The 143,235-nt window shown below is 55.6% G+C and overlaps 1 long non-coding RNA gene across 1 annotated transcript; it reads left to right on the top strand.

The window, feature by feature from the left end:
- Positions 1-102,656: 102,656 nt before the first annotated feature.
- On the top strand, positions 102,657-106,096 carry LOC113619141 (uncharacterized). The gene is made up of 3 exons (XR_003432305.1): positions 102,657-105,319; positions 105,765-105,901; positions 106,059-106,096. It is a non-coding gene; the product is annotated as an uncharacterized LOC113619141 (long non-coding RNA).
- The last annotated feature ends 37,139 nt before the right edge of the window (positions 106,097-143,235 follow it).

Here is a 143,235-nt window from a genome sequence, read left to right as displayed (position 1 = left end):
CCAGCCCAGGTCCAGCTCTTTGGAAAAGAAACCCGAGAGGGGGCCAGCCTCCACTGAACACTCACAGTGCATCACAAACACCACATCGCTCACACAATCCTGAGGACAGGAACAGGGCCCATGGACAACATAGCCTCGAGAACCATCTGCACGGATGGGAGGAAGACAGGCCGCCCATCCACCCACATCCCACCTCTTCCCCATCAATCCTCCCACCGGCAGAGCCTGGAAAAGATGCTAAACACGTGTTTGTGAATCAATGAACGAAGGAAGGAAGGGAGGGAGAGAAGACAGAGGGACGGAGGAAGGACGTCTTCTCTCCCCAGAGTATCGACCATAAGCCGTCCCTACTCCTAACAAGGAGGAGGGTTTTGAGTCCGACAGGTCCACCTGTCTAGCCGTTGATTGTTTCTTTATTCCTTTGGTCTTTTATCTGTGTCCTCCATCCCCAGATGAGAATATAAGGCCAAAAAAAACCAGGAAAGGTTTGGTCTTTTGCCCTTCCCTGCATCTCCAGCGCTGAGACCATGCCTGGAATACAGTAGGCGCTCTCTAAGTATGTGGTGAATGAATGAATGAACGATACGGAGTCTTAGTAAACAAACTGTACATTGGTTTCCAGATATAAATTGAGACTGACAATTGCATTTCCTCCCTAGAGTTCTTAGGAGAAAGCCCCCGAAATCACTGTGCACAGGGCCTGGCTAACCAGGAGTACCCAGCCACTGTGACCCCCCCACCCTCCTGCCTCTGGCCTCCTTCCCCCAGGGTGCTCTCACAGCGGGTCCCACAGTGAATGTCACCGTCACCTGCCGGGGTGGTGAGCTCTGCTGAGCTCTGTGCCCAGGGCTCGGCTGGTTATACATGGTGTTTTTCTTTGTCCACGATTCAGCGAATGATGGTTAAGCACCTACTGTGCTGGCCCCATTCAAGGCCCAGAAACGAGGAGCAGGCGGTGGATGATGAAAAGATACTCAGAGTTCAGTACCACAAACCCTCAGCTCCCCAAAGGGATTGTCGGGTACGGAGGGCACCCCAAATGCCGAAATGAACTCTTCTTCAAAAAGTCTCGTTAAACTTGGCGGTGGCACTAGGTCACCGCAGCCTAGATTAAAAAAAAAAAAAAAAAAAATGCAAAGAAGAATGAACAGAAGGGACCAAGAGGATTGATTGCATCCTGAGATGGCGCAAATTCACACCTAATGCATTTCAAGGACCAGCAAGAGGCGCAGAGGAATCTTAAAGCAACAGAAAGCGATGAGCTGGCTTTCTTTTGAGAACAGGAAGAACGGGAGAAAGGAAAAGAGAAAAAGCGTGAAAGGCATCATCGTCACCAAAGATCAGATCCACCAACAACTCCCTAAAATTGAGTTCCCAACACAACTTAAAAGTTGCAAGAGGGGGGCTTCCCTGGTGGCGCAGTGGTTGAGAGTCCGCCTGCCGATGCAGGGGACACGGGTTCGTGCCCCGGTCCGGGAAGATCCCACACGCCGCGGAGCGGCTGGGCCCGTGAGCCATGGCCGCTGAGCCTGCGCGTCCGGAGCCTGTGCTCCTCAACGGGAGAGGCCACGGCAGTGAGAGGCCTGCGTACTGCAAAAAAAAAAAAAAAAAAAAGTTGCAAGAGGGAAGAGATATGGGAACATATGTATACGTATAACTGATTCACTCTGTTATAAAGCAGAAACTAACACACCATTGTAAAGCAATTATACTCCAATAAAGATGTTAAAAAAAATAAAAAAGTTGCCGTCTTTACTTAATGAAGGCGGGGAAGTCTTATCCGTTTGGATGTCGTGTGTCCCTGGGGAGGTGCCTCCCCTGCTCTGGCCATCTTCTCTGACCCACCGCACCAGCTCCTTCTTGAAAAGGTCCTCCAGGGCACTAATTTTGGAAAACTGAATTAGATTTGCTTTCCATTACTCTGTCTGAGCTCTGTTCTGCACACGGGAAGGAGGGCCACGAGCGCCTGCCATGTTAATATTTCATCATGAACACGGCACCCAGCCCATGGACACCCTCGGCCACAGAGATCTGCTGGTGAAATCACTGCCTGGCTAAGACCCTCACACAGCCGGGGACACAAACCTAAGCTATTAATACATGATTAGGGAAGCTCTGAAGTGCTAGTCAGATGATAGTCTTATATTTATCGACACCATAAAATGCTATTTGATATCCTTATTATATAGCGTATAAAAAGAGACACTCGTATACACACACACACGGATCGACTGTGCACTGTGTGCTAGACATCATTCTAGAAGCTGTGGGTACGACAGCAGACAAAATGGACAAATGAGCTTTCGTCCACTGGGGAAGACAGACAGTAAGCAAACAAACGGGACATGGTTATGTGTAACTGGCAAACACATGGAGAAAAACCGAACGGAGGAGAGGCCCAGAGCAGGTGGGGTGGGCCCTGGGTTGTGATTCTAAATAAGGAGATAGGGAGGCCTTCCTGAGGAGTGACGCCTGTACAGTGCCTGAAGGAGAAGACAGCACCGGGCAGACACTGGGCTGCAGGAAGGGCATTTGGGGCAAGTGCAAAGGCCCTGAGGCAGGAGTGTGCTCAGCAGGAGGCCCGTGGGCTGGAGCAGGTTGTCACAGGAGATGAGGCGGAGGGGGGCGGTGTGGATCTCAGAGGCCCGGTGATGAACTTGGCTTTCTGAGATGGGAGCCACTGCCCAGAGATTAGTCATTTATGCATCTTTTCTCCAGCCACGTGCAAGCTCTTTGAGGGAAGGGACCACAGCTGACTCCACCTGCAACCAGCATCCTTGCAAATGCCTGCCCCATACACCCCGGGGAAAGGAGATGGTGCCTGCAATCGGGCCCCAGGGACAAGACCAGGGACAGGAAATAGTGAACGAAATGCCACGTAATTGAGTTCTGAGCCGGGAAAGATGTTCTGCAGGTGGAGACAGTGCAGTGTAGAAGGCTGGCCCACCCACCCACTTTCTGTGCCGCCTGTGGTTCCCAGGTGGGCCACAGAGGCCCCCGCAGGGGTGACGGGAGAAGCCGGCGAGGGAAGGTGAGGACGGAGAGCACGGCACGTACGTGGTGCTGTGTCCGTCGGGTTTGCCCAAGAAGGAAGTGAATAATGCAGGAAGAAGGGTCCTAGGTGTTAACCACATCCTTCCAGATCAACTACAGCGCAATCCAGAAACACGTGCTGAGTGACAAACCATTTGGGAGGTCAGCTCAGCTAATGGAAAAAGAGTGGAAACTGCCTACTGTCACCTCGTTTTGATTATTTCAGGAAACACTCTCCCCTGCGGCCCCCCCGAGGATTCACAGCACGCAGAGCAGGCGGAGGGGGCAGCTGAGCGGATTCCGACCAGCCCCTGGGCTCGTGCGGCAGCAAGGGCAGCCTAGGCCTTGGGCCTGGGGGGCGGAGGGGTCGGCGAGCTCTGTCCACAGGGCTCCCCAGGCCAGGCCAGTGTGCATCTCTGCCACAGCTGGGACCACAAGCCGGGTGTCAGCCTGGCCCCCCGAGCCCCGGGCTCAGCCCTCTGGGACGTAGAGAACAGCCTCTGAGAACCCTGTGTGACACCGATCCGAGGCCCATTGGCTCGTTTGTTTGTTCATTCTCGGGGGGGTGTGGTCACCCCGAGTGTGTGTAGAGGAGGAAGCATTCAGCACCGGCTCCCTGACTCCCCCACCGTGAGAGTGGGGGGTTCTCTGTTCTGATCGCTGCTGTATCTCTGATGCCTGGCACATAGTAGGTGCTCAACAAATATTCGTGGAATGAACGAACGAGGTAGGTGAAAGGACACTGAAGGCCGAGCTCTGGGCTACGTCGTAGGACCCAGAGGTGAGCCAGACAGTGCCCACCCCCCGCCCCCAGGAAAGGGGCCTCCACTCCCACCCAGAGTGCCTCCAGCTCCATCCCTTGGAGAGGACCCTCTCCTCCCTCAGGCCCTCCCACTCCTGGGCCCCCTCCTCCAGGAAGATCTCCAGGCTCCCCCACCACAAGAATCCAGCTCAGCTCCTGATCAACGCACTAGTCAGCGGCTCTGAACGAAGGGACAATGCCTTTCCCATCTTCCAGCCAACGGGGACCAGCAGAGGGCAGGTCGTTCTCGCCGCACCCAAATCTGCCAGCCTTTAGTTGTCTATCAGCTTCCAACGAGAAAAGCCGGTTCCACCGGACCCTCCCTCCTGCCCTTCTAGCTCAGAGGGGTCTCTAGAATCTGCCTTGCCGCCCCTGCCCTGTACTCTTGCCTCAGCTCGGAGGGCTGCCGCAGTCAGGGCAGGGTGGGTGTCTGGCGTCTCTGGGGAAAGGATGAGTCAACGTCAAGGCCAGCTCTCTGGCTCACGTGCCTGGCTGGGTGGTGAGATGGGATCACGGAGGGCTCAGAGATGGGTGTGCCAAGCTGGAGCCCAGGCAACACAAACGGACCGCAGGCAGCCGGCCCGGCCCATCGGGCCCCAGGGGATCAGACGAAGTGCTCGAACCAGGGGTGCCCACGAGCAGAAGCCCTGGGCCACGGGGTTCCCGATTCCACGGTTTTCAGACAACTGGACAACCAGGGCTGTCTAAAGGCCCTCGGCGCCTTTCCCGTATACCTTCAAGGAGAACAACAAAAACCAACTGGGTAGAACGTTCTCCAGGCTCTAACACACTCTCACTTCACAGAAGTGTGGGTGCTTTCGCCTTGTTTTAAAAGCAAGGGAATAACATTATCCCCAGCTGTTCTTTGATGTTCCAGGCCAGATGGTCTCGGAGAGATTAACCCGGGGGCCGCGCAACCCATACCGAAAGGAACTTAGCCTTGCTCGGAGGGAGAGCCAGCTGAGGCGAACCTCTCTAAGGGGAAGGCGGTGAGTTGACTGGGGCGCGGGGCTCATCACGGCCCAGCCCGCCAGCCACTCAGACGCACCCGGCGCCTGCCTCCCGGGGGCTCCCAGCTGCCAGGGCAGCCCCTACCCCCCGCCAGGCCGCCCACTTTGTCTGCAAAGTCCCTATTCATCCCTGCAGACCAAAGCACAGTGAATCCCACCACCGCAGGGCTCAATCCTCCTGCCCCCGTTTCTGCTTACCTCCCCACCGGCTCACCACCGGTCCACTTTATGTGCTGAGCTGGGGTTTGGGGGCTGGGAGGGGCGGCAGGGCCAGGGTGGCCCTTTTGTGAGGCTTCCCGCTAATGCCCCGCTAATCCCGCAATTTGCACAACTCTGCAGTGCTGGGTCACTTTTAATTATCTTCCCACCAGGCCCCATCCGGGAGGAGGACAAATGCTTGTGGGAAGGGAGGCCGTTGGCTCTGAGAAACACACTGCCCACAGAGGCCCAGCTCCAACACATGGGGCTTCCAGGCCGCTGGTACTGATGCTGGCCTGGGCCGCTGATCCCTCTGGGAGCCGGAGAAGGCTCCGGCCACCCTCCCCAGAAAAGTGTGCATTGTTGCCCGCGATTTCCGGGTATCCTGGCCTCAACGCTCAACCCAGAAACCAGATGTCACCCCAGGAGAGACCCAGCCTGACCTCTGGCCTCCCATACCTCCCTTTCCAGCACCCCAGCCCTTCCTCGTTCACCCCTGCTGGGGCTCCTCTGTGCCCGGAACTCACCCCTGCCTCCCCCAAACACGGGGAGAGCCCCGGATTCGAGGACAAGTGGATGCCCCCAAACCCCCGCTCTCTCTTCCCTCCACAGCCCCATCCTGGACCCCGAGCGGCCTTGCACACACACGCGTGGACACCAGCATGGACCCCGGCTCCATTCTCCTGTGCACCCATCTGTAACCTCCCTCGGCCAGACCCCGGGCTGCAGGGGCACACACTGGCTGCACAGCCCACTCTGGGAGGACAGACCCAGAGAATAGGTTTCCCAGGCCCTGGAAGCTAGCTCGGGCCATCTGGGCACAGAATCCCAGGGTCCCAGGTACCCCGGCTGTGGCTGGAAGAGGGACCATCTCCAGGAGGCCCGTTCTCCCGGCTCCCACCGACTCTTTGGCCCTCAGAGAGGTCACGACTCGAGGAAAGGCAGAGCTGGGCCCCCCAAGTGGCATTATGGGTCCCCAGCAACTCCTTAGACAGGGCCTAAGTCTGGGGCTGGCCTGGCCCTTGGATTCACAGAAAATATGTCTCACGCTCCCTCCTCGGCGGGTCTCCTGTCGCTGGGTTGGAAACAGATTCCAAGCCTCCAGAAGCTCAGACAGGGACCTGGGAAAGGGGGCCCCGTGAACACCAGACCCAGAAGGGAACTTCAAGTCACTCAGCAGTGGCAGCAGCGGACCCAGGGCCCCAGAGCCTTAGGGGTCAGCAGGACCAGAGTCGGGACCCCCCTCCCAAGCCAGCACCCCCCACCCAGCAACATCCCCGGGGAGGACAAATACAAAAGCAGCATTCATGCAGGGGCGGGGCTGCAGCCTGATGACGCGGGAGGCGGGCGGATGGCCGGCTTCTCCTCCCAGCCTGACTCACTGGTGCCTCCCGCAGCTATTGAGCACCGCGTGGGACCCCGAGACGGGCAGCGGGAGTGCAGGGGTGACTCAGCCGGGGTGTTCGCCCTCCAGGAAGTAGAGAGCTGGCATGAGGAATCCCTGCCCCCTCCACCAGGCACAGAGCGGAGGCCCGGAGAGCGAGCCCACAGGCGTCCGGGGAGGTGGGGAGGACACCCCCAGGGAAGGAGAGAGGTCAGCTGAGTCTGGAAGCCAGAAGACAGCGGAGCAGGAGCGCGTCAGAGGGACACCTGCCCGTGTGAATCCAGGGCCTTGAAGACACTGATGTGTGGGGAGCCGGCAGCCACAAAGCTGGTTCTGGGCATCTGAGACGCGGCCAGGCACGTGGTGGCCGAGAAGTAGAGGCACCCGTGCCCCACCGTCCCCAACAGACAGGGGCTGCCGAGTGAGAAGAAGGCCGCTGCGGGCTCTGCCTCTAGACAGTTTGCTGTTTTCGGCTGCTGACCTGCAGGAGGGAGCGTGGCCTTGTCTAATGTTTGCAAGTATTAACACATTCACCGCCTCCCCACAGCCCTGAGTGGCTGTGATACGGATGCCCATTTGACAGGTGGGGACACCGAGGCTGAGAGAGATCCAATCACCTGCCCAAGGTCCACACTCCACCAGTGCGGAGTGTCCGCAGGGGCAAAAGACAGGGGGCCACTCGAGGTCCCAGGGGGGCCTTTGGAGGGCCTTTGGAAAAGAGGCCGCACACAAGGCTCACCACTGTCACCACTGGAGAGGAAACAGTGTCCGCCAGAGAGGAAGAGACTTCCGGCTCCTAGTGGCCATGAGAGGGCAGGGGTTCAGCGGGGGCTTCCTGGGCGCCGGCGAGACGGGGGGGGGGGGGGGGGGGGCACCAGATGGAGGAGCCCCGGCGACGGGGTCAGCCCGGGGCCGGCCAGCAGGTGGCACTGCAGCCACAGTGCTGGGCAAGCGCTGGGTTCCAATTCCCCCGTGGATGCCCCCTCCATCCCCACGGGGATCAGATCCGTGCTGACCTCAGGGGAGGCTGGGAGCTGCTTCCTGTCTGCAAGACAGACCTGCCCCGGCCATGGGAGTGTTGTCAGCTTTGCCTTCAAGTGTCCTAACAGAGCACCTGCCATGTGCTCGCTCCCTCGTGTCCACCACTCGGGCGGGCGTACCGCAGCCCAGCTGCGGAGGTGTCAGGAGGCCCGTCTGGCAGGTGAGGAAACTGAGGCTTGGGCGCACGAAGTGTTCGCTTGCACAGCGGGGGCACCACACCCACTCTGGGCACATCCCACCACCTCCCCCCCGCCACCACGACAAATCAGGGTGATGGAATGGTCCTGTCCACACGCGTGTACCGGGGCCGCCCTGCGGGTGCCCCCCCCACAGGACCAGAGCAGGCAGTCTCAAACCAGAGCGTGCAGGGCTTCGCCCACACCTCCCACCCGCAGACCCCTGCCCTGGGCTCCGGCCCCTGCAGACCACTCCCACGGCAGGGCGGCTCAGCCTCCGCTGGGCATCCAGCCCCCACTGCCAAGGCAACGTGGCACCCGGCCAGGGCTCTTCATCCGCAGACAAAGCCCCAGAGCAAACCACCCGGCCGGCCGCCCCAGCTCAGGTTGCCGCCCGCAATGGCCCTGGCCGGGACTCCGCTTGTTCATGGAAATCAGGCCTCCACCATGTTCCGGGGGTTTCTGTGGGGCTGGATTCACAATTGCCTCTTTGTGTGGGTGGCCATAATGGTGTCTCTGGAGGGGAAGAAGGAGGGAAGGAGAGGAGGGGGAGGGAGGAGAGATGGGGGAGAGGGGGGAGGAAAGGAGGGGGAGGACAGAGGGAGGATGGAGAGGAGGGAGGGGGAGGAGGAGGGAGATGGAGGAGGGGGAGGGGAGGGGAGGGGAGGGGAGGGGAGGGAGGGGAGGGGGGGGGGAGGAGGAGGGGGGGGGGGGGGGGGGAGAGAAGGAAGGGGGGGGGGGGGGGGAGGGAGAGCCAGCAGCTGGGTGAGGGCGTTCCCCTTTCCCATGGCATTTAGATACTGGCTGGGCCAGAGGGCAGAGCAGACTCTCCCCTCCACAGTTCCAGAGCCCTGCATCCACACCACCAACAAGGCTGGGGTGACAGTGCTCCCTGACAAAGGTGGTCCCTGGACGCTGTCAGAAGCCACGCTGGTGATCTGAAGGTCTCCGTGCCCCCTCCCAGAAGGCCTCAGACATACCTCCCAGGGTCTCCATTCTGGGGGGACGACGCCGTGGGAGACCTGGTTCTGGCCCTTGCGTGCTTTATGTGCAAGCAACGTGGTCCAGGACGGCTCGACGGTTAAAGACCAGAACAACTCCCATTCATCCAGAATCCAGAGGGCCAGGAAGCCCAAAGAACCACAGTGGTTTTAGAGGATAAATAACAAAGAAACAGGGTAGGGGTTTATTTGTTTCTCAAATGAACTTCTGGGAAATGAAGTCCAATCAGGCCAGAGAGCACACTGATAGCATGTTTGACGTCTGCAGTCACATTCAGAGACATCGCTGTCCAGAAACCGCCAACAGCTCTCCATGACCTACAGGATAAAATCCAAACCCTCACCTTAGCTGTTCCACACCTGCGAGGCTCTTCAAGTCTGGTTCTGACCCACCTCCCGCCTCATCTTCCCTCCCTCCTTCCCTTCACCTCCCAGCCCCGTCCAGGCTGCTCCAGAGAACGCACTGTTCTCAAGTTTATGACCCCTCACATCCCGTCACAGACCTTTGCTTCAGATTCTCTCTCTATAAGAAACCCACCACTCGGGGCTTCCCTGGTGGCGCAGTGGTTGAGAGTCCGCCTGCCGATGCAGGGGATGTGGGTTCATGCCCCGGACCGGGAGGATCCCGCGTGCCGCGGGGCAGCTGGGCCCGTGAGCCACGGCCGCTGGGCCTGAGCGTCCGGAGCCTGTGCTCTGCAACCGGAGAGGCCACAACAGTGAGAGGCCCGCATACCACAAAAAAAAAAAAGAAAAAGAAACCCACCCCGTATCTGTCCATCCACACCACTTCCAAGAAGCCCCCCCAGATCACCCCTTCTCCACTTCCCTGCACCACTTCTTGGATCGCTGAGTGAGCCGTGTGTGCGTGTATGTGATGTTCAGAACCTCTCGGTTAATGAGGATGCAAATGAACCGTAGCCAGCCTTCCTCGCCCGCTGCGTGCATCTGAAGGCGACAGCCGGGCCTGGCGGGAAGGCAGCACTGCGGCCTCGGAGCATGTGAAACCATGAACAAAAGCAAAGTGGACACCCGGCAGCAGTAATGAGGATATGCTGAGTGCCTTTGGAAGGAAGGAAAGATCCCAGCAGGCCAGGCCGTACAACGCGACCTGCAGAAGGAGGCCTCGGCATGGTTAAGACCTAAGAAGTTTACACCAGCAGCGCTAAGGAGAGCCGCTCGTGGGAAGTGAGCCCTGTTGTCCTTCTCAGCCAAAGAAAGTATCGCATCTCGACCTCGGGGGCCGTCCAGGGAGCAGCTCCTGGAAGGAGGGTGCCTGCGCCAGCATCAGAAACATCGGCCCATGTCCGGCAGCCCGGGTGAGACAGAGCCCTCCGGGGAGTGAGAGGTGGGCTTTACACACATCCCCCAGATGGTCACACCTGTGACGGGTGGCTCCACTTCTAGGAATCTCTCCTAAGGAAAGAGTCTTAAACTCCAAAAGTGGTATCTCCATCCATACTCGTGGGGAGCTAGAAATAAGCAACAGCGAAGGAGCAGTGGAAAAAATTGGGGAATATCCACTCGATGGACATTTAGGCCGCTGTCATAAACAGTATCTGCGAGGACCGTGGAGGGGCGTGGGGAATGTATATGCTACAAAGCGAAGTGAAAAATAAGTCAGGACACAAATGCCTGCGGTCAGGAAAGTCTCAACCCCCAGACTCCTGCAAGGAAGAAAGACTGGAAGGAAATTTACCAAAGATAACCGGCCAGGGGCTGTCTGCATGCGGTTGCCATGGCCACCCTCCTTCTTCCTGCTTTTCTGGATTTCCTAATGAGCACACACTGTTTTTCCTTTTTAATTACTAAGTGTCTTCTGGACAAACACATTCAGCACACTGCCAAGTTGCATGGCAACTTCATCTTCGTTTCCGGCGCCAGGACAACTTTTCCAGGAAGCACTGGAGATGGCCGGCCCACCAGGACCGCCACGTAGGCCCCTCCCAGTTCTGGCCAGCCCAGCAGGATGCAACTGGGTGGCAGACAGATGTAACGGAAGTCCGCAAACCCCTCCTTTCGTTAGCTCATTTCCTCGGTGGCCCACCTCCTCTCCCTTCACGAGCTACGTGGGATGATAACAGAGAAAAGAAACAAGGACAACCTCAGACACATACAGCCTTTTTCTCCTGCGCATCCTGAAGACACGGAGATTGTCCCTCCCAGGTGCAGCCGGGTCCCCGTGAGTCTGTCTGTAATCGTGGCCTCCACAGTGGCCCGCTTGGGAAACGCAGGCGAGAGTGGCCTCGGTACCTCTACTGTGAGGGGAGGAGGGGCTCAGCTCCCCTGTCTCTGCGGGAGATGGGGACACCCAGAGCACACTGGGTGTGCGGAAAGCCGAGTCCTGGCATCCCTTGGCCTGCAAGGTTGGTCCGGTTCTCCAGGCAAGTCCCCGCCCTGAGGGACGTCCTCCCCAGACCACACGCCACGTCCCCACACAGTCTCCTGCCCCTTTCCTCGGCCCTGCGGGACCAGTGTGGACGCGTCCCCAACCCGGCTGTGGAGGCATTTAGGTGAACTTGGACAAGCCGAGTGGCCTTCCTCTCTGGGCATCAGCTTCCTCATCCGTAAAGACAGAATGTATGCTGCGTTCTCTGGGCCCTGGTGAGAATCACACGCAAAGGCCCGACCGTGATGGGGACACAGCAACTGCAGCATCTCAGTGACCTTCCTCCATTTCTCCATCCTCGGAGATTCTGACACATCAGCTCTTAGCCCTCCCCAGACGCAGTTCACTGACCCTTTCCACTCACGCCGAGGAGTTTCCGCTGCTCTAGAAGAAATGCTGGCCTGGATACCCCAGGGCCCGGTCCTCAATCTCCACGAGACTTTTCTCTCCCAGGAAGGGCGCCACTATGCACCTGGGGTCCAGTCAGAAACCCAAAAGCCGTCCTGGAAGCCTCTTCCTTCAGGGGGCCCCCCACCCATCTCCAGTCCCGTGGATTCTCCACCCCGTCCTCCTCTCCCCATACCCCCAGCCTCCAGGCTGGCCCAAGCCCCGGGCCTGGCTGGACAGCAGTGGTTGCCTCCCACCCAGGGCTCCGGCCTCCTCCCGAGGCCTCACTTCACCGGTTGAGCACCTGCAGCTGGAGGGATCGTACGGAAAGCAAGCCTGATCCTATGTCCGTCCAGCTGTTCAACCCTCTCCCTACTTTTTACTGCGTTTGCTTAAAACTCCTCTCACTGGCTACGTGACCCCGTGCTCTGCAGCCCTTCTCCCGCCCCATCTGCGTCTATTCTATTCCAGCCACCTCTGCCTTGAACAGCCATGGTTGTTCCCACCTCAGGACCTTTGCACATGTCACGCCCTCTGCCTGGAACACTCCTCCATGTGCCGCTTCACTCAGCCATCTCTCTTCCGTCCCTGGGGAGTCTCTGCTAACACGGCCCCTCCTCAGAGAGGTCTCCTGACCCCCAGGTGAACCGCTCCCCCCAGCACCGTGCTCCTTTGCAGCAGTGCTCAAGGCTGGCGTAATTAAATCACTAACCATGAAATTAGTTCTTTAACGTCATCATCCCCTACCAAGCAGGCCCGGCCGGGATCACGTCTGCCTTGTTCCTCATCATCTGCTCAGCAGTGCCAGGCTCAGGGCAGGCCCTCAGCCTTCACTCACTGAACAAATGAATCCACTTCAGTTAACAAATCAACTCAGAGACCAGCCCCTGCCCCCACTGCCCCGCACGTGCACACGCACACACACGCGCACACGCACACACACACGCTCACATGTGACAGCACGGGAGGGACACCGGCTGGGAGTCCATAGACCTGGATTCCAGGCTCCATCCTCTCACTGAGTCACTGTGGTTCGCAGCAAGCCCTTGGCCTTTCCAGGCCTCAGTTTCCCCATCTGGCCAATGGGTTTGTGGGACCAGGGGATCCCTGAGGGCCTCTAAGCACTAAGCTTCCATCGACGATGCTAAAACCCCTGTGGAAGGCACAGGGGACCCAGCGGTGCGGAAGATGCACCCTGCCCTTGGGAGCGTAGAGCCCAGCAGTCCGCACAGGAAGTAGGCACAGGTGGGGACGGCCCGGGGGGCAGCCGTGGAGAAGCCTTAGTGAGGAGAGCCCGCTGGCTGTAAGGTGAGCATGGAAAGGTGAGCATTTCACAGGTGAGGAAACTGAGGTCTGAGCAGAGTCAGCAGCCACGTCTCCCCTCTCCAGGCCCCTCTGCCCCCTGGGCCCTGGCTCGTGGATCCCAGGGACAGAAGAGCAGGGAGGGTGGGACCAGAGGAAATGAAGGGAGGACCTGCCCACAAGGCAGAGAAGGGGGAAAAAGGATCTCCCAGAAGTGGGAAATGAACCCAGGAACAGGGCTTTGTCCTCAGGTGAAGGGAGGTGTGTAAGCCCCGGTAGGTCCCCCTCACAGCCCTGGGGTCACATGACAGGCAACACTCTGCACAACCAGGCGATGGTCTGTCCTCCTTCCCTCCTGTCTAAAGGGCTGAAGTCAAGGCCACGAGGTTCTGGGGCCACAGGAGGGAGGGGCCCAGGTCACCAGTCACTCCCCACCTGCACGAGAGCAAAGTCAACAGTCACCGTGTCAGCACACGGAGATGCTTGTTACAGCAGCCAGCACTGCTTGTCCTGACTAGTACGCAACAGACGGCAGTGACCCTAACCCCCGAGGGCCCTTCCTGTGGGCCTGCCATGCACCGTGGCCTGTGTTTTACAGCCGCTGCCGTACTTAACCCTCACAACCACACTAGACAGTAGGGGCTATTGTCTCCATCCTACAAATGGAGAAGCTGAGGCCTGGAGAGGTTCAGTGGCTCGGCCAAGGCCACGTGGTAAGCGTGGACGTGCTCCTCCGTTGTCCCTTTGACTCTGCCCTCCGCGGGGAGGGGGAGGAGGGACCACATTCAGCGTATGAAACAAGCACAGAGAAGAAGTCCAGGTTCACAAGGATGAAAGGTTCAAAGAAAGTTGGAAATGGCAGTGGCTGTCACACCCGCCCCACGCCAATGCCCCACTCTAACCCGACCACAGCCGGCGAGGGAGGGGCAGGCCTCAGCCCCTCCCCATCACCCCAATATCAAAAATCCTGTGACAGACATAGAGAAGAGATTGGTGGTTGCCAAGGAGGAGGGGGGTTGGGGAGGGATGGGGTGGGAGCCTGGGGTTAGCAGATGTAAGCTTTCACATAGAGAACGATAGACAACAAAGTCCTACTGTACAGCACACGGGTCTACATCCAATATCCTGTGATAAACCATAATGGAAAAGAATATATTTTTTAAAAAAGGAATATATATATATATGTATATATATATACACACACATATATATACATATAATTGAGTCACTTTGCTGTACAGCAATAATTAACACAGCACTGTAAATCAATGATATTTCAATAAAATAAAAAAAGGACATTAATGCAAAAATACACAAAACGTGTGTCATTAACGAGTGATGCATATCCCATAAATGTAAGATTACTTTAATGTTTGAAAAACAAACTTATGTAATTCACACACAGACAGAACAAAGGAAAATAAATAAAATTTTCTCAAGAGAGGCAGAAAAAAGAGTCCTGTGACAACCTAAAAAGTCTGGCCCGAGTTTGGAGCAGTAAAGTCTGACACACACCCTCCCGCCCCCCCCCCAAAATAGGAAAGGGCTGGGGGAAAGGGGGAACCGCCAAGATGGTAACAGGGGTTGCGTCAGCCTTAAAGGGACAGCTGCTCTGTGAGCTGCACCGTGCTGTTCTTCTACAGCGAGCAAATACAATTATTCTAACGACAGCAGGAAATCAGACAAAGAGGCCACTCGGCGGGGTCTGGGGACAGGGCTAAGTCTTCGAGCTCGTCCCCCGGAGCTGCGGTTCTGCGGTCCTGCTGACCCTGCTCTCAGTGACAGTGGGGATGAAAGCCTCGTGGGACTCCCCAGTAATTCCCGCCAAATCCCAGACATCTTGGGGCTCACAAAGTTGGGCCATAATGGAGTTGACCGGCCTCCCCTGGGGCCAGCTGTCAGGATCCTGCAGCACAGGGTCACGCAGCTGCCTACAGCCCACCCCCATGCAGTGCCCTCCCCCAGATCCCCAGGAGGGTCAGGAGCCGACTCTGGGGGCTGCTTTTCTGGCAGTCGGAAGGGGACTCTCGTCCTTCTCCTCCAGTAGCGATCAGGTGGCTGCAGGTCACGGTGGCGAGGAAGTTATGTGTTAAGGGTCCTTTACAGGCCGGAGCGTGGGCGGGGCCTCGCCGCATCTCCGGAGGGTCGGCTGTGCCGACTTCCATCTCTATGTGGGATGTGCAAATAGCCCGTGTTTGTTCTCTGACACCCGCCTTCTGCAGCTCACAGCTTTCATCCTTGAAGAGCTGCTGATAAGAGAGTCTGAAAAATGCTAATACCAGAGGAAACTCCCTGCAGAGTTATAATGAAAAGCTTTACATAAATTGTGATATTTTACGAATGTCCCAGGTCTGGGAGGGCTTTATTAACTGCAGCTCTATCTTTTTGGCGGTTGCCAGGGATCCACGTTGCCGACTTCAATGAATCCAATTCATCAAACACGTACTGAGTGCCCACTAGGTGTCAGGCACAGTTCCAGGCTTGAGGGGAGCCTTCCTTCCATCAACAAATATTTACCCGGCACCCATTCGGTGGTAGACACTGAACAACAACGGGGAGGAGAGCCAGACCTTGTCTGCAAGGCACTGAAGACAGATAAGTGACTGCTCAAAGGCAGCATGGCGGGCTCTGAGCCGTGCACCCCGGAAGACTTCCTGGAGGAAGAAACATGAGGCCGAGTCCCGAGGAGAAGTGGGCCAAAGGGAGGGGAAAGAGGGCATTCCAGGCGGACAGACAAAGGCCCAGAGGCATGAAGCCTCACAGTGTGTCCAGAGAGTCACAGAACCAGATTAGCTCAATCACTAATCCCGAAAGCACCCAAATCTCCAGGAATACTCCCCAAACTGCACCTGGGTCCTCTGGATGGGAGATACTGGTGTACCATCCACCCTAGATAGATGGTGATTTCCAACTGCTAACCCCTCAGGGTCTAATATTAGTGCCAAGCCCAGAGGGTGAAGGACTAATTGACCAATAAAGTCAACACAGAAGGCCACAACCCAGGACAGCACAGGGCACCCCGGAAGCCTAGAGGAGAGAAGGGAGGGCTTCCTGGAGGTGGTGGTGCCTGGGCTGCAGAGCAGCCACCTCAAGCAAGGAGGGCCTCATACCCACAACTCTGCTATGGACTGAACTGTGTCCCCCCAAATTCATATGCTGAAGACTTAACCCCCAACGTGACTGAGGTAATTAAGGTTAAATGAGGTCACTCGGGTGGGACCCTAAACCAGGAGGACTGTGTCCTTACAAGAGGAAGAGAGGGATCTCTCTCCACCACGTGAGCACACAGTGAGAAGGCGGCGTCCGCACATCAGGGCGCAGACTCTCACCAGCTACAGAATCGGCAGGCACTTTGATCTTGGACGTCCAGGCCCCAGAACTGTGAGAAATAACTGTCTGTGGCTGAACCCCAGTTATGGTCACAGCAGCCCGAGCAGACTGGGGCCGACCCCGTCAGCCCCCTCCCTGCCTCCGGGGGCCTCCAACACAAAAGCAGTCTGGAAAACGAGGGGGACCATGCGGCCAGGGTCCCCGGCGGGGCACCTGCTTGCGGTGGAAGAGGCGCCTCCGGGGCCGGGTGGAAGGTTCAGGTTCTCACGGTCCAGTCGGCCTTTTCCTTCAGGTGCTGGTCTGAGAACACGGGTGACGGTGCTGGCTCATTCATGGAGCTTCTCCGTGGATTAACTCGTTAATTAATACACCGCACTCTTGAATTTTTAAGCAGTGCCTCAGAGCCCCGGGGACGGCTGTCTGAAACCATCGGATGCAGCCGAGTGGCGTGAATTGGTTTTCATAAAGGCCCCCTGCCTCCCTGAGCTGGATTAGTGGGCCAACAAGCCGGGCTCCCCCTCCGCACATCCAGTGCAGCCACAACAAAGCCACCAGGAAAGGCTCCGGAGGGGGATCTGATGGGGCTTTCAACGGACAGTTTCACGTTTGCCTCCACACAAGACACCATTTTTAAAAGAGCAGAGGAAGCGGCCTTACCTTCAAAGCGAAAACCACCTTAAATAAATCTACTGTGTCCTTCGCTCTTTTATGCCCCAAGACGGGAAACCCACCTCCGCCTGCAACGCGGATCAATACTCTGAATTCCTAAGATGGTATTTTTTTCTCTCAGTCAAGTGTCAAATTAAAGACAGTCAATACTAGTATTGTAGTGTCTTTCTTTAAAAAAAAGAAAGAAAGAAAGAAAGAGAAGACAAATAATCTTATTGGATGAACTCTAAACCTGTATAATTAGACTTTTTCCCCAGAGGCTGGCGGGAAGCAGCTGGTGTCCGGGCCCGTGCGCTGCTTCCGTGGACGCAGTGGACGTGCAGCGGGGCTCCAGCACTGGCCTTCCCACAGCAGCAGAGAAACCTGGGGACCCCCACAGACACCCCCATTCCTGCCCTCAGGGAGTGTGCAGATCAAGTCAACACAGAGGGCTGGGGCCCAGGGCAGCACAGGCAGCTCGCCCCCCAGAGGAGAAGGGAAGCCTTCATGGAGGAGGAGGCCCCCAGGCTGGGCCGCAGCCACTGGCAGCAGGAAAGGCCCATACCAACGCCCCCGGGCTCCCGTCTCTGCCCACAATGACCAGTCCCTCCTCAAGCAGACCCACGTGCAGCGCCAAGTTCACCTTCCCGAAGCTTTGTCACAACATTTCGCCTCTCACAGCCTGTGTGGATCCTGCTGCCTGAGATGCCCATCTCTGCAGCCTGGGACCCAAGGCCCCTCCCAGTCTGCGTCAGTTAGCATCCTCTCTGCCCGGGCCTGCTCTGCTCTGGTCAACCAAGGCCCATGAACACTCAGAGACCTGAGTTCCAGTCCCGACTCTGTCCGGACCTTTGTGCCCATGAGCAAGGTTCCCTCCGGGCCTGCGTTCTCCACCTCTGCAACTGGGGGCTGGCCTGGGACCAGTGGCGGCCACGCCCCCTTCTGGCCCTGGAACCAGCCCAGCTCCAGGCCAGACCAGCCCGCCACCCTTTGTCCTGCCTGGCCCCCTCAGACCTGCAAGAGGAGAAAGGAAACCGGCCTGGGCAGACGGCGCAGCTCAAACTTCAGGCCTCTCCAGGACCCCTCTTTTCTCATGCACCCCCTTCCTCTCTGTTTCCCACAGCACCCGCCTTCCTGGCCAAGCCCAAGTGGGCGGCTGCCTCGCCTGCCCCCCGGGCACAGGCTGCTTCCACGGCTGTCCTGGCCTGTTGTCTCCTGCAGCATCTCCTGTCCCGGTGCCTCCCAGGAGGCAGGGCAATGTTGCCCCCGTCACACAGGAGAAAACTGAGGGCCCGAGCGGTACAGTGAGAACAAGCACAGGCCTGGGGACCCGCTGGTGACTCTAGGAAATTGTTTACAAGCTCACGGGCTAGTGGAGGGGTGGACAGTGACACCTACCCAGGAGGGGACCCAGGAGGATGGATGCGGGACAGTACGAGGGCAGCTGGCCCTCAGCAGGGCACGGGAAGGGCACCTGCTCATGGTGACAGTTAATGGGGGGCCAGTCCCAGCAGCAGGACCCCCAGGTCTGGATCCCGGGAGCCCCGCCTGAGCCACCCAGGCTCATCAGGGCCACACCACACATCTGAGAAACTCACCCCCTCAGCAGGAGAAACTTTAATTTGCTCTCAGTTTTGCTTTAAAAGTCAGAGGCCCATGTGCTCCCGGCCCCCTTGGGACTCCGGAGCCTGAGGCAGACGAAAGGAAAAAGGGGGTTGACTTGGGTGGGACTGCTCTGGAAGGCTCTGCTGGCGGTCTTGTCTCCCTAAGAAGGAAGGGCTGAGTCCCCAGGCAAACGGCCCCCACCCACCCCTCCTGGGCTTCCCCGCCCCCGCTTGGTCAACTGTCAGGAGCTGGAGGGCTGACTGCAAAGCACAGGGAAAGCCCGGGAAGGCGGGGCTCCAAGCCGTGGCTCCCGGCAGGCAGCCGTGTCTCTGGGGAGGGAAGCTGCAGAAAATTCAAATCGATGCCCCACGACGGCCAGGCTGCTGCAGCGTGGAGCTCCTGCAGGGTGTGTGAGACGGCAGGCAGGTGTGGTGGGCCGAATGGTGTCCCCTCAAAGATACGTCCACGTCCCAAGACCCAGACCCTGGCCATGTGACCCGATGTGGACAAAGGGTCTTTGCAGATGTTAAGATGTTAGTAGAAAACCAAATATCGTATAGTAACTCCTATATGTGGAATCTAGAAAAATGGTACAGATGATCTTAGTTGCAAAGCAGAAATAGAGACAGAGAACAAAAATATGGATACCAAGGGGGAAGTGCGGGCAGTGAGATGAATTGAGAGATTGGGATTGACATATATAAACTATCGATACTCTGTATAAAATAGATAATCAATGAGAACCTACTGTATCACACAGGGAACTCTACTCAGTGCCCTCCAGTGAGCTAAATGGGAAGGAAATCCAAAAAAGAGGGGAGATATGTATACGTATAACTGGTTCACTTTGCTGTACAGCAGAAACTAACACAACATTGTTAAGCAACTATAGACCAATAAAAAAAAATTTTTAATAAATAAAAAGATGTTAGTGAAGGATCTCGAGGTGCGAGCATCCTGGCTTATCAGGCGGGCCCTAAACCCAGTGACAAGTGTCATTAGGGCACTGTCCTGCCCCCTTCCTGTAGCTGTTCACAGGCCACCCAGGCAGAATTGTACAAGGCCACCGTTTCACTTTGCGATGGCTCACCAGCACCTCGGGTCTCCCCAGCTTAGAGCAAACAAGCCGCACCCTACTGGCCCCCATCAGGGCGGCCAGTGAAGGAACCTGCAAGCAGATCCCTGGAGGCCGAAGGATGAGGCCCACAGCGCAAAAAGGATCCCCTCACTCCCGTGGCCCAGGTCCCTCCACAGCTTCCCAGCCCCATCAGGAGAAGCCGTACCTGGCCTCCAAGGCTCCCCACATCCCTGCCCCGCCCGCTTCTCCCACCTCCCTCTCCCTGGACTCCTCGCCCTGGGTGCTCCAGCCAGACTGGGCTCCTCCCAGCCCCCGAGGGTGCCTGCCCTGCATTTGGTGGCAATCGCAGGAGAGACAGATGGGCATGAATCGCCCGCCTGAGCCCCTGTGCTTCAAAACCTACCTTTGACTTAACTTCAGCCCACAGGGGTGGGCACGGCCGAAAGGGAAGGAGGCCACTCTGCAAACCTCCAGGCGATGGCCCAAACGAAATGAGCCTGGAGGAGGGAGGCCTTCCCTAGGCGGATGCCGAGACAACCCATCTGGGAGTTGGGAGACTTGGATCATCATTCCAGCCCCTCCACTGCCACCCCAAGCCTGGGTGGCTCGACTTCAGAGTGCCCTCCACTCATTCATCCATTCACCGTGCCCTTCACTCACACATTCATTCATTCACCCATTCATGCCTCACGGCCTCCGTTCATCCATTCATCACACCCTTCATCCGTTCATTCATTCGTTCACCCATTCATTCCTCTCGCCCTCGGGTTCCTCCATTCATCTTGCCCTTCGTTCCTCCACTCTTTCATTCACCCGTTCATTCCTCACGCCCTCCGTTCATCCACTCATCACACCCTTCACTCGTTCATTCCTCCATTCACCCATTCATTCCTCACGCCCTCCGTTCAGCCATTCACCGTGCCTACTGTGGTCTGAATGTCTGTGCCTCCCCCAACCCAAATCCACGTGTTAAGATCTAATCCCCAATGTGATGGTGTTAAGAGGTGGGACCCGGGGAGGGGGGCGCCGTTAGTGAGGTCATGAGAACGGAGCCCTCACGAATGGGATTAATGCCCTTATAAGAGGAGGCCAGACACAGCTCGCCCCTTCCCGCCACGTGAGGATACAAGGAGAAGGCAGCTGTCTGCAACCCGGAAGAGGGTTCTCACCAGAACCGGGCCGTGCTGGCCCCACGCTGTGGGACTCGCAGCCTCCGTGACTGGGAACAAGTACGTTTCTGTTGTTAAGCCGCCACGCCTGTCGTACTTCCTTACGCAGCCCGAACAGATGAACACAGTGCCTCCCCTTCACTCCCTCAGCACAGACTCCACTCAGTCAACACAGACACAGGCACTAAGTGTCAGACATTTGTCCCACCTCCCCCCCAGCCAACGGCCACTCCAGATGAGAACTCCACTGCCCGCTCCACCTCTCACTCCACTTTCTCCCCCATCCTCTCCCGCTGGGCGTTCGTACTCTCACTCCCTACAGCCCACAGCTGCCCTACACCATCTCCCCCGTGTTCCTGTCCCTTATCTGTCCTCCCCACTAGGACACAAAGCCCAAAGAAGCAGGGACCTGGTCTGGTTCATCACGGTGTCCTAGAGCAGTGCCTGGTACACAGCGGATACTCCACTCACTGCGGCAGTGAGTGAATGAGTGAGTGAAGGAATCCATGCATCAATGAATGAATCCTCACCTTGACTTTCCAGCGCAGATGTTCACACCCTCCCTCCCCGGGGCCGGCAGGGACAGGCGAGCTTAGTGGGTGGTGTTTGCTGACGGAGGCCCTGCCTGCCGTGTACCCAGGGGCTGGGAACAGAGGCCTCAGGACAGACCACCTGGTTTTGATCCCAACTCCACCACCTGCTGCTGGGTGAGCCTGGCAGTGGGATTATTTCACCTCTCTCAGCCTCAGTTTCCTCATCTGTATACGGGGGACATCCAATCTGGGGGCCTAAGGCCCTGACGTGACTGCCACCGCACACAGACAAGCACGGCTGCCCTTAACCTCCAGCTCTTGCCAGGCTTGTCACACGACTAGTGGAGGAGCTGAGAATAGGCTCTGTGATCCGGGCTGCTTTGGTGTCCCCTATAACATACAGCCACATCCTCGTTAAGTCAAAATAGTATATGACAGCAAACAGTCCAGTAATACAAACTGAGTTCATTGACACCTTGTAATCCCAAGTCCTTTGCATTCAGATTAACAAGGCATATGGGCTCACGCCTTCAAACCTTGATATTTTTCCCCAAATGTCATCGCATGATCTACTTTGTAAGGGGTGGAGGGGGGACATTGTTTCATAAACATGTCCATAGCTCTGACGAAGCTCTAAGCCCTCCAGAAAGTGCTGGAATAATTGTATGTTGATATTTAAACATGCATTGGGAGGCAAAGGCCCCCCCCCGGCCAGACACAGATGTGGCAGCAACCTGCGGTGATAACATCACCCTGTCAGAAACATCAACCTTCATCTCTGGGCCACTGGCCAGGCCTGGGCATGGGGCCAGGAGGGTGGCCCAGGGCTGAGTAACATGGGAAGAACCGGGTAGTGAAACCAGACGCTGTGGTGAGAGGGAGTGCAGAGCGAAAGGAGAGCCCGATCAGGTTCCCTTCCTGTTGGAGCCCCTGAGCAGAGCAGCTGCCCCAGTTCTGAGAAGAGCAACTGCCCCAGTTCTGAGCAAAGGAGGCACTGTCAGACCTGGAATGTGTTTGTGAGGCCTGGAGCAAACGCAGCCACTGAGGCACAATGAGTACTTGACGATGAGGATCCTCTGCATTGATTTCTGGCCCGAAAAGGAATAAGAAGGAACCAGATGCCCCAGCCCCCACCAGCGGACAGCACTGAACCTCAGAGGCCCCTAACAATATAGCACATGAGGACTCACGCCACAAGGGAGGGGACAATAGGTGAGAGGAGGGAGGAACCGACACAATTATTCCCAACAGAACAGTCCACCAGGCTGCATCCCCACGGTCTGGGCACACTGCCCACCCAAATGGCTCAACGGAGGCTTGAAAGTTCTCCAGGTTTGCAAGAACCGGTTGGCATGAAATGAGCGTTCGCGACACAGGTCTGTGAGGAAGGGAGGATGGAAAGTTCTAGAATAAGAGCAAGATGATCAGATCCACGAACAACCCAGAGCTGGAGAGTCCAGAGAAAGCCCTTGTGCTCAGAGGCTGAGGGGAAGGGGGGCAAGGGCAGGACAGGGGGACCTGGGTTTCCAGCAGGCAGCCGCTGAATTCAGACCTTCAGGAGTCAAATGACACCCCAAACCCAAACGAGGGGGCTACAAAGGAATCAGGTTTGCAAACATGTCAGGCAGTACTCGGCTGACACGGCTGACAAGCAGAGACAGGAGAACCGGTCCACTCGAAAGATAATGATTTCTCGCCGAAACAGCATTCCCATCTCAAGAGCAGGGCGGCAGCTGTCACGAGAGTGACCCTCACACTCTGATTCCATCGGCAAGACTGACAAGTAAAAACAGTTCTGTGCAGCACGTAGAAGGCGGAAGGCCTCTGATCGTCCTCTGCTGCGCTTTACCACGTGCCTGCTTTCCCAGCGCTGTGTTTCTGCAATTCGGGGACGTTCTGGACGGGGGCACAGTTCTAAGAGTGACTTGATCTGTGGTGTGGCGGGCCCATCCTGTTTTCACGGAACTAATTAAGCTCTCGGCAGGAGATGGGACGAACGGCCTCGATTATTCAGTCGCAGGTTAATTCATTTATGTAGCTCTCTTCGGATGCCTGCTGCAGGCCTGCTAGTGACAATTCCTGGGTACCAGGCGCTGGGCGAGCGCCGTACTTGGGTTAAATCCCTCCTTCCTCACTACAACGGGACAGGGTCAGTACCGGTCATCTCTGCATTTTACAGAGGGGAGGCTGAGGCGCCAAGAGGGTAAATGACTGAATCCCAGCAGCTGCCCTCCTAACACATCCCAATCCACCTCCACCCACATCGCCACGTTGAATCAGACCCAAGTATCCCACTGAACGCTGGCCCTCCCAGAATTAGAAGCAAGGTTCCCTCCCATTTAGGACAAAAGAGAGACAATGAGTGAAAGATGGTGTTATCCTGCTTTAAGAAGGAAAAGAGAGGGGGTCCCCAAATACCCATTCTGCCACAGTTTAAGAATAAAGACACTCTTTCATATAAATTCTGGAAATGCCAACCACGGTTCCAAAACCCAGGCATTTTTCAAAGGTTGACTTTGGTCCAATCCGTCCATCTTCACCTCTTGAGAATGCATCTGTTTTTAAAGATATGTCGGCACCACCACCCCTCTTCCTAAAGGGGCACAGAAATAAGAAGGTGACCTCGTGCATATGGAGTCCCTATTGTTCTGTGGGTGCCTGATATGAAACTGCGGCGGGGGGTGGGGTGGGTGGCCAGGCGTGCTCGTTGCTCTCCGCCCAAGTTCTGACTTCTAGTCCTTAGGGAATATGAGTGACGCCACCCAAAGAGGAGGAGAAAGGCCTGAATTCCAGGTAACTTCCTAGTACCCAGAACGTCCCAAACATGTCAGAAGCTGCAGCAGACGGCCATTTGATCTGTGTGCAGCCTGTTTTCAGAAAGGTTTGAGGTTCGAAGGTTAAGGGCAGCTTGTAGTGTGGGTGTAAAGACAATGTCTCCTGGGCAGTGATCGCACACTGGAGCTGAAAGTTGCAGAAATGCAACACAGACGACTAATCGGGCAGGAGGCAAGCTGGAGGGGAGGGGGGGACCCAGAAATAAACACTTTTAAACCAAATTTTATTTTGAGTTTGTCCTACTAGCTATAAATACAAACGTAACCCACGACAGGTTGATGGGCATACAGAATGCTCTCTTCATCCGTGTCTCCAAATGCGGCAGATCTGTATCCCTGGATACAGGCTCCCGCAGCACCTATCCCCTGATCCTTCCAGTGTGTCTCCCTCTGGTGCAAAGCTGGACAGCTACCACCTACGTTTCCTACACCACATGGAGTGGAATGCCTTCACCGTCCCTTGACAACGCAGAGACTGCTGCCTTTCAACTTGTTGTCCTGGTTTCTGGCAGAGCCACCCTGGTAAACTGGGATTGGGGATTAAGCCACCAAACTGCATTTTGAGCCCTTATAGGTAATAACTGAATGAAACTGACCATTGCATTTTCTGCAAGGATATGGGCTCACCCCAACAGCCACTGGTATCACCATTCAGTTCAGAAAAGCTCTCCTGAGCAACGGGTTTACGTGCATCTGTTCTACTTTCCCTCTTTACTCTCGCTGCTAGGAAGCTCAGAGCCACATCTTTGGCCCCCCTTTAGCAATACGGCAAGTATTTTATGCGCTGAGCCTGTCCCTAGCTCCATTTTTTTTTTTTTTTTTTTTTTTTTTTTGTGGTACGCGGGCCTCTCACTGTCGTGGCCTCTCCCGTTGCGGAGCACAGGCTCCGGACGCGCAGGCTCAGCGGCCACGGCTCACGGGCCCACCCGCTCCGTGGCATGTGGGATCTTCCCGGACCGGGGCACGAACCCGTGTCCCCTGCACCGGCAGGCGGACTCTCAACCACTGTGCCACCAGGGAAGCCCCCCAGCTCCATCATTTTTTCTCATTTTTTTCCTTGCTTAGTTTGATTTTATGTTGCTTTTACATTTTTGTAAGCTACCTCAATTCCTCTTTTTGAAAAACAACCAAAAAAAGAGAAGGTACGTTAGTAAACAGAGACATTTAAAATACATTTCTAGGACCCCCCCTACAGCTAGGGTCACAGCTGGGATGTCAGTTCTCAGAAGCACTTCAGCAAAACTTAAATTAGTGGCTGAGTTGGGTGCGGGGGGAGGTGGTGTGTGGAGGCAGCTGCTTTGCAGGGGTGGATGGTGACCCGCGAGGGTGGCTCCACAGATGGGCTTACTGACCACTGGCTTCCTGACCGCGGGCCAGGAAGGGGTTTTTCTAGAAGCTTCATCTTGGAGATCCAAGCTTTGGCATGCTCTTCAAGCCTTTCCACGGATTTTGAGAGCAAGTAATCCCTGCGTTAGATATCCTTTCAGGAAGTCAGATAGAAGGGTCTCCTATCTCTGCAGCCGCATCCCGACTGATCCATTTGGTGCGAAAAGAGGGACCCTGTGGTAGCAGCAAAGGCAAAGCATGATGCCAGGCTGCTCCCTGTGCTCTAACGCCCCATCCCTGGTGGGCAGAGCTGCCCCAGGGATGTGGATACGGGTCCGCACAGCAGAGACACTCCATAACGCCTGTTGAAGGAGGGGAGGGAGGGATGTCCCTGGGTCTATAAACAGCTGTACTCTGGAACCTCTAACATCACAAGCCCAGCACCTTGCCCTGTTTCAAACGTTATCCGACAGGCTAGACCCATGGAAAGGAAGGGCTAAGAGGACCGTGGGCGGCTGGCATCTCTCAGAAACCGCCTTCCTCGTGGACAGCTCTCTTGAAGCATTGCCATAGTCCTGGCCTCTCTCTCTTTAAAAATAACTGCAAAGCCAGCACGATGCCCGAGAAGATGACAATTACGGAGACCCCGTCACGTTCAGGGAATTAATTCCCACCAGATATATGCCAGTTTGGGCAAAGCACTGAGACTCCAGGGTGCTCAGGGGAGGGAGGGCTGCAGCTCCCGCCCAGCCCGGGAGGCAGCAGGGGGCTGCGGGGAGACATGAGCCCAGGAGCGGCCGGACGCAAGCCCGGCTCTCCCACTCCTGCACACCTTTCAGCGGGTTGTTGAGCCTCCCCGCCCCGGTTGCTTCACCTGTCACATGCGCATAATGACAGGGTTTCCTCCCCAAGGGTGAGGGACAAGAGAACCACCCTGAGGTGTGCACAGAGGCATCCAGGGCGCAGGTGCGGCCCCCCATAGCCCCGCTCCACAAACACTTCAGAGGCCAGAAAGCCAGCGCTCGGCTCTCAGCCCTCTGGGGGCCAGAGCCCCAGGGCACAGACGAGCACAGCTGGGCCCTGGAGGAACCGCCACGCCGCTGCCCTGCGGGAGGGCCTGGCAGGTGGACAGGCTGCTCAGAGCGTCCCAGGACGGGCCATCAGGCTGCAGACCTGGCCCAGAGGATGACACGCCCTAGCCTCCCCACAAGCCATGGCAGGGGGACATCCCGCCAAGACTCCAGTCGGCATCACCCAGGAGGGGGCCTGACTGGATTCGGGGCTCAGTCAGCACCTCTGCCAGGATGCCAGGGGACCAGTGCTCACAGGAGGTGAGAACTCAGAGGCTGCAGGGGCGAGAGCAGGCCCTGAGCAGGACGGCACCGCTGCCACCTTCAATCTGAGTGATGCCTGTCAAGCCCCAGTCCCCTCACCAGTAAAGTGGGGCCGTGTCGCTCTCCCAGAGGCCACCGTGAGAATGAACATGACCTTGGACGTGAGGGGAGGCTCATGAACTGCTGTGTACGTCCAGGGAAGTTTCGGGAGCAGCCCCCAAGCACAAGGTGCTGCCTGTAGCACATCCTGCCCTTACGTTTACTTCCTGGTAACCTCAGGCAAAGCCATTTACACCCAGGCCTCAGTCTCCTCATCTGTGAAATGGGGAGGATGCCAGAACCCGGGCAGGTGAGTGCGCCGACAGGCCCAGCGGGGTCTTAATGAGACACGTTTTGCTCACGGTACATGTTCAGTCCAGCCTCCAGATCAGAGAGCAATCGTCTATATAAAAAAAGAAAACCCCAGAGCAAATGCTACTCCAGGAGAGGATTCATTTATGGTGCCAGGAAGGCTGTGAGGACCTTGGGCTAGAGGAGGGGCGCTGGAGGGTCCAACAGGCTGGGACCTGACTCTGGCACTGCCCAGCCCGGCCCCTTGGCCTGGCACCATGGGCTTCCGCTCCAGTTTATGCGGTGGGCAGTGTGGGCTCCCTGGTGGGTGGGGTAGGGGGCATGGGTGGACAGGGACTTTTTTGCTTCCAGAAGTTCAGCTGAGAGTTGAGGAGAGCGGAGTCCAGAGCCCAGGTAGCAACTCATTTCTCTATTCTAATCTAATGATCTTTCCCTCTGACCTTCAAGCAAATCACCAGTTTTGTGGGCAGATAATGAGACCCTGGTTTGCCCCAGGAATTCCGAAACACAAAGGGCATGTCAGATCCTCAAAGCTCTACATTCTCCCTGGGACTCCTGGTTACCTTTTCAGGGCTGTTTTTCTCGTCTTCCTCACGTCAAACCTGTCTGCATTCGGCAGGCAGCCCACGTATGAATCTGCTGCCATTTGGGGGCAACGCAGCAGCCGTCAGCTGGTGACGGAACGCCTTCGGCTCAGGTCACAGAAACCTTCGGCTTTAAAGTGCCCTCTCCTCGATGGTACATTTGTACGTCAGAAAATCTACCCCTGCCCTGGCCCCTCTTCACCTCTGCTTCCCTCCTCAATCCCCTGCCTCTGCAGTCAGGTTTAAGCTGGGCTTTTTTTTCTTTTTAACATCTTTATTGGAGTATAATTGCTTTACAATGGTATGTTAGTTTCTGCTATATAACAAAGTGAATCAGCTATATGTATACATATATTCCCATATCTCCTCCCTCTTGCGTCTCCCTCCCACCCTCCCTATCCCGCCCCTCTGGGTGGTCACAAAGCACCGAGCTGATCTCCTTGTGCTATGCGGCTGCTTCCCACTATAAGCTGAGCTTTTGGAAGCCAAAAGAGGCCTCCACCCACCCATGCACTAACCACTCACCCGCTATCCACCCTCCACTCAGCTGAGGGAGCCTGGGGAAGCCCTCGCCATGCCTGGGGGGCAGAGAAAGGTTCCTGAGGGAGATGCCGCTGAGCTGGGTCTGGAGGGGAGCTATGAACAGAGCCCAGATGTTTAAAGGCCCAGAGCAGGTACCAGGCACTTGGTCATTCCAGTGTGGAGAGTACACCCAGAGGTCATGGGATGCGGGGCTGGAAGGTCCCGAGCAGGGAAGTGGTTTTTAGAAGCTCCCTGGGTGCAGGGTAAGTTCTGTGGGCGAGAACCAGGCCTACCTGAGTCCCCCAGGTTCCTGGAGGGAGGGGAGGCCGGGAACCAGTGGGGGGCCTGAGGCAGAAGCCTTTCACCAGATGCCGGGCCAAGGGGCTGGCGGGTAGGAGACGGCTTTGATAAACAGGAGGTTATCAGAAGTGACTGGTCTGGGGAATGACCCAGGACCAACAGACATGAAGTCCCTTCGGGTGGGTGCGGGGACTCCTGCTGAGCTGGAGCTGGGAGCTCAGCCCCGCCCGTGTCTGCCGGCTGGGGCGGCACCGGATGCGGGTCCGGGGGCGCCTTGCACCCCACGGTCTCCTGCACGCGGTGTAGGGGGGGCTGCCTTTCGAGCCAGGGGGTAACAGCAGTCTTTCCAATGTCCTAGGACATCTCAGCGGCATTCTGGACGATTCTCCGCACCCCCAGCAAAGTGCGGCTTGCCTCTGGGAGTAACAGAGGCCACGGGTGTCCAGCGGCTGGAAGGCAACCTGGACAGTCAGTGCTGAGCTCACACGGGGCAGGGCGGGGGAGTGTTAACTTCCAGTAATTGACAGAAATCCCCTGGTTATGCGGTTGGAGCAGCGGTACCCCTCCCTCACCGGGGGTTTTGCACCCAGCACATCACACTCTCCAAGCCGAGGGTTTGGGCACTTGTGTGGACGCCCTTGGCCTTGCATTCTTGCACTGGGGTGCTCAGTGCAAGTACGAGGAATAGAGAATGAGGAAATAAATAAGACAGGACACAGCGGCCAGACCCTGGAGGGAAGTCCGATGCGTGCCACAGTAAACGTCACATCACTCCCCCCGAAGCTCACCTACCTCCATCACGGGAGAACTACCTCAAACCCTCCCTCAGAGCCTATGTACTCTTAGTTCACTCACAAAGATAGTAAATTTAGCAGCGCAGGTTTCCAGACCACAGGAGACCAGAGGCACAAAATGGCAAGGGGAAGGAATTCCAGAGGCCGCAGGAAGTGAGCGCTGAAAGCCTGGCCACTTCATCCTAAAGGAAAGGCGACCCGTGAACTTGATCCACAGAGAAACACAAGACGCCAACCTGCTGAGATTTGCTTCCCGGGCACCTGCTGGGTCCCAGGCTACGTGGCCCACCTAACGCTCACAACAGCCTAGAGATGCTCAACCCGGCTTCACAGACGAGGAAGCTGTGACTCACATGAGATAATAGCCAGGACGCACTTGGCAGGCGACAGAGCTGCCCCGTGACTCCCAGAAAAGCACATGAGGCCTACTGAAAATACTGTCATCAAAAGTCATTAAAAGAAAAGAAGCACCGGCCCTGAATGTTTGCGCTTGGAGAGCCGGGGTTCACAGGCACGCCCCGCTCACCTCAAGGCCCCGGGCACCCCGAGAAATGCACACCAGCACACCCGTTCTAGGGAAGAAGCAGCCACGCTCGGCGAGGGGCGAACGTGGTGCCGAGCGGTGTGGCCAGGACACGGACCCGAGGCTCTGAGCCCAGTGCAAGCATCTCGGTCGGGCCGGCCCGCACCTCACACTCCGAAGACCACTGGCTCGTGCCGCGTGGAGCGGACTCTGTACGCAAAATTTTAGGATGAACGAATGAATGAACGAACAAGCCCTCCCTCCCCGTGACAGAGAAGTGAAGTGGAACCATATTCAATTCAAAACGCCTCCAACCTTCAATACTTCACAGCCACTGGCCACGGGGAAAGGACGCCGAGTAACGAAGCTGTTTCCAGGCTGACTGGGCAGTGACCGGACGCCAAGAAGAGAGCAGAGGGCGGGGTGAAAGGTCACAGCAGGGAAGACTGCAGTTAATAAAGCCCAGGTCGCAGGGCAGCCAGGGAAGATCCAGTTTCGTTCGGAAACTTGGAGCGCTGGATATTAGAACACGGTGTCTGAGGCACGGTGGCTGGGTGTCTGCTCCTCCCGGAGGGGTCTGCTGGAGCCCAGGCCTGCGAGCAGTGGAGACCAGGGTGCTCCCACTGGTCCCTTGGGCTCCCGCCCCCCTACCAGGCACCCAGCTTTCTTGCGACCAAGCACCCAATCTTCCCAAACAGCCTGGGAAGGAGGACTGTGACAGAACTCTGTTCACACACGGGACACTGAGGTCCGGTTCAGAGAGGCTGGGACGGTGCCCAGAGTCACACAGCTTTCAAATGATGGAGCCAGATTTCACCCCCCAGCTGTCCTGTTCCAAAGCCCCTTGATAAAGGGCCCTGCTCCTCGGCTGGCACACGCAGTAAACCTGGAGATCCAGGGGCTGCCTGACTTTCGATCAGATGCCAGAGGGAACAGTTCAGCAAGGCAACGTGGCCACCCTACCCCCCGTTTGGTGGCTTCTGAGGTTCTAAGAGCTTTGTCCCCCGAAATGTGCACACAGCCCTGGGTCTTCCCCGCAGCACCCTGCAGCCCGGCACACACCGGGAGGTGAGTGAGGCATCCTCTGGGGCTAACACTCCCCCTTTCCGTGTGCTGCCCCCCACCACTCCCACAAAGCCCTCCCACCTCACAGTCACGGTCAGCATTGAATTGAATCTCCCCATTTCGCAGATGCGGAAGAGGGGTTTGCAGGAGGCCACGCGGGGATCCGACTGCTCCAGTCATAGTTACAACAGTATCAGCAACTGTGATACTCACAAGCGACGTCTTTTTTTTTTAACCTTTTACTTTATATTGGAATATAGCCGATTGACAATATTGTGACAGTCTCACGTGCACAGCATAGGGACTCAGCCACACATATACACATATCCATTCTCCCCCAGACTCCCCTCCCATCCAGGCTGCAGAGTTGAGCAGAGTTCCCCGTGCTCTACAGCAGGTCCTCGTCGGTTATCCATTTTAAATACAGCAGCGCGTACATGTTAATCCCAAACTCCCTGACTATCCCTTCCCCCCATCCTTCCCCACCCTCGATGACCACAAGTTCCTTCTCTAAGTCTGTGAGTCTGTTTCTGTTTTGCAAATAGGTTCATTTGTATCACTTCTTTTTAGATTCCGCACATAAGCGATATCATACGCTAATATCATACACGACTTGTCTTCCTCTTACTTCACTCAGTATGACCATCTCTAGGTCCATCCACGTTGCTGCAAACGGCATCATTTCAACGTCTCACACTTTCAAAGTTTGTGCCTCTACATGCCCCAGAGGGGAGATGCCGAGACTAAGGACCGAGCACTTGGCATCCCCCTCACGTCCCCCTCCGCCTCACCTCACACCTGAGACCCCCGACGCGTGTTCCGCCCCGTCTCCCCAAGTCCCGAGGGGACTGAGCCCCAGTGCCCGCAGCGGACGCCGTGTGGCCCTGCGTGCCGCTCACTCCCCGCTCCCCTAACTTCTGGGGGAAGTGAACCACAATGGGGAAGACACAGGACTGGCAGGTTGTTGTTGGCCAAGCCTCCATGTGGGTCCCTGGGGCAGGGGAAGACCGTGTGGAGGACAGGACATGCTTCCACAGTCCCAGCAGGCAGAGAGCACCCGTGTTCCTTCCCTCCACCCACCTCCCCAGCCTTTCCCAGACAGGTCACACCCCTGATCCTGGAGATACTGCCTGCTGGTCTTCGTTTTCGCTGTTGTGCCTTCGCATCTGCTTTGTGTCCTCCTAACTCCTCCTAAGGGTATTGGGAGATTACATCGCAAGTTGCTGGCCAGATGCCCTTTTTTTTTTTTTTTTTTTACATCTTTATTGGAGTATAATTACTCTACAATGGTGTGCTAGTTTCTGCTTCATAACAAAGTGAATCAGTTCTACATATATATGTTCCCATATCTCTTGAACAAGTCCTGTCCCCACCACGTTCTAACAGCCACTTAAGACAACAGCGAGTACACAGCTCAAACCGTATCCCTGGATGGAAGCCCGTCACCTCCCACTCCACGCGGCTCCCCTCACCCCGCACTTGGCCATGTCGGTCCAGGGCTCACTGGATGGGAAATACCAGCCCCCAGGGGGATGAGTAGAAATGATGACAGAGAAGCAGTGGCGAGGGGGCGGGGGGCGTCTCGCAGAGCCCGGGCCAGTGGGGGAAGTTGGAGTAGAAATGCTCTGGAAACTTTTGCTTCTCTGAACAACCTTCCGACCTCCTTGGGAGTTCAGCTTACGACCGGAGCACAGGATCTGACAGCGATTATCATCGCAGGCCCCCTGCTGCAGATAGGATTACTCCATCTCAAATGGCCCGTCCCTGGGAAATCCCAAGCCCACTTCATACGGGAGGAGTGCCCCACTCCTCCCCACCAGGTTTCACCCTGAGGAAGCCTGCACACATGTACCCAGTGTTTTAGGGCTCATCCTAGCTTGTCTGGTCTGGTTTACCAGAACATCAGTTTGACCGGATGCATTTACAAAAAGAAACTGGCGCGCTACCCCGCATATCTGTACATTCCATTACTACCGTTATCTCATAGATTCTAAGACCTGTGGGCTTTTTTTTTTTTCCACATTTAACTTCTTTGAAATTGCAATGTGGCTTATAATCAATGCCATTCCTTAGTGGTGAATAAAATAATGATGCAATTTAGAGAGCATCTAAGAGAGTTTTTAAATTGCGTGAAATACAGCAGCTGAAATGTTTAAATATAGCAAGGCTAAGATTGCACCTCTTTTTCTTGCTGACACCCCACCTTGCCGTATCCAGATCAACTCACGGCAGGACTTTCATACCCTCCGTGGTCACAAGAATGGAGTCCTTTAAAATGGACTTGCACTGGAGGGAGAAATGCTTAATTAAAGTGGCAAAGGTGACCCTGGCAAATCATAGAGACACCCCCCAACCCCATGCCGCGGTGGGGGACACACTTCCCCATGCCAATCTTGCTGCCTCCATGCTTAAATGCCCCAGAAACCGCCCGCTGCCCCTGGGTAAAGTCAAGACTTCTTACCAAACTCCCAGAGCCCATCCCCCTTCTGAGCTGGCTCTGCAAAACCTCAATCTCCCATCCAGGGCCCAGCCCCCGCTTCCCTGAACACACACACTCTTTCTTGCCTCAGTCCCTTTGCACATGCTGTCCTCTCAGCTCTTCCCCAGCTGGGAAACTCCTATTCATCCTTCAAGACCTCAGGCTACTCATCACGCAATCATCATTTATTCAGCACCTGCTACATGCCAAGCCCCGTCCCAGGCACCGAGGAAGCCACAGCAAACAAAGCAGGCAGAGTCCTGCCCTCCTGGAGTTTGCATTCTAGAGCGGGGAAGCCACAAGGAAAACAAGCGCTCTGGAGTGAAGCCATTGGGAAGAAGCATAAGGGCTGGGGTGTTGACATCTTAGATACAGCAGCTAGGGAGGGCTCCCTGAGAAGGTGACTTTGGAGTATACACCTGAAGGAGGTGGGGAGGGGAGGCATGTGGCCATCAGGGGAGGGCATTCCAGGCTGGGAGAACTGCAAGTGCAAAGGCCTGAGACGGGATCATGCCTGGAACATTCAAGCAGTAGCGAGGAGGCGAGTGTGTTTGGGCGGGAGAGAAGCAGGAGACGAGACTGAATAGGAATGGAGACTGGACCCAGTAGGGCCTTGTGGTCCACGGGATCATGTGACTCTTTCTCTGAGAGAACTGGAGAGACCAGGGAAAGCTCAGAGCATTGCCATCCTCAGAGCCCAGGGTGATATTTTCACAGGATCCCTGAGTGCAGAGCAAACCAAAGGGACCAGGGCAGGAGCACGGAGACCAGCTGGAAGGCTGTCGCAGTAACACCTACCTCCATCATAAAGTTTCCTGCAAAAGCCTCGGCAATTGGAGTTTGGCCTGTTGTCGTCATGGAAATGCCCGGTTCCCTTAGCAAGAACTGTGCTTCACCCTTCCAAGTGTCTGCCCAGTGCACGCGACCGTGTCAGGCGCAGGTGTGATTGAATGAATGAACTGATGAACAAATGAAGGGATGCGGAGAGGACATTATTATAACCAACGCTCTGCTGTCTCTCGGTGTCCAAGAGGAAGGCCAGCTCAGCTGGGGGTGGGGCGTGGCTAGTGCAGAGGGGCTGGGTTTCTAACCGTGAACTTCATTCCTTGGTGGGGTGTACGGTTCTAGCTCAGAAAATAGAGGGTTTTTTCCCTTGATGTCCTGAAGCTTCTTTCTACTTATTTTGCATTTGGTAAAATGCTTCACAAAAAGAACACTAAAGCTCTGTGTTGGTCCTCACCTCTTTGACAGTGGCTTTAAGGAGAACTGTTGGATCTAGGCAGCATCGTTTTTTTCATGGAAAGGCACATTTTCATTTTAGGTTACATTTTCTAAGCAACACTTTTCATAGCAGCTATTAGTCCCCAGACGTGACTTTAAAGACATCCACTTGGCAGAGATGTGGCGGTGGAATCTGTAAGTGACTGGGCTGGACCACCACGCTCCGGGTCAGAGGGACGGAGGGAGGGGTCGGGGTCCCATGCTGGAGGGGCCGGGACACGGGCCACGCTGTCATCACGGCACCGGGTGTCACGGACAGAGGGACAGGCACGGCGGCTGCCAGGCCCTCCTCCTGCTGGAGTTTAGATCAAACCCGCTCAGCGAGCCCTGTCAGGGTGAAGGCGCCAGGAGGGAGCTGCGATATTTCTGGAACACAACGTGCTTGCACGGCACGCCCGCCCACACGCACGCACTCTGCTCCCAGGCAGCCTGCTCTGCCTCCACCGTTCATCCGGGACCCAGCACCCACGGATGTCCCTGGATGGGATGACAGGCTTGAAGCCCACATCACGTTCATTTCACCCGGCTGCCGTACAAATGACCACAGACCGGGCGGCTTAGAACAACAAAAATTTCTTTTCCCCGCAGTCCTGGAGACCGGAAGTCTGAAAGCGACATCCCTGTGCAGAATCCAGGTGTGGGCAGGGCCGGGCCCCCTGGGGGAGAAGGAGCTCTAAGCCCCTCCTTGTCTTTGGACAGGCAATCCCGACGCTTCAGGCTGCATCCTTCCCATCTCCACCTCCGTCTCCACATGGCCTTCTCCCTCTGCATGTCCCTGTGTCTCAAGTCTCCCGCTCCTTTCCCAGGTAAAGACACCAGTCATCGGAGTTAAGGCCTGGATGATGTCCCCCCTTAATGTGATTAATTCCTCAAAGACCCTGTTTCCAAACAAGCTCACGTTCGCAGGTACCGGGGTTGGGACGTGAACACATCTCTGTGGGGGACACTGTTCAACTCACTACACCCACCATCAGGCCAAGGGGACATGAGCCCCGGTCAACACTGCAACCCTACCCCTGCCGAGCGTAGGTCCCTTGCACCGACCCCCAACTCCCTCTGCCACTGGCTGCTCACCTATCTCACCCACTCCAGACCTCTGCTGTTTCAGAGAACGATATGCCATCCTCCCAGGACACCACCAGCAAGCACCCTGGTGTCTCAGGTCCTCGCCCCAGCACTCAGACATCAGCTCCACCAGGCAGTGGTCCTGGGGACTGTCGCCGAGCCCAGCACAGGGCCTGGAAGAGGCGGTGCTCCATGTGGCCAATGCTGGATCAATGGCCGGTGCAGCTCCCGGACTCTGCTCCCCTCAGCCGCCACCTCCCCTCCGCCAACCACCGGGTCCCGACCCCTTTGCTTCCAGAAGTCTCCCTGCCAGGCCAGGCTTCCTCTCCCAGGATCCCTGCACTTGCCCCTCCCTGGAGTGCCAGCCTCAGTCCTGTCTCCTCTCTCCTTCCCTCACTAACCCTGCTCCATCCTAGAATGCCCTGCTTCCCCTGCCCCTCTCCCCACTGACATTCTAACTCAACAATCATTTGTCACCCCTCCCCCCATGCCCCAGACTGGGGTCTCCTCCAGACCCTTCCTCACACTGACCCCTCTCCCTGGAAAGCCCACGGGCTTGCTACCCTCTGCATATGCTTTAGGACACATTTCCAGCATCACCTCCTCCAGGAAGACTTCCCTGATTCTTTTCTGTCCCCCCAGGCTGGATCAGTACCTCCTCAGTGCTCCCGCCACCTTCCCAGCTTCCTTCACTCATAGCCGGGTCCCCACTTGTCCATCAGGGAGGCCCGGAGGAGAGCGCTGAGCCTCGTTCTCTGCAGAGCCCCGCCGATAAGCAACAAGGCCGTGCCTGCCTCGGGCCCTAAGCGATCGCTGTTATCGCTACTAACGATAGTACGCAACCCTGTCTGCTCTGGGCGCCAATGCCTCCCATTAGTTGGTGGCCATTGCTTGACAGGTGGGCCGTAAGGGGAGGGTGACTGACAGATTGGTATGTGGATGAACCCGGAGCTGTCTGTTTGAGCGAATTATCATCTCCTTCCAGAGAAAGCACCTTCACCAACTCTCCCAGGAGCTCCCACTAAGGGAAGGGGTTGTACAAAAGAAAGGAAGCTTTAAACAACTCGGCAGGATCCCCTGTGTGTTTGCTGAAGGACTCCCAGCCTGCATCAGCTGACCCCTCCCCCTTTTAGCTCCCCTCCCTCCACAGACACGTGGACACAAGACACGTGACGTGGACCTTGCCCCATCCAGGGGCCTGAGTCTCGGGGTCCTTCAAGGATATGGACCACCCCGCAGCAGAAGACCTGAGGGGTATGAGGCTCGCTCTGGGGGCCCTGCAGGGGTCCAGGCCCGCTACTCAGATCACGTTTCAGGCCGTGCAGACGACCAACCGGGTTCCCTCCCGGAAAGCCCCTTCTCCACACGGCTGGCGCCAGCTGGCTCCAACATGCCCAAGGCAGGTGTTTGCCAAGTTTCTTGAGCGTAAAGGTCACCTACCTGTGGAGCTGTCACAAAGGCAGACCTTCACCAGCAGCAGCTGTTCCTATTACTAATTGACAGATGGACTGACAGCCCCGCACCCACCGTGCCCAAGACAAGCCCATCTTTTCATCCTTTCAACCTTTCCCTCCTTTATCCAACAAACAGGGCCACGGGACCAGATGCAGGACCAGATGTGGGGAAGCATGTCCCCAGTCGGCTCCAAGGTGGGGAGACAGATCCCCCCTCTGGAACGGGACCCTCAGAGCTGGAACCAGAGGCGGGAGCTTCTCCAAGGACCCCAGGCTCTGCCCTTGGTTAAGCAGGTGTCTTGTGCAAAGAATTGAAATAAACATCTGTGAATTTACACACCACTCTTAGGTGAAAAGGGGAAAAAAAGTTAGCGGCCGTAGTAATACTAAAAAAACAATGAGATTTGAAAGGCTTGGGGGAAAGGAAATGCTTCCTCGTTTCTAACAATCCCTGTGTCTGTCCCTTGTGGGAGTAATTTTCCAGCTAAACTAGGGAGGAGGCGCTCGTTTAACCCACTCATTCAATCAGTACACATTTACTGAGAAACTGTCAATACTAAGTGCTCGGAGGGGGCTACAGCCCCACGGCAGCCCTGATACCAGCCGCGCCCACTGGCAGTCCCAGGGATGCCCCAGCTTGCCACGCCTCCTCCCACCGAAACTTCAGGACACCCCGCGAGCCAGCCACGGTGGGGGGGGGGGCACTGCGGCTCGGAGCAGGTCATGACCTTGCCTAACGCCCCCACCACAAGTGGTCGAGCTGGGACTTGAGTGCAGGCAGCCTGGCTCTGGCGTTTCAGGCTGAGCACGGCAACGCTGGACAACTGAGGCGGAAGGTGACCCGTGTCTTTACTGACATCCAAAGCAGCAGAGCCTGAACGGCCGCTCCTATAGGTCCCGGGCAAACAGGGAAGGCCTCCTGGAAGAGCTGGCCCTGAGGACACGGGAGGTGAGACCTGCTGAGGGACAGGCCTGCTCGTCTCCACACCCTGGTAACCAGGCCGGAGCCTGACACACCGGAGCCCAGGGAGGCTTTGTTGAATGAATGAATGAATGAATGAATCGCAGCAGACTGGTGTGGAGACAAAGAAAGAGGTCCTAATGCTGTTTTGGGTAGGAATCGCTGTTTCTGTGTCATCTTAGACACATCCCAGGAGACGACGTGACGTCGTCCTGAGCCAGCTCAGAGCACAGCGTGCATGGAAGGTCTGAGCAGAGGTTCCCTGGAGGAAGGAAAGAATGAGGGAGGGAGGGGGCGGGAGGAGGAGTCCGCAGCCTCCCATTCATTCACAGCCATTCCCCAAATCAAGGCCAGATCGCAGATATTTCAGCCACTGAGTGCACAGCCTTCCCCCAACTTCCACTGAGAAACCCTGAACCACCAAGCTGTGCACCCAGGCCAGGCCACCAGCTCCTCTGCAGCCCTGATGGTGACGAGCACAGGCTTTGGGCCAAGACCCCAACTCGCGGGTGGCAAGAAAGCCCCCGCGCGCGCGCGCGCACACACACACACACACACACACACACACACACACACACACACACACACACACACAGCTCTGCAGCAGCTCGGAGGGTGGGGTGCAGGACCCCAGTAAAGGGGGAAAATGCAGGGTGGGTCTGCTGAGCCCACTGCCCTGTGGAAGTGGGGCTGGGGGGAGGAAGGAGAGGAGTCTGGCTTTCCACAAATGACTGCAGCCTTGGCCCTGGTCCTGGGCTGAAGACAAAGATAGAACAGAGGGCTTCCCTGGTGGCGCAGTGGTTGAGAGTCCGCCTGCCGATGCAGGGGACGCGGTTTCGTGCCCCGGTCCGGGAAGATCCCACATGCCGCGGAGCGGCTGCCCGTGAGCCGTGGCCGCTGGGCCTGCGCGTCCGGAGGCTGTGCTCCACAGCGGGAGAGGCCACAACAGTGAGAGGCCCACATACTGCAAAAAAAAAAAAAAAAGATAGAACAGAGCCAGCCCCCTGCCCCTGGGGGAGAGAACGAGGCCCTGCGGTGGGCAAGTGTCCCCCAACCAACACACGTCCACATCCTAATACCCCAATCCTGCCACGTGACCCGATTTGGAGAAAGGGTCTTTGCGGATGTTAAGACGTTAGTGAAGGATCTCGAGGCGAGATCATCCTGGACTACCCGGGTGGGCCCCAAATCCAGCGACAAGTGTCCTTATGAGAGACAGGAGAGTAGCAGGCCACACGGGGACAGAGGCAGAGCATGCGGTGATGCGGCCACAAGCCGAGGAACACCTGGCGGCACAGAAGCTGGAAGACGCAGGAAAGAGCCTCCCCCGGAGCCTCCTGACGGAGCCCAGCCCTGCTGACGCACCGACCTTGGAGTTCTGGCCTCCAGAACGGCGAGAATAAGTTCCTGCTGTTCACATCACCCCGTGTGTGGTGCTTTCTTACAGCGTTTGAGAAAAGAACACGGTCAGGCTGGACCCTGACGTGGGAGCGCGAGACCAGAACCAAACAGAACCGGGCCACCCCCGAGGCTGGGCTCTACCTGCGGGCAGGGGCCTCCTGTCCCAGCCGGGCAGCCCGGCCTGACGGTCCTCACCCTGGGGCACCGAAGGGCAGGACGGCAGGAAGCAGAGCGCGGGCCTCTGGAGGAGGTTCCCTCGTCAGAGGGGCCCTGCTGCGCCTGCCCCCAGCCCCAGTGTCTGAGGGCCGGGGAGAGACCGGCCTATTTTCAGTCACAGGAGGAAACGAATGCCCTCAAACAAACGCGCCGCGCGGCGCTTCACCGAGAACCGCGCAGCCTCGCCATCTGTAACATGAGGCACGCCCACTTCCCAGGGAAGGAGGATGCTTCCCTCGCTCTGTGCACAGCCGGTCGGCACGAGCCACCGCAAAGGGCTGGAGGGGGAGACAGAGGGGTCCAGGGGACAGCAGCTTGTGCTCTGGGGACACCCGAGGCCAGGCCAGTGGGGGGGGGGCGGCACCCACACCTGCAGAGTCGCGCACCCCACGCCCGTGGCCAAGTGTGTGGGCAGCGGCCTGCCGCCTCCTTCTCACCCGCTCACTGAACAACGGCAGCTCGAGGGTCACCTCCAACGCGCCTCCCTGGGCAGGAGAGCTCCGGGTCCCCTTCCGCATCCCGCAGCCCCACCGCGATCCTCATCTCAGCGCGGGGCCCCAGGCTGCCTCTGTGTTTACCTGTCTGCTCCCCGACCTGTCCGGAGCCCCGAGGACGCTGCCTTAGGCCTGGCACACACAGGTCTTCAGGACACGTGCGGAGGATGAATGAATGAGAGCGTGAGTGGACGAATGAAGTTCTCGGCCGGCTCCCAACATCCCCGGCGTCCCCAACGTCCCTGACGTCCCCAGCGTCCCCGGCGTCCCCGGCGTCCCCAGCGTTTCCGGCGTCCCCGACACCCGCGACGTCCCTGGCGTCCCCGGCGTCCCCGACACTCCTGACGTCCCCAGCGTCCCCAACGTTCCTGACGTCCCCGGCATCCCCGGCGTCCCCGGCGACCCCGACGTCCCCAGCGTCCCCAACACGCCTGACGTCCCCGGCGTCCCAGACGTCCCCGGCGTCCCCAACACGCCTGACGTCCCCAGCGTCCCCAACGTCCCTGACGTCCCCGGTGTCCCCGACGCCCCCGACGTCCCCGGCATCCCCAACACGCCTGACGTCCCTGGCGTCCTCGACGCCCCCAGCGTCCCCAACGTCCCTGACGTCCCCAGCGTCCCGGACGTCCCCGGCGTCCCCAACGTCCCCGGCGTCCCCAACACGCCTGACGTCCCCAGCGTCCCCAATGTCCCTGGCGTTCCCGGCGTCCCCGACACCCCCGACGTCCCTGGCGTCTCCGGCATCCCCGACACGCCTGACGCCCCCGGCGTCCCTGGCGTCCCCGGCGTCCCCGGCGTCCCCAACACACCTGACGTCCCCAACGTCCCTGACGTCCCCGGCGTCCCTGACACCCCCAACGTCCCCGATGCCCCCGACATCCCCGGCGTCCCCAACACGCCTGACATCCCCAGCATCCCCAACGTCCCTGACGTCCCCAGCGTCCGTGACGTCCCCAACGCCCCAGACGCCCCCGACGTCCCCGACGCTCCCCAACGTCCCCAACGTCCCTGACGTCCCCGGCGTCCCCGGCATCCCCGGCGTCCCAGACGTCCCCGGCCAAACAGCAGGGAGGAGACACAGGCCGCGGCAGGTTGGCTGAGCGACCCGCATCAATGCCAAGTAGAGCCTGGCCGCAGGCCCCTCGCCCAGGCCGGTCTGGAGGAACCCCAGGAGGTGGGTGTCTACTGTGCACCCTGCCACTCCCTCAACCCCAGCACAGAGGAGGGGCAGCCCCAGGATGGTCGCCGGCCCCCCGGCCATGGCCGCCTCGAAGCAGCGTGAGTGGAGAAGATGGGTTTAGTGACAGCCTCCGCCCACAAGGCTGCTCGGCCGAACGCGGGAAGAGAATCCCCGAGCCGGGAGGGGACCACGCGAAATCCACGCCGGGTCACACACGTACAGCAGGTTAAACCAGGTCAAGACGTGCCCGGCTCCTTCCCGGGACAACGGGGAAGATGACAAAGCCCAGGGCGGGTGTCCTGCCCCACTTCTAACACAGTGGTCACAGAAGCAGAACTTCGGGGCCTCTCTTGCAGGATCCTGCCGACCTCTCAAAGCCAAGCTTTCCACAGGTGACGACACGGCAACCAGGGCAGAGACGGGGCTTCCCGAGGCCCGTCGGGGTGAAGCTAGACTGTGCCCTGTCTCCCGATTCCTGGCCCACGTTTCCCTCCTACACCATGTGGCCAGCCTCACTACTGATTCCAACGATGACTGGAACCTCTCTCATCGCTAATCCGCACAGCTGACACTGAGTATCTACCACGGTCTGGGTACTCTGCACACACACATCTGCCCCTCTCGGGGTCACTGGGCCCATTTCCCAGATAAGGAAACTAAGGCTCACTAGGGTGACATGATTCAATCCAGTTCAATCCTGGGTCTGGAACCTCTGGTTCTCTCTGCAGTGTTCTGGGAACAGCAGGTAAACGTGTCAACTGTTGGGATGGGTCCCTGGAACGCCACGGGACAAAGATTCCAGCCACAGACTGCCCAGAGCTCCTCCAACGCGGATGACAAAATCCCACACCGCCTGGCTGAGTGCCGCAGTTATTTCGCCAAGAACTTCTGGGTCTGAAGACAGGCCCAGACTCCCTTCACCTCCCCGACAGCCAGGCAAGGAGGGCAATGCCCCAATCCTGGCTGGAAGGCAGGACAAGACCCCAAATGCCCAGGCCGGAGTCACCTTTGTCCCCACGGGACGAAGCCTTCCTGGTGGCCAAGGCTTTCCCAGGACGGGAGCAGGCCAGGGCAAAAGGCCTTTCCAGTTCGCCCTCAGGTGCCCAGACACTGACCCGCAGACGTCCCTGCAGGTGGAGGTCATGGCTGCACTGCACAGGCTTCCTGGGAGATGCTGACAGCAGACCGTACCCACTGGGCTCCTGGGTCTCCTGGGAAGCTCCCGGGACCCTGCAGCCTGGAAGCCTGTAGCCTGCATCAGCTGGGCCTCAAGCTCCCCGCCTGTGAAATGGGGGTGCTCTGCAATCCTGTCTTGCCGTCTCAGGGGGAGTGAAGGGAGAACGTGGGGCACGGGCTCAGCACAGAGTCGCCATGTATGACTCTTCGTACGCCATCTAAGGGTGAAGACCCCGAAGCCCAGGGAAGGTCGGCCAGGCAGCCCCCCGACTGCCGTGGTCCACCGCTCGCCGCTCTCCTGGTCTGCAGCTCGGCCCCCCAACAGCCCAGCCACGCCTGCTTCAAGGAGACAGCCCCCACCGGCGCGGGACCCGGGCACCTGACTGCAGGCGGGATCCTCTCTCGCAGATCGAGAAGAAAATTAAGTGAAGTGGCTGCTGTTGAGGGGGACAGGGTGGGGAGCCCCGGGGGGCCCCCGTATTTCAGGCTGGGGGTGACGGCGATCACTCACTCACGTCCCAGGAAGCCAGCACGGGGAGGCTGGGTCACGGGACCGGCAGCAGAGGGGCTGGGGGAGTGGCGTGTGGCGGCAGAAGGGGCCCACGGCTGGGCAGGGAGAGGAGGCCAGGGGACAAGCACGCCTGCTCCACCATCTGAGTTCCTGGAGCATCTCCCCGAAAAGGAAGCTAAGGCTCAGGAAGGTTCCAGAACACATCCAAGGTCACTGGTCAGTGGAGAGGCTGGCAGCAGACGGTCCTTCCTCCACACCGCCTGGCCTCGAGGGGCGGCACTCGGGGCAGAGACAGTGCCCACCCGCATGAGGACACTCCAGAGCCTCCTTCTTGGCCAGGGGATCCGAGGGGGTCCTGCTGGCAGCCGCAGTCCCTGGGGGCACTGCCCCCACCGCAGATCCGCCCGGCCTCGGCCAGCCCCACACACCACGTGCAGCCGGACCCTCTCTGCTGCTCCCTCGGTTCACGTGCAGACACCCACGCAGCCAATCCACCCATTGGAGGGACGTGAAGCCACAGCCACGCAGGTTCCACGGCCACAGCTGCTAAGGGATATCCTGGAGGTCGGTACCACAATGTGCCCAGTGGTCCCCTCCTGAGAACCCTCAGGAGGGTGGCCACGTGCTCTCAGGGACCCTCCTGGGCCACCTCACCAAAGAGCCCCGGTCACCATCCAGCCTGTCTCCTTGCAGATACAGCTGACCCTTGAACGATGCGGGGGTTGGGTGCCGACCCTTTGCACAGTCAAAAGCCCGTGTGTACCTTACAGCCAGCCCTGCACAGCCACAGTTCTGCACCGGCAGATTCAACCAACTGCAGATCTGTTATTAGCACTTAGTATTTACTACTGAAAACAACCTGCGTGTAAGTGGACCCATGAAGTTCAAACCTGTGCTGCTCATGGTTCAACTGTATTTCCTTAGTAAAACCTATCCCTACCAGCAGTTACCTGGGAATCCTGTTTGTTGATTTGTTTCTTGTTTTGTGTCCCTCATACCAGACTGAAAGCTCTGAGAGGACAGGCACCTGTAACAGTCTTGTTATTTCTCTATCCCAGAGCTTAGACAGTGGCCTGTAGGGGGAGGCCCTCAGTGCACTGTGGATGGATGGATGCATGCATGGCCAGGTGGATGACAGATTCGTGGATGGATGGATAGGTGGGTGCGTGGATGGATGAATGGGTGGATGGGTTGGTGGTTGGGTGAATGAATGGATGGTAGCATGAGTGGATGGGTGGGTGGGTAGAAAAATGGGTAGATGGGACAGACAGATGGACGGACGGATGGGTGGATGGATGGAAGAATGAATGAATAGAAAGAACAAAAGTCAGGAAGAAAGGAAAGAAGGATAGAAGAAAGGAAGGGAGTATCAGCATCTCCTGCCACTCTTGGCAAAGAATAACAATGGAGTGCTGCACAGTTTCAAAAGGAAGAAACGGAAATCCGGAGAGCTTCTTGGAGGAGGTGGCCTCTGAGATAACCCCTGAATGCTGGGCACAGGTTGGCTGGATGGAGAAGGGGAAGGTGCAATCAGATCCTGCATTTCAGTTGAGGCCCTTTGGAGTCTTCATTATCACCTTCCCACTCCATTAACACCATTTTTATAAAGCTAATTTCCTAATGCACCTCCACCCCCAGGACTCCTATATCTTGCTCAAATCTATCTTGTATACACATAAAATGTATTTATCAATATTGTTTGGTTTTTTCCCCTGGAATGGAATGTAAATTGCATTTCATACATGATGCAAATTCTCCAGTCCACGCAAATCAAATGAAAAGGACCTTGGATGGCTGGTTCGCCCGTTTCTTTACAATGTCAGGACGCATAGAGGGCCACATTCAGGGAACCCTGGCCTGCGCATAGCCTCTGTGCCCTCTGTCACCACCAGGTAATGCTGCTGTAAAGGGTGTTTCTTCCTTTTATCTTTTCTCAACCCAGTGTCTCCGGCAGTTTGCTGAGGACTCCGATTCCCAATCCACTGTAATTGAATAATCAGTTGCTGCTTCCTTAATAACTAAATTTATTAAATGCAGAATATACACAGCTGATCATTCAAGGAACTGATTTGCAAGTCAGAGCTTTTGAGCGATTGTTTAAAGAGAAGATCCATGTGTTTCATAAATCTGGAATGTGGGGGAAAGAGGGAGTAACAGCAAGACAGGGAAATAAATTTCCATGGCGTGATTTGCGTTCGATAAATATAATGTCATGCCTTGGCCCTGGGGGTCTTGGCAGACAAACGGCACACTTACTAACAACGCAGCACGGACTGCCTGGGCCAAAAAGCAAGACGTGGTGCGTTGGGGCCCTCACGGAGCCCCACCTGAGCTGCCTGGAGCCAGACCCTCCCTTCGAGGGACCTCCGAATTTCAGCACCTGAAATCCCCTACATGGGAACTGCCAGCCCCCACGGCCTTCATGGGCTGGACCAAATACCTGCCTTAAAAATGTAATGTTAGAGGGACTTCCCTGGTGGTCCAGTAGTTAAGAGTCTGTGCTTCCACTGCAGGGGGCACAGGTTCGATCCCTGGTCGGGGAACTGAGATCCCACATGTCATGTGGCCAGAAAAAAAAAGAAAAGAAAAACCAAACCACCAACAACAACAAAAAAAACACATAAGGGGAGAGAGTGTAAGAGAACCCCCAGGCATCCCAGCTCCTGTCACAGTGCCCGGCACTCACAGAGGGAGACAGGCAGTGAAGGAACGTTAGGACTCTATTCTGTAAGTCAGCCTTTCGCAATCTGGTGTGTCCTACAGATGTTACAGGTGTCCTGGGGTGGGGGGAAAAACCAGGGTTTCATGATCAAGTAAGTTTGGGGACACTCTGTTAAAGTTAATACACTTCTCCACTACAGGACTTGTCAGAGCCTTGAAAGGCAGCTGGGCAAGCTGAGGCTATAGGACACTCTCCCGGCTCCTCCCAACACCTATTAGGAGAAACTAGACCCGCTGCTCCCTGGCACTCAGCTCAGGAAAAGCTACTGAAAGAAACTGAGAGCCACCGAAGACTCATCTCCCTGATCCAAAGGATGTTTCCCATCACGAACTCTCCTTTGCTTAGAGCGGCGGCAACACCAGGCAGGCAGGCACACCAACTGGACCCAAGCACGTGCGTGCTCTCCAAGGACGAAGGCACCCAGACTAGGCCAAGCCAGGAAGCCCCGTCTCCCACTGACCCAGCCAACCTGGGTCCTGGGGCAGGTCTGGGCATCACACGGCTGACACGAGCTAGGGGGTCACACGTGAAGCCAGCCTCTCTGGAGGGTGGGAAGGGCACGCGGTCACTAATTCTGGAAACCCTCGATAGGTGCAGAAATGAAGAGCCAGCCCAGGGCTCCCTTGCTGGGGAGGTCAGGCTCCGGCCCAACCAAGGGAGCCTACCCATGGCCAGCCTGGGCCGGCTGCTGCCGACACCCTAACTGGACCACCTATGGCCTCCTCCATGGGATGCCTGGTATAAGGAGTGCCAGACAAGCCCAGAGGCAGTGATCACACTCACAGAGCTGGGATCAGGACTAGGAGGGGCAAAGGGTGCAAAGACAGAGGCTGTGGGAGCTCAGAGGCTGGGCCTGACCCAGGCATGTAACCCAGGGAGGCTTCCTGGAGGCTGCATGGGGGGCAGAGGTGAGGAACTCGAAAGATCCTGGCCTGAGAGGAGCCCACGGTCCAGCTGTGGAGACATGAGGGCAGAATCGATGTCAGGCCTCGGGAATTCTGGGGCAAGTCCTGGTACCCTTCAGCTCTTTGCCAGATGAGAGGCAAACAAGGGGGCCCTGACACCGGGTATCCCCTATTTCCATCCCAGACCCCGAGACCGGAGCCCAGCCAGGCACTGGCTCACAGAATCATCTGGTTTAGTCTCCCACTCTGCTCCAACCTTGGTCCAGGCCCAGGTCTCACTGCCCCCTCACACCCCACCCCACCCCACCCCACACCTGCACATGGCCCAGCAAACCAAGCTGCCTGTCACTCTCCCATGCTCACTTTTGCTGTTGCCTCAGCCGGGAATGCAACTCCACACATCTTAAGCCTTCAAGGACCTGCTGAAATGCCACTTCCTCCAGGAAGCCTTCCTGGTTCTCGTCTCCTCACCACACTGTTCCTTCACTCTGAGCTGGAGCAACCTCCCTTTCCCCAAAACCCTCCTGACTCTCTCTCTCTCGTAGGGGGGCAGAGTGCTTTCCTGCCTGGTTTAGGGTTACTACGTTGGTGCATCGTCCCCAGGACAGCCCGTGAGCGTTTTGGGTAGTAATCATCTCAGCTCTCACCCACCCATTCATTCACTCCTTCCACAAACACCTGTTGAAGACCCTCTGGTGCTGGGGACACAGTGGTGAAGGCCAGGCGGGCAAATGGTGACACGCTTCTCCTCACGATGCAGCGACATGAAGGAGGAGGGGCAGCCTCCCGTGGGTGGTGGGCCCGGAGGTCCTGGGGCATCCAGGGGGCAGCCCTCATTGCTCATTTCCCTCACGCTCACAGGTAACGATAACTTCCTGCATACGGGGCTCTGTGTGTGCCGAGTCTCGGAGGAAACAGGCAGGAGGGGCTCCATCCTACCCCTCCCACCTGAGCCTTCTGGGGCCAGGAGAGGGGCAGTGGGCGTAGGAGGCAGCAGCAGCAATCACAGATGGGGGGGCCTTCTGCTTCTCCCCCCAAATACCCCTCAACACCTGCCAGCTCCAGCCTGGGCATCAGGGGAAACCCTTGTCCCGCCCAGAAGGCTGGGTGGCCCAATGGTGAACACTCAGGGCTTACAGTCAGCCCAATATGGGAGCAAATCTCTGCTCCAACTTCAGTGATGCAGGGAGCTGGCTGCTCCTCTCTGAGTCTTGGGTCCTCACCTGCAAAACAGGGAAGATGCTACAAATGCCATGGGATGTGAAGAGTGCATGAGATGATGACTAGGAGAGAACCAGGAATCACAAGACAGCTGGGCACACAATCATCTCCTTAGACGCTGCAGGAGTGAACCTCTCCCCCAAAGAATGGACAGGCCTGGGCAGGGCACGGGAAGCAAGAGGGGTTCTGGGAGGGGCAGCACCAAGGACTCAGGCCACTGCTGGGCCACACAGGACAGCCCCTGTCCCTGGGCAGCTCCACTGCCCTCACGGAGAAGCACACAACACAGCGTCCTTCCCTGAGCTCCTCCTGCAGGCTGCGAGCCCGGGAATATAACCCCTTCGAGCCCCCACGACCTACCTCCCCGGCGGGTGTGCACATGGGCCCTAAGGGTGTCCTGAGTTCGAATCCCCCAGGAAAGTAACTTCACTGCCTGGCCTTCAGAGTCCACGTCTAAAAGATGGGAGATAATGGTGCTTTTGCACTGGGAAGAGGTATTGTGAAGATTAAACAGATAACAGGTCTGTGTCAGCTGGGTCTGTGCAAGAAACCGCAGGCCCAATCAAAAGTTAATGGCAGGAGCTTCCCTGGTGGCGCAGTGGTTAAGAATCCGCCTGCCAATGCAGGGGACATGGGTTTGAGCCCTGGTCCGGGAAGATCCCACATGCTGCGGAGCAACTAAGCCTGTGCGCCACAACTACTGAGCCTGCGCTCTAGAGCCCGTGTGCCACAACTACTGAAGCCCGCATGCCTAGAGCCCGTGCTCCGCAACAAAAGAAGCCACCGCAATGAGAAGCCCACGCACCGCAATGAAGAGTAGCCCCCGCTCGCTGCAACTGGAGAAAACCCGAGCACAGCAACAAAGACCCAACACAGCCAAAAATAAATATATGTAGAAAAAAAAAAGGTTAATGGCAGAGGATCTGCAGCACGAGGATTCACAGGGATGTGGGTGGCGCTGGGGCAGAGCAGGGCTACTGAAGCGTCCTGAGCCCACAGCCCGAAGCCTCACCACCAACACGGAAGGGGGAAGATGCCCGAGCAGAAGATAAGGGGGCCCAGGTGAGCAAGGGCACAGAGCAGGACGGAGACGGGCAAGTGGCTCTGGGGGAGACCAGGGGAGCTTGAGCCCCACAGAGTGTAGAGTGCCTGGCACCTCACAGGAGCCCCAAACGTGTCAGTCAAGGAGGTTAAGAGACTTGCTCTCGGACACACTCCCTCCCAGTCAGTGAAGGAGCTGGACGCCAGCCCAGGCCCTGCTCCTTGGACAGCACCAAGCAAAGCAGCCTCTTCCGGATAAGGGTTCTTACTGGCAGGTGCCCCGAGCCCAGACATGCAAGCCTGACCTCCGGATCCATCCCGCAGGTTAGGTTACTGCCCTGTGTAAGGGAAGTGGGAGATCACTCCTCTGCATGAAAATATCCCTTCTGTCCTCTGGCCAGCTTGCCCACCTCCAGGGCCGGAGGGAGAGGGCCGATGATCTGCACATTCTCATAATGCCCTGCCCCCTCTCCCACCCTGTGGGCCCCAGATGTGAAAATATCAAAACCTGCTCTGTTCAAGAAGGACTGAGAAATTCCCACTGAATTTCTCAAATCACCAGCAAATGCCCCACAGCTGTAAATTAATGATGATGCCACGTGATGGGTGACAGACTGTCTCCATGGCGCCCCTGACGCCCACGTCTGCAGGGCACTGGAATGAGTGGTGCCCACACGCTGCCAGTGAGCGCCGAGTGACAGCGTGAAACGTAGACAATATTTGGGGAGGAGCAGCAGGCAAGGGTGAGGGAGATCTCCCGGGTAAGAGCGCAGCCCCTCTCACAGCGGGGCCCCTTCCTCCGTCCCCTGTCCCGCCGCAGGTGGAGAACCCTGTGAAGCAGCACCTGCCCACAGCGACTCACGGGAGGCCTCAGGGCTCCCGGAGGAAAGGCCACTGGCACACTGGGTACGACCGTGCCCTCTGGAACTGGACGGCCTGGGTTCCAAGCTCAGCTCAGCCACTTGCTAGCTGTGTGACTTGAGGCAAGCTGCTTAACCTCTCTGTGCCTTGGTTTCCCCACCTGTACAATGAGCCTGATAACTGTAGCACCTGTCCCACTGAGGAGGTGTGAGGATGAAGTGAGTCAGTTCACCGCAAGGCCTGGCACACAATAAACACGCAACAAACGTTAATCTGTATCATCTAAGCTGCTTAGAATTTGCAAGCATGGCAGAGTCTGCTAGGAAGACTCAGCTGCTGGTACGGAACTGTCAGCACTCAGGTGCTTCCCAGCCAAGACCAGAAGCCGGCCTGCACGGCGTCCTTCTAGAACAAGAGTCCTCAGCTTCGGCACTGCTGACATGTGGATCCAGATCCTTCTCTGTCACGGGCGTGCACTGTGGGACGTTCAGCAGCCCTGGCCTCCACCCACTAGATGCCAGAAGCACGCCGTGCCCGTCGTGACACCGGAAAACTGCCCTCCATTGGGAAGCCCTCCCTGCTCTAGATGGAGGCGGGACTCCAGTGTGTCTGCATCTAGCGGGAGGGGGGGGGAGGAGAAGAGGGGGAAGGGGGAGAGAGAACGCCTGCCAGGAGCCACATCTCCATTCACAGAAGCCAAGTTCAAATCCTACGACCATCCTCGGGGCTGGTTCTGCAGGGGGGCTATGAGGGGCTCTGATACAGAGGGGGCTTGGCTTTGCCCCTGGACCAAGCATGGGAAGGGATTGATCTGGGGTGTTTTGTTTTAAATAAACTTTTTTATATTAGAAGGTTTTGGAGTTATAGGAAAGTTGCGAAAACAGTGCAGAGAATTCCCGAGTCCCGCGCACCCAGTGTACCCCAGTGTTAACAGTCTACGTTTCCACGGTACCTTTGTCACAGCTAGTGAGGCAAGATGGATACGTTATAATTAACGAAAGCCCACACTGCATTCAGATTTCACCCGTTTTCCCCTCACGTCCCTTTTGTATCTGAGGATCCGTCCAGGACACCAAGCGACACTGGTCCTCACGCGTCCTCAGGCTCCCCTGGGCTGTGACCATTCCTCAGACTCTCCTTGCGTTTCACGGCCTTGGCAGTTTTGAGAAGTGCTGGTCGGTGTTTCGCAGCCTGTCCCTCAGCTGGGGTTCGTCGGATGCTTTTCTCGTGATTGGACGGGGTTCACAGTTTGGGAGGAAGAGCACAGAGGGGAGGCGCCCCCCTCCCATCACGTCAGGGGCACCGCCATCCACGTGGCCGACCACTGCGATTGACCTTGACCCCGCGGCCGAGGTCGTGCTGGCCAGGATTCTCCCCGTCCAGCTCCTCCCACACCTCCACTCTGTGCTCCTTGGGAGGGGGCCGCCGTGCACAGCCCACACCTGACACGCGGGGGGGGGGGCCCTCCTGGAGGGTGGAGGGTCCGCGTGAATGATTGGGGATTCTGCCTGGTTTGTCTCTTCCCTGGTCTGGGTGTTTCTGAGTTGAGTCTCTCTGGACGACCAGCCTGGCTGAGCACCGACCTCCCAAGCCCCAGACCAAGGACCCTGAGTCCTTTCTGACAAGGAAAGGGGTCACTGTGGCTGGCCCACACCCAGGCCGGAGGCCACTCAACGAAGAAGTCGGTCCGAGCTCTTCAGCGGGACATCACGGCCTCTGGTCACGTTCCCAGCACCGCCGATCCGCTCTGACCCCGCCTCGACACTGCCCCAGTCCCTCCAGCCAGACAGGGCTCCCTGTCCCTCCCCCGCAGAGACCCCCCGCTTCCCACCACTGTGCTGCCTCTCCTCTCTCCCGCCACCCCTTTCTGCAAGATCCCACCGGCTCTGGGATGAGCTCGGGACCCTGGTGAGGATGGGACGGCCTGGTGCCACTGCTCGGTGTAAACTGAACGTGTCATTTCCAGGGGACGGAAGAGGCAGGACGCGGCCATGGATTCAGGATGGAACCTCGGGGCCTTCGCACCCAGAGCCAGCCTGGGGTCCCTCCTCCCGCAAAGCCTGAGCGTAGCAAACCTCGGTGGGGGGCACTCCTGGGGACAAGGGACTTGGATGGGGGGATGGTAACAGGCTGTCCAGGAAGCTCACAGGTGGGGAAGGCCGGCGGGTTCACTATGTAAATGCTTAACTGCCTTCGTGACCCCCCAGGTCTTCCAGATGTCTCTTGGCTGGGAGAAACCCGGCCACGGGGGCCTGAGTCCAGCTGGGTGAGGCTGAATCCGAGCGGTGCAGGGGGGTCCAAGCTGGGGTCTCCACCCAGAGCGCTGGCGCGGAATTGGGACCAGCCACGCGGCTCCCCAAGGCTCCATCTGGCCGACAGAGACGATGTCGCTCGGCCCGGTGATCTGCTGGGGGTATTTTCCATCTGACTGTTTCGAATATTTCAAAACGAAATACAGCAACGATTTCAGATGCCACCCTTGAGGACCCAGGCTGGCTGGAGATCCCTGTCTGTAATAAGTTGTAGAATTGCTCATCTAACTTGGAGTTCGGTGCGGGGAGAACCAGGCGTCTCTGCAGTGGTCCCTGTTCACGTCTAAAGTTCCACCGACACAGGAACATGTTAAAAAGGGGGGTGAGGAACACCCTCCTGACCCAGCCCCCCAGAGTGGACATTTCACCCCAGACACATGCACTTCTAGGCCCAGTGCCCTGAGCTCTGCCCTGCCCCGTCCAGGCCCCACCCGTACTACGGCTGCGTCTCTCTCTATCCCAGCCACACCCGCGAGCTCCCCAGAGCTGCCTAGCACAGGGCCGCGGCTCAGGCACCCTCGCCTGCAAGGCCCTGGTCCCACCCACCCTCCTGCCTCCCCTGGCCAGCCCTCCCAACCCCTCCGGAGCAGTGGTTCTCAAACTCCAGGAGCGCCAGCAACCCCCAGACGGCATGAAAACACACTGCTGGGCCGCACCCTGGAGTTCCTGATTCAGCAGGTCAGGGGGCAGGGCCGAGAGTCTGCACAGCCCAGTCGCAGGCGATGCTGCTGCTACAGCCGGTCCAGGGAACCCCATCTGAGAACCACTGTCCTAGAAGGCTTCCCCCACACCCTCCCCGCCTCTGTCTCACAACAGAGGAGGCCCCGAGATGGGGCCCAGGGCCCACGCACCCCTCCACTCTGCCAGGCCACGGTGGTAACTCATCAGTTGCCCGGGGGACGCTGGGCGGCCTGGGCTGTGTCTCTCCTGGTCACTGCTAGTGTCTGCAGACCTGGGCACAGTGCCTGGCAGTGGAGGTCAGTACGTATCTTCTGAGTGGAGCAGAACTTCTCAGGGTATGTTCCACGAGGGGGAACGAGGAGTGATTAGAAAAGTGTCCCATCATCATGTAAGCCTGGGAGACAGCGGGTTAAGTGGAGGTAAACTGCTTCTTTACAGGACTTGTCAGGGCCTTTATGGTCACTGGACAATGCGCCTCTCGAAGAGGGCACAGGACCCAATCCCCGTGCTTGCCTGACCGTGGATCCCTTTTTACACAGAGCAGCTTATGGGGTTCCCGTCCCAAGTAACCTGTTGTTTGGGAGGGCTGATGGTACACGCTCACTCACACACACACACACACACAAGCACGATGCAATTTTACATACAAAACCAAACTAAACCGACGCCTGTGCATCAGCTTCACACTCACTACCACACGCTGGCGCCCGTTCCCGGGGCAGAAAGACACATGCTATATCCATGGCTGCAGAGACCTCATTTCTTTAACCAGCCCCGTGCGTGAAACCATGTGGGTCGTTACCAGTTTTTCACCATCCTAAACAATTACAAGAGGCGTCTTCTTATCTGTGTGCATCCGGTTACTTGCCCAAGTGTCTGGGCTGCTTTGCAGAACTTCATTACACTGTAAAATAAAGTTCTGTCCGAGTACGCGTGGTAGGTCTGGATACAAACAATAAAACACACATGCCCTGGAGTCGCGGGTTCATCAACGGGCCTCGTAGCATCCCCGGACCCCTGACGCGGTACCTGGAACTGCAGGAGGGAGCTGCCGCTTCCAGAGAATTCTTGAGGGAATGTGGAGCCCGCAGCAGGGAAGACCTGCCCCACAGTCTGCCCTGGAGCCCATGGACGCCCCCCTCACTTCCCAGTCATGCTCCCGCCCGGCCACCATCCGGCCAGCCTGCCCACACAGACAAGTGATAATAGGTGACGACATCTCAGCCTCGACGGCCCCTGTGTGCCCGAGACCGACGCTGGGTGTGCCCGTGCGGCTCAGAGGACACGGGCCTGCCCCAGGGGCAGTAGCCCCACCCTCTCGCCCCCACTGCTGGGCGTCTCGTGGGGCCCCCTCCCGGGGAAGCATCTTGGGCAGCGCCCCGTCCTCACCCACTTCGTCTCGGAAGGAGCCCCTGCACGCGGTGGGGCCTTTCCCTACCCTGTTCCTCTTCCTCCGCCCCCTTTTCTGTGATGAACCTGCCCAATTCCACCCCCTTGGCGACCTGCCACGGAAGCAGCTCTGACGGAATTTCACAGATGTGCTCGAGGCTGCAGGGGCTTGGGAAAGGAGCTCTTAGCAGAGCGTGGCCTCCGGACCCCAAGTCTCTGACTAACTGGCAACCGGCTAAATTGAACACACACCCCAATCCCTCCCCATTGCACAGATGGGGAGACTGAGGGCTGCAGATTTCCTCCCTGCCGACCTAACCCCATTCTGCCCTGGGAGGCAACATGCTCAGCGGAGACCCCAGCCTCCCCAGACTCCGTGGCTCTGGGGGTGGCCGTGTGACCCAGTTCTGACCCAAAGACAGAAGCGAGAGTCACTGGGTGGGGCTTCTCAGCTCTTCTAAAAGGCGAGGCTCTCTGAAGGCTTCCCTTTACTCCTCACCTCCCTACTGGCTCCTTCCTGCTTAGAATACAGACGTGATGTCTGCAGGTAAGACAGCTGCCTTGTATACCTAAGGATGAAGCCACACGCCGAGCCAGCAGAGCAGGAAGGAGAAGGAGCCTGGGACAGAAGCTGCCACCCCAGAACCAGCTGGCTCACCCCAGACATTTTCTAGTGTGGGACAAGTATACTCCTAGCCAGTTAAACCACCAGTGACCAACTGCCCCCCAGAGCAAGGGGCTGAACTAAATTCCAATCAGATGGACAAGAGGCAGCTGGAAACTGAGGCCAAAGGGACCAAGACAGCTTTGAAGCACACAGATGTCAGGGAGAGAGGCAACATTTGGGGAGCCCCTGCCACACCCCAAGCACCAGTCGAAGTTATTTCTTCACAATTACACAATCAAGGCACCAATAGATAGTATTCTATCGATTATGGAAAGGAGCAGGCTTAAGGAGGAGAGAGCTCTCCCACCTGGAGTCTCAGACGTTGTGAAAATGCCAGAGCAAAGCTCAACATCGTGGTCATCTTGGCCCAAAACTTTCTTCCCCACTGCGTTATAACCACCCCTTGTCCAAGAACAGCATCTTATGACTTAGTGAGGCCTCCTACACACCATGAGGTAAGACCCTCTAACAACTGGACAAGGCAAAATGTATCCCTGGTCCCCCAACCCATCCTCCATGTTGTTAATATATGTGTGTATATTTCTTAAAAAATAAAAAACAAAAAACTCCTGTTTGTTCAATTCCTTAGGAAAATTTTACAAATTCCTCAAGAATTGGTTCCTTCACTTAGCAGAGACAGAACAAGAGAAAAAGACAGAGCTCAGAAGACATTGTTTGAGCCCCTGGATCAAGCCATACCTGAAGCTAGAGCTCTACACAAATAAAAAGATATTACCCTAATGCACCCACTTTAGAGATGAAGAGACTGAGGTCCAAAGAGCTCTATCTTACCCTGAGTCAGTCAGCTTTCTGGCGGCAGAGAAGGGACTCCGCTCTAACTCCTGCTCCAGGGTCCTCGCCGTGTTCCACGCCGCCTGGGGCCACTGCCCTCCGCCGACTGGCCAGCGCCCTGGTGCTGCGGCGGCTCAGGCAACCAGTCTCTACTAAAAGGCCCAGTTCTTTTGGATTCAGTGAAAGCCTGAGCTCCTCTTATTAGGTGGCAAAGCAAAAGGGAACCCGCTGTTCTTGGCAGACATACGCCGACATCTAAACAGCCCCAACTGCCGATGCGACAGCCCCATGTGCCCAGATGTTTCTCACCTCTTTGTACCCAACATCTCGCCTTCTCAAGGACACAAAAGACCTCAGGCTGGCTACGTCCACCCTGTCTTTATTTCATACCCAAATATCCCCAACATCTGCCTCTCAGGCGGGGAGACCTGCAGAATATCAGGGGACGTCTGGAAGATAATTATTCCACGGGATCCAAAGATACATCTCATGGACATAAATCGGGAAGTCTCTATGGAAACACACAAAAATGCACGTTATTTTATTAATACTCACAACAAAATGTCTCTGGAATACGCTGCTCATTTTAAACCACACCAGAAGAGCCAGCATGTTTCTTATTAAAGAGGCTCTGTGGGGGTTTTTAAATTATAGACGGAGCAGCCTACAGAGAAAAGAAAGCGTGCACGTCCAGGAGGCCCAGGTGATGGGATAACTGCTAGGCTCGAGTAGACTGCCATCCCTTTCTTACATAAGACACGTTCTTGCCTGAGCCCGCCAAGGGCAGAGTCCTGCACGCGGGGCCAGCTCGGGGCCACTCAGGATAAACGTCCATTCCTAAATCAGCTCTGACCGGAGAAGAGGAGCCAACAGTCCCCAGAACCTTCTCTGTTATTGTTCACACACATCTGTGCTGCAGCGGGAAGGGAGCCTGGTTCGACTCCGACTCCCCCACGTACCCCTGTGAGGCCTTGAGCAGGTTACATCCCCCTCCACCTTTATTTCCTCATCCATAAAATGGGCATCTCATAGTACCTATCTCTTGGAAACTTTGAGGCTTAAATGAGGTGAAAAGCCTTTGATGGGTATCTGGTCCAGGGTAAACTCTCGCAGATGGTGGCTGCGGAGGAATAAAAAAGGCCACGAACGCTCTGGCATCGCTCCCATTGAGAGGCGAAATCCAAATCCCCCTCCCCTTGAACCCGGGCCGGCTCTGTACCTTCTCCAACCAAAGAACACAGCGCAAGTGACACTGTGCTAGCGTCTGGCTTCAGGTCTTAGGAGACTAACGGCTTCCGCTTTTTGCCTTTGGGGATACTGGCTCTTGGGACCGCCATGGTGTGAGAAGTCCAAACCCATGAAGAGGCTGCACGGAGAGAGAGCGACTCCAGGCTGCCCCAAGCTGCCCCGGCCGTTCCAGCCCAGGTCCCCAAAACAAGAGTGAGGAAGCCACTGTGGACGTCCAACCCAGTCGTGCCTTCAGACAGCTCCAGCCCCACCGTCATCTGACTGCAGCCAAGCGACACCCGTGCAGGTGAGTCCAGTCTACCCGCATAACTGTAATAAGAAGTGGCTGTCTTAAGACAAGGAGATCGGGGGCTGTTCGTTTCTAAAGCATTGTCTAGATACCCTGACTGATGAAACTTCACCATTCACATACCACTGCCAAAGTGACTTACAACAGCAGGTAAGGGGACCGAGACGCTTCAGAAGCAGATGGCTAAACTCTGCTGGCCTGGGGACTTCCCGGGTGGTCCAGTGCTTAAGAATCTGCCTTCCAATGCACGGGACGCGGGTTCGATCCCTGGTCGGGGAAGTAAGATCCCACGTGCCGCGGGGCAACTGAGCCCACGCGCCGCAACTACTGAGCCCGCGTGCCGCAACAAAAGATCCCGCGTGCCACAACGAAAGATCCCGCATGCCACAACCGAGACCCGACACAGCCCAAAATAAATGAATGCTTTGTAAATAAAGAAAGAAAGAAAGAAACTCTGCTGGCCCACCAAGTCATCATCCCTCCAGCCCCAGACACAAGCTCTCGGGGGTCCCGCCCCCTCAGTTCTCTCCACATCCTGGCCTAACCCAGAGGCCAGCCTTTCCCACTAAGACGACGAGTGGACTGCCCCATCTCTGCAACACTGGCCCTCTTAAGGTACGGACGTATTTTTGCGAAACTCTGATTAAAGCACAGGGCTTCAAATACTATAAATGCAACAGAAGAATTATATGCCAGGGAAGAGGAATAAAATTAAATAAAGGACAGAGACCTTCAAAACTCAAGTCAAGATGAGAACACTGAGAACGAGACATGCCAGGTGCCCAGCCAAGGTCACAGAGAGTGATACTGAGAATCGCCACCATTTCCAAAATGCCTTCACGCGCCAGGCGCTTCAGGACGCAGCCTCTAATTCTCATCAGAAATCGTCCAGAAGGGGCCATCATCCTCTTTTTTAGAGATAAGGAACCAGAGGCCCAGAGAGGTTAAGCAACTTGCCCAAAGTCACACAGCCAGGCCACACGCCTGGCGTTTGGGTGCAAAGTCTGATTCCGGCCCAGTGCCCCACGCTGTCCTGTACCCCACCAGAACGAGGGGTGTGACCTTGCAACCTCAGTTAACGTAGGTAGAGCGCCTTCCAACTGGTAAAACCTCCGCCGTGCACCATCTCTCCATCCAGCCCTACCTGTGGGTCACGGAACGGCCCCAGTTTACAGATGAGCATCCTGGGCTGGGGAAGGCTCCGCTGCCTGTGGCCACACACGGTGAGCAGCTGAGCCGGCGTTTGATCTCGGGCCGGGCGACTCTCTCCAGCGCAGCCTGGGGCCTCCCAGCTATGTAAGTGCTGGGCTCAGATCTCAGGTCCGGACAACCCTGCCCAGGGCTCCCCTTCCTCAGGGCACCTCTTCACGTAACACAGGGAGGGAGGAGTCTGGCTTCTTAGGTGACTGGAGCGCGCGGGGGTAGGGGTTTGGGGCAAGAAGGAACGGCACCTTCCAGGGATTTGGATTCGGGCTACAAGAAGGGTTTACAAAGCACTTCCCCGCCCCTACCATTGTATCTGACCCCTGATGGTCCTCAAGGTGGACTCCCAGTTGACATCACTGGTGATGAGGAGACTGAGAGCCAGCGGGGGAGGAACCTTGGCCATGACCGCTCGTGTGGACACGGCAAGGCCAGCCCTCCCTGGGCCTCAGTTTTTACATCCGTCAAGAGAGAGTCACCAGCCCTCCGGCTCTTCTAAGACTCTCTATGTTTACGCCCCAGATCCTCCAAAGAAAACATATAGGAAACATCCCCACGAAGACTAATAAATTTGCCTCTTCGTTTTGTTTTACGACACCATTTAGGGTTGGCCAAACAATCAAAACGCTCCAAGTGTCGAAGAAATGTTTTTCATTATATTTTAAAGGAATGTTTGGGTACCAATATTGCATTGTTTATTCATTCCAATAATTTCTCTTCCAAGTATTCCACTGAAAACCGGATAATGGATTTCATTACCCAGAAACATGAAAGCTTCCAATGAGCGCAAAAAAACCACTGCAGACAGCATCGTCCACCTAGAGTACGTAATTCTCACTCAGCCACATCAGCTCCACTGGAAACAGAGCCTTCCCAGCTCTGCACTCAAGCTGTGCTCTCTGCCGTGCACACCTGCTGGCCCCGGGGGGTGTGGGGTTTCGCTGGAGACCAGTGCCGTCGGGGAGAACAGCAGGGTCGTGGGGAGAGAGTGCTGGACGCTCATCACCGTCTCCGGGTGGACATTCACCTCCACGCCCGAGATGCAGGGACGGGGTAACACCGTCCTGTGGGCGTCTCTTGCAGGCGAGGCGGGGCTCTGCGGGGGAGCTCAGAACGGCAGCTACGGACTCCCCTCTGGCCCTCACCAACCCTGCCCGGTGCCGTCCATCCACAGGTACCATGGGACCCAGAAGTATTTGGTGCCAAAGAGGACAGGAAAGAGCCAGGTGGGCGGTGTAACCTCTGAACCCTGAAACCTGCAGACTAGACACAAGAATGCAGCTTCCAGTGAAGAAAAAAGGACAAGATGGGGTACAGGTTCCTGAGCGGATGTGGCCAAGTACCCCAAACACAGACTCAGGGGCACATGCTGGGGCACAGAGGACCCAGGCCGTGGAACCTCTCGGCGCTCTCTCCTGGTGTTTTCTACACGGCTGTGGCTTTCAGTATTAGCCCAGGACTGAAACTATACAGTGTGGAATTGCTGATGGGCAGCTGGTGGCCCCTTAAAAGGGACTTTCAGGAACTCCTGGGAGCCAGGCCAGGACGCATCCAACCCCTGTGCAGAAAACCAGGCTGGGGTCAGCATCACGGACCTCGGCCAACACTTGGGCACTAAGTGCAGCCCGTGGTCCCCGGAACTGGGAGTCAGGCCCCACGTCCCAGCCCCGGCCTCCCCAGCACCTTTGGAAAAGTCCCGTAACTTCCCCAGGGCTTGCTTTACTCATCTGTACAGTGGGACACGGGTGCCCCTTGGCCAGCCTCTCAGCACTGCTGGGTGGAGGCTGCCTCCGTGCCTGCCCTGCCACCCCTCCAGGAGACGGTGTCCACCTCCCGTGTCAGCCTGGAAGGAGGAACAGCTGCCCTTCTCGGAGCACGTACTGCGCGTCGGGCCGGCACATCTACTGTGTCCTGTCATCCGCCATGACCAGCAAAGGAGAGCTGCTGGTCACGGGGGGTGACAGGGCACAGCAGGTGTGCAGGTCCGACTCCCACCTTCCAGACAGAGTCCCAGGTGCACACGACTCGAATCCTGGTCCCTCTGACCCGGACCTGGGCTCTCTCGCAGCATCGTTGGAAGCCACTACTTTTCCATCTCTCTGATGTTTGGAGGCAAGACATCCCTGACAGACCTCAGATCGCTGCAGGGAGAGCAGAAGCAAAGCTGACTGTGACCAAATTGGGATTCAGTGTCCTGCTTTCAGCAGATTCTCCCCATCCCACTCCCAGCTCAAGGCCCTAATGGGGTCTCCCAGGGGCCAGAGGTCTCTCCAACAGTCAGAGGTCACAAACCAGGACCCCAGGCCAAAGCTGGCCGAAAGTCAGGGTTTTCTGACAAACGCACGGTCTTAAATTCTTTGAGGTTTGAATACCTTGAGACAGGGGGTTCTGTCCAGTTTGCCCTGCTCCCCACCACTCTCTGATGTATCCCCCAGCGCCCTTCACTCATTTACATGATCTGCCAGCATCTCACGGGCAACCCCTCAACTATGACCTCTGCCCAATACTGGCATTTTTAGAGGACTGTGGGGTGCTGTGGATGGGGAAGCTAGGGACAGAGTGGCTGCAGCAACCCCTGCCGCTGGCAGAAGGGACCCCAGGGCAGGAGCAGAGGGGCCCCGGCCTCGGGACGAGGGCCTTTTCCCTGATGTGCTGGTGGTGGTTTCACTTTGCAATCAGAGCTCAGAGGATACAGAGGTTCCTCTGTACTCCCTACATACCCTCAAAAGAGGGGGAACATGCCCTGATCACGTCCTGAGTTCAAGTCCCGGCTCCCTGATTGTTTGGAGCCTCTACATTTGCGTGTTTGGTCAACTGAGCCCCAGTTTCCACATGTGTTAAACAGGGACACCAGTAGTTCCTGTAGTGCTGGGTTACTGTGAAAATAAGTGAGTTCATGCCCATGCCGCTGTTAGCGCTGCACCCGGCCCAGAGGAACAGGTGAGCGTCCTCTGAGAGGCGGCCGCTTATGGTAACACTACGCCAGGATGCACGCCCCAGGACAGCAGGACCTTCACCTCCAGGAAGTCTTCCCTGACTGCCCCAGCCCTTCCTGACGTCCATGTAACATGGATGGTCCAGCTCGTGTGACCCTGCCTCGGGACTTCACCTCTCAGGGCCTCGGCTTCTTCCTTGGTAAATGGCAGACAGCTCTTCCCCCCACACATTGCCGTGAGGACCAAACGAGATCCCGTGTCCATGTCGAGTGGCCTGTGCTGAGCACACCACGAGGGGTCAGAGCACATTTCCAGGTTGATTTCCCAGGGTCTGCTTACAGTGAGGCCCAACTCGCACTCGCCTGCTCCAGGCTTTCCTCCCCTCTGAGAACACATGGGCCCTGAGAAGGGCCTTGGCAGGTCTGCCGGCAGGCACTTCACATGCAGGGCGGGGAGAGCTGCAGGGACGCCACGCCCAGGGTGGATGTTACCCGCTCCTAGAGGGACAACATCGTGTTCAACCGGCAGCAGCAGCAAACGCCGAGGCCACAGAAAGGCTCACACGTGAATCCCGAGAATCATCTTGGAGATAAATCCCCACGTGGGTTAGCGCTCGACTCTGACTGCACACAGAGGAGGGACGGGGAGCCGGGCTGAACCGACAGGGCAGCTGGGTGCGTCTGGGCGGCCGAAGCCGATGAAATAACCGAGGGAGGCATCCCAGCAGGTAACTTCCTCATCAGCCAAAGTGGCAGCCTCTCCCTGGTTCTGCCGTGGTCTCTGCCAGTGTGTCTGTATCCCCAAGAGAGGACACACAACATGGTCAGGAGAGCCAAGAGGGGGCGTCCCAAAATTAACCAAACGTGCAGGAAGACTTCCATTCCTCTGTCCACCCGCCCTCCCATTTCCTCTGCAGCCCCAGCGTATTAGCAAGCAGATTCGGACAATACAGAGAGATGTGTCCAAAACGGCGCGTGGAGGATAAAATAAAGCGGCCTGACCAGGACCACTCACAGAGCTCGTGGTCACCAGAGGACAACCAGCCCCAACTCCCGGGCCCTCGTTGTCCGGTCCCTTCCCCATGGTGCTGGCCAGGGTCCAAGAGGGACCTGGGGCAGCGAGGCCTGGACTGAGGGCAGAAGCCGGGACTTTACAAAACTTGGTGCCCTCGGCCCACCAGCCGGGCCCCCAAGAACGCCTCTTTACCTACCCCGCCGCGTGAGATGGGAATCTCTGGAAGGAGCTCTGAGGCTGACAAGGGCTCACGGGGTGGATGGGGCAGCAAGGTGGGCATTTACAGATGTGTGCGGGGTCACACTGCCTCACTGCTTCCAGCCACCCCGGGGAGTAAGCGCAGCAGGAATTATCACCCGCCCTCCCCTGCGTGCAGAAGGGCAGAGACCCAGCGGTTACGCAACCAGCCAAGGTCCCAGGCTGCTAAGGATAGGCTGCAGATTGCAAATAAAAATATAGGACCCACAGTTAAATTTGGATTTCAGATAAACTACAGAATATTCAAGTCGTTTCTTAGTATAAGTATGTCCCTTGCAAGATGTGAAGTTTGAATAAACATTTTTTAGTAGAAGCACATCCCAAATATGACATGGGACACACTTACACTAAAAACGTATGCGTTGTTTATTTGAAATTCAAATTTAACTGAGCATCCTGTATTTTATCTGGCAACCCCAACTGAGGGTCAAGCCAGGTCTGAAACCCGTGTCTCCTGCCACAGCTGCTGTCTTTAAGAACAGAGTCCGGTGTGCAGGGTCTACGATGGCTAATGTCGTGGCCACCACCGCCTCTCCAGGGAGAAGTCTATCAGTTACAGCCACAGGATTCTAACGAGAACCAGGGCTGAGAAGGTTAAATCCTCTTTAAATGACAGCACCCCATGATCCAGCCCAAAACAAGAACAGGACAGAACTCATCAGGCAGCAAAGCCTCAAGCAGGGCCCAGGGTGGCCCACCTCTGCTCCATTCCAACCTCGAGAACCAGGAATGGAGAAGGGGTCTCACAGAATCAGGGGCAGATAATCACTTCTAATTGCCATCTCTCCAGCCTCCATGCTCCCCAGCAAATCAGAGTCTATCTTTCATTCCAGCTGACACCCTGATGGCTCCACATTTTGTAGCAAACAAATTACGAATCCCCAGGAAGGGCTCCTCACGGTAATTTCTGGTAAAACATTTTTTGCAGAAGTAAACCCTGATTAGAACAAAGCTTGCCCGTGTGCACCTCTCCTCCATCCTCCAGGGCAGCTGAAATGTGAGTTGCCACTGTCAGGGCCCAGCGCTGGGTGACCAGGGTCCTCCCCAGGGAACGAAGGCTCCTCCCCAGCAGGGACGATGATGCTTGCAGACACCTGAACGCACCCAGAGCATACCTGTGACGCCATCCCCTGTGGCCCTGGGATCACTGCCCCAGCCTTGAGCTGTGAGGTCAGGCCACTGGTCCAGTCACACCTTGCAGGGGCTGAAGCTGAAATGAGAACCCACGCCCAGTGTGGAGACCAGACTCCTTCCCGTGACCGGAACAACCTTTCTGCTCACAGACGGGAGACCAGCACGGTAGCTCTCCGCTAATGGTTCCACAGCGGTGTCCATCTTCCCAGAGCAGTTCACCAGATGGATGGGTGAATGCAGCATCGCCCCCGTTAACCCTCTTGGACAAATACTGGGGTTTTTATCTTCAGAGACAAAGGAATCAAAGCGTTGTTTCTTTTCCCTTTTATTCCCTTTGGTAACATCTGAAAGGGCAAGGCGGGCTTCTCAGGCCTTCTCACCCAGAACCTCTGGCTTCTAGTTCACCGGAAGGAAGCAGCAGGCAAAGGGCTGGACCCACTGCCAAGGTCAGCTCTGGCCCAGAGACCAGTCAGTCCCCGCCCAGCTCCTGGAAGGCCGTCCTAAGTCCCTTCCCCCAGGAGATCAGCAGCCCAGGGCCCACTTACATCTGGGGCAGGGTACAGGGAACAGGAAGATTCCAAATGGGAAACTGAAGCCCCCGCGCCACCCCCTGGTAGCCATCAGGGCAGAGGCAGGAAGAGAAGCGCAGCTCCGTGAGGGTCGCTCATTAGGGCCTGGAGGGTTCCAATTAGACACACTGTATCAACGAGGCAGCTATTCTCAGCAGAGAGCGTCCCCTGCCCACAGGAGGCCGGGTCACCTCGCGGCCACGGCCCTGCCCCAGTCCCTCGTTCCTGGCCTGCGTCGCCTCTGCGGAGGCCCAGACACCGCTACTGTGTCCATGCGGGGCCCTGCCAATGAGGAGAAGGGCTCCCTGACACTGACCACGGGTCGAGCACAAGGAAATGCCCCGCAGGGAGTGGGGGGCAGAGGACCAGAGCAAGAAAAAGGAAATGAGGGACAGGACACGGAGAAAGACACTCCAGGAGGCAAAGGACAGGGCCACAGACGCAGAGAGGAGGACAAGTAGGTCCCTGGGAGGAATGGGGGCGGCTGTGTCCCGGCTCCCGGAGCAGCGGAAACCGGAGTGGCAGGTGCCCGCCCGCCGAGAGAAGCCCAGGATCCGGAGAGCACGGGTGGGTGGCCGAGGGGGGGTAGGAAACAGGCCACACCACCTGCTCGGCTCCAACCAGGCGGCTGGGGGAGAGGGGGCCACGCACTCCAGACAGTGCAGGAGGCAGAAGAATGACAGCACCGTGCGCGGGTCACGGGAGCAGCTGGATTCATGTGCTAACGCCACGCGGGGGGACAGCACAGCCCACACGCCTCACCACGTCACCAACACAAACACCTGAGGACACGTGCTCTGCCCCAACTCCGCCCTCCCCCTTCTACGCACGCACACACGCACGTGCACGCAAGCACGCACATTCACGTGTGTACGCACAAGCCGGCCCCCTCCCTCCCGAGAGCAACCAAGCTGTTCTGGGCGGACAGCGCCACTCAGTGGTCCACAAAAGAACTGCCTGCCCTGCTGCCTCTCGGACCCCAGCCGGCCTCCTAACAGCTGCGTGGGTATATACCTTATTTTTTTCTTTTTTCCTTTTTTTTTTTATTTTTTTATTTTTTGTGGTACGCGGGCCTCTCACTGCTGTGGCCTCTCCCGTTGCGGAGCACAGGCTCCGGACGCGCAGGCTCAGCGGCCATGGCTCACGGGCCCAGCCGCTCCGCGGCATGTGGGATCTTCCCGGACCGGGGCGCGAACCCGCGTCCCCTGCATCGGCAGGCGGACTCCCAACCACTGCGCCACCAGGGAAGCCCTATACCTTATTTCTTTAAAAGAAAGGTCGACTCAGTCTGGATTTGGTTTTATACACAGTAAAGAACATCGCCGGCAGCATCTATAGCCCTTGTAGTTCCCAGGGAGCCCCTTCGTATGCTCCGCAAATCCTCCCTCTACCCCACCACCTCTTCTAATTAAACCTGTTTTTCCTCAAGCTCCAGCATCCACAATGAATAAAACCGTTGTTTACTCTTTCGAGTACATCTGGGCCACGGAACAGTCGTGTTCTAATCACTTCATTTTGCCTCTGCAAACGCAGCCTCTTCATTCCCACCACGAGTTAAACAGAATCTTGTCTACATTGGCTTTGCATCAGAAAGAGCATTGTTTCTGAGAGAAAATGCATTTCACGTCTCAGACGCCATTCAGCAATACCCTTGGTCCACAGTCCATTAGTATCTTTAAAACCCCTGAATGCTTCGGCACCGTGTTCTTTCACTTGCGTTCTCTAATTCAGAAGCGAAAGAGACCCCAAAAAATCACGTCAGGTGGATCGTGGCGCAGATCTTAGGGAAATTCAGCTCAACAGAATGTCCACAATGGAGCAACCGAAGGAAAAGGAGGAACCGAAACTCCCCATCCTTGGGACCAGCACCCTACTGCTTCCAAAGGGCTTTCTCACGTGTGATGTGAGGCGAACCCTCGAAACTCCCCTCCCCCGCCCCGCGGTTGGGACGCCAGAGGCTCAGAGACACAAGACTGACCAAACACTGCAGGATACAGACTCACCTCTGCTCTCCTCACAACGGCACCCGTGGCACCAAGCACGATACCTGGTCTGCAGGAAGGACTCGATAAAATTGCTGAATAAACACGTGAATAAATGAAAACAGAAAACCGCTAACACCAGAGTCAGACCCCAGTCCTGGGACTCCCGGGTTCACTCCATTTGCTCCCTGGCTCCACTCTGTTGAGACAGATGGGTGGGGTCCCATCAGAGGAACAGCCGGCGCCACTGGTGACGCCTGTGAGCCAAGAGGGGTCTCTTCTGCAGGGAGTTCGTGGGCACGACTGGAGAGCCATCAGAAGAAGGAGGTCTTTTCCCTAACCCGATAAAAATTGTTTTAAGCGGGAATCCTTCTGCATGACAAGCTTTCACTGGGCATTTTGAAAAGGCCATCTATTTTTATTGCCATCAATTCTGTTAAAGTTGGATTTCCTAAAGAAGAAGAGGGGAATTGCCCACGTTATCTGCTGCTTGTCAGAAACCACATTTCTATTTCCATTCGCGCTGGACTCGAGGCCCCTGCACCTCCGCCTGTGACTAAAAATAGCCGCCTGCCACCGAGCGGCCAGCCACAGAGGCCCGTGTCGTCAGATGGCTGAAACGGAGCTCGGCGGGGGCGGGGGGGGGCGGCCCTGCTCACCCCCAGGGGAGCCGTCCAACTCCCCGAAAGCTCGGGATCTCCATCTAGAAAATGACACCTGCTTCTCACTCCTGTGAGCTGTGAGCCTGCACCAAAAAGTTAAAACCACAGTTAACAAGCTGTTCACAGTAACTGCAGGGTGACACGCTGAGGGGGCTGAGAACACAGGCTTCAGCACCCCCTCACCTCCTGGCCTCGTCTCCTACCACGCTCAGCCCCTCACTCACTCCCCTTCACCGACTGGCACTCCACTGGTCCTCACACAGACGGACACATTCCTGCCCCAGGGCCTTTGCACTTGCTCCCGGCCTGGGTGCTCAGGCTGCAGACACCCCTGCGGCTCATTCCCTCACTTTCCCACAGGGATGGCTCCTCGGGCCACCTTCCCTAAAGTGTCACCTGCACTTCCACACCCTCACACGGGTGAATGCATGTACCTGTGTGTGTGACTGTATGCAGGCACATGTTTTCTCGTTCCTGTGATTGCAGCAGGCCCCTTCTCCGCGAGGATGCCAGGAGAGAGGGAGTTTCAGCTACGTGGTTTCCTGCTTTGCCGCTTGCACCTAGGACAGTGCCTGCACGCGATCAGTGCTCAGTAAGACTTGTGGAGGTGTGCACACTCCCTCCGGGCTGGGCAGTACCTACAGCTGATGCTCCACAGGTGCTCATGTCTGTCTGCAAATCAAATTTTGGCGCTAGCCACGTGACCAAACGGGCTCGCCCACCCGGGGGAGCTGCCCTGGGAATCCAGACAGGTGCCTCACCCTTGCTGTGAACTCTAAGTGTCTCCGCCCCTGAGCGCTCATCAGCATGGCCCCAGTGGACCCCAAGGGACAAGGTCAGTCCCTGCAGCAACCAGGACCTGGTCTCTCCACAGTCCCTCAAGCAGCCAGGATGGATCCCAGTGGGGGCTCAGCCAGGGGCTCAACAGCGCGTCCCCAGGAAGCTGTGCTGCCCAAACACTTCCCTCTAGTCACCCCCAGGGAGCGGTTCTCAGCCGCAAGGCACAGGCTTCGAGGCCAAAGGAACCGTGACAGGACCTTCTGTGTGACCTTGGGGGAGTGGCCACACCTCTCTCACCCTGCTCTGCGGGTAAACCCCATCCTGCGGGTAAACTCCCGCCTCTGTCTCTACGAGCCTCCACCCGTCTCCTCTGCAAGGCTTCCCCAGCCTCCAGCCCAGAGCAGTCACTGCCCCTGACCCATGGCTGCCTCGCGGCCGGAGCCTGGGTGGTCCTCTGTCAGGCAGCTGGAGGGGCGGTAAGCTGTGCCCATGGTACCCAGAGCTTAGGGAGTCTGGACCGAGCACCACCTGTGTGCCGGGCACCGTGACAACCAGACACGGGACCCTGCCCTGAGGGGCCCAGGTGGCGCCTGGGGGACAGATCACAAAGGACAGCGGCGGAGGGCAGCCCCTGGACCTCAAGCCCATAGCCGGGGTGAAGCTGGGGTTTCCTCATGCTCTGGAGGCCCCCCAGGGAGGGTGGTTGTCTGACTCTTTGGCTGTACTGCCCACGGATGCCCCAGAGCCATCACCATGCAGGGTCACCAGGATGAGCCTTCCTGGAAATCCTCAGGCCAACAGCCCTCCGAGGGCACAGGACGTAATTCAAAGTCATGCTCTCTTCCTAAAAAGAAAGACCAAGAAATTGACAATGGCTGTCAACTCCTTGGGAGCTCAGCACAGCCCTGACCCCCTTCCCCCAGCTACTCGATATCAGTTCAAGCCATCAAAGGAATGGGTACATTCGAGGGTGATGGACAAACCTGCCACCTTGGTGACGGTCCAAATCCTGGGTCACCATCGAGAACCCCAGCACCTGGGGACACCGGGCCGCCAGGCTGGGGGCTCAGTGAGGGTGACCGATCCCGCATCTGCAGCTCTCTCTTCCCCAAGCCCAGGACCACAAGGCACCCGGGCCTGCCCGCCGCAGCACGCGGCCCATGCAGAGACTCACGTAGCCCTCTCTCACCACTTCCAACCTGTCCCTCAGGTCCAACTGCCCTATTCTAGGGATGAGGAAACCGAGGCCTAAGAAGGAGACAGGACAGTGTATTACTCAAGTCACTCTTTGAACGCTCATAACCACCATCTGATGTGTGCACGGTGATGACGTCCATTTTACAGATGGGGAAACTGAGGAACGAGGGGCAGGGACTCGCCTGAGGCCCCAGCAGGCAGAGCCAGGGACAGGAGTCAAATGCAGGAAGGATGGCTCTGACTGACCTGGAAGGTGCCTCACGGTACAAAACAGGGGGGCCTTGTCACACCATCTGGGGACTTCACTCCACCACGCAGTCACCACCGGCCGCGTATGGGGTCTTCCTCTGGGCCGCGTGCACCCAGCCCCATGGCCGCGGGAGTCTGCTGCGCTCTGAACCCCTCAAGGCGTGGTCCGCCGAGGCCGAGTCCTGGCTGCAGGTGTGCGGGGTCGGGCTCCAGGTGAGCTCTTAGGGCCTCTGTCCACCATGGAGCTGGAGCTCAGCAACGGCCAGAAGACACGGTCACGGTCACCCTGACTGTGCTCACGGGGCTCCCATCCCGTCACGGCTTCTGCAGGTCAAGGCCACAGTGAGCAGGGCAGCCCCTGGACCATCCCTCCAGCTCTCCGGGCTGGCCTGCCCTTCTCCCTGCTCCAACACATCCCAGGCCTTCACCTCCTCGCTGTTCCTACCGCCTGGGGCGCCTCACCTCTTGCAGCACAGGGGTGGGACCACACCTGCCTCTGGCCCATCTACCTCCACCACTGGCGGGCTACGGCATCAGACTCCTGGGTTCAAACCCCAGCCCTGCCACCCTCAGAGGTGTGACCAACCCTCTCAGTTCCTCAGCTTCCCCACTTATAAACAGGTGGTGATACAGTAATGCCGGCCTCATGGGGCTGTAATCGTAACAGATGAACTGACCTGAGCCACGGGAGTCCCAGAGCGGGGCCTGGAGGGGCAGCCGCGAGGTTTGGCTACCACAGTGCTGTACCCATCACTCTGCCCCGCCATGCCTCACCGTGGCCATGCGGCCGTGTCCCCGTGGGACCCCATGATCCCCAGGGGCAGAGCTTTGCCCAGCCTTGACCCTGACACCTGGTGCCTGACAGTCCATTAAGTGGAATTAAACTGAGCACCTGGGCTCCTCCACCACGTCTCCCACAGGTGGGAGGGGACTCACGGCCTCCCACGCCAGGAGGGGGGAAGGCAGGCGTCTACACAGCATGGCGCCTGCCCCGGAAACGGCTGCAGCTGGCCCAGCGGGAGCCCACACCTCCTGCAGAGGCCGGCGGGCTACCGAGGCCTCCACTGAAACGTCGCAATGTCGGAGCTGAGCAGGAGTCTGAAGGTCACAGACCATGGGCTCGGCAGGGAAGCAGACTAAGAGCTCGGGACCAGAACCCTGGAGGGCTTCAGAGCTGATGAAAAGAATGAACCCGCCGCCCTGGGCACCGTGGCTTCTGGCCTAACGCGGCCGCGCACCATGCCTCGCTTGCTAACTGGAGCTGTCCGGTGACCAAGCGCTGGGCCAGGACCCACGGCCTGGACGCCCTGGGCAGCTCACCCGGGAAGGGAAGGGGCACCGCACCATGATCAACCACGGCAGCCTCCCAGGACGGAGGCCACGGCATCATCGGGGTCCCACCTTCCTCCCCTCTGCCAGGGCGGCCTTCCCACCTGTCCCTCCCTCCTCCTTGCTGGCCCGGCTCCCGGGGTGACAGGGCTGACGGAGGCTCTGCCCCCGCAGCCATGCTACCAAGGGGGAACTGGGCTCCCGACCTGAGCGTGTCACATGGGGTGACGTCGAGTGCCCTCTGCCACCTCCCACCAGTAAGGCCCACCTCACTCTCAGGCCCCGCGAAATGCGGTTTCCTAGAGAAACTGAGAACCACGTGGGGTTTCTCGTCCCAGTCTCTGCAGCGGGGGAAAAGCCAGGGCCGCAGAGCGGAACGCAGAGCCAGCGGTGACCAGAGCTCCAGGCGCCCCGACGTGCACGGAAACCACGGAGGCCTCCCGCCCGCAAGGCGGTTTGAGCCGGTCTCGTCTAGATGTCAGGAGGCAGGAAAGCCACAGCCGCCGTCTGGCTTGCATCTCAGGATTGCTCAAGTAGCAGGGAGACCCGCTGGCCACTTTCCTGAGCGTGTGTGAGTGTGCACGGGCGGTGGAGGCGTGTGTGGGCGACGAGGACACACTCATCCCAGCCCGCGATGCCCGGCCCGCTTCCAGCTACGGCCCCATGAGTTGCAGAACTAACTTGCTAGCAAAGAGCTCGTCATTCAGTTTAGATGCTCGTGATCTTGGCGATAAGGAGGCCCAGAAGTGAGAAAACAAAGACAGGAAAAGCCGGCGCCCTGGTGCTTCCTGGGGGTCCTCAAAGACACAGAACAGCTGTGCCACCCATCCGCACCCCCCAGAACAGAGAAGGGCCTGGCCGTGAACTCTCGACCAGCGAGACTCCCTGCCACAGTGGAGCCACTGTGTCTTACCCTGAACGGTGACACTGAACAGGAGGTAGCCTGTGAAAGCGGGGACAGATGGCGGTCTGGACTAGTGGGTCTCGGGGGAGGGGCCGGTGCGTTCCTTGTCTTGCACGGCATGTAGCAGGCTGTTAGGGCCTGCAGAACCACGGCCCTGCGCCCTCCACCTGTTAGGAATAAATCCGGTCATAAATATCCCCTTGCGGGGTCCGTCGTAGGCATCAGGACTTAACCCTCCAGCACACAGGATGGCGCCAGCCACAGCTATGGGGCACATTCCACACAGCTCCGCCACCTCCGACCCGGGGCGCCCCCTGCTGGAGGGGCGTGTGGGGCACATTCCACACAGCTCCGTCACCTCTGACCCGGGGCACCCCCTGCTGGAGGAGCGTGTGGGAGCCGAGCAAGCCCGGGCTGGGGGTCAGCTGGACTCGGGTTCAGATCCAGCCTCTGCTCCTTAGGCTTTGTGACCTCAGGCCAGCGACGTGGCCTCCCCCAGCCTCGGCCGTAAAGGAGGTGAGTGATGCCCGCCTCCCTGGGTCCGGAGCAGAGACGGTCGTGCCTGCACAGCCGTGCTCCAGCACACACGCGCAGACATGACCCGAGGCCTCTGACCCTCCCGGCGCGATGGAAAGCCCTTACAGGAGATCAGAGGTTGGGCTTCCCTGGTGGCGCAGTGGTTGAGAGTCCGCCTGCCGATGCAGGGAACGTGGGTCCGTGCCCCGGTCCGGGAGGATCCCATATGCCGCGGAGCGGCTGCGCCCGTGAGCCACGGCCGCTGAGCCTGTGCGCCCGGAGCCTGTGCTCCGCCACGGGAGAGGCCACAACAGAGAGAGGCCCGCGTACCGCAAAAAATAAAAATAAAAAAATAAAGATCAGAGGCCCCTGGGCTGGGGATGGGAGGGGATTGCAGGGGCACTTCAGATCTGCCACAGCTGCGGCTTCTCACCCTGGTGGTTTGAAAACACAGCTCGCTCCAAAAGCTAACTTTGCTCCCATGGCCTATGTTCCCTCCCCTGAACCTGGACAAGCTTGTGGCAGGTTGGCGGTGGAGGTAACACTTTGTGACTTCCAAGGCTGCGTCCCAAAAGGCCACGGGGCCTCCGCTTCTCTGCAGGAGCCCCGCGTTGGGGCTCGGGACGGCCACGCACACACTCCACTGCTCTGAGGCCACCGTGCCAAGAGGAAGCTCAAACCGGTCCACGGGCAAAGCCCTGAGAACCCTGAGAGCTCGTGAAGAGAGGGGCGTCTACACCGACCCCAGGGAACCCTCCAGCCCCCAACTGTGCCCTGCTTGACAGCCTGGGACCACAGGGGGGTGCCAGGGTCTCTGCCGCTTCCCAGGACTGGACCCAGCACACACATGGTTCCATCCTGACAACTGCCAGGCTGGCTGAGTTCAAACGACTAAGAGGAGAAACGAGGAAGAGTTCAGGAAACAATGCAACGGGCATCCCTGCCGTGCTCTGTGTCTGGCCAAACGCTGTTGTCAGTATTCCTTTCCATTCAACAGTGGTTGTGGCCCATCCTTAGCCAAGAGCAGTACTGCACAAAGATGAAGATGCAGTGGTCCCTGCCGTCCAGAGTTCCAGGCCCAGCAGGCCAGACCCAGACACCCAGGAACCGTAATGACGGTTGGGTATGACCCAACAATGATAAAACCGTGTGTGCAGCAAAGCACCGGTGTGAGCAATCAGTGTGACTCTGTCCAGGGGAATCAGGAAAGACTTCATAGAGAAGGCGATACCTCATTAGGGTTTTGAAGGATGAACAGGAGTCTGCCAACATATTTTATATAATTGGATCCTACCCTCAATCACTCCCTCTTCCTCCCTCTCTCCTTCCGCACCCGCCTTCTTTGAAGCATTTTATGGGACATAACATTTGCACATCACTCCTCCATCACTAAGGTGGAGGGAAGACTGGTCTGTTTACCATCATGTAGACAAAACACCCAAGCAAAGAGGGCAAATGTCTTCCCTAAATAAAATGCATGATGAAGCTCAGAATCCTCGATCGGCCCGTGCGGCCCCCAGGAGGCTGGTGGGACAGGTCACAGCCTCAGGACTGCCCTGGAGGGGAAGGGAGGGCAGGCAGGGGAGGGGAGGGGAAGCGGACCTCCAGCCCCTCCCTGATTTCACGCTTCCACGGCCCCCCGCCAGGACCACCAGGATCACGAGGTGTGGGCAGAAGAGGGGACGACTAAAGCAAAGGACCAAAAGGCAGGGTTTTTAAGGACAGAAGAGACAGCTGCCTCGTGCCTACGGATGCAGAGCCTGTGGGTCTGGGATCACAGCTCTGCCTTCCACTCACCCCACCCCCATCACAGACTATTAAAAAGTAATTCCGAGTCGCCCGTGTGGCGCCGTAATGGTGCATCCGCCTCACACTAGAGGATTTGGCCAAAGGAGGCAGGTTTAGAGGACGAAGTTAAACGCAGTCAAGCCCGCCTTCCCCAGCCTGCTCAGCCGCGCCCTGCGGGGCGCCTGCGTCACCCGGCTAGGGCTGAGCTTCTCCGGAGCTTCCGTCCTCCCAGCAGGTGGGTCAGACTCGGCCGCCTACCCGCGGTGCCTGGGGGGCCCTGCAAACCAGCACGCCAGGCCAGCGCAGACTTCCCCAACCAGCCCAGGGGTCCCCCCATCTGCTGTGGCAGCCCCACTCTCGTTGCACATCTCGATTCACTTGCTGACACAATTGAGAATAATGAGATCGGACAGCCATCTGTGTCCCAGGCACAGCGTCGAGCTCCTACGCTGTGCCTGGGAGGCGTCCGTAACCCCACTGAACACATGAGAAAACTGAGGCCCAGAGAAACCACCCACCGCACAGCTGCCTAAGAGCATGGATTCTGGAGTGCGGCGGCCAGGTTCAAATTCCAGGGCTGCCACTGAGCTGCGATTTACTTAACTCCTTTGTGCCTTGGCTCTTCTAACTGCAAATGGGGTGCGAGCAACACCCGCCTGGTGGGACTGTGGCGAGGCCTGAATGAGTTCACTCGTGCAAAGCCGGAGCGCGGACCTGGAGCGACAAAGCACTGGGTGAGCGCGTGTTGGGGGTTGGGAGGGAGAGACCCCAGCCCGGCCGGGCCACCCCCATCACCCCTGGAGCCCTGGTCTGCCTGCTTCCTTGGCCCCTCACAGCAGCCGGGCAGCAGCGGCTCAGATCTAGGCGGAGGGTGGGCCGAGAGGAGGCTCCCCCTGCTCTCCGCAACAAGCCCCTTCTCGGCGGGTCCCAACCTTCACTCCAGCAGGCCTTTCAAGCAGGGGCCTCCCGGTTACAGAGCTTGTCCTGTCCAAGGTCACACCTGGAATCAGACACACGGCAGCCTAGCCCGCCCCCCAGGCCGCCACTGCCTTCCAGGGCCGTCATCCCCCTCTCCCAGCAGGCGTGTACATACCAGCGCTCCCCAGGGGCACCTACGTTCGTGCCCACTTGCAATCCATCCACGTCTTACCAACCATCAACTCGAGTCATTTATCTGTGGAAACCAGAGGCCCACGTGGGGGACCTCTATATTCCCGGGACACTGGAGTGACCGCTGCCCGCTGGAGCGGCAGCTGAGAGCCACGGCCCAAGCACTGGGGGCCGGGGCGGCTGTGTGTGGGTGTGTGGGTGCATGTCCAGGGGCCCCGGGAACCTTCTCGGTAACCCAGCACCCTCCTGTGATGAGCACACCCGCCGGACCAGGCTCTGACCAATGAATGACTCCTGGAATATGCAGGTCACTGGTGAATAGAACCAGGATGCCTTGCTGACCGGCACTCAGAACACTTCCAAACACTGAAGGACACAGTCTGAAGGCTCAGCTATGCAAGTCATAAAAGCCTTCATTGAGTAAAATTCCTGGATTTCTGTTTTAATCTTCCAATAAAACTTCAGCAAAGCCTCGGGCAGAGAGGGGCTGTAGGGTAATCACAGCCACTATGAGATCACAGGAGAAACACTTCTGGGCTGGCTTCACTTCCCCAAAGTGAAGAGGCCAAACAGCCTGTAATAAGCGCAGGCCAAGGCTGACGGGCTTCACCCACGTGCGAAAATAACTGTGGGGAATCCAGGCCCAGCAGGAGCCCAGAGGCCAGCCTCGGCAGCCACGCCCACGGAGGCTGGAGGTTGAGTCGGGGTGCTGGGCAGGGAGAAGTGAGCGGCCGGCTTCCTGGCCTTTCCAGCGCTGGGAAACCACTCAGCTTTGGACCCCCAGCTCCCTCACTCCCTCCCCCAGATAAAGGTGTGTGTTCCAGTCATGGAGACTGCACAAACTGGTCCCCACTGCACCATCCCACAGTGGGCCTCGCCGGACCACGCAGCCTCCAAGAAGCCCTTCCCAAGCCCAGCCCTTCGCAGGAAGGGACCAGAGAGCCCGTGTGACACCTGCACTTGGAGCCACTGTGACTCTGGGTCACATCGGCGGATCTTTCCAGAAAACATCTGCATAACGGCTGCTGGTGTGTTCAAGGTTCATGACCTTTGACTAGTGACCCTTTCAGGGAATTTGTCCTAGGAAACTGTCAGACACATAGATGAAGAGTTGCCTGCAGAGGTGTTGATTTGGTTAATGATGTCAATACCATTGTTCATAATGAAAACTGCTCTTCCTTCCAAGAATACAACTATAGGAAAACAATAAAGAAATGACAGTTTGGGCTTCCCTGGTGGCGCAGTGGTTGAGAGTCTGCCTACCGATGCAGGGGACACGGGTTCGTGCCCCGGTCCAGGAAGATCCCACATGCCGCAGAGCGGCTGGGCCCGTGAGCCATGGCCGCTGAGCCTGCGCTCCACAACGGGAGAGGCCACAACAGTGAGAAGCCCGCGTACCACAAAGAAAAAAAAAAAGAAATGACAGTTCTTAAGAGGTGCAAACTTCCAGTTACAAAATAAATGTCACAGGCACGAAATGTACAGTGTGGGGAATACAGTCAGTAATTATGTAATATCTCTGAACGGTGACAGATCGAATCTAGAATTATCATGGTGATGATTTTGAAAGGCACAGAAATATCCAATCACCATGTTGTATAACAGGAACTAACACAGAGTTGTAGGTCAATTATACTTCAAAAACAAGCAAACAAAACTCAGAGAAGAAGAGATCAGATTTGTGGCTACCATAGGTGGGCTTAGGGGGACGGGGAATTGGATGAAGGCTATCAAAAGGTACAGACTTCCAGTTGTGAGATAAGTAAGTACTAGAGATGTAATGTACAACGTGATAAATATCACTAACACTGCTGTATGTTTCACGTGAAAGTTGTTAAGAGAATAAATCCTAAGAGTTCTTACCATAAGGAAAAAAGGCGCTTCTTTTTTTCTATTTCTTTAATGTTGTATCTATACAAGAGGACGGATGTTCACTAAACCCATTGTGGTCATCAATTCATGATGTATGTAAGTCAAATCATCACGCTGTACACCTTAAACTTATACAGTGCTGTATGTCAATTACATCTCAATAAAACTGGAAGAAAAAAATTTTAATAAAGTTCTAAAACAACAACAACAAAAGATGTGATTGGGCTTCCCTGGTGGCGCAGTGGTTGAGAGTCCGCCTGCCGATGCAGGGGACACGGGTTCGTGCCCCGGTCCGGGAAGATCCCACATGCCGCGGAGCGGCTGGGCCCGTGAGCCATGGCCGCTGAGCCTGCGCGTCCGGAGCCTGTGCTCCGCAACGGGAGAGGCCCCAACAGTGAGAGGCCCGCGTACCGCAAAAAAAGGGAAAAAAAAAAAAAAAAAAAGAGTGATAGTTCATTCACTGTAGTTTTCGAAGGATTTCCAACGACGGAGGAAAATGCCGACAACAACATAATGTTAAGTGTACAAAGAATTCCAAACTGTATCACCAGGTTCTAATCTTTGCTCAGAAAGGGAACGATCAAAAGGTTGGACACTGTTATCTCTGAGGATTATCAGTAATTTCAGGCTTCCTTTTTCTTAGAACTTTCTTCTTGCAAGGTCTAACATGAGCACGGGTTACATCCTTAATCGATCGTAACATGAGTCCGGATTTTCTGCTGTTCGGTGGGTCGTTGGTTTTTAATGAACTACACACCTTGGTCAATTCAGGGCTCCGGAAGTCTGAGATGTCAGCATCTGGGGGCCCCAGGAGGGAGCAGGACCAAAGCAGAGGAGCCCTCCCTCCACTGTCCCGGCAGGGGTCTGCCCGAATAAGAGACAGAAGAAGCCCCTGCAGGGTAACTAGTGGATTAACTGAGGCAGAGTGGTGAAAGACGAGCAATGGTTTTCCAGCCTCCATTTGGTTCCTCTGCAGCAAATCTCTCCAGGCCTGCCCTGTGACCACACCTGCCCACCTGTGCACTTCCACACCCACCTCTGCCACCCTGAGCCTCTCCAACTGTTTCCTGAGGCTCCAGCTCTCCCTAGCCACTTCCCCGGGGTGCCCCTTCTCACCCCATCTGTTCCCCCTGCCTAACCACAGCACCTGCGCCCCCCCACCCGCTCTGCTCCAGCCACGCCACCTTCTTTTTAACAGTTTTGTTGAGACAAAATTCACACACCATAAATGTGTCTATTTACAGGGTGTGACTGGCTTCCTTCACTCTGCATTGTGTTTCCAGAGTTCATGCATTTCGTGTATCAGTACTTCATTTCTTCTAATGGCCAAATAACATTCCATTTATGGGTACAGCACATTGCCAATCCATTCATCAGTGGAGGGGCATTTGGGTTGTTTCCACTGTGGGCTATTGTGAATAACGCTCCGATGAACAATCACGTACACATTTCTATGTGGGTTTTTACTTCTCGAGTAAAAACACAGACATACATATATCTAGGGGTGAGATTGCTGGGCTGCGAGGCACTGCCCTTCTTTCTGTCCCCCAAACCTGCCAAGCCCATTCCGAGCTCAGACCCTGGTCTTGCATGCAGGCCCCTAAGCCATCCCTGATCACCGCAGGTCACTGTTGGTTTGATTTTCTCCGTAGCATTTACCACCATCTGAACTTACTTTGCTGGCTTTAGGTTATGTGTCTCTCTCCCCCTGATAAAATGCAACCTCCACAAAGGGGATTTGTCTGATTTGGTCATTACTGAATCTCTACCGCCTAGCACAGGGCTGGAGACTCAGGCGATACTCAATGCATATGGGCTTAAGTTAATGTAATTTAATTCCCCACATCTCAGTGAAGGGCCTCCTCTTCCGGGAAGCCTGCCCTGATCCTTCCCCAGCAGCCCTGGTCACTGCTTACTTGTCCATCTGCTCCCTGGACTCGGGGAGGCTGGCGGGCAGGGCTTACATGTCTTCTTTCTCTGTCTCGCGTGTGCCCACGCGGGCCTGGCACACAGCAGGCGCAGGTGAGTCTTGCCAGCTCACGGGTCCCCCTGACACCACTCCACCTTGCGATGGTTCACACCGCTCAGAGAACTGGGTGCTTTTCTCACCTGTCCCCCGATTCAACTCGCCCTCTTGCACACCTCGAATCGGAAGGACACGGAGTGTAACCCGGCCACTGAGGAAGCCCCGACCGAGTTCTCTGATCCTGCTGGCCACTGCCTGAGAGAGAGCGCCCCATGGAGGGGTACAGCCCCAGAGCTCGTAGAAATCCAGGCACTGGGCCCGCCCACCGACTCCCACTCAGGACATTGGAGGCGAGTTCTGGCCTCTGCCTTTGTAACAAGCTCCCCCAGGAGAGTCTGATACACACCAGTTTGGAAATAAGTCATCGAGGACATCAGTTCAGCAACTCAGGGGGAAAACATAAACGAAAAAGAAGGTGATACTATTTGCCCACCAGAACATGGGGACATCTGGTCAACCCCAGGGGTGGGGAGCCGGCTCTGCCAGTGTGAAGGAGAAAGGCAACGTGATTAGGTGCTGAACTGGGCACCTCCCTGAGCTGGTGCATTTGCCCATGTAAGTTATTATGATTTCTTAAACATCATTCTGCTTCTTAAAGCCTTCTTTCCTCTCTCTGACAAATCAGCGGGGCTTTACTTCGTTTTGGAAAATCATTCCTTTTTTAAGAAACTGTGTGGGTGCTACTTAACTAATCATTTACTTTCTATAGCAACTTGGAAACAAACTGAACGCGCAGCGTGCTGAAATCGTTTCTTGGAAGGTTCACGCGAGCTCACCCCCTAAATCCCTTCCCACTGCACAGTCCCAGCAAGCACTCGGGAAGGGACTAAAGACAGCAGGTCTGAGCACCAGCCTGGGGAGGGCACCCCACAGTGCTGGACACAGCGTAAGGGCACCTCCCCTCTGAGCCAGGCAGCAGGCCCAGCCCTTGCCTGAATCAACCCCACCCACCGAAATGAACACTGAGCAGATAGATATGTCCAGAAAATCAGTTTCAAGGGACACCAACACGTAGGCCTGCCTGAGACACACCCACGGCCCCACCTGGGTGTAGGAATCAGGAAAGCAGGCCCCTTCCTTTCCTTCTTCCTCTCCTCCATCCATGTAGTCCTCTACCCCAATTATTTTCTGAGGTCCTACTATGCACCAGGCCTTAACTTAGGTATTAGGGTGCAGAGGTGAATCGGAGGCCCCTGTTCCAACACTGCACCCTCCAGTGGGGGAAGGTCACACCAACACCAATATGTACCGCACACCAGGAGAGCGTGGCCCGGTCCCCTCTCGGCCCGAGCCTCCGTCTCTGCTTCAGGAGCTGGGGAAACAGCACGGAGCTGGCCCTCCTCACTCCAGGGCAGCCTCCCCACATCAGGGCTGCAGCCAGGGCTTGAGGACAAAGCCAGACTCAGAATCTGCAGCCTCAGCCCACCGCCAGCGACGCTAAGCCCGCCGGGCTGGGCGGCCAGCACTGGCTGCTGCTTTAATGCTGGGAACGCTTTTCGTGGAACTAGCACTAAAATCCATTCCACAAATCTCTGGCTTCTTACACCGAGTGAGCCGAACGCTCCTTTATCTTCACACGGACACGGAGGCATGACTCTGAGGCCGCGTGGTGGCCCCTGAGGGGCCTGGGCTAGGGCTGCTCCTGGCTCCACATCGGGGTCCCATCTGTCCTGCAGGGCCTCCCGCGTGCCCGCCAAGTTCCCAACCCGTGACAGCAGTTCTCAAACGTGGCTGCAGGTTAGAATCATCCAGGTGCCCAGGCCCACGAAACCAGGCTCCCTGGAGTGGGGCCCAGGCAGCAGAAACTCTAAAGCCAAGTTAGGGACCCCCGGATCCGGAGGACTTCGGCACCCGGGGCACCTCAAACTCAGCGTGGCCCCGAAGTCTGACACCGTCCCTGTATTCAGGAAACTATTTCTGATAGAGACAGAAAAACAGACAGACAGACATGCAGACAAAAAGATAAATCAAATAGAGTTTTCACAGTGTAATTAAGGAAACGGGTGGAGACTAAAAGGACACGTTTAAGGAGACTGATGGGAAGTCTTTGCTGAAAAGATCCCCAAAGTGAGACGGAGGGAATTGCGGGCACACGGAGGCTGAGGTGGGGAGGGCCTGGCATGTTCCAGAAGCTGAAAGAACGGGGCTCTACAGAGTGCAGAGGGCAGGGTGAGTGGAGGCCAGGCAAAGAGTCTGGATTTTATCCCAAGAACAGTGGGAAGCCCCAGGACGGTTGTCCACATGCAAACGTGGGTGGAGGGACGCGTATTAGAAACAAGACACGACACCCCATCAGGCTCCATCGTCACAGTATTAAAGGGTTGCCTTCTCGACCTTTATCGTCAAATCCCCACCAGCTTCAGAGACTTGAAAACACACATGCGGTATGGAATCAACCATTAGTTAAATACAGGAAAGGTATCAAGTCGATTTTAAATTCCCTAATCTCCTATTTCCATCCCATATGCCGAGCAGAAATAGAGAAAAAGAATATGCGTTATGTTTAACAAGGCACAGCGTTTTAAATGTCTTTAATCTCTGGAGAGAGGAATTATTTCAGTGGGCTGAAGCCGATACCTATAATTAATATCTATGAAAAGTTGAACCCAAGAAAAAACTTTTTCAGGCTAAAAACCCTCGTGTGATTTCTAGGTAATTAACAGTTTGGTCTCCACCACGGTAAAAATAGGCTTCCACCTGAAACTAATTCCCTTCTTGGCTACCAAGGCCATTCTTTGAGTGATGGAGGAGAAGAAAGCTATTTGAATCCATTTACGCGGCACAAATAGGAAGTGACACCTGGTCGGATGGGAGGTGAGCCGGCCAAGTGCAACTTGGAGCACAGAATCTCCTTGTTTCGGTTTCTTTCACTGTTTAGCACAAGCTTCTACTTCAGCCAAGTCCGACAGCTCACAAACCTCCAAAACTGAGCTTCTGCTTCTGGAGGGGCCCTCCTGAGTCCTGGCCCATCCAGTGGCGCAGCCCACCCTGGCCATTCACCCTGGTCTGCAGGGAGAGCTCCGCGTCACACGCGGGGCGGCCAGGCCACCGAGGGGTGTGATGGTCCGCGCAAGGTCACAGATAACCAGCGGAAGGCGCAGGCCTGGGACCCTGTTCCCCAAGTTCACCATGACCCCAGCTCAGCTTAGCTGTCCCCTCTCCAGGGCTCTCAACTGTCCCCCAGATCCCTCAACCCTCGCCATCCTAACATCCAGGCATCCATGCAAGACCCCGGCCCTGCAGAAGGAGCTGCCCGCCACCCCGCTTCCGTTTCATCCATTTGTGCACCGTTGTCACACACACATCCGCACACAACTAAATAATAAGTAACTTGAGAGCAGAGGGCACAGGCCTTGGGCACTTTGGTTGTGGGCATGAGGGCCACACCCTTTCACCCACCCCGAGGGATCCGCCTTCTGTTCGCAAATGTTCAACAAATATTTGCTGATTCGATATCATTCAAAGTTGGCCGTGGGACCTCCCTGGCGGTCTAGTGGTCAGGACTCCGTGCTTTCTCCGCTGAGGACGCCGGTTCGATCCCTGGTCAGGGAACTAAGATCCCATAAGACGCGCAGCGCGGCCAAATTAAAAAAAAAAAAAACAAAGTTGGCCAAATTTTACCTCCAAGCGTCTTAAAAACCTTCATCTTAAGTAAAAACATGCAGATTCAGGCCCCTGGTAGGGGCTGTTTGTCCCGTGGACCCCCAAGCAGGTCTACAGGCAGAACGACGGACCCGAGAGGCCAAAAAGCAGCCAAGTTGGTTAAATGAGCTTTAAAAATAACCTTCATTTACCTGCAACTCACTACGGACTCTTCCACTCGCCCGTCTGTTCCACAGACATTCACTGAGACCCACTGTGCCCGAGGGCTCTGGCACCTGCAAGGCTGCGGGGTCCTCGGGCCCCAAGCGGGGCCACGGTGTCCCGGGGAGACGAGAGAAGGCGCGACATTATGGTCTTGAGTGGGGGCTCCGACGGGGGCAAAGCAGGGGAGGCCAGCAGTTAGGAGCCCAGGCTGGAAGGTTCCAGGTTGAGGAGACGCGGTCACAGGGGCAAAGGCCAAGAGACAAGGGGAGGGAGGGACCTGAGGACAGTCGGTGGCAGCTGCGGCATAAAGGCCAGGCAAGGCTGGTGAGAGAAGAGGGTGGTGACAGGCTGATAACAGCCCCCAGAGATGCCCACGTCCTAATGCCCAGAACTGGTACCTATGCTACCTCGTAAGGGACTCTGCAGAAGTGATGAGGGATCCTGAGGTGAGCAGGTTGTTCTGGATTATCCAGGTGGGCCCAATGTACTCACGAGGGTCCTTGTAAGAGGGAGGCGGACTGGACTTCAGCCCGGTGAGACTGACTGTGGACTTCTGACCTCCAGAACTGTAAGGAAATACATCTGTGCTGTTCCCAGCCACCAAGTTTGTGTTGTTTGTGACAGCAGCCAAAGGAGGAATCAGTGCAGAGAAACGTGGCCTTGGGAGAACGGCCCTAGCCACAGACCCCACCCGTCTGTCCACCACTGCTGGCCCCAGGTGGACCAGTCCTGGGCTGGGTTTCCACTGGTGGCGGTGCTCACCATCACAAAGACAAGGCAAGCTGATCTCGCCTTCGCCTCCGCTTTCTAATGTATCACCTGGCAGCAAAGCTGGGGCCACTCAGCAGTGCCGCGCGTCACCGTGCTTTCCCTGAGGTTCACAAGTCAACAAGACACACAGCCCAGAAAGCCAACCAGTGAAGACAGGCATCCTTCGCGCCCATCCGGACGACACACCCTGCCTGCAGCACTGCCTTCTAACACAACCTCAACTCGGTGCTGACCTCAGCTGCTCCCAGCAAGCCCAGACACCCTGGAATGTGCCGTCCCGGGAAGGGGGTGAGCCTCCCGTCGCTGGAAAGATCCCAGCTGGGGCTCGGTGGCCTCTGAGTCCACCCCGGGACTCCTCCTTGGCAGCCATCCTGTGCACAGTAGGTGCCCACGTGGCATCTGCTGAATGAATCTGCCCCGAGGGCCTTCCCACCCAACAGCTGTCCTTTTGGTGGAAGAAGCTGACTTCCTTCTCGGAGACAAGCGGAGGCCCATCTGTGATTCACCTTCTCCCACGAGTCCTGTCAGACACCAGGGCTGGAGACTGGAGGCAAAGACACCAAAACAAAGTCGCAGCCGACTTCCTGCCAGAGGGGAGCCAAGCCCTGCCCACTGCTCGCTCACCGCAGGGAGCTTCTCCCTGCAGCGCAGGGTAGAGACGGGACATAAAAGGCTGGGGAGGCTGCTGCAGCCACCCCAATCCCTGGAGGCTCAACCAGGGCTGCTCGGGCATCTGAGAGCCTTGCCCGGGGTCCACCCCCAGGCCCTCTGGGTCTCCATCTGGAAAGAGCCCTGGCCTGGGACCCTGCAGACCTGGTCTAGCCCCACTCTGCCACCCGCAGCTTTGGACTCCGTGCAAACCACTCGACTTCCCAGGGCCTCAGTTTTCTCATCTGTAAACTAAGGCCACGGGGATCCGAGATGCCTCACGACAGCCACAGCCCTGCTTGGACTCAGCGGCTCCTGACTCCTTTGGGTTGGGATTTGGGCAGCACAGGGACGGAGAGACTCAAATCACAGCCAAAGCACGGACGCGTGGGGCCCCTCGGCTCCAGGCCAGGATGACCACACCAGGCACGGCACACTTCCCTGACCGCCTTCTGTCCATGTCACCATCTGAGAGGGCCGCCTCCAGCCTGCCTGGGCTGTCCTGCGGTCCACGTCCAGGGCACCAAGACCTCGGGTGTCCCAGGACACGCCCGCCCCTGCCCGGGGTGGCGTTGGCTGCCCCCTGCACTTCACCCCACGTCCAGCCACCGCCGCTAGGCCCCAGTGGACCTACGGTGTGCATTACCATAAGACAGCACAGGTGGCCCGCACGGCAGCATCCAGGCCACCGTGAGATGCGGTGAGTGCCACACACCAGGAGTCTCCTCTGCTCTGAGCTACGTGGATGCGAGCATGGCCCCCGGCAGAGCCGACAGGCCTGGGGCTTCACCGCTCAGCACACCATAAAAAGCAGAAGTGTGGGGCTGTCTTGGCCTTGACCATGTGGAAATCACGCAGCCCATACCTGACCCCTCTGGGAGTGCAGGGCATTGGGGGAGGGAGGGGGGTGTCATCGGCGGCCATGGGTATTCTCCCAACGTGGGAGGATGCCCCTCCAACGACAAAGCCGGGAGAGACGCGACGCTGCTGCTGGACCCCCAACTCAGGACAACGCCCTCTGCAGGGTCCTACCCAAAACTACGCTCTCGGTCTAGTGCGCGTGGGTCCAGGGTTGGGGCCCTGGCCTGACAATCAGCATATCAGCCCTCTGGCCGAGGTGACGGGTCAGGGTGGGCATGTGACCCATGCCGGCCAGTGGGTCTCTGTTCTGGACTTCCACTGGGAAGGACTGGTGGACGGCAGCATTCTCCAGCCTCAGGGAGCCGTGACCCGGGTGGGCTGTCGGAGAAGGAGGCCAACACACAGGGAAGCTGAGCCCAGGGACAGGGACAGAGGCTGAGGGACACAGGCTGAGAGACTGCACCTGGGGCCCCTGGAGCCAGCCACACCTGAGGCCAGAACCCTGGACTTTCTGGACCTGTGCGCCTACGAGTCCACTTTTTCACTTAGGCTAGTTGGAGTCGGGTTTCTGTGACTTGTGACCAAGAATCTTGCTTAACACACCCCCTTCTGTGCACAGCCTTACAGAAGCCATGGGAATGGCAGGAAATAAGAACACACACCACACCCTCCTGTAACCTTAGACCGAACCAGGAAGACCTGACCAATCGGCCCAAACACACCAGGTGGGGACACAGGATGTGACCAGTACTGCCGATTAGAGGCTGGGGGAGAGGAAGACCCCAGAGGGCCGAGTGACAGGAGCCAGATCTCACTCCTGGGCCCCCTGCACTCTGTGCTTTCTCTTCCTTCCACAAGAATTCCTCTCCCCACTGGGGGGACGGGAACTCCACCAGGGCAGCCACGGAGATTCAGGGCACTAAAGGAGATGTAACCACACATATTGCTGGGAACGTTCTTGAAAGAATTAGACAGAAACAGACACCAGATAACGTTCATTATATACTTGCACTGCTATAGAAAATGGACATTACATTTTCCTCCAGGTGAAGCAAGAATAAAAGGGATTAAGGATTAGCTGACAGAGTCTTCGCCCCTCGCCCAGGCCCCCTCCACCTCGTCACACCCACTTCCCTCCTGACGATCTGGGGACGTGTATGCACTTGGTAAGATGATCCACGTCTTCTAAAAGGCACCGTGACATACAAAGTAACCTATCTACAAAACAGAAACAGACTCACAGACATAGACAACAGACCTGTGGTTGCCAAGGCTGGGGGGGGGGGGTACTGGGAGTTTGGGGGTGATAGATGCAAACAATTACATTTAAAATGGATAAACAACAAGGTCCTGCTGTAGCGCACAGGGAGCTGTACTGAATATCCCGTGATAAACCATAATGGAAAAGAATATAAAAAAGAATGTCTCTGTGTGTATAACTGAGTCACTTTGCTGTACAGCAGAAAGTAACACAGCATTGTAAATCAACTAGATTTCAATTAAAAATTTATTTTTAATTAAAAAAAACAAAGAGGGCTTTCACTAGTTAGAATTTCTGTTGTCTTTGTTAAAATTCTGAGAACTTTATTTGATTTCTTTGATATAGCATAGATGAAAAACAAACAAACAAAAATAAAAGGCACCGTGACAAATGTTAGGTAAGTGACCGTCCCAGTGTCACCGCCTGGCTCCTCCCAGGGACCCTCCCTTCTGGGTTCTCCTTCCCCCACCCCACCCCAAATTCCCAAACTCACCAAGATGCAACAACGGGCCCAGCCTTTGCCCTGCTGTTCCCACTACCTGGATGCCCTCCTTCCTCCCACCCTCCTTTCCCGGCCGCCACCTCTGGGAAGCCTTCCCAGATTTCTCCAGGAAGGGACGTTCAGGGGGAAGTTTTGTTCCCTGCAGTAGGATGAAGACTCAAAGTCAGAATTTATTGACTTCAAGAAAAAAATGCAGACACATGAAATTTCTTGCAGTGAGTTTGTGGCCCCGACTCAGCCCTGCTGTAAACTTTCAGGCGTTCTGAGGAGCAGAGGGAGCTCCCGGAAGAGCCCTGTGGGCACCGAGGTGCTGGCAGCTGGCAGGCCACCACCACCTCCCCCAAAATGCCTCTCTCGTAGGCTCAGGAACGGCCGATGCCACTCAGCAGGTGGGAGATCCTTGTATCCCCTTCCTGGAATAAGGGGGGTGCCAGGCTCAGTGGGGTCTTGACTGGGAGAGGACAGGCGGCCCTGAGCACCACAGCCACCATCCCAGGCACCCCCAGGTCCAGAGAGGACGTCGGACAGAGAGAGGGAGGGAGGAAGCGCCAAGGACAAGGGCAGCCTGGCTGCTTTCCCTGAGCGCTCCCCACTGCAGCCCTGCACAGCACCGCCCAGGGCACCCTCCAGACCTCCTGGAAATGCCACCCCCTCCTTGGGACCCCTCCCTGACCACTAGCGCAATCGGGCCCTTGCTTCCCCTACCCCAGTTAGAGACCCCCATCACCTGTGCCTTCCCCCACAGCATCCCTCCCACCTGCCCCTGCCCTTGTGTCCCCAGGTCATCAGGTCATTGTCTGCCCCTCTCCCCAGGCAGGGACCATGCTTCATCCTGGCCATGTCACCCCTTCCACCTGGCAGAGGGTCTGGCCCGTAACTCAGAATCGATGAACGAATCAACCACTGCAAAAGCCTCCCTGAAACGCTCTGGGGCAAATGCAAACTCAGGCCAAGCCCCCATGGGCATCAACAAAAGCTCTGGATTCGCTGGTGAGTGGGGTCATCTGGAGCTCAGCCCTCCTCCATCACGCTGAAAACAAGCTGAAGATGGCATCGGGGTGAGTTAAGAGGGAAACACCAGACTAGAAACGCTGACCTGTGAGTTTGGGATCACGTGCACGTCAGGCCAGCCGCCACAGTTAGGGAGCTCTGCCCGCCCCGTACCCAAACGTGCAACCCATCGGGGACCAAGCCTACCCACAGCAGCCCAGCAGAGGGGCACGTGCCGGCACCTCCAGCCGGCCTCACCGCCGGCGGCCACCTTCCAGCGGAGGAGGTCCAAGGGCTTCCTACCAAGCAGGGGCATATGGTCCGCACAGGCCCCCCACCCCCGGTCGTCCCACCCACCCCAGGACGGGCCAGCCAAGCCCAGAAGGATGAGGTGTCCTGGAGGGGCCGAGCAGAAGCTGGCCGCCCAGCATGGAGCCGAGCCCTAGCACGCACCGGCCTTCAGTCCGCAAGGCCCGAGCGGGCCTCGTCACCCCTTCTAGGATGAGAAAGACAAAGGTCCATGGGATCAGGAGCTGGCCGGGGCCACACGTGGCCAAGAGGCGACAGAGCAGAGTGGACACCCCAGTGGAGGGCAGTGGGCGTGAAGAGGGCCTGAGTGTGGTCAGGGGCAGGCGGGTGAGGCAGACAGGACCACCCTCCGGACTCTGCCCGTCCCAAGCCAGGGCAGGGGAGCCAGGCAGCTCGCAGACCCAGCCAGCGTCTCGGAGCTCCTTCCCGTGCTCACGAGACCCAGACCGGGGCACGGCCGCAGGCTCACCCAAGAGACTAGAGAAGATTCATCCCCACAGAGGACCCCGGGGACCCTGAGGGAGACAGAGCACGGCAATCCCGGCCCGCGGGTCCTGCTCGGCCCCAACTGAGGCAGGGAGGGGACAGAGCCACAGCCTCTCATCCTTATAAAAGGCTGCGTGGGCCCTGCTCGCGGGCTGTGGGGCTCAGGGGATAACGCTGCACGGGCTCTGCACTGGGCACAGGGCAGGCAGGGCTGGGGCCCCATCACGTGACAGGAGCCTCAGCCAGAGCCCCGCCCCCGGTCCCCTCCCACCAAGCCCCTGCCCTGGTGATAATTCCCCATCACTCCAGTGGACAGCGTCGCTTGGATATGCTCCAGAAAACAGGACTCCCAGGAGCCCTGGAGAACTGAGGGCAATCCGCTGCCTTCCCCCATGTGCCATGTGGATGGCCCCCAGCCCCACCCTTCTCCCAGGTCAGAGGTCAAGGTGGCCAGCACCAAAGTCGGCCAAGTCTCCACATCCCAGAAGAGCGAGGTGCCAGGTCAGGCAGGGCAGGGCAAGGCCACCTCAGCACCCAGGGTCCATCTGCTTGCTCCTCTGTGCCAGGGAAGGCACATGTGACTGCAGGGCCGGCTCCCTCCCTGGGGCAGGGGAAGCTGCGGGATCTAGGGGAAGCAGGTCCCAAAGGGCCCTTCCCTCCAGACCCCGCCCGTAAGGCCACGGGTTTCGGGTTTCCCCTTGGCTGCCTGCCGGGCCTCTGCTCCGTGAGATGGAAAGAAAGTCTGACTTGACCTTAGGAGGTGAGCATTTCAGGTGATAATTCGTATCAGGAAACTTGCAAAAAAAAAAAACAGACGTCAACGAGAAATCCTCCCTCTAAAAGTGGGCTCCTGGAGCCCACGCTGCTGGGCTTGGCTGTGCTTTAGCAAACTACTCAGGAAATGGGACGAAAATGGAGCCACGCCACCCCCCGCACATCGGCGGGGCCCTGGCCAGATGCTGGGGTGAGCTCCGAGCCCACACATCCCTCAGCCCCCCAGGGAGTAAGGGGAGGGTGCGAGCACGCAGCCACAGCCTCCGAAGGTGGCACCTTCTCAAGCGTTAAAAAGGTAACGTGCTGGGACTTCCCTGGTGGTCTGGGGGCTCCCAATGCAAGGGGCCTGGGTTCGATCCCTGCTCAGGAAACTAGATCCCCCACGCCACAACTAAAGACCCCACACGTGGCAACGAAGATCCCACGTGCCGCAGCTAAGACCCGGCTCAGCCAAATAATAAATAATTTGTTTAAAGGTAACTTGCTGATGTGACTTTAAAGAAAAGACACGGGCAAACACAGAACGAAGGTGACGAGGACCAAACCATTTTCGGGGGCTCCCCCACCCCAGGGCTGATATCGGGACCTAGTTATCCCCGTAAGGCTGGCCCAGAGGAAACGCTCAATGCAGGTCTGATGGACGGATGAATGAACGAGGGACCAAGCGGGTGACACTTAGAAAGACACCCATCAGAAAGCCGACCTTCCCAGTTTCCCCCAGGTGGCCCTCCAGAAAAGCACCTCCGTGTTTAAACCCACCCAGGGTTGCTTATCTGCTGCAAAGCGGAGCCAACCATCTCCTGGGTGCTGTGTTACGTTTTATGTGAATGAAATGAGGCTGGGAGCAGAGAAGCAATTTAAAAGCGCCAACTTCATTTGGGGACTGATGCTCCCTCCCCACTGAGCACCCTGGCTCCTGGCTGAGCCACCCCAGCCGAAGGGCAGAGGCCCGGCCAGGGGGAGGCACAGGGCGCCGTGGCCTGGCTGCACGGCCACTGCTGCCAGTCGAAGCTTCTGGGCAGAAAGCTTTGGGCAAGAAGCAGTCTCTCCCTCTCCCCCAAAGGGCTCTTCCCTACGGGGAAGGCTCAGGATCCTCACTGAACACAGGTGGGGACAAATGAGTGCTTTACAGAGCTTCAGAGGTCACAGGGGGAGCAGGCAACTGAACAGGGAGGCCAGCTCTGTCACCCACCGGCCACGGGGTCCTTCCCAGATCCTCAGCAGAGAAGGAGGTGGGCCGGGCCTCTGAGCTCATAGCCCTTCAGGACCAATGAGCCCCTCCTATCCTACTCATCTGGTCAGTTGCCAATGTTTACTGAGCATCTGCTAAGCACCTAGCACTGGGAGACAGCAGAGAACAGACAGACCAAAGCTCCGCCCTCGCGGGGTCCACACCCTTAGGGGCCTGGGGGAGACAGGACACTGGGAGCAGGCACTGGGGTGGGGGGTGGCGGAGAAGAGAATCATCCCCACGGGGTCCGTCTGTCCCCTCTCTTTCCCAAGAGCCACGTCCTACCTGGCTTCTTCACTTCTATTCACTTCATTTCTTCACTACTCACCTGTGATTCCCCGCCAGCTCTGCTGGGACCACAGAATCCAGGGGCCCATGAACTTGGGTGGAGAAACAAGAACTGGGTTTATTTTCATCAACTCCGACTGAAATTGGGCGTTTCCTTCATCATAAAGCAACAAGTCACAATGTTGTCATTCGTACCTGGGACTTTGTCACCAACAGAAATCACAGGTGTTTTCCCGGGCACGCTCACAGCTGTGGCCGACCCCGAAATATCGTTTACGTCCATCACAACTTCAGAACTGTGGTACTTATCACACTTGCTGCTAACTCTTGTTGATGTGTTACTAAAGAAATCAGCTTTAATATTCTGGTAACTTTATTGCCATAGCATTTATTTTTTAATAATCATCCTTTAATCCTATCTATTCTATGTTATGCTGGTTATAAAAACTACATTCTGAGAAACTTCATGGGCTTCTCCAGACTTGGGGTGGGGAGAGTCTATGGCACAGAAAGAGCTGAGAACCTCTGTGCCAGGATGGGCGGGGGGGGGTCCTTGGAGCCGGGAAGCCCCTCCGCGTGTGTCCCGGGGCAGCCCGTGGTGTGACACCCAGCAAGGCACCCAGCAGCCGCCTCAAACGACTGAGACAGAACGGCTGCAGGAATTAAATAAAATCCCCGAAGCCCCTGCACGGTCAAGTGATCAATCAGCACATAAACCTGGATGGGGTTAAGCAGTATCGACGGGAATAAATTGAAAAAAACGTAAGATTTTTTACTGAGCGCTTCATTTTTACGAGTGAAAATTGAATTATTTAACTGGTCAGTGAGCTAGTCAATAGGGAAAAGGGCCTAAACGCAGGGAGGAAGTGAAGTGCACGTGAACTTGAAATACAAATGGCAGGAGCTCCAGACCACGCCCCCCTGGACCATTTCCTACCCCCCGCAGGCCCCCCCACCGCCAGACCAGTCAGCCTATTTCTGACTTTCCAACGTTGACAGATCTGGATGTCCTGGGCTCCAAGCAACAGCCCCTCCCCTTGGGTCACACATAGCAGAATGGGGGGTTATCAGAAGAAACCAGAAACAGCACCACTCCCACCCACTGTACTGTCTCCCTGCTGTGTCCTTTCCAGGTATGGGATGGCCCTTAGTGCTGTGAATATTTCTCCCCCAGAACCACAGGGTGACAGATTTCTTTGGGGATTGCAACCACGCAACTAATTAGCAAGTGGGCAAAAACTCAAAGCAGACACAAGAACGATGTCTGCTGTAGTTAAGACCTCAGGCTCAATCCAAAAACTAACACGGAATTCTGCAATCCCACTTCTGAGTATACAGCCAGAAGAAGAGAAAGCAGGGGTTTGAACAGACATTTGTACCCCAGTGTCCACAGCAGCGTTGCTCACTCTAGCCCAGAGATGGGAGCAGCCCAAGGGTCCACGGATGAATGAACAAGAAAACAAATGTGGTCCAGCCACACAGTGAAATATGATTCAGCTTCAAAGAGGAAGGAAATTCTGACACAGGCTACAACTTGGATGAACCTCGAGGACATCATGCCCAGTGACGTAAGCCCGTCACATAAGGATAAACACTGTGTCACTCCACTTATATAAGGTCCCTAGAAAAAACAGCCAAATTCACAAACGGAAGTAGAATGGTGGTTTGCAGGGAAAGGGGGAGACAGGAGGCGATGGGGGGCTAGTGTTTAACGGGGACAGAGTTTCCATCTGGGAAGATGAAAAAGTTCTGGAGGTGGATGGTGGTGACGGTTGCATAACAATGTGAATGTACTTCATGTCACTCAACTGTACACTTAAATTGGTTAAGAGGGTAGATTTTATCTGCATTTTATCACCATTAAAAAATAACAATAAAGAAAAAAGAGTAGAAATATTTCTTGCACTAAAAAAATAGCACTCAGGGACTTCCCTGGTGGCACAGTGGTTGAGAATCCGCCTGCCAACGCAGGGGACATGGGTTCGAGCCCTGGTCCAGGAAGATCCTACATGTCGCAGAGCAACTAAGCCCGCGCGCTGTTACTACTGAGCCTGCGCTCTAGAGCCCGCGAGCCACAACTACTGAGCCCGCGTGCCACAACTACTGAAGCCCGCGTGCCTAGGGCCCGTGCTCCGCAACAAGAGAAGCCACCGCAATGAGAAGGCCGCACACCACAACGAAGAGTCGCTCCCACTCGCCACAACTAAAGAAAAGCCCACACGCAGCAACGAAGACCCAACGCAGCCAAAAACAAATAAATAAATAAATTTATTTTAAAAAAAATAGCACTCAGGCTCAAGAGTGAAGAAGGAGATCGCATCTCAGACCCTTTTTAGCTGTGTGACTTTGGGCCAGTCCCCTGGATGCTGTGAACCTTTCTTTTCTCGTCTGTAAAATGAATATAATAATCGTATCTATTTTTTTAGGACTGCCTCCAGGACTAAATGAGTTAATGCCTGTGATGTGCTCGGCACAGCCATGGACACATAAAAGGGGACTGTGATTATTGACTTCATTATTACTAATCAGAAGCAATATGTAAATAATGAGAAATTGTTATTATAAGATAAAATTACCTCCGAAGGAGAAGCACGGAGGCGATCCTAAATGCCATCTCTCCAGCTAAGGCCTGGAAGATGGTATCTCTACCTCTGACGCCTCAGAATTATGCGCAGCACAGAAAACTCATAAAGAGCCCTTTCTGAATTAAAAGTGATCTGAAGAGAAGCAGCCACACTCGGCCTGGCTCTTTTCTTACTTTAATTTGAACTTAATTTATCTCTGAGCATCAGGAAACGGCGTCATGCAAGAGATGTGCCCTGTCGGAGTCAAGGCGAGCTCAACATTGCGGGAAATGATCTGCTTTTGCAAGAAAATCACGAAGGAAGGAGGGTGCTGTTATTTTAAGATCTTCGAGCTGGTGTGAGAAGAAACTAATTAAATGATTGTAATTTTCTGTGCAAATGCAGCAACTTGACTACTGCAGAGATGCAAAATAAGAAGGAACTTTTCCACCTCAAAAGAACAGCGGAGTCTTAATTTTTTCTTCTTTCCGGTTCTCCAGTGACAGCTCACATTCAAGTACTCCTATTAAACGTTTAAAACAACAAACAGAGCTTATGCGGGACAAAGATGATGTGCACACTGTGTGCTCTGGGAAGTGTCCTGGAATCACGGGGCTGGAGTAGAAATGGTTTTGTTGCTGCCCTCAGTGGGCTGTCAGTCGCCAGCTCACAGCGCAACTGGGAACAGGTTGCGAGAGTCTGTGCTCTGCAACCCACCGGAGGGACGGCTGCACCGTGGGAACCCGCGTGGGGCAGAAGCGGGGCCTTCGCCATCCCCACCATCCACTGGACAGAACCGGAAGGGCCACGGGTGCGTGTTTCCATGGCGGTTCTATGCCCAGCATCCAAGCTCACGCCCCGAATGAGGCTTTCAAAGGGCTCCCACAGGCAAGAGCAGGCTGGGGACAGACCCACACGCATGCTTCACCCTCCAGATACTGGGATGGAGACCTTGTCGTGACCACGATGAGAGCCAGAGTTCCCCTGCTCCCTGAGCTTCCACACCTGGGCACACGCTGGCCAGGAACAGGGCTGCAGTTAACAGCTGGCTTCACAGGTCATCACATCCCTCCGTGCTCCATAAAGCACCCATGCAAACTCGGGAATTAGGAGCGCGAGGGCGAAAGGGGCTATTGGTAAGAATCTATAAATAACTCACTCTTCGGATGCTAAAAAAAAAAAGAAAAGAAAAGTGAGGAAGCTCCCAAACAGAAGGCAGTTTACAAGCTCGCCCTCCGGGTCTTCCTGAAATGGAAACGCTCAGGGATGCTCAGCGTGTCGCCAGCGCATGTTCTCATGGCTCCAGCTCTGCACTCCCACGGTGTCATCCTCGGGGGCTTAGCCTGCCTCTGACAAATTATAATAAAGTAACATGTTAAAACAACAGGAGCTCCAAAGAAGGCCTAATGCAAGCACTGGGCTGCCTTCTAATCTGAAGGGGCGGGCAGGAGAGTCAAGTTAATTTATGCCCTCTTTAAAACACTCTCAGGAACCCTCATGCAACCACAGATTAAATAGCCACTTCATTAAAGTAAACGTAGATCTGCGCAATGTGTTCGGGAGCGTTATTAGCAGGGCTGTTTTGATGCCTTTGAGCCAAAAGCTTCTTGATTGACGGACCTGTTCTTTCTCTGCCTGGTGCTCCGGGGTCTTCAGGACCCCGGGCCTCTCCCTCAGCCTGCACAGTCTCACCATCGCAACATCCTCCTCAGCCCAGGTGACACTGACTCTACCCACCCTTCAGAGCTGCTCGATCATCACCTCCTCCAGGAAGTCCTCCCTGACCTCCCCAGCACAGATCCTTAAAGCACCAGAATTCTGTAATGAACTCCTGTCCAGTCCCAATGTCCTGCCAGGACAGGGGCCATGAGTGATTTTGCTTGTCACTGTACCCCGGCACCTAACAGACCCTCTTAGAAAGCAGCTGCTCTGAAGGCTACTATGAGGTCTCTTCTCACCTGGGGCTCTCAAACTTTGTGTGACCTCTCCAGGCACAGACAGAATGCAGAAGACCCTAGGTGGTCCCAGGCACAGGGCAAGCATACCCCCAAGTACAACACTGCTGCCTTGCATGCCAGGACTTCCCCAGGCTCTGCCCACCAAGCATATGTGTCCACTGAGCGACACCCATCCCACAACACAGGCTGCCCTCGCTCTCTCATCACTCTTGGTCCAGCCGCCAGGCCCAGGGTCCCCGACAGGTGGCACAGCTGGCTTCCTGACAACAAATGTGACAGGCACTCAGTGCTGGTCACAGCATCCCGTGACCTCTGTCTGCCTCTGTCCGTCTCTGGGTGGCCATTGGCCGCCCTTGGTGAAGCTGCCACGACAGAGAAGTGCTTCATCTGGGGGCAGAGGCCCACAGCCACGCACTGAGCAGTCACAACTCAGCCACCCATGAACCGGACCGCTCTGTCCAAGGGAGTCCCCACCCCAAAACGCCGGGAGGCCCGCACTGTGCTGGTCTGGAATCCCGAAATTTCTCACGGAAAGTTCAGCAGACCTGGAGCCACCAAGCCCGCCCACAAGAGCGGAGCGGAGCCGTCACCACGAAACCACAGCCGTCAGACTCAAGGCTACAAATCAGCTTTGTCGCTGGATTCACTCAAGAACCCGAAGGGCTTTCCACGAAGGCCTTCATGGTCTCTGGACGCTGGAGCCTGGCCGTGAGCCATGAGGCCTCCGTGGGGGGTTGGGGAGCCACGTCCCGTCCATCCTCACCTGAACCCTTTCTCAGACCTGCTCTTCCCTCCCTCGGCCCCCTCCAGGGCCCTGGGCCAGGCCTCACCGTCACAGCAGCCTCCTCCCCGAGTCTCTGTACAGGTCTCACCTCCACGGCCCCTCACCAAGCCCACCCTGCGCACTGCCCCCGGGTCACTGGTTGAAACTCAGCCCAGCCCTGCTATCACTCCCTGAGCACCTGCTGCAGGCCAGACCCTGTCCGAGCACTTTACGTGGATTACCCTACTGAACCTGCACCACAGACAGACCTATGAGCCTTCACTTCCCCCAAATCTAAGACACTGAGGCCCAGAGAGGTCAGTCCATCCACCCCAAATCTCAGAGCCAGAGAGGAGCAGGGCCGGGTACAAGCCCAAGAAGGCTGAAGCTCAAGCACCAGTAACCCACCCCCCCCCGCACTGCCACGCTAGGCTGTTCAGCCTCATATTTGGGACCCATTAGGAGTGGACTTCAACCAGTTTCTTCCAAACTTCTTTCCTCTGATTCCTCTCCACGCACAATGCATTCACTGTCTCCGTGTATGACACAGACATACCTTCAGATTCCCACCTCCCAGACCTTGCTCAAGCAGTTCCTCACCCAGAATGTTCCTCTCCATCTCCCATATACTCCCCCTACTCGTCCCATAAGTCCACCCTGATGCCACCTCTTCCATGCAGTCTTCCCTGATTTCCCCACTGGGGAAGATGGTGCTCACCCCTCGTATCCCAACTGTTCACATCCATCCCTTTTTTCCCCACAGGACTACTCTGAGCTCCCCTGCGTTAAGCTCAGGGGATGCAAAAGTAATTGAGGCCCCTCCCCTGCTGTTACGAGCTGAACTGTGCCCCCCTCACCGCCCCCCACAAATCACATATTTAAGTCCTAACCCCCAGGACCTCAGGATGTGACTATACTTGGAGATATGGTCTTTAAAGAGGGGATTAGGGTAAAATGAGGCCACTGGAGTGGGCCCTGATTCAATATGGTTGGTGTCCTTATAAGAAGAGATTAGGACACAAACACAAAGAGAAGACAGCCATCTATAGGCCAAAGAGAGAGGCCTCAGGAGGAACCAACCCTACTGATCCCTTGATCTTGGACATCCAGCCTCTAAAATGGAGAATGCATTCTGCTGTTAAAGCCATCCAGTCTGTGGCACTTTGCTGTGGAGGCTAATACACCTGCCCTCAAGGAACCTGACATCTGACAGCTGTGTTAGGTGTGACCCATTTCACACCTTCAGAAGCTCCATGCTTCTGACTTGGAGCTCTGGCTCTCTGGGTATAAAATATGCACAGATAGCAGGTTCCTGAAGATCCCTGAGCAGAGAGCATGAATAGTCAGGGCAGAATCACCTCTGCATACAGCTCCCCTCGACATCCTCAACCCTGCAGGACAGCACAGAGCAGATGTGGAGCGGGGGTGGGGGACATGCCGATCTGCTGACCACCAGCAACAAAACTGAACCAACTGGGCCTGGCTGCAGGAAGCTCACATTCTAGTCCACTGCCGCATCGAAACTGAAGTTCCAGTGCCGTGAGGGAAGGCGTACAGGCGAGCTGTACTTAAGTATAACGCGCACGCGATTTCCCAGAAATGGTAAAATTGGGACAGGGCACAGCACCGTCCCATTGGGGTAGCATGAAGCCCTGACCTCGGAGGCAGGGACCTGCGTTGCCATGCTTGTCTCCAGATCACACCTCTGCCTCTGAGGGCAGCTCGGGAGACCCAGAACCTGGAGCCTCCGTGCATGACCCGTTCTGGATCCATCGAAGGTAACACCAGTTGGTTTCAATGAAACACTCATTTCACACCTAACAATTCATTTCTACAGCTAAACGGCAGACAGAAAGGCAGTGTTCGAACTTCCAAGCTAGTCCCCTTCTGTATCTCCATGGGAGCGGGAAGAAACCGAGCCTTTGGAAGGGAAACGCACATATGTTCTCAGCGCTACAGCAACGGGGCCTGTCCTGGAATAAGCTCGAATCCTGCCGTTCCTTTCTGCAGATGCTCTAAAACACCATTTTAAACAGTTTATCCCTCTCCACATGCTTTTTTTAACTTTGTAAAACACCTGACATGGTAAAGCAAACACCACCTCTGCTCTTGTAGAGCACATCTGCAGAGCGTAGCTCCTTGGGTTCGGATACCTGTGCAAATCAGATGACATAAAATTTTTAAAAGACTCTGCTCAGCAAATCAGCCTCAAGTTAGTTTCTTTTCCGTTTTAGCTTTCAAAGATGGGGCTTTCAAGCGGAGGTGAACCACGTGCAGAATCCTGGCTAAAATCCTTAGCCCTGCGGCTGCCAGAGGGACCAAAGCGCATTTCTGAGACACTTCACGTGCGGAGAAAACAATGCAACGCATGCGCGGAGTGCTGAGAAAATAATGGTTTGAAAAAAGGGTTTTCCTTGGCTCTGGGTTACAGCTTTCACTCCTCTTGAGCTCTTCCCAGGCAAGTGAAACTCTTAAAGCATCACCTGCTCCCCAAGTCAAAGGATGATGCGCTTATCCAGCGAGAACTCCCGTCTCCCCGACTTCCCAAGCCTGAGAATGGGTGAGGGGGGGGGCGGGGCTGGCAAGAGAAGTGGGAGGTGCTTGAGCCAAACGCCGGGTCAGCATCTCCAGAACCACAGCCGGTAACAGTGATGAGTACTCGGGCTTCGCCTCCCGTCTGCTGAGTGCCAGGCCACGCCCTGCTCTCCACAGCCACCCCGGCCCCCCATTTCCCAGAGGTCAGGGGAGAGTGCCTCTCTCAAAGCTCCTCCCCGGATCTGGACTTCCCACCGCCCACTAAAGAGAAGTCAGCACCTCCCCACATTCCCACTCCCCACTCCCAAGCCCCCCCTCCAGGCATTCAGCTGCCAGCAGCCAGGAGACAGTCACACAGGAGTCACTCAGCTCAGCCACTGTCCCCAAGCAGCAAAGCCAGGTGGGCTCCTCTGCCAGGCCCCGCCCCCAGGGCCCCGCCCCACTGGCCCAGACTCTCCTCAGCCTCTCCAGGGGAGCTGTGCTCTCAGGATGGGGGTGGGCGGGCGAGCTGGGTGTCAGTGAGCCCTGAAGGTGCTGGTCCCACCTGGGAGGCTGCTCTCCACCCCTCTGGGTCTCCCTAACTTCTCTCACCCCTACCGCCCCCCACCACGAAGCTGAAAAGAGTGAGCTTCTGGAGGAACAACCTGGGGGGAGGGGGCTTGGTTTGGATGTTCCGGCTCCACTGGTCTGACTGTTAATGCTTACTGGTTCCTTTGAGTTACTGGTGTCCAGGTTACCTTGCAGTCCCTGAGTTACAGCTTACGGTACATAGGACACGATTTGCTCCCGAGTATTGGGAAGGAAGGAAGAAGGGCGGGATCCAGCTGCACGTCTGGGGTCTGACCCCTCTCTCCAGATGTACGTGGGGACGTTCCCCCAAGGGCTCTTCGAGGTAGGGGCGCCTGCTCCCCTCCCTAAAGCACCGCCCCTCAGGGCCCTGCCTGCCCCCGCTGGCCGGCGGAGCGCAGGGGGTCAGCGCCGACCCGCCCCTCCCCCCAGGGCTTCCAGTCTGACTGGAGACGGTGACCAAGGACCAGAGACCCGGCACAAGCGTGAGAAGCTGGCTGGGGAGGGGGTCCGGCAGGGCGCCGCGCTCTGGACCAATCAGGCCCATCCAGTGCCGCCCCTGCCCCAAGAAGCGCATCCACCCGCCCCTCCCTTCTCCCGCAGAGTTCCCCAGCCAGCGGGGCTAGACAGAGGAGGTGGGTAAAAGTGCCGCCCAGCCCAGGCTACACCCCTGCGGTGACTAGAGAAGCACCTGCATCCCCGCCCCTCCACTCCCAATGGACGCAGGGGCCCTGGCCCAGCGCGGCTTCCCCAGAACTTTGGGAAGCCTTGGTCAAGGAGAAGGGTCGGGGCTCAGCCACTGGACAGTGAGTGGACATTTACGGAAAGGAGTGACGAGGGGCTCCCATCTCTTCTCCCCATAACCTCGCGCGCACACACAGCTGCCACCTCCCTCCACCACTCCCTCTCCCAAAACTAGAGATGATCCACGTGGGGCTGCCGACAGGTGACCCCAAGACAGATGACCACGGGTTATCTGCTCCGGCGGGAATAGAGCGGGGTGGGAGGGAAACGACCCTGTGGCACCCCCGCCCCGGGGAAGAATATGAGGGTATCCCCATGCCCGGGACACACCACCAAAAAGGAGGAGGCGGGATCCAAGAGGGGGCAGGACCCACAGAGCTGGTGGAAGGAGGCGCCAGAGGACCTTAACAGAAGTGTGTTTGCAGGGCAAGGGGTGTCCAACTTCCAGCTGGAGCGAGGCCGAAGTAGCGGCCAAGGTGGGGGAGGGCAGGGAGTGCAAGGAGCTGGCCTCCGCTCCCAGCCCCGCGAGTAAGCAGATCCCAGCGCATCCAGGTGCGTCAGCGGCCGGTCCTCAAGGCAGCCGCGGGTCGCCCTACGGGAACGCGGGGAGAGCGGCGGCCCCAGAATCGAGGGTCCCAGAATCGGACGCCGGGCTGACCGGGGAGGTCCTAGAGCCCGTGGAGGTGCCACGAGCGGGGTCCCGGGTAGACCAGGGTGGAGCGGGTCCTGGAACCAAAAATCCCAAAGCAACGCTGGGTGGACCGGGTGGAGTCTGAAGGCGATAAAGGCGCAACACCGAGTCGTGAATGATCTTAAAGGGCCTGGGGGCGCCCCAAGGTGGCCGGGGTCCCGAAACCTCTGGAGACACCCACCCCCCAACCTGCGATCTGGAGGCCAGTGGGGCCGCCCCTGAGGTGGCTCAGGGTCCCGGAAATCAGCGGAAATGCCCCCCGAGGTGAGGCAGGGCGCTCACGTATCTGGTCCCCAAGTAACCAGTGGCCAGGGGCCAGCAGGGCGCCGCCGAGGTGACTCTCGTCCCCAAGTCTCCGAGAATGCCCGGGGTGACCGCGGGGCCGTCCGGAAGTGGGGGCTCCGAGGTGTCCGGGGCAGGGCCCGGGGGGACGCGCGGAGGTCACTTACGCTGCTGTTCTCGCCCGTCCAGTGCACCATCGCCTGGTTGTGCGTCGCGTCCCCCTTGAGCACGAACGACGTGCTGATGAGTGAGACCTGCGCTTGCGAAGCCGCTCCGGCCACCGGAGCCGCCCGTGCCCAGCGCCCCTGGCCCGCGGCGGGGGCGCCGTCCTCGCCGGGACCCGGAGCCTGACCGGGACCCGGGGCGCCGGGTTCCGCGCCACGCGCCTGCCGGTCCTCGCCGCCGCCGGGCAGCGCGCGCCCCGCAGGCGGGCTTGGCGGCGCCCGGGTCAGCCGGGCGCGGGGACCCAGGCGCCAGGACTCGGGGGAGCGCCCCGCCGCCCCGCAGGCGGCCAGCAGCAGTAGCAGCAGCAGCAGGAGCGGCCGCGAGCGCGGCGAGCGCGGCGGCGGCGGCGCCCGGGGGCTAGGGGCTCGGGCGGCGGGGCCGGGGCCCTTCGGGGCGCGCGGGGGTCCCCGGTGCGCCATGGTCGCCGAGGGGCGGCGGCGGGGCCGGCGGCGGGGCGGCGCGGGCAAGGGAGACCGCGGCCGGGAGAGCGGAGAGCGCTGGGGAGCGCGAGCGAGAGCTCAGAGAAAGGAGCCGTAGAGGGGAGGGAGCCGGCGGGAGGAGGGGACTCGCCGCTCCGCCGCCGCCACCCGCGCAGCCGAGGGCGCACCGCCACCTGCCGGCCGGCTCCGTGCCCGCCCGTGCGAGCACCAGCCGCTCAGGAACCAGGGGCCGGAGGTCCTGGAGCAGGCCGCCACCCTCCAGGGCCACAGGCCACAGACCCCTCTCCTCCCTTCCTTGCTCCTTCCTTACTCCTTCCCTCCTCTCCCGCCCTCTTGCCTTCCTTCCGCCCTTCCTTCTTGTACTTACTGACCACTTACTCTGGGCCAGCAGAGTTCCAGGCAGTGGGGACACAGGGGTAAACACAGCCAGGTGCCTGTTCCCACTGCTGAGTGTCTAATGTGGGAGAAAGACCACACCTAAGTGGACACGTTCACGGACAAAATCACCCCAGAGAACCAGAATGAAGCCAGACCGTAAGTGGGGAGGTGGTCTCCGGAAGGAGCCTCTGAAGGAGTAACAGTGGAGACAGGACCTAGCTCCTTGAGGGTGAGGAGGAGACCTTCTAGGCAGCCGAGGGCCCTGCGAAGACGCTAAGGCAGCTTCCAGATGACCTACAGGTGCAGCCACTCCTGTGGCTTAGGCTTCAGGACTTGCAGACAGTGGCTTTATGTCCCAACCCCGGGGGCCACCAAGGGGGCAGTCCCTGAACATAAGGACAGACGCCTGGGTGAGGAGAGGGTGTGGGACAAGGTCCCATTCAGAGCCTGGCAGCCACGGTGCAGAGCTGGGGAAACAGAGGCTCAGCGCACCAAGTCCCCACCCAAGGTCATGAACCTACTTTAGGTAGATTTCAATGTAACTTCACTGAGCACCCACCATGTGCTCCGCACTGGCCTCAGGGAAAAGACACAGGAGCACGAGATTCTCCGAGGCAAGGCCAGGGTCAGAGTAGCTGTGCATCCTCAGCCAGGGGCCACCCCGCCTCCTCCTTCCTCAGTGGCCCCCACATTAAATAAAAATCCTCAGACTCAGGCTTCCCTGGTGGCGGCACAGTGGTTAAGAATCCGCCTGCCAATGCAGGGGACACGCATTCGAGCCCTGGTCCGAGAAGATCCCACATGCCGCGGAGCAACTAAGCCTGTGCGCCACAACTACTGAGCCTGCGCTCTAAAGCCCGCAAGCCACAACTACTGAGCCCGCGTGCCACAACTACTGAAGCCCACCTGCCTAGAGCCCCTGCTCCGCAGCAAGAGAAGCCACCGCAATGAGAAGCCCGCGCACCACAACGAAGAGTAGCCGCCACTCACTGCAACTAGAGAAAGCCCGCACGCAGCAACGAAGACCCAGTGCAGCCAAAAATAAATAAATAAAATAAATAATTTTTTTTAAAAAATCCTCAGGTTCAGCATCCCCATCACACTCACCTCCCAGTTGGGTCTCTTTGCTTCAGAGAGAGAGAGAGCAGAGTGAGAGAGCCTAACGGGGCCAAGGAGCAAAGGCTCGAACGTTTGGGAAAGACAGACAGTGGGGCTTCCCGCTGGCCCCCAAAGAGCTGAAGCACCCAGCACCCTGTCTTCTGCTTGCTCACCCAGGCTCACCCGGAATTCATAGCCAATAACAGACTGGGCTCGCCCTCTGCCCAGTGCTGGGGTGGGGGGCGGGGCTTGGCTGGATACCTATGAAGTCTCCTACCTTGGAATGTGCCCTCACCCCCTCCGCGGTGTAAATTCCCAATCTGTCAGAGTCTACATCTCCAGCTCGGGCCCAGGGTCGGGAGAGGAGGGGGAGCCAGCAGCTGTGGGAACATCTGGTCCAGCACGGGGAGCAGAGGAGAACAGAACAGGGTCAGCGCAGGGCTGACGGGAGGGGAGACAAAACCAAGTGGCAGGCGGGCACCAAAATGACGCTTACGAGCAACGCAACACTGCAGACAGTGGCTGGCGGGAAGGTGCTCGCTGCACGGCGGTCAGAAGAGCTGGGTCTGTCCCGCCTTAGATAGAAATTCACCGAGAGGCTCCCTGATGCTCGCTCAGCCTCCATGTCCCCGGCTGTGAAGGGAAGGGGGCTGCACGGTCTCTAAGGTCTCTTCCAGTTGTTTGTTCGTTTTGTTTCGTCTTGTTTTTAAATAAAGGAAGGCCTCCAAGTACTGTCCTCAAGAAAACTTGACAGTGACACATGATCGAGCACCTACTGTGTGCTGGGCACTTTCCTAGGGACTGGCTGCGTCCTGGAAAAGAAGATGGGGGCCTCTGCTCCTGGGGTGGGTGATGTTGCAGGTTATATTTAACTCTTACCATCAGGCTGTCCCCATCTTACAGACACGGAAACAGACTCAGAGTGATGACTGCCCAAGGTCACCTGGCCAGAGTCAGGGGCCAGACTCCAGGCACGTTTTCTGGCCCCAAGGGGGCGCTCTTTCCACCCCACCCCGGTCACTTGCCATCTGTGCGTGTTACCCCTCCGAGGCTTGGAGGGCTCAGCCAGGCAGGGAGGTAATGTGAACACACATCACCCCCAGGCTCAGACCGAGGCCACGTCATTAGGGATTTGGTTAATGTCCCAACAAACCGGGGAGAGGGTCCAGGTCTGGAATGCAGAGGCCATGATGCCTCACCAGTGCTCCCTCCAGAACAACTGGCTGCCTCTGCCCTAATAAGGCCACAAGGCATTCGGAAGAGCAGGACTGATTCATCCCTTTTCTGAATCCAAATCCGGAGACGCTGTGATTCCCTGGATCTCTCAGCTCACAAACATCACTGGACCCCCAGGAACACAGTGATGAGGGAGACAGACAAGTTCCCTGTGCTGGGGAGGAGCGTCCGTCCTCATGCAGCTAGACAGATCCGGGGGAAAACCTAGACAGTGCTGCATACCCAGGAGAAAATAAGGCAGGTGTGTGACGGCAACGAGGAGGTGCTGGGGGCCAGGTGACTTGGAGCTGAGAGGCCCGGCACGAGCCTGGCGGGAAGAGCCATCCCAGCAGAGGGGGAGCACGTGAGCCCCGGCCCGGCCCAGAGCAACTGGGTATTCGGAGGAGGAACTGCCGGGCTTCACTTGTATCCACAGACCGCTGCAAAGCCTCTGGAGGGTCTCAGGCAGGAGAGTGAGACCAGCAGCGTTCTTACAGCATCACTCTGGCCGCCAGGAGGACAGGTGCAGGAAGGCACTGAGGACACGACTGTGCAGGACAAGAGAGAAGTCGTGGCAGCTGGGCACAGGGCAGTGGGCAGCGACGGAGGAGGGGAGAGTGGGGGGGAGCCCGCTTCTGGGTGCCTCCCTCACCCCAGTCTCACGCCCCCTACCCCCGCACTCACCCTCCTTAGTGACTCACATCAGGGACTCAGGGACGCAGATGCAGGAGAAAGGTGCAGGCAAGTGTAGAAAGCAAAGGAGAGCTTCGATCAGGCATCCTATCCGACACCCCCGGCGTAGTGGGGTCTCCGGAGGCCACAGAGGCAGTGTCTGCGGCGCCCACCGAGGTGGCCGACAGCTCAGCAGGTGTCTGGGCATGAACACGTGGAGGCAGGCCACGTGCAGAAGCTGGGGTTCAGCGCCTGGCATCAGGGTGCATGCGTGAGATAAATATTAAACCCCCTCCAGATCTGTAACACCTGATTCTTCACAACAGCAAGATCCTAAGACGGGGAAACCAGCCCCAGTCATCCTCCCTCTTCGCCTCCACGCAGGGCACTGGGCTCCAGACCGAGTCAGGCCTGGTCCTGCTCCTGGAGAGCTCGCAGTCTGATGGGGGAGGCGCACGGCTCAACAGTGACGTCAGGGAAGCAGGCGATCCCAGGGAGGTGTCTGGGGGCCTAAAGGAAGGGGGAGCCGCCATCTGGCCTTCTGCTCTTCCACTCATCCCTCCAGGTAACAGTAACAATAACAACCGAGACTGCCACTCGAGCGCCTCCTCTGGGCCAGGCACTGTTCCTGATGGAAGAACCCAGCGCACCTCTGACTCCCCTAGAGGGTAAGTACTGTTTTCCCCAATTTAAAGGTGGGGAAGGTGAAAGCACACAGGGGGCAGTAATTTACCCAAAGGATTCAAAGGCCCACGTCCTCATGTACCAACTGGGTGTCCTGAGCGTGGCCCAACTTCACCTCTCTGTTCCATAAATTGCTTCACCTGTGAAATGGGGCCAGCACGGCCCTGACTCGGTGGCCCTCAATGTGTCATCCCTGGACCCGCAGCATCTGCGTTAATGGGTTGATTTCTGGGCCCACCCCAGACCTACTGAACCAGAAACTCCAGGCTGGGGCCCTGATCTGTGTCCAACACGCCCTCTAGGTGGTCCTGACGCCCCCAGTGGCTCTGGGCCCAGGCTGCACAACTGGCATCACTTGGAGGACTTCAGAAAAATACCGACGCCCAAGCCCCACTCCTGACCGCGCCATCTCTGTGGGGCATCTCTAAGCTCCCAGGTGATGCCAGTGTGCAGCCAGCCGCGAGCCCCTGGCCTGCAGCACAGCTTTTTATAAGGATTCATGAGAGGACAGATGCCGAGTGCCTGGCGTATGGCTGGACCACAGTAAATGGTGCCTTTCCTGACAGGTATGTGGGGGTCCCTGGAACCCCAGGCCAAATCTTTTAGTTTCAAGATCCAGCCTTGCTTCCCGGTTCCATGATAATGCTCTCATCCAGAAGGCAGAAGAAATACTTTGTCACTCCAGCATTTTTTGTTTTGTTTTGTTTTTTGTTTTTTTTGCAGTACGCGGGCCTCTCACTGTTGCGGCCTCTCCCATTGCGGAGCACAGGCTCTGGATGCGCAGGCTCAGCGGCCATGGCTCACGGGCCCAGCCGCTCCGCAGCATGTGGGATCCTCCCAGACCGGGGCACGAACCCGTGTCCCCTGCATCGGCAGGCGGACTCTCAACCACTGCGCCACCAGGGAAGCCCACTCCAACTTTTAATCAGACTGCTTGCTCATTAAAAGTCTCAAGCTTTTTTAAATGATCAAAGGCCTCTAGTGATAATATTTTAATTTCTCTTTATAATAGTGACGAAGCTCAGCAGACGCGGCTCCCCGAGCAGGCCCGTCTCAGAGACAGTCAAGGAATCATGAGCGATACTCACCAGGGACACTGGGGGACCCGGCAGGAGGGAGACTGAGGGAACAGGCTTTCGGGGTGCTGGTGGGGTGCTGGGCTCCACAGAGGGGAGCCCCGGCCACTCCCTCAGCTGCCCAGCTCGGCCTCCAGCGATGCTGAGAAGTTCTCTGCCTGCTCCAGGGCAGGAGGGCAGACAAGTGTCCTGATGACTGTCAGGGAACAACAAGGGTTCGAGGTACCAGCTTTGCAGAGAAGGATCAACCAATGCTACAGCCTCATCACCAGGCCGGCCGGGGAGAAGGCAGTGGGGACAGCTGGTCGGGACACTAACTTGGACCAGGACAAAAGTCTGCTCCCGCAACGGCAGGAAAACGCGTCCAGACGGAGGAGGAAGACGAGGCCCCACAGCGAGACAGACAGTGCACAGGCTGCCCCGAGCCAAAGAGGGCGGGGAGACGGGGAGGAAACGGCAGCAGCTCCTTGGGTGGTGCCGCGTCGGGGTGCATTATAGGCAGTGGTGACGGTGGTTGCTTTTTGGTGGTGGCAGGGATTTCCATCCCCGGAGCACCGGCACTGTGGGCCACCAAAGCCCTGACGTGTGAGAGGCTAGCCAGGTAGTAGGCCCAAACCGGACAGAGAGCAGATGACAAGTGGCCCTTTCCCGGCCATCAGGGCTCTCTTTAATCACGGACACCACACAGCTAGCGCCTGCAAACAGCTTGGTTCATTTCTTCCGCTCATCAAATGTTTACTGAGCACCTACTGTGTGCCTGGCATGAGTCTAGGCCCCAGGGAGAGAGCAGGGAATGAACCAGACCAAATCCCTGGAGGCATAAACAGGAACTGGTGGTGAGACCGGGAAGAGTGGTCCTGGCAGAGGGACCAGCGTGTGGCGCGAGCTGGAAGAAGACAGCATGGGGTCCTTAAAGGAACCAGCGGGTGAAGAGCTCCAGGGCAGCTGAGTGCAGGGCAGGGCGGGCAGGGCCAGTGAGAGCGGAGGCTCCACGGTCCCTCAAGCGTCCACCGCAGTGTCAGGGGACCAGGCGATGACCAGAACCAGTGCCCAGCCTCAGGAAGGTCACCGCCAGCAATGGGGACAAGGACGTCAAAGACACTGCAGCAGAGACATAGATACCTCCCCAGCACGGGGCACCAGCCCTGCTCCAGGCCTTTGCAGGGCTGCCTCGCTCGCCGCCCCGCAGCTGGGGGAGGGGTCCATCACCGTCTCCTTTTCACACAGGAGGAAGCTGTGGCACAGCATAACCAAGCAGAGGGGCTTGCCCAAGTTTACATCAGCAGCACGAGGGTGGCAATGGGCCACGAACCCATGCTTCCGCATGTGCCAACGAGCTCTGGGGCGTGGGCTGGGCCCGGGGTGCCCCACCTCTCCCCACGCCAGGCTCCTCTGCCGCAGCCTTCACATCTGTAACCCTCCCGACCCTGTGGGGCTGGGTTGACTGTCAGCTCCACTGATACCCGGTGAGACCAAGGCTCTCGGCGTGACAGTGCCCGGCCTACCCCGTGCAGCAGGGAAGTACAGGCAGTGGGGCCTGAGCCTGGGCCCCCCAGCGCCCTGCTGCTGCCCACTCTCCATGTGACACAGGACACTGTGGAGACAGAGCAGGGGCCGTGACCACGCTGGCCAGTGCAGGACGGATGCCACCCGATACCCTGCTCTTACTGGGTTGGAATGTGGCTCAGAAGTGAGCCCTCAGGGCCTCGGGGCACTACAGTACCTGACCATCTCCTGATGGGCACCAGGGGAGGCTGGGAAAGTAGCCCCCACGGGCCCAGGGAAGTGGGATCCCCCGTCTGTCCATCTGGGGCCAGAGCCCAGTTTGGTCAGCGTAGTGGGCAGGGCAGAGAGGAGAAAGGCTGGACCTGGGAGTGACATACAACCAACCAGAGACCATCCTTGGGGAAGACGGCAGAGGCCGGAGTCTTACCACTGAAGCCGAATGCACAGGCCCTGGGCTGCAGCAGGAGCCCAGTGAAGGTCTAGGGACCAAAGCAGGGAGGCGGGAAACGGGGGGGACACAGCCAGCCCCGGGGGGCACAGCCTCCCTCAGCCCCACCTATCCCCCGCCCCACACACCAGGGTTCACCGGAACTGGGGAGGGGGCAGAACTTGCCAATTGCCTCCCATGTGCCAGTGCTTGGGTGCATCGTTATTTTGATGTTAGAAACGGAGGAGGAAACAGAGAGGCCCAGAGAGGCTAAGTCACCTGCCTTGGATCACACAGCTGGAGAGCGGCAGCCCTCGGGACAAGGATGCTGATGGTAATGTTTCAGGTGCCGCTGTGAGCACACTGGCAACACCTGCCTCACAGGTGGGTGTCCTGTGTCTGCAAGCGCCCACCTCATCAGTGTGTACTTAGCGTGCACCGGGGGGAAATGAGCTCAGAGCGCGGGCGGGAAGCGAGGCTGGAGCTGAACTCCGTCCCGGCCCTGCAGGGCTCTGGGTGAGTCACTGAATGTCTTTGTGCCTCTGTCTCCTCCTGTGTTCAGTAAGAATGGTCATCAGTCGTTGTGCGGATAAATGAGTGTCTGTAAGATGCTCAGGAGGGCATTTCTGCAGAGTGCGCTGCAGAGAGAAGGCCTTCACGGGGGACAGTGACAGAACGACCCACAGTAAGTCCCGTCTGTGTCACACACACCTCATCTATGGTCTGTGACCATCCACTCTGAAGACTCAGTCCAGACACCCAAAAGCCCCATCTGGGATGCAGCGCACATTCATTCGTAACGGAAACGTTCCCCGAGGCCGGGGCAGAGCAGTAAGTCCCAGAGATGCTCAGTGGGTGGGGGTCTCTAACTCAAGGGGCCCCCCTCTGCCCGCAGGGCAGCCCCCTGGGAAGCCAGCTGCCTCAGCCTGGCCACTCAGTGCTGTGTGCCCGGGGCCTGAGTCTCCCAACGGGTGAAACGAGGGGGTGAGCTACATAAGAACTTCAGCAGGACACGAGCCCAATGAGACACCCTCCAGAAATGTACCTGTGGTTTAGGAAATGCCTCTGAGTCTATCCTGTGACATGTACGTATTAAGGACGGAAAAGTTCTGCAGTTTCAAAATCTGTTTGATTTTGATTACTTCAGTTTTCCCCCCAACTTTCTGACCCTGTAGTTCTTTACTTCTACTTAACAGCACGAACACCCCAGAGAACACGGGCTATTATGGGAATATGAGCACGGAGGAAGAAATGGAGGGAAGAATGTATTCTGTCAGAAAAAAATACATTTGAGCAGGTCTTGAATGATGAGTCGGGACCCAGCTGGAGTAAAACAGAGGGTACGGCACACACAAGGGACAAAGGAATCAGGGTGCCTGGTCCGCTCAGCGTAGGCTCACGGGCCTGGCCCTGCAGGACGGAGCCGTGGCTACCAGACTGGAGGAGAAAGCGGGCCCAGGAGCTACGGGCTTGCGCCTTCTCCTGAGGTCAAAGAGAACCTTCTGGGGTTTTCAGAAAAGGAGCAACAAGATGAGATTCGTGTTGCGGAAAGCTAATTCTGGCAGCTTCTGAAAGCTGGAGCTTGGAAGAGAGACAGAGAGACCAGCTGGGGGGCCATGGCATTGGTCCAGGAGAGCAATGACGAGACCTGACCAGGATCGTGGGGGGCCATGGAGAAGGAGAGGTAGAGGCGGGTCCCCAGAACCTCTGATTATGTAAGAGGAGAAAGGGGGAGGAGTCAAAGAGGCTCTGAGATATTTGGGAAAACAAGGATGCCATGTTCCTCATTAGGGAACAAATCTGAAGGAGAAGGTGTCTGTGGGGCATCCTGAAGGTATGAGTCAGGTGAGGCCAGGCGGCGCCGCAGTAACAAAGAACCCCAAATCTCAGAGGGGTAACCCAAGAAAGGTGTATCTCACCCATTCACAAAGTCTTATGCAGGTCGACTGGGCCCCCTCCAGCCTGTGGCCCCGCGGTCTGGAACACATGACCTCCAGGGTCACTGAGGCAGAGGAGAGAGAAGCACACAAGATGTTTTGTGGGGGTCAGACCTGGGAGGTGCTCCCTCACTCACATCCTACTGGCCAGAGTCTGAGTTGACGGCCTCCACCTGCCTGCAGGGGAGGCCGCAGGTGTAGGAGCACGTGGACATTTGGCGAGCCCTACTCGCCACGGTCACACTGCCAGGGAGGCTCCAGAGGCCCTTGGAAATGGTGATCCGTGGAGTATCGGGGCCTGAGACGTAGATTTGGGCATGACTGTTGAGTGAGACCACCCAGGAAAAAAAAAACAAAAAGGAAAAGAGAACAATAGGGTAAAAGAGGTAACACCTCCAAGGTTGTATTTAGGAATTCCCAGAGGATGACAAGATTTAGTCCAAAGTCTGTTGTTTCCAAATATCTGATTATTTGTTGTCACGTAGACAAGGCATCCAGAATTTCTGCTGAATTTTTCAGTTTCCATATGGTTCCTTGGCATCGCACAGGCAGCTAAGAGCAGTTGGCAGGTGTCTGAGTACCACACCATCCATGATGCTCTCTCTGTGTAAGGCCAAGGGCCTCACGATGACAGATTTGTCTGGAGCAGAGGTTTTCAAAGCCTTCAATTTCAATAAACGTTTTTTCCTTTTGTTTTTTGTGTTTTTTTTGCGGTACGCGGGCCTCTCACCGCTGTGGCCTCTCCCGCTGCGGAGCACAGGCTCCGGACGCGCAGGCTCAGCGGCCATGGCTCACAGGCCCAGCCGCTCCGTGGCATGTGGGATCTTCCCGGACCGGGGCACGAACCCGCGTCCCCTGCATCGGCAGGCGGACTCTCAACCACTGTGCCACCAGGGAAGCCCTCAATAAATGTTTTGAAAGAGACCTCACCGTATTCTTGCCTTTAAGATTCACTTCAGAAATCAAAACTTTTGCTACAAAACTAATGAATATGAAACTGATTTTTTTAGTTTAACTGCTTTGTACGCTTAACATTTTTTTCAAAAATAAAATTGTCCACAAATAAAATTTTGGTTGAAAATCATGGTTTGAGGGAAAACTCACTGTTTTCCTTGGAAAGTGCTCCTGCCTTAATCAAGACTACCAGAGAAGCAGGGGATGCTTCTTCCAAATGGCTCCTGCAAAGCCTTTTCCTGAGGCTACGGTCCCAACTCGGAGACCATGAGCTTCCTGAGCCCTGGGACTGTGTCAGTGTTTGTTCTCCACTTATCCTCACTATCCAGCACCCAGCTGGGCACAGAATAGGCACTCGATCCATATTGGGTAGAGGGATGGAGGGATGGAGGGATGGAAGGGCCTTACATTGAAAACCCCTAGACATTCCGACTTCTAAACTACAACTGCTAAAATGAACAGCAATTTGCTGGAAGGGAAAAGCATTGGACTGGGAGTCAAGAGACCCAGGTCCCGTGTCAGCACTCCAAGGACTGAGCTTTGACAACTTGGGAAAATCCCTTTCCCTGTGGATACTACTCTTTTCCTCCTCTGCTAAATGAGGTCTCACCACTCAAGCCAACCTTTATACCCTCATATCCCGTCACTTCTCCCCTACCCATATCCTTCCAAGGGCCCTGAACTGTGCCCCAACATTCCTAGTCGAAAATGCACTTCAGGGAGGCAGAACTTGTACTTACGGCCAAGTGAAGAAGTTGGCAGATCCTCTCTCCAAAAGTCAATTATGAAACTGCACAAATTGATAAAAACAACCATTTCCACACTCTGGAAGTCAGCCAAGAGCATGCAACCATGGGAGAAGTGTTTATGCTTGAAGACGGCTGAACTTCAGGTACAAACACTGAGTCTGCAGCTTTCTGGCCCAGGGCTGCTCCCACACCACTGTCCCAGCTGGGGAGACTCAGAGATCCTGCAAGGTGGGGCAGGCCCTGAGGGCCAGCAGCTGCCGTGCCCCGGGGGAAGGGGAATCACACAGTTTGGAACAGTGGGTGATGGCCACGCCCAACAGCATTGTCTACGGCAATCACCATCCTGGAGGTTGTGTAGAACGACTGAGGCTATGTGACTCTGGAAAGGGCCCAAGCCAGCCACAGACTCCTAGCTGACCCTAAGGCCATGTATAGGTACACAGGAAACATCCAAGGCCTAGTGAAAAGGGAAAGCCGGGCAGACTTGAAAATGCCTAAATTTTGAATGTGTTCCTCTTCTCTCCACACACAGGTCTTTGACCTGTGTCAGATAGATAGATAAAGGCTTACTAGATCAAGGTGTTTCAGAATGACGTCTGATCAAAAACCGGCTGACCTCTAGGCTATGCAGAAACAGGGGCTCAAAAGCCAGGCTTAAAAATAAAAATTAGAAACTTAAAAAAAAACAAAAAACCCACAGCAGCAACTGCACACAGCAAGGGAGATGAATTTCACAGATTTAACCCAGACATGTTACTAAACAAACAAACAAACGAACAAGCAAAAAATAGCAACGACCTTCTGGAGGAAATCAAAATTCAGAGCTGCTACAGTATATAACCTAAGATGGTCAGTTTTCAACACCAACAAAAATATTATAAGAAATGCAAAGAAACAGGAAAATGTGACCAATATCTGGGGGTGGGCAGTCGTTAGAGGTCTCCAGAAATTGGATTTGGTAGTGAAAGACTTCAAAGCAGCTATCAGAAATATGATCAAAGAATTAAAGGGAAGTATGACAATTATCAGTCAACAAGTGAAGAGTCTCAATAAGGAGGAGAAATCATGTAAAAGAACCAAGGGCAGATCTGAGATAGCAGGAGATCAGTGAACTTGTAGAGTAATGCAAATTATCAGTATGAGAACAGAAAGAAAGAAAACATTGATGAAAAACGAACAGAGCCTCAGAGACCCACAGAACAACTTCAAGCACACCTGTGTGTACTGTGGGTCCTAGCGGACAGGAGAGAGAGAATGGGGCTGAAAAAACACCTGAGAAGTAATACCCAAAAAGCTTTGAAGACTGATGAAAATCCTTAAACATCCAAGAAACTCAAGAAACCCCAAGTAGGTTAAATACAAAGAGATGTGCACCTAGGCACATCATAACCTGTTGAAAGACAAAGAGAAATCATGAAAGAGAAAACCAACTTACTAGGTATTGAGGAACAATATGACCAACAGGAAGAAAAACAGGACAGACACTGTGGAATGACACATTCAAAATGCTAAACGAAAAAGAAGGGCCACTAAGAAGTCTATATCCAGCAAGACTATCCTCCAAAAGAGGCAGATGAAATCAAGATATTCCCAGATAAACAAAGGGCGACGGAATTCACTGCTAACAGACTTGCCTTACAAGAAATACTGAAGGAAGTCCCTCAGGCTGAAAAGAAATGACACCAGATGGTAAATGAAATCGATAAGAAGAAATAAAAAGCACCAGAAATGGTAAATATGAGGGTTAATATCAAATACTCTACAAATACTCTTAAATTCTTTAAAAGACATTCATAATAATCACAACTCTTGTTGTTTGGTTTATAACATTAAAAATGTAATATATATGTGATAATCATACCACAAAGAGGGGGAAAATTGAAACTATATTAGAGCAAGGTTTCCACATTTGATTGGAAGTAAGTTAGTATTAATCTGAAGTAGACTGTGACAAATTAAAATGTATTTTGCCGTCTCTAGAGCAACCACTAAGAAAATAATTTAAAATATATTATTTTTTTAAAGGGATTAAAATGGGACATTAAAAATATTTCTTTGACACAAAAGAAAACAATAAAGGAAGAAGAGAAGAACCAGACAAAAACAATAGCAACAACAAAACCCACAGGAGAAATACAGAAAACAGCAAAATGGCCAGTGAAATGACATATATATATAAATTCCATTAAATGTGAATTAGACTAGGGGACTTCCCTGGTGGCACAGTGGTTAAGAATCTGCCTGCCAATGCAGGGGACACGGGTTCGAGCTCTGGTCCAGGAAGATCCCATGCGCTGCAGAGCAACTAAACCCATGCGCCACAACTACTGAGCCTGTGTACCTAGAGCCCGTGCTCTGCGACAAGAGAAGCCACCGCAATGAGAAGCCCGCGCAACACAACGAAGAGTAGCCCCCGCTCTCCACAACTAGAGAAAGCCCGTGGGCAGCAATAAAGACCCAATGCAGCCAAAAATAAATAAATAACTAATAAAAATAATACTTTTTAAAAAAAAAAGAAAACAGAAAAGCAATAGAGAAAATCAATGAAACTAAAAGCTGGTTCTTTAAAAAATTAACAAAAATTGACAAAGTTTTAGCCAGATGAACAAAGGAAAACAAAAGAGAAAAAGAGGCACAAATTCCCAAAATCAAGCATGACCGATAATAGAGAAATTAATGCCAACAAATTATACTACTTAGATAAATGGACACATTCCTAGAAATACACAAATTACCAAAACTGACTCAAAATGAAATACAAAATCTGAATAGACCTGCAACAAAGAACCTGAGTTAATAATTTTAAATCTTCCTACAAGAAAAGCCCAGACCCACACAGCTTCACTGGTGAATTATACCAAATATTTAAAGACGAAATTATCAATCCTTCACAAACTCTTTCAGAAAATAGAGGAGGGAACACTTTTCAATTCATTTATTCCTCAATTTATCCCTTATTAAACTGATACCAAAACCCTTAACCAAATAGCACCAAACTGAATCCAGCAACATGCAAAAAGGATTCTACACCATGACCCAGTGGGATTTATCCTAGGAATACAAGGTTAGTTTACATCCAAATATCAATTAATGTAATACAGCGTATCAACAGAATAAAGGAAAAAAATCACATGATTATCGTACAGAAAAAGCATTTGAAAAAATTCAGTACCCACTGATGATGAAAACTCTCAACAAAGTAGAAATAAAAGGGAATTCTTCAGCCTGATAAAGGACATCTACAGAAGTCCACGGCCAATATTATACTTAATGATGAAAACAAACGAACAACAACAAAAGACCTGAATGCTTTCCCCTCAAAGATCTGGACTAGGGCAAGGACATCTGCCTGTACCACGTTTATTCAGTATTTTACTGGAGGTTCTAACCAGAGCAATAAAACAAATAATCAAAAGCGTCCAGAGTCAAAATGAAAACATTAAACTATCTTTATTCGCAGATGACACGATCCTTTATGTAGAAAATCCCCACAGATCCATAAAAACTCTATGAGAACCAACAAACCAGGTTAGCGAGGCTGCACAGTACAAGATCAACATACCAAAAACAATTGTATTTCTACGTACTAGCAACAAACAATCCAAAAAAGAAATTAAGAAAACAATTCCATCTATAATAACATCAAAAAGAATAAATTTCACAAAAGAACTGCAATACCTACACTGAAATCTACCAAACATTGCCGAGAGGGCGAAACTGAACATGCTCTAAATACGTGGAGAGATATTCCATGTTCATGGATTGGAAGACTCAATATTGTCAAGACGGTAATTCTCCACAAATTGATCAATAAATCCCATGCAATCCCTGTCAAAATCTCATTAGACTTTTTAATGGAAATTCATAAGCTGATCTTAATTTTATATGAAAATGCAAAAAGACCTAAAATTGCCAAAACTATTTTCAAAAAGAACAAAGTTGGAAGACTTATTCTACCTTTCAGACTTCCTATTAAGCCTCAGTAGTTAACACATTGGGGCGTTCATGGAAGGACAGATGTATAAATGAATGGAACAGAATTAAGAGTCCAGAAATAAAGCCTTACATTAGGTAATTGATTTTTGGCAAAGGTGCCAAGAGAATTCAATGGGGGGTAAAGGATAGCCTTGGATCCAGAACATATGGACTCTTAAAGCTAGAGAAGACCCCCCCAAAAAATAAAAAGCAATTTAAACACGGACAGAAGAATTGAATAGACATTCCACCAAAGGAGATATGCAAATGGATAATAAGCACATAAGAAAACACTCAACACCATTAGTCATTAGGGAAATGCACATTAAAACCACAAGGAGATCCTGCTACATACCCACTAAAGTGACCATCATAAAAAAGACAGACATGAAAAAGATACGGGGAAACTAGAGCTGCACACATTGCTGGGGAGGGAATGTACAACGGCACAGCCACCTTGGGGGAGAAAAAGCTGACCGTTTCTTTAAAAGTTAACATGGACTTTGCATAACACACTCAATGCCCCGGAGCCTCACTCTCCTCATCTGGAAAATGGGGGTTTTTCACTCCTAAGGAGCAATTTCACTCCTAAGAATCCAACCGAGAGAAATAAAACACCCACCCCCACAGAGAATATACGTGAAAATTCACAGCAACATCACCCATAATAGCCCCAAACTAGAAACGACCCAAACGTCCATCAAATGAGCGGTGGATAAACAAGATACGGCAGACGCGTCTTTATCAATGAAAGGGAATGAACGGATAGCTGAGGCCTGCTACACCATGGACAAACCTCGGAAACATCATGCCAAGTGCAAAAAAGCCCAACTCCAAATATGACATAGTGTATGATTCCATTTATTTCAAATGTGCAGACGAGGCCAACTTGTAGGAACAGAAAGCAGACCAGTGGTCGCCTGGGGCTGGGGTGGGGATGGGGACTGACTGCAAATGGGCACAGGCTGGGCTGGTGGCCTTACTCCAAAGCTGGATTGAGGGATGACTGCACAAGTCTAGGAACGTACTGAAAGTCGCCGGATGGTACACTTAAAATGGTGGGTTTTATGATGTGTACACTGCACCTCAATAAAGCTGTTTTTTTAAAAAGAAAGAAAAGTGCTTCGGGCTTTCATCCTTCACTTGTTTAACCACCATTTCTTGAGCGTTTCCCCCATGTGGCCTCTGCTGGCTGCTGGGCACACGGGGTGAATTATAGTACAAGTAGCTGACGGAGACGAAAAGGCCACTGCTTATCTTACCTCGCCTCTCATCCCTCACAAGGGCCCCGCGAGGTGGGCCCTGTGACCCTCACCCCCAATTTACAGATGGGGAGAGTGAGGCTCCCAGCGGGAGTGTTGTGCAAAGTAACCCGATAACCGTCAGAGTCAAGGTTTGAACTCTCGCAGCCCGCAGCCCGGCCCTCACTCCCACCCCCTTCACCTCCACCTTGGTCCTCACACTTGCCCCTGTTCTGATCCAGCAGAGCACCACAGAGGCAGCCCGAAAGCCTTCACCCTGGGAGCTGGCCTCCACCCCTCTGCGGGACGACCTCCCCTTGCTCCTCTGTACCTTTGCTCGCACCCCTCCCACCCTGCAGCGGCCTCGCCTGGCTGCCTCCCCCAGTTCCCATCTGCCCTTCAGGACCTGCTCTCGTGTCCCGCCCGTCCTGAACTTCGTCCTCCTCCAGCACGGGGTCCCACTCAGGGGCCACACCTCCTTGACTTGGCCTGACATTGGGGTCCCTGTCTTCCCCACCCCCCCAGACCTTGGGGGCTGGTCTAGGGGGTGAAGTTCTGTAGTGAGTTGACTTCTGTCCCCCAAGAAGATCCGTCCAAATCCTACCCCCCAGAACCTGTCCATGTGACCTTATTTGGAAACAGGATCTTTGCAGATGGAATTATTTAAGGATCTGGAGGTGAGATCATCCTTGTGGTTCTAAATCTAACCACCCATCTCCTTATAAGAGACAGAAAGAAGGGGACGGCCACGTGGAGACAGAGGCAGAGATCACAGCGACGTGCCTACAAGCCGAGAAATGCCGCAGGTTGCCAGCAACCACCAGAAGCCAGGAGACAGGCCTGAAGCAGGTTCCCTTCAGAGCCTCCAGAAGGAACCAACCCTGCCCACCCCTCGACCTTGGCCTCTGGCCCCTCAACTGTGAGAGAATAGCTTCCTGTTGTTTTCACACGTGCAGTCTGTGGTCATCTGTTACGGCAGCACCAGGAAACTCAGACAGGGTCCATGCCCAATGCGTGTCTGCACCGCCAGCCCTGACACAGCGCTGGCCCCATCTGGGAGAACCAGAAACGTGTTTGAGTCTCAACCTCCTTGTCCCTCTGATTCGTCAGTTGGAGCTTCCTCCCTGAGACGGTCAGAGCTGCTCCAGGGATGGTTTTGTCTTTTCTAGAAAATCGGATACTGCATCCGTGATCCGCGGCCTGCCCGTCTTCACTGGGAGCTCCTTACCGCTTCAGAGCAAGAGGCTCTGTCCTCACAGCAAAACCAGTCCAGGACAAAGGCCACTGAGAATGAGAACAGAAATCAGCATGTCTGGTGAAGGGCGGGGGCGGGCACGTAAGTTACAAAGGAAAGAACAAAGAAGCTCAGGGGGGCTCCTGGAGCAGACAGCTCTCCTTCCTGGGCTGGGCGCTGGGACACAGGTGTGTTCAGCCAGAGAAACCACAGAGCTGTTTCCTCACGATACCCGCCCTTTGCAGGCTGTATACTTTACTTCCATGAAACGTTTTACAAATGGAACCGAGAATTACGAACGTGAACTGATTCTGCCCTCTACGTAACAAAACTGTAGATATAACTGGACTAAAGGGCTGATTTTTAGGACCAGTCAAGTAGAAGTCAAAGCTTGCACTGGGGTATTTTCCGCTGTGATTTTTTTCTAAGAAAGTCCTGTGATAGCGAAATACAGCATCCTTCACTTTGGTTTTTTGTTATGGCTGGCCCACTTGACACCCAGAGAGCGGGCAGAACATTACTTCTGGGTGTCTCTGTGAGGGTGTTTCCAGAAGAAATTAGCATTTGCAGCAATGGACGAAGGTAGATGGTCCCCCCTGGATACAGGTGGGCCTCACCCCATCCACTGAGGGCCTGAATAGAGCTACAGGTGGAGGGAGGGGGAATTTGCTCTCTGTCTGGCTGCTTGAGCTGGGACATGGATCTGCCCTCGGTGGCCCGGTTCTCATGCCTTCAGACCCGGACCAGAATCTACACCTCCGCTCTCTGGTGCCCAGGCCTTCAAACTACACCACCAGTTTTCCTGAGTCTCCAGCAGCAGACAGCAGGTTGCAGGGCTTCTCAGCCTCCATAATTGTGTGAGCCAACACCTAGAATGAGATTTATCATAAGATACAATATATATTCTACTTGTTCTGTTTCTCCGGAGAATCCCAATAGAACGGCGAAAGCGGGTCCTTTCTCCAGCACAGTGGAGGGCTTCACCACATCAGAGTGTCCTTTTGGGAGCATCGTGCCGACTCCCTGTTCTTCTGTCACTTGCTCTCTAGTAGCACCAGGCTCTCCTTCGCCACGTGCTTGTGACCGAAGCAGTTCCCTGACCTCACCTGCAGGACTTCATGAAACTCTGCACCTTTGCCGAGAGTCACCGCTTGCCTTTGCTGTTGGTCTGCATTGTGTTTGCCTGACTCTGGAGAAGGTCCAGAGTCCAGATATCAGAGAGACACGAGCCACGCTGACTTGGCAGGTGAGAGCGACTCCCGCAGTCAGACGCGGGGTGGTGATCAGGAACTACCTTATAAGTGGTCAGGTCAAAGTACCAGAAACTTGGGGCTTAAGACAACAAATTTTATTCTCTCACAGTTCTGGAGACCAGAAGGCCAGAATCAAGGTGCTGGCAAGGTGGGCTCCTTCTGAAAGCTCTAGAGGAGAATCCATTTCCTCAGCTTTTCCAGCTTCTAGAGGCACCCACATCCCTTGGCTCGTGGCCCCCTCCTCCCTCTTCAAAGCCAGCAGCCTGGCATCTTCCCATCTGTCTCTGTCTGACCTCTCACTCAGCATCACATCTCCTTCTCAGACCTCTTGCCTCCCGCTCAGAAGGACCCTGGCGATTACCTTAGGCCACCTGGATAATCCAGAACAATCTCTCCATCTCAAGATCCTTTTTTTCATACCTGCAAAGTCCCTTTTGCCATATGAGGCAACATCATCACAGGTTCTGGGGATTAGGGTCGGATATCCTTGGTGGGGGGGGAATATTCCATATTATCAGCCACCTTCACCCCCCCAAACCCAGCCACCCCCTGCTCCTTGCTCTCCCCTAATTGCCCAGAGCCTACCCCATACCTTCCTCCTTCTCTGGCCAACCAGCCGCCCGTGCCCTGCAGCCCCGTGCCCTGCTCGGGGATAAGTTCATCCATGCTGAGGACTGGATGATTTCCACCACCAGTCCGTCGCCTACGCCCTGGGTGACTCAGGAGGAGGTCACTGAACGTCCAAATCTCCACCCCAGTCTCTCAACGACAAGTCTCGTCTGCCTGCCATGTCCATGGCGTGCGAAGGGACATTTTCCTCTGTTCAGCCCCTCCTTAACCGCACCCCCCATTAGTCAAGGTCCAGGCAGGTGACAGGGTCACATGGACAGGTGGGCAGGGCCCGGACATCAAACATTGTGCAAATCTGCCTGCTGTTTCTGCCGTCCAGGTGGCGGGTGGGTAAATCTCGGGACGGGGCTTCCCATGTCCGCCTTCTCCAGCGGCATCCACTGGAGTGGATGGTGAGTATGGTGAGTCCGCGACTTAGAATCAGAAGGAGAAGGTCTCACAGCGGTTTCGACCCCAGACACGTCCACTGCCCCCGCACTCACGGGAACCCCACGTTCCGGTGCTGGACATTTATGTTGAGACGGTAAAGTGGGCTCAGCCCCCTCAGGAGCCCCAGGAGGAGGAGAAGGGCGCGGCAAGCCCCAAATTGTGAATTTCTGGGGCCCTGACTATTCAATAGCATCAAAACCAAAAACTGCTACTCCTGTATCTGCCCACCAGGGCTGTCGTGGGACTAAATGAGACTGAGGGGGGCTTTGTAAGGGGCATAAACAAAGTACAAAGCCATAACGGACCAAGTGTCCGTCGAACGATGGATGGGTAAGCAAAATGTGTCTGTTCATACAATGGAATATTATTCAGGCTTAAGAAGGAAGGAAATGCTGATGCAGGCTGCACCCTGAGTGAACCTGGAGGACATGTGCTTGGGCACACAAGCCAGTCGCACAAAGACAGATACTGTAGGATTCCACTTGCATGAGGGACTTGGAACAGCCAAGTCCACAGGGACGGACACTGTAAACGTGGTCACCAGGGGCTGGGGAAGGGGCGCGGGGAGTTGTTCACTGGATACGGTTTCAGTTTTGCAAGATGAAAAGAGTTCTGGAAATAGATGGGGGTGATGATCTCACAACAACGTGAACGTGCTTACCATTTTCAACTATACACTTGAAAATGGTTAAGATGGTAAATTTTATATGTATTTTACCACAATTTTTTAAAAAACATAATAAAGGGCTTCCCTGGTGGCGCAGTGGTTGAGGGTCCGCCTGCCGATGCAGGGGATGCGGGTTCGTGCCCCGGTCCGGGAGGATCCCAAGTGCCGCGGAGCAGCTGGGCCCGTGAGACGTGGCCACTGGGCCTGCGCGTCCGGGGCCTGTGCTCCGCGACGGGAGAGGCCACATCAGTGAGAGGCCCGCGTACCGTAATAAAAAATAAAATAAAACATAATAAATTACCACCACCACCTTCATCCTCTTCCCCATCTTCCTCATCTTCATTCCCCACCGTGGATTCAGGCCGGGACAGCTAACAGTCTCCACCCACATGCTGACTGTGATCCAATGGGAGCGTCTGCCTGGAGCTGCCCCGTGCCATCAAGGCTTAACAGGACCCTGTGCCTGATCGATGAGTGATGTCTGCTAGGGGATCGTCAGCAGCTGTGTGGTTCATCCGTCTTGGTTTAAGGTGTTGTGCCTCCCGGGGCATTTCACTTTAACAGGAGGATTTGAGGGTTGTATGTTCAAGGGTGGAATCTGTAGCACACGTATAATGGGAGGAGCCATCTGGGGGAGGGAACTTTCCTAGGAGCTCCCACCCACCGGCGAAACTACAGAGTGATTTCCAATCCCACGGAGAGGTCAGGTCTGCCAATGGAACCTTCCACCATCCTGCAGGACACCTGCTTTTCCGTGCCAAGTTGTGGGTGATTTTCCCAGCTTCCTTTTCAAATCGCTCAAATCAGATATGGTTTGACTAGAGAAAGATTTGCAGGGCCGTCGAAACAAAAGTCAATTTCCGTAATCACATGGAGATCCTGATAGGTAAGTGTGCCGACCGGTGAGTGACGGTGTGATGGAAACACATTTGTACTAAAAATATTCTAAAAGCCCTTGCCTTGATTTGAAAGAAAATACTGCAAAGGAGAATGAGTTTTCAACTCAAGGAGCACTTATGCTTGATCTAACTAAATTAAGCTCTTTTGAACAGGTGGTTTTGCTCTGTTGCCTTTAATAAAAATAACAATAACGTGCATTTAGAGGGTGTTGCATCCTCTCCAAAGCACAGATCTTTTGCAGCGTACAGTCCCTCTCATCCGTGCAGATGATCAGCAGGGTGACAGGCAAGGTGGGATGGGGGTTTGAGGGCATGAGTTAACAGCAGCTGATCACATTTGGTAAAATCAGCAAATTTCAAATACACAGGAAAGCCAATGTCACAGTGCTCTGAGGCCAGAAGCCGGGTCTTCCCCTCGTTACGGACTAAATCATTTTCCCCCCAAAATTCATACGCTGAGGGTATTTGGAGGTGGGGCCTTGGGGAGGTGATTAGGTTACATGAGGTCATGAGGGTGGGGCCCACAGGATGGAATTCGTGTCCTTATAAGAAGAGGAAGAGGGACTTCCCTGGTGGCGCAGTGGTTAAGAATCCGCCTTCCAATGCAGGGGACACAGGTTTGATCCCTGGTCGGGGAACTAAGATCCCACATGCCGCGGGGCAACTAAGCCCGCGTGCCACAACTAGAGAGAAGCCCGTGCACCACAACAAAAGATCCCGCATGCCGCAACTAAGACCTGATGCGGCCAAAAATAAAAATAAATTCTTTTAAAAAAAGAAGAAGAGGAAGCGACATGGTCCTTCCTCTCTCCCGCGGCCATGTGACGATACCGTGAGAAGGCAGCCCCCGCCAGACACTGGAACTTCTAGTAATCTTAGACCTTGACCTTGTGCTCCCCAACTTCCGGAACTGTGAGAAATAAATGTCTGCTTTTTAAGCCCCCTGGTCTGCAATGCCCTGTTTTGGCAGCCTGAGCTGACCAAGGCACCATCTTTTCTCTGAAGTTTGAGCTTGGGGCCCTGGTGTAGAGACGTCAGGAGGTGTAGCTTCGAGTCTCAGGCCTGAACTGACCAAGAGCAGCCTCGGGACGCATCCCCTCCCACCTGGAGAGCGCTGCCCTCCGTCTGGCTGGCCCACCCAGAAGTCGTACGGGTAAAAGGCAGGGACTGGCCCGACACCAAGCTGCTTGCAGTTCCCACTCCTCTCCCGTGACCCACACGTTGCTGCCTGATTTCAGGTGGTTCCTATGCACACATTCCCCGGTCCCTTCACCGCGGTTAATTCCTTCTTGCTTAGCTTTTAAAACTGATGCTCAGGCTTCCCTGGTGGTGCAGTGATTGAGAGTCCGCCTGCCGATGGAGGGGACACGGGTTCGTGCCCCGGTCCGGGAAGATTCCACATGCCGCGGAGCGCCTAGGCCCGTGAACCATGGCTGCTGAGCCTGCGCGTCCGGAGCCTGTGCTCCGCAACGGGAGAGGCCACAGCAGTGAGAGGCCCGCGTACCGAAAAAAAAAAAAAAAAAAAAACTGATGCTCATTCAGTACCACCTCCTCCAAGAAGCCTGTCCTGACCACCCACCCCTCAGAAGAGTGGCGACCCCCTGCCCTCCTGCAGCCTCCTGCAGATCCCAGCACTAGCGGTTGTCACTGTCTTTTGCACATCAGCCTCCCCCGCTGGAGCGGGAGCCATCTGGGGCAGAGCATGGGAGTTATCCCAGCAGCCGGCACAGAACAGGCTCGACAGATGCTTCGAGACCTCAGTTTAACGTGAGGCTCGCTGCTCCCCACCTGCAAGCTCAGCCCTGTCACAGGTCTGGGGGGACGTGAGGAGCCTGAAATCTATGCCAAGTGGCTTTTCATTAGTCCACGGCCCAGCCTGCAGTTCAAGGACCTACTATCGTGACTTTGTAAAACAAGCCCCCAAATCCAAACTCAGCCCAAGACAGGGACTGGGGTCCAGCTCTGCCCCTGAATACCAGCCCTAAATCACAGCCAGGACCATCTGTGGAGTGAGTCCTACGGGCCAGCCCATGTGCCAGCTCTTTACATGAGTCACCTCCCTCCATCTTGTAGGACAAGCATCATCACCCCATTTCCCAGATGAAGAAACTGAGGCTCCTGGAGGGAGCTGTTTGGGCTCCCATTGCTGGCAAGTGGCTGGGCTTGGATTGAATCCCACCTGACTCCACAGCCAGAGGTCCCCACCAAGTGTCTGGACCACCACAGGGGCAGCTGGGTCCAGGGGAAGAAGGGGGCGAGGTCCCTGCCAGAAAGAGTCCAGCATTTTCTACTGCTCTGGAATGCATGCTCTCCTTGCAGACGCTCTCAATCATCACCAAGGAGCGAGCTCTTCTCTCCTTACCCTTGACATTTTTCTTTGTATTGAGATTATTTTGATCGCAAGTGAGGGCATCCCAGCCAGAGTGCACAGCATGGGCAAAGGCATGGAGGTGTGACACGGGATGACAGATTTAGGAAGCTATGAATCATTCGGGGCGGGGCTGCCAGCAGTGGGTCCGAGGCTGGAGAGGCAAGCCCAGGCAGAGTAGTGAAGGGCTTCAGATACTGTTCCCCAGGTCGCGGGAGTCCCCGTGGGTCCGACACGTTGCCCTTCAGGAAGCGCCCCCTGGTGGCTACTCAGCAAGGGGGTTGGTGGGTGATTCTGTACCATCCCTAACTTACTCACCCAGACCTCTCCTCCAAGGAGTGTCAGCCCCAGGGCCCTGCCAGGAGTAGCTGACCACAGCCCGGCCCACCACAGCACCTGGACTCACCACCCTTCCCCTGGGTTTCCAGGCTTTCTTACCCTCAGACAGCCTCTCTCCCCACCCTCCCCATTCAATGCAGTGATACGGAAAACACAGGTAAAGAAAACACAGGCTGGGACACGGAAGGGCATCAGCTTTCATTACAGAAAACAAACGAGGCCCCAGAATGCCGGGGAGCTTACGCTGCAGAAATTCCAAGGCTCCGTGGATGAATAATATATGAATAATCATATAACTTTGCACTTTTAAAATGCTTTAATCCAAGGGTTTCGGGCCCTTTGAAAATCACACATTTGACTCAGGGAACATCCTCCAAACACCTCCTCTCTAAGCTGGGCACTGGGTAATCTGGAATCATCCGTGCATTCAGGAAAGACCCAGGGGTGCTGCCTGGGTGCCTCACTCAGAGAGGTGATGACAATGGTTCAGTGAAGGGGCTTTCACACAGGCACAGGCTGGGGTTGAGGGATCTCCACAGGAAGATGTAGCTCTCCAGGGTCAACAGCAGGCAGTGTCCCACTCCTAGGCCTGACTGTGGACACAGTGACATTGGTAGCCACGAGTGGGGCCTCCGGACAGGAGAGCACAGCCTCTTCGAGGACCAAGTGCAGGCAGGTAGGAAAGCAGGAGGAAATACTCCAGCCTCTCTCTCACCGGGCCTTCCAGCCTCCCGCTGGTGAATCCCATTGGCCGAACACGACTGCCTGGACGGGCACATCCATAGAGGTCAGCTTCTGGGGCTGCAGCAGGGCTGGGAAGGGGGATTGAGGGGGTCCGAGGGTGGCAAACAGACGATGGCCTGCACACGGGAAGGTCCAGGCACTAGAGGTGCAAGGGCGGCTGCTGGGCCCCGTGGCATCACTAAGAGACGGATATAATTCTTACTGTCATTTTACAGTTGTAAGGGATGTTATCGGCTCAACTGGGTCCCTCCCAAATCCACATGGTGAAGTCCTAAGACCCCAGCACCTCAGAATGTGACTGCATTTGGAGAGAGTGCCCTGAAAGAGGTGATTAAGGTAAATGAGATCATATGGGTGGGCCCTGATCCCACAGGACTGGTGTCCTTATAGGGAGAGACTAGGACACAGACACACAGGGATGACCATGTGAGGACACAGGGAGAAGATGACCGTCTACAGGCAAGGAGAGAGGCCTCAGAATGAACCAACCTACCTTCACCTTGATTTGAGACTTGTGGCCCCCAGAACTGTGGGGAAATAAGTTTCTGTTGTTCAGTCAGTGGTCCTTTGTTATGGTGGCCCCGGGAAACGTCCTACAGAGGAGCTCACCAAAAGCAGCACAGCCAGAGAGTGGGATCCGGGAGGGCAGCCAGGGCGCCTCATTCCCAGCACTCCATAAAAGGCCCTTATTAGGAACGATGTCTGATACCTCTCCTGACACCATGGATGGTAAGCAGACATGCCTTATTTCTCTGGGGAGTGGCACCCGAGCAGCCTCTGCTCCCCCAGGTCAGAATTCCAGGGGAGTGGGTGACCCTGAACCAGGAATCACCAATGAGGGCTCCTCTCTAAACCCACAATGGCCCTTCTGTGGAGAACAAAGGTCTGTTTGGAGCCTCTCCCACCCAAAGAGGTGGTGAGAGTGACCCAAGGAATTGGGGCACAGGTTCCATGGTTCACCCTAATTTATATAAGTTGAAGCACCCGGTCCAAGACTTGAACACAAGCCTGTTTTTCTTAACTTTTTCACTGTGCAGTATTTATTAGTTTCCCAGGGCTGCTGTCACAAAGTATCACAGATCGAGTGGCTTAAACAACAGAAAGGTATCGTCTCCTGGATCTGGAGGTTAGAAGTTTGGGATCAGGTGTCAACAGGCTGGGTCCTTCTGAGCCAGAGGGAGGATCTGCCCTAGGACTCTCTCCTAGTGTCTGGGGCTTTGCTGGCCATCCTTGGTGCTCCTTGGCCTATAGATTTCTTCCTTCGTCATCACATGGCTTTCTGTGTGTATGTGTGACCCCACATCGGAATGTCCCCACTTTTAAAAGGACACAGTCATGTTGGATGAGGGCCCATCCTAATGACCTCACTTCAATTTGATCATCTGTAGAGACGTTGTCTCCACATAAGGTCACGTTCTGAGATCCTGGGGGTTAGGACTCCAGCATATGAACTGGTTGGGGGGGGGGGTGCGGGAACCACAATTAAATCCACAGCACAGTCTAATATACACACATAAGAGTACATGAAACGGAAATCTCCGGCTTCACCAGGACTCTCACCCAAGCGACCACAACCCAGGGCAAGAAGCAGAACATGGTGGTCCCAGAGGCCCCTGGGTCTTTCCCGAGGTAGCCAGGATCCGACTGTGATGTCACGGCAGCCTTGCCGTGCTGTGTGGTTCTGCCCCCACAACCCATGTGCACCTGGACCCAGAGCTCAGCTGTTATGACATCGCATAAATGGAGGCACACAGAGGCTAGCTTCTTCTGCTCACCATGTTTGCAGGTTCACCCTGTCACCGAGCATGCCTTCCCGCTGCAGGAGACCCACCCAGGGCCCGTCGTGTGAACACAGCACCGTCTGCATCCACTTCCACTGTGTGGACACAGCACGATCCCCCCGGGCTGTCCGTGCATCCCTGTCCTACATCCCTGCCCACGGAACGTCAGGGTGGATCTGCTGGATCCGCGGAGACGAGCACCTTGACTTCCCTGGCGAACGGCAAACTGTTTTCCCAAGTGGTGGCGCTGCCCGAGAGCAAGTTTCAGGGAGAGAACGGCGCACGGCACCCAGAGGAATTCGAACGTCTGTTCTCCAGAGCTGGGTTGCCGGCGTTCTCAGGAGGGGGGCCCTTTCTGGGCACCAGCTCTGGGTCAGGCATCCGTCCACTTTGTCTGGAATCATCTCCTAACGGCCCTGGAAGGTGTGGTCCACACGTCCCCACTTCCCAGGTGAGAAGTGAGAGGGCGGAGTGACTGGTCCAGGGTCACATGGCAGGTCTGAGTTTGGAACCCAGACCTGTCTGCGCACGTGTGAACGTGAGGGAACGCACAGAAGGCAGTCGGGAAGAGAGAAGCTTTCAGATCTAACACCCTCATGCCAGGCGTAAGCTGAGAGGAGCAGAACAGGATATGACATCTCTGAACAGGCACAATATCGTTCAATTCTCCCCGGCCCCAAATCCCTCACACTATTAGCTCCTGGACGTGCGGAAGCCCATGCTCGGACTCCACCGAGCTGCCCTAGATGTGTTCAAACCTCGGGGCGATTTTAATGTGCTTTGTGCTTCATCATTTATAGATGAAGGAAGCCCTGGAGAAAGCCTGCTCAGGTGGCCACAGCGTGCATGTTCGTAGAACAGCATTCACGTGAGTTATTTCTGGTCTGCTGGGCGGGAAGACCACACTTCTCCCTTCTGCAAGCCTTGGAGGATCTGTCCTGACCAGGGAAATCTCAGAGAATTTATTCTTAGGTAGAATCTGGGCTTTGCTCCCTGCTTTCCTAATCATCTCTCATGCAGTTAATTTTCAACCATTCAGAGCAGTGAGACGCGCCAGCGATTAACCGGAAACATTAATTCTCTGGAGTCCCGTTTTCAGCCCTTCTTGGCGCCCTGGTGAAATCGTCAACGTCAGCTAAGTCTGTCCTCGTGGCTCTGGGCCTCTCCTTCCCCGGGATCAGGACCTGTCCCCCAAGCACCACGGTGGCTTCCAACCCAGGATAAGTTACCCTCGGCCAGTACTTTTCAGGTTACAAAGCCCATTCACGGGGGGCGGACATGTGGGTCACCCCTTGGCGAGGAGACAATGGGTAGCCCCATTTTACCAGATAAGGAAACTGCGTGTCTGAGAAACAAGCCGCCCGGCACAGAGCTAACATCAGGGCCGGAGCCGGGACCACACTGCTCTCCCCCACGGCTCATCTGAGCGCTGTGGTCACAGGACCATGGATATCCCAGTTTCCAATCTGCCTGGGAGACTGACATGGGGGGAACAACTTCTATCGAAGCGGCGAGGTTAACAACGCTAACTGCCTGGGATGGTTTGAATTGCGTCCTCCCGGAATTCATACACTGAAGTCCTAAACCCTGTGCCTCAGAACGTGACCTTATTTGGAAATAATAAGTTCCATTGCAAGAGTAATTAATTAAGATGAAGTCATGCTGGAGTTGGATGGACCTAATCCAACACCGACTGGTGTCCTTCTTATAAGGGGACATTTGGACACAGACAGGCACGCAGGGAGGAGGCCATGTGACGATGCAGTCAGAGATTGGGGTGACGCTTCTAGAAACCAAAGATCACCAGCAAACCCCAGAAGCCAGGGCAGAGGCCTGGGACGGAGGCGTCCTTTCGGCCTCAGAAGGAACCACCCCCGCTGATACCTTGATCTTGGACTTGTGGCCTCCGGAACGTGGTGTAGGCCCCCAGCCTGTGGACCTCGTGATAGCAGGACACCAGGGCACCGCCCCTTAGCAGTGCCTGCTTAGCAGGGCGTGCAGGATCCCGAGGCTGGAGTCCAAACTTGGGCCCTGCGCTGCCGGCCGGGTGCCCTGGGCTGCGCCTCCCACTCCCTCGGAACCCCAGAGTCTTTAGGAATTAAGGTTGCCTTTGACAGCAGATTCTTAAATCTCACCCCCAAATGGCTTAAACAATAAGGAAAAGGTACTATCCTCACGTCACAAGAGGTCTGGAGGAGGGGTCACTCGGGGGCCCTGAGGGGAGACCCAGCTCACCCCGTGCAACCCCCTGGCCCTCAGAACCGGGAGATAACGAGTGTGCGTGGTTTTAGGCTGCTGAGTGCGGGGCCATATGTTACGCAGCAGCGGGAAGCTCGTACAGTGCGGAACAAGGTGAAAACGGAAGCTAGCTCGCGGTCCCTCCTCGTGGGAGCCGGGAACGCTCATTCAGACAGGAGATCACAATTGAAATGAACTAGATCCATGTGTATCAACACAGATACATCTCCAGAAACATGGTGTGCAGTGAGCTGGGCGAGTTGCTAAGGGGATAACTGTGAGGCCCTCTATGTAAATATGGGCGACGGCATGTATCACTACAGCTAAAATGCCCTTCGTTGCAAGTGCCAAGCCTCCCTGCGAATGGCAGCATCACCCAGGGAACAGGGGCTGCTTCTGGGGATGGGAGGAGGGGCAGGAGGGATCGGCACCCACGCTGTGTCGGCAGCGCTCGGGTCCACGGGCGGGTGTGGAGAGAAAGAAGTCTAAGACTGTAAACAGTGTCAATGGTGGGTACGTGGGTGCTTTGTGGTTGTTTTCTGATTTTTTCTGCATGTGTTAAAGAGTGTTTAAAACATTTACATTGGTTCTAGTACCTGGGCCTGCCACTTATCCAAGGATCTGGCCAAACTTGGAGAAAATCTCCAAATGTCTTGTAGACCTATGGGTGGACCCATCCCTCCATCCCTTGGTTCAGCCGTCACCCCCGCCCCTTGCCCCCGAAGCCCTCTCACGGGTCACTGTGGTGCCCTGGCTCCTCCTCATGGAGAATCGGAGCCCTAGATCTCCCTGGGGTTGGCACTGGGTGTGAGGCAGCTCAAGGACGCACAATGCCGCCTCCTGGGGTTGAGCAAGGTTCACGCGGCGCAGCTTACAGGGCAGCCCAGCCCGTTAAGATCTGTGTCCAGCGCTAGCAGTTCCAAGGGATGAAGGCGGAGGGCCTACATCATCAAGGCCGTCCAAGGGGCAAGATCAAGCCCCAACCCTCCCATCAGGGGATGGGACTCCGTGTCCTGAGCCCCACCAAGGGCCAGCTTCTCCTTGTTTGGTCTGTTTACCCTCCGCACTCCTCCCACCCGGGGAAGAGATGAAGCTGCCCCTTACTCACAGCCTCCCCTCTGCCTCTGGAGCACCTCCTAAATTGCTCCACCCCACTCCCCTTCTCCCCCATCTGCCTGGCTAAGGCCTCGAAGACAGCTCCGGAGCCACCTCCTCCAGGAAGCCTGCCCTGATCTCTGAGTGCAGGACTCTGGGCCCCTCCCCGCTCCAGCAGGGCTTACATGTCACCTACATGGAATGAAGGATGCCAGTGTGTGTGTCGTCTTCTCCACTAGCCTGTGGGCTCCCTGAGGGCAGTGGCCACGTCTTAGTCCTCACACCCAGGGCCCAGTGCGAAGTAGCCCTCCGGGGATGATGAATGAACGAATGAATGAACAAGTGAGCGAAGTGACTTGCCCAAGGTCACACCCTCCACCCTCACAGTGACAGCTCAGTAAACACGCCAGCCCCACCGGAGCAGGCGTCCTGAGTTGTCTACACGCGGCATTCCACAAGATGCCCGTTCTAGAAGGAACCAGAGCTCCACTCCAGCCAGCCTCCCCAGGCCAGGACACCCAGGGCCCCAGAGGGCCAGCGCTCCCCAGGAGGGGCCAGCCTGGCCATGCTGCCCAGGGTTCCTCTGACCCCCGGGGCCTGAGCTGAACTCAGACTGACGGTCATTCTCCCAGAGCCTCAAGTTGGACTTCTTTCTTAAATTTAGAAATAAATTGTTGAATGTAGAAGGAATGCATTCCTGCTGAAAAAGAACCTCAGCGTTCAGATACACATAAGCACATAAGAGTAAGTGTGCCCTCCCCTCCCCCGCCCAGCCACCGTGAACAAGTAGGTGTGGATCCTTCCAGATGTTTGCTCCCTCCCACCTCCACACACACACACCAGTGTTTACTTCACGACGCCTAGACTTCAACATTGACATTCTGCCCTCTAACTCGAACGAAGCCTTGTATGCTTTGTCTAAAAGTAGATTCTAAAACACAGCGTCCAAGACACAGCCTCCGTAAAGATGTGGTTAAATAGATATTATCCACTGCCCAGAATCCAGAAAGCGTTTAAGACGCATAGAGAAAAAATGTAATCCAACGTCATTAAAACCACCACTCCAAAGAGACTCTTCTTTGGGTCAATGAGAGAGAATCTTCTTTCATTCTTTCGTTGAACAAACATTTACTGAGTGCCTATCACGGAGCGATGCTTCTCTGACTGCTGGGGGCAAGCGGCACACGGCAGGAATCCCTGCCTCCTTGAGCTTCTTTTCTAGTGGAGGGAGGGAGACCATAAACAGAGAAATAAACAAAACTCTATCGTGTGTCAGACACTATGTTCCAAGGGAAAAAACAAAGGCAGGAAAGGGAGACGGGGGTGCAGCGGGGGTCTGACCACAGACTTTGGGCACCGCTCCAATCACTGGCCCGTCTCCTGCCCCCCTCTCTGTTGGCACCCACCTGTGCCCAGGGCCCAGGCACTTTCAGATTGGAAGAAAACATCACACCCTGAGCCTGGGATCTGGGTCCCTGAATGGCCAGGGAGGGCTGGATGAAACAACACAGACCTGAGAGTGGATGAACTCCCTGGGGGCGTGAACCTTAACCTGTGAGAAACAGGATGGAGAGAAAAGGTAGGCAGACCCATCCCACCTCTGTGCTCTCACCTGTGGACTCCTCCAAAACACGACCCCTTCCTGCAAACGTCCTGGAGAATTCCTGTGCACCAAGCAGCCTCCTGTGCACCGTCACGGTTCACTGTGAAACCCGTGACACGGTGGTCCCTTCCCCCATCCTCGCTGGTTCCCTTTCCCCTCATCCCCACCAGCCTGGACTGGCACCTCCCAAATGAAGCACAAACACCGCAATCCTAGCCTCAGGCTCTACTTTCTTTAGGACCACAAGATGCAGTTTTAAACATTCCAAAAGGCACTATCCTCACTAAGAAAGGACATTTGCCAAAAGCCTCAAAGAGGAGAGAGAAGCAGCCACGCGGATATCTGGGAAAAGAGCGTTCTAAGCAGAGAGCACAGCAAGTGCAAAGGCCCTGAGGCAGGAGCATTTCTGGTGGTTTCTAGAGACAGTGTGGAGGCCGGCGTGGAGGGAGCACGTGAGCAGGAGAAGGAGCGGGGGTGGCGTCTGAGTGAAGCAGGAACCAGCTGGAGGCCTCTGACCGCGGGGCAACTTGATCTCCCAGGGTGCCTGGATGCTGAGTTGAAAACAGACTTAGGGGGATGCAGGGGGGAGGCAGGGAGACCCGATAATTCAATAATCCAGGTGTCAGAGGGTGGAGGCTTGAATCAGGATGGAAGTGGCAAGAAGAGGATAGACTAGAAGAGGGATTCTGGATAGATTTGGTTGGTAGAGTGAACAGGCTGTGCTGACACATTGAAGACGGGGCATAGGAGGAAGATAAGATTCAAGGATGAGCCCCAAGATGTCCTGTCCAAGCACGGGAAGGATGGAGTCACCAGCAACTAAGATGTGAAAAAAAGAGGGAGGAGCAGTATGTGGGAAAGGGCAGAAGTCTGCGTTTGGAAATGTTAAGTTTGAGCATCAATTATACTCCCAAGGTCGGAAATCATGTAGGCAGCCGGACATACAAGATTTGAGCTGAGGGAGGCAAATGAGGATGGAGATGGATATGTGATAGTCCATGTTCATGTCAGTGCTTTGAGACTAGATGAGATCACAGGGTAAAAAACATAGATTAATAAGAAAAGGGTCCGAGAATTGGGTGGGTGGGTGGAAGAATGGATGGATGAATGGTGGGTGGGTGGGTGGGTGGATGGTGGCTGGATGGATGGATGGACTGATGGGTGGGTGGATAGATGCATGAGTGGATGACTGGGTGGGTGGATAGGTAGATGGGTGGGTAGATATTAGAATGGATGGGTATCTGTTGGGTAGATGTATAAACAAGATAGGTAGATGGATGAATGGATGTTATGACAGGCAGGTATTTGTTGAATGGATGTTATGGTAGATGGGTGTTTGTTAGATGGACGGATGCGTGGATAGATGCTAAAATAAATGGGTTTTGTTAGATAAAGTTTGAATGAAGATGTTTGTTGGGTAAATGGACGGTTGGGTGCACGCACGAGTAGGCGAATGAGTGGTTCCTCTGGGGATGTTTAAGATGCTTCAAGTTCTTAAAATGCAAGCGTTCAACCAAGTTCACTGGCCAGCCTCATTTCCCTCAATGAAAATGTCTCACGGTTCGGTAGTTATCTGTGAAAAGAAAGAGCACGGGGTTAGGAGTATAGGGCTGCTCTCCGGGATTGGGCCAGGTGGCAGGTAGATGGTTCAGAAGCCTACATGAACTGAGCACAAACTGTATGCAAGTGTCCTGCAAAACACACACATTACATTGCTATCTTCACAAAGCCCCTATGATTAGGATGACGGTGAAATTTCTTGTCCAAACCCAGCAGGGACACCGCTGAGATGAAAGGGAGCGTAATTATTCTCAGTAGTTATGCCGTGATAGCATGCACACAGCAGGACTGTCTCAGGCAACAGGACACATGGTCACCTATCTGTGCTGTACTATTTGTCACCCCCAATTTAAAGATGAGGAAACTGAAACTCGGGGACATCAAGCAGCGTTAGAAGGTCCCCTCCTTCTCACTGGCCCCCTTCGCATCATTCCCAGCACTAAATGCGCCCACCTGACTGGGCAACCCCCTCACCAGGGCCAGCACCACTGACCTCAGACACCACTGCCCATTCGGGGGGCTTGCCCACCAGCCCTGTGCAGGCACAGACATACTTCTCCACGCGACCCTCCATGGCGCTGAGACCCTCACTTCCACTGGCCCTCAGCTTGGAGGAGGGTAATCCTGCTGCTCCCCGTTCTGTTCTCGGCCACACTCTTCCCAATGCCTGTGTCTGATCCGGGGGATGGAGGATGTCCTGACGGGGGTCCCTTGCCACCCTCGGGCCCCCCACTCCAGAAGCAGCTGAGAAGGGAACTGAACAGACATCTCTTCTCCAACACCATATCCTTACTTCCCTTTTTTGAAGAATAATTTATCATGAGTTGAATAATTTGTCAAAAATTTATCACAAAGTGAACAACACTCACGTAACCACCACGCAGATCAAGAAATGGGTCATTGCCAAGACCTCCAGCGCCCCTCCTTGAGCCAGGCCCCCCTCCCGATATAACCCCTATCAAAAGGTAACACGCTGTGAACTCCCAGGCGGTCCAGTGGTTGGGACTCTGTGCTTCCTCTTCTGGGGGGCCAGGTTCGATTCCTGGTCGGGGGGCTAGCATCTCGCAAGCACACGGCCAAAAAAAATTTTTTTTAAAACACTTCTCTTAATGGAAATAAAAACAAAAATAAACAAATGGGACCTAATGAAACTTCAAGTTTTTGCACAGCAAAGGAAACCATAAATAAGACCAAAGGACAACCCTCAGAATGGGAGAAAATATTTGCAAATGAAGCAACTGACAAAGGATTAATTTCCAAAATTTACAAGCAGCTCATGCAGCTCAATAACAAAAAAACAAACAACCCAATCCAAAAATGGGCAGAAGACCTAAATAGACATTTCTCCAAAGAAGATATACAGATTGCCAACAAACACATGAAAGGATGCTCAACATCATTAATCATTAGAGAAATGCAAATCAAAACTACAATGAGATATCATCTCACACCAGTCAGAATGGCCATCATCAAAAAATCTACAAACAATAAATGCTGGAGAGGGTGTGGAGAAAAGGGAACCCTCTTGCACTGCTGGTGGGAATGTGAATTGGTTCAGCCACTATGGAGAACAGTATGGAGGTTCCTTAAAAAACTACAAATACAACTACCATATGACCCAGCAATCCCACTACTGGGCATATACCCTGAGAAAACCAAAATTCAAAAAGAGTCATGTACCAAAATGTTCATTGCAGCTCTATTTACAATAGCCCAGAGATGGAAACAACCTAAGTGCCCATCATCAGATGAATGGATAAAGAAGATGTGGCACATATATACAATGGAATATTACTCAGCCATAAAAAGAAGCGAAATTGAGCTATTTGTAATGAGGTGGATGGACCTAGAGTCTGTCATACAGAGCGAAGTAAGTCAGAAAGAGAAAGACAAATACCGTATGCTAACACATATATATAGAATTTAAGAAAAAAAATGTCATGAAGAACCTAGGGGTAAGACAGGAATAAAGACACAGACCTACTGGAGAACGGACTTGAGGTTATGGGGAGGGGGAAGGGTGAGCTGTGACAGGGCGAGAGAGAGGCATGGACATATATACACTAACAAACGTAAGGAAGACAGCTAGTGGGAAGCAGCCGCATGGCACAGGGATATCGGCTCGGTGCTTTGTGACCACCTAGAGGGGTGGAATAGGGAGGGTGGGAGGGAGGGAGACGCAAGAGGGAAGAGATACGGGAACATATGTATATGTATAACTGATTCACTTTGTTATAAAGTAGAAACTAACACACCATTGTAAAGCAATTATACCCCAATAAAGATGTTAAAAAAAAAAAAACGCTTCTCTTCTTTATAGATTTCTATCTAAACCAGCATCCCAAGACACTATATACTTTAACAGCCTTGTTGCAGTATCATTGACAGATGATAAACTTATTTAAGGTATAAAATCTGATACGTTTTGACCCTGTACAGCTTGTGAAACCATCACCATAATCAGGAAAATAAATCCATCAGCCCAAATGTTCCCTGGTGCCCCTTGTAATCCTCTCTCCACCGCCCCCTCCTCCCCACCGCCCTACTCCCTGGGAAGCCACCGACTTCCTCCCTACACACGGTTCCCCACCGAGCCTCTGCTCCCTCTGCAGCCCCCATGCAGCTCACCTGCGCCCCAGACGCCACCTTCTCTGTGTGGCCACACCGTCTGCATTATCACTGTGTCCTAACTGCTGCCTGCTCGCCCAAAGGCCCCAGACCGGCTCTAGGTTAGGAAACCCAGCCGAGTTCCCTGCTGTCGGGTAGGCCGAGCCACACCCCCTCCAAGGCCGCCCTGGCGGGAGAGGGGCCCTTCCAATTTCTTCTTCCTGGTTTCTCTCTCAGCCCTAAGCTACCATACAGAGTTTCCCTATACCTGTGGGCACTCTTTCATCCGAGTTTAACTGTTCTTTACATTCAGCTTCTCTGTTTGACGCACTGTGTGGTTTTCAGCTCCTGACTGGACCCAGACTGCGGCAGTGACCTTGCCCTGAAATTGGGAGGACGTTCTCTCTTGGGATAAAAGTCTAGGTTGCTGTTTACTGCTGCCAGCTCGTCAGGGATACCGTTCGCTGTCTCATGGCTTGTTGACAAGTCAGCTGAGGCTCTAACCATTGCTCCTTGGAAGGAGAGCTGTCTTTTACAGCTGGGTGTTTAAGAGTTCCTCTTTACCTGTAGTTTTTGGAAGTTTTTACCATGGGGTAGAGAAATGTGGTTTCCTTTTATTTATCCTGCTTGAGGTTCACAGAGATTCCTCAATCTATGGTGTACTGTCTTTGTTATGGCTGAACTGTGCGTCCCCCACCCAAAAAACAATTCCTCTGTTAAAGCTCTAATCGCTGGCACCTCCAAATATGACTGTATTTGGAGACAGGATCTTTGAAGAGGTGATGAAGTCACAAGGAGGCTGTCAGGGTGGCCCTCATCTAGTATGACTGTTGTTCTTATGAAAATAGGACAGTTTGATACAGACACATACAGAGGAAAGGCCATGTGAAGCCACAGTGAGAAGGCGGCTGTCTGCAAACCAACAAGAGAGGCCTCAGGAGAAACCGCCCCCGCCAACACGCTGGTCTTGGACTTCCAGCCTCCAGAACCATGATAAAATAAAGTTCTGTTGCTTAAGCAACGCCCTCCTCCAAATATGGCATTTTGGTATGTTGGCCCAAGCAAACTAATATAGTCTTCCATCAGTTCTCAGCCATTATCTCTTCAAATATTGCTTCTACCCCATTTCTTTCCTTTTCTCCTGGAATTTCAGTTACACGTATGATAGACTTCTAACCGTATCTTAGCCTCTGTTTCTTTCTCTCTTCTATTTTCTATGCTTTGACTCTCTGCTTCATTCTGGTTATTTTCTTTCAAGCCTTCTTATGTCACCAATTCTCTCTTCAGCTGTGGCCAATCTGCTGTTAAACCCATCCACTGGGTTCCCAACTTCATTGAGTATACTTTTGAGTTCTACAATTTCCAGTGAGGTCCTTTTTTTTTTTTTTTTTTTTTTGCAGTACGCGGGCCTCTCACTGCTGCGGCCTCTCCCGTTGCAGAGCACAGACTCTGGATGCGCAGGCTCAGTGGCCATGGCTCACGGCCCCAGCCGCTCCACGGCATGTGGGATCCTCCCGGACCGGGGCACAAACCCACGTCCCCTGCATTGGCAGGCGGACTCTCAACCACTGCGCCACCAGGGAAGCCCCCAGTGAGCTCCTTTTTATAGTTTCCAGATCTTCACTGAAATCCTCAATCCTGTTTTTTATCCCTCTGAATGCAGGAAACATAGTTATTTTAAAGCTCGTATCTGATAACCACTCTATCTGAATTCCCCGTGGGTCTGCTTCTTCACTCTGTTGTTTCTGTAGCTTTTGTCATGCTGCCTTGTCCCCTTGCGTGCCTGGTAATCTGTTATTGTGTCTAAACACTGTATTTACCTAATTGAGGTTTAGGATGATATCATCTCTGTCCAGAAAGGATTTACACGTGTACGCTGGTTGTCTGGGGCAGCAGCTATCCCGGATGAGCTCAGCACAATTTCAGGGATTAGGATTATGTGAAGTTGGCGTGAAGTGAAGTCCTGCAAGGGTCTGTCTACTCCTGTTCACCCTCACTTATAAGGTGCAGCCCTTTGGGGTCCTAACTCAAAACGAGGTGGGTTGACCAGGTCAGGCGGCCTTGGAGGGTCCCTGTACTCATTTCCTGCGGCAGCTGTAACAGATTACACACAAATTTGGTGGCTCAAGACAACATACATCTATTTTCTTACAATTCTCGAGGCCAGAAGTCTGAAATCAGTTTCTCTGGAAAAAATCAAGGTGTTGACAGGGTTGTGCTCCCTCTGGAGGCTCTGGGGAGAATCCTTGCCTTTTCCAGCCTCTGACATCTTCCCACACCCCGTGGCTCATGGCCCCTTCCTGCGTCTTCCAAGCCATCAGCGTGGCATCATCCTTCAGTGGCCACATGGCCTCACCTTCTGTCTCTGTCTTCTCCCTCTGCCTGCCTCTTATAAGGCAAGTGTTAGCACTTAGGGCCCAGTCAGATAATCCAGAACAGTATCCCCATCTCAAGATCCTTACTCACATCTTTAAAGCCACTTTGCCATGGAAGGTAACACTCACAGTTTCCAGAGACCGAGACCTGATGTCTTTGGGGGGGGCCGTTACTCAGCCGACCAGAGCCCTGGACTCCCGCTCCTGTCCCGGCACCGCGTGAAGCTGTCGAGGCAACACTCGACATCTCACATGCTCCGGGATAACCGTGGCCCCGGACGCCGCGCGCCCCTCCCCGAGCCTGTATCTGCCCGGAGACCCTGCCCCATTGTTAGTATTGCCCCATTTTCTGGTTATCCTTCGTGGGAGGCATCGTCCCCCTAACGCTTCTAGGAAACAGAAGTTCCCCATGCTCTCTCCGTGATGAAGTGACAGTGGGCAGGGGTCAGGCCCCAAGTGAGGTCTCCCTGAGGGCTAGGAGTTAGGTGTTCCTATGTGCCAGCCTTGGTCATAGATCATAAGGACCCTGGCTTTTATGTTTAAATTATCAACCCTTTCTAAGTATAGAGCACTTTCATATTAGTTCATATTAGTCACTCCATTTAGTAATACTTATAGCACTATTTATTAACTACGATCTACGTGCCAGATTCTGGGTAAGCACTTGCCCAATTATTCGCACTTTCAACGCTCACGCTGAGCCTGCAGCGTGAGCACAATTGTCATCGCTATGAGATGGGGAAACTGAGGCTCAGGGGGCATGGACAGACTGCCCCGTCTTGCACAGCCAGTGGGCAGCAAAGTGATGCTCTGGACACAAATATTTCTGACTTGAAACCTTTATGCTTCCTTACGTTGCGCCTAGGAACACAAACACGTGAGTGGCTTGAGCGACGCAGCACAGCAAATTCCTCACTTCAAACCCTCCTCCTTCCTGTTCTTAGTTCTTTCCCTGGTAAAAAGCTTTCACTGGCCCAGGTGAGTCAGGGAGAGGGTCCTAGAACTTGGAAACAAGACCAGTTTGACCTACTTTGACAGAAAATTGTACCTCCTAAGAGTTTCCAGAAAACTTGGCTCACATAAACCCTGACCCCCAATTAAGGGGAGGTGACCCTCCCAGGGACAGAGACAAGGTGGGAGTCTTTGGAAGCCTGCAGGGGCCCCAGGCATGGAGGTAACTCTTGAAAGCTGTGGCCTAACCCAGGACAGTCTCTGCTTGCTGGGGACACCAGAGAGAGGAGCCGACGGGGACCAATGAGGGATTAGACTGTGTTTAATCCAGCAACGTCTCTGCCAGGACAAGGGGGATCTGCTTTCAGAAAGACTCCCTGGGGGAAGAGAAGGGTTATTCCTTGGGGGTTTCAGCCTGCTAGAAGTAGCTGTTGAGAATAACTAAATCCATGTGTCTCATTCCAGGGCTCTCCTGTGAGAAAGGAGGAATCAGTCAATAACAGATCAATCATTGCAGCTCGAAACCTTTTGATAAATGAGTTCAGCTAATACCAAGACACTGATTTCTAAAAACCACCCTCTGAAAGGAAGCAAAGCTCCTAGGAAAAATGGCTAACTCCAGGTCTCGGGCAAAGACGGTACACAGTGGGTCTGCAACATCTTGCTGGTATGATAAAGAGTAACAGAGAATCCAAAATTCATGGAGACGGTACACTGCAGGGGGAAAAGGAATATATACATGAGGTGTGGAGTGGGGGAGGGAACACTCTGTTCAGAAGAATGGACACAATTAAATGGAGACAGAAAATACAACTAGAAAATCACCGCTTTTTGGCCATCATTGTACTCATTGATTCAGGCAAGGACCACGGATAGATGCTGAAGCCACTGGTGAAGGGATGCTGGGTCATGAACTATCCCCACAGTCTCAGAACATTACCTGCTGGGTTACCGATGAATTACCAAGGGAAAGGCATCTTTATACTGGAGAAACCAGGTGGAGCCCACCTTAACCAGGTGACCAAAGGGGACAAAATGACTTCATGTGCCTCCCGGCATGACGTACCGGGAAAGACACAACAAATGTTTGACCTGAATCTACAGTGAGGAAAAAGTCAGCTAATTCAAAGCGAGAGACACTCTGCGAAATAAGTGGCCTGAATTCTTCTAAAGCATCAAGTTATAAACCTTTTATGGGGGTGGGGCTGTGCTAGGTTAAAGCAGAGCAGGAGGCATGGCGACTAAACACAACCTGTGATCTCTGACTGGATCCTGGCTTAAAAAAAGAGCCATAAAGAATATTACTGGGGGGCTTCCCTGGTGGTGCAGTGGTTAAGAATCTGCCTGCCAATGCAGGGGACACGGGTTCGAGCCCTAGTCTGGGAATATCCCACAGGCCGCGGAGCAACTAAGCCCGTGCGCCACAACTACTGAGTCTGCGCTCTAGAGCCCGCAAGCCACAACTACTGAGCCCATGAGCCACAACTACTGAGCCTGCGCTCTAGAGCCCGCAAGCCACAACTACCGAGCCCGTGAGCCACAACTACTGAGTCTGCGCTCTAGAGCCCACGAGCCACAACTACTGAGCCCACGTGCCACAACTACTGAAGGTTGCGCGCCTAGAGCCCATGCTCCCAACAAGAGAAGCCACTGCAATGAGAAGCCCGTGCACTGCAACGAAGAGTAGCCCCTGCTCGCCGCAACTAGAGAAAGCCCGCGCACAGCAACAAAGATCCAATACATCCAAAAATAAATTAAGTAAATAATAATAAAGTTTTTTAAAAAAAGAATATTATTGAGTGGGGAAATCTGAATATGGATTTATTCTAGAAAATGATACTGTATCAATGTTAAACTTCTGGAGGGTGATCACTGTTGTGATGGTTAATTTTAGGTGTCAGCTTGGAGAGTGTTTTGGGATAAGATTAACACTTATATCGTTCAGTTTGGAGTAAAGTACGTTGCCCTGCATAATGGGGGTGGGCTGCATGCAATCAGTTGAAGGCCTGAATAGAACAAAAGCAGGTCTCCCCAAGGACCAGGGGATTCTCCAGCAGATGGCCTTCAGGCTCCATCTGCACCACTGACCCTCCTAGGTCTGCAGCCTGTGGGCCCACACTGCACCCACACTGCACCCACACTGCAGACTCTGGACTTGCCAGTCCCCATAATCACAGGAGCCAGTTCCCTATAAAAAAATCATGTTAGATAGAGAGAGAGAGAGAGATGATAGAGAGATAGATAGAGAGATAGATAGAGAGAGAGAGAGAGAGAGAGAGAGAGAGAGAGATGATAGAGAGAGAGAGAGAGAGAGACCCCCTTCCAATTGCTCCTGTTTGTCTGGAGAACCCTGGCTAATACAATCGTGCTGTGGCTGTGTAGGAAGACATCCTTGCTTCTAGGAGATGTGGACTAAAGGATTCAGGAGTGAAGTGTCATATGTCTGCAACTTGCTCTCAGATCGCTCCGCAAACAAGAAAGTGTGTGCAGGATGTTAGGGGGTAGAAGATGCGTGTGTCTGCGTGTGTGTGTGTGTGTCTGCGTGTGTGTGTGTGCGTGCGCGTGCATGCGTGTGTGTGCATGTGAGTGCGTGCGTGTGTGTGCATGTGTGTGTGTGTGTGTGGAGAGAGCGCGAAGGCAGCTGTGGTCCAGTATTAACCATCACTAGCTCTAGGGAAGAGCACACAGTTACATTGTTCTATTCTTCCCATGTTTCTAGAGGTTCTAAATGTTTCAAAATAAAAATACCAGTCGGGGCGGCGGACTCCTTTGATGCCTTCCTATTCCCTTCGAGTCTAGTTAAGACTCAGCACCTTCCGGGAGGCTGCTGGGTGTTGGGGACCCAGTAAGTGGCGCCCCACTTCCCTGTCCTGGTGCTGAGCCAACTGAGAAAGAGGCACAGGACTGAGCAGATAGGAAGCAATATACCAGCTCGGCTACGGACAGCTGATGACGCTGGCAAGGAGGAATGACCTGGGGAGAGCGGCTGGCCCCCCGCTGCCGCCCGGCCTGGAAGCAGCCCCCCAAGGAGAAGAAGCCTGCAGAGGAAAGCTGTCTTCCTGGGCGCTGGTCCAGGCGGGGGAGGGAGGGCAGGTCCAAAGAAACCGCCCCCCCACCCCAGACCTTTGATGGCAAGAATCGTGGACCAGAGAGTCAGCCGACCGGCAGGGCAGCCCTCCGCCTCCCGGGGAGCCGAGGACGAGGCCGGTACGGGTGCCCGGCAACAAGGGTCTCGGTCCCCCTCACGCTGCCCGCGCCCACC

Source organism: Aethalodelphis obliquidens, unplaced genomic scaffold (assembly GCF_003676395.1).
Source record: "Aethalodelphis obliquidens isolate GAN/ISIS:26980383/991018 unplaced genomic scaffold, ASM367639v1 scaffold6, whole genome shotgun sequence".
In the NCBI taxonomy this organism is placed as follows: domain Eukaryota; kingdom Metazoa; phylum Chordata; class Mammalia; order Artiodactyla; family Delphinidae; genus Aethalodelphis; species Aethalodelphis obliquidens.
Note: the sequence above shows the minus strand (reverse complement) of the source record. Positions and strands in the feature narration are given on the sequence as shown.